We start from the raw sequence: 141,733 nt of genomic DNA, 5'->3' as shown, positions 1-141,733 counted from the left end.
CACAGATCTTTTCGAATTAGTGTTTGCATGTTCTTTGGATAAAAACCCAGAAGTGGAATAGCTGGATCATATGGTAATTCTATTCTTAATTTTTTGAAAAATCTCCTTAATGGTTTCCATAGTGGCTTCACCACAAGCAAGAGAAACAAAAGAAAAAATGAACAAATGGGACTAGAGCAGACTGAAAACCTTCTGCACAGCAAAGGAGACCGTCAACAAAATGGAAAGGCAACCCACCAACAGGGAGAAAATATTTGCAAATCATGTATCTGATAAGGGGTTAACATCTAAAATATATAAAGAACTCGTACAGCTCAACAACAAAAAAATGAAAAACCTGATCAAAAATGGGCAGAAGATGTGAACAGACATTTTTCCAAAGAAGGTATACAGATGGCCAACAGGCACATGAAAAGATGCTCAACATCACTAATCACTAGGGAAATGCAAATCAAAACTACCTGTTTTTGATATTGTCTTATTATTCTTGTTTAAAGGGGTGCTCCACTCCACCAGCACACTGACTGTTATATTAATGGGGCAGCCTTGGGAGGCACACAGCCCACAGTTTAAATCTGTCTCCTGGTTCTGCGCTCCCAAATCCTGCAGCAAAATTAATCAGACCAAGTAGTGCCCAGGCTTCTCTCTGTTGAGGAGAGGAAGGCCGAGAACACAATGGAGAATAACCCGTAAAGTGTTCTCCGATGTCAAAGATCGTGCCTAGGAGTTTGCAAACCTAAAGAAAATGATTAGGTAGATTCGTTTGGTCAGACTAAGAAATGATGGAACCATGTCGGGTCATCCCTTGTCCATCAGCACGTCCGTTAGGGTGGGACCAGCATGTGGTTAAAGAGCCAGGATGCTGCTTCTCACCCGGAGCCCGGGCATCACAGGGCCACAGGCGATGCAACCAGGAAGCACACAGCAATCGGCATGGATGATGCGAGTCCTCACCAAGCTGTGGTGCGGGGGATCCCTGTGGGCCATCCCGGCTAACAGGGAGGGCTCCTTACTCCTCTGTGAAGCTAGAGGAGAGCAGACCCCATAGAGCCACCCCCTCTGCCCATTTCTGCGTCTTCCTGGTCAAGCTGCGCTCACGGGCCCACCAGAGGGCCGAGAATGACACAGGCTCTATTTCGGTGGCTTCCATCCAGAAATTCCTGGGATGATGCTGCAAGAAAGGATCTCACCCCTGAACCTCTGATCCTTTTCGGGGGGTCGGCCACTCGGCTACCTGGCAAAGCTCTCGGGCAGCAGGAGTGGGATGAGCAGCAAGTCAGTCAAATTTAGAAGTCAGTTAAGACTTTAAAGCTTAGCAGTAGACAGACAAGCAAAAACGCCAACTGTGTTTTCTTTGCATAATCCGCACGGATGTGGGTTCTTCCTGAGTCCCCCCCCCAGAGCCCGCAGGCCTTTGCTTTGAGCCCGGCCCCTCGGGAGCCCGCCCGGGTCCTGTTCCTTCCTGAAACCGTGACCTCAGAGCTCAGGGGATTTCCGTTGCTTCTTAGACAGATGCAAACTTCAGGCTTCTCTAAAGACATCTGAAGGCAGGCTCCATCCGGACTTCTTACAGTTTCTCAGTCATCTGTGGTTGTTTCACACCCATCTAACTCAGCAATGTTTTTTACTCATTTTTAACATTAGTAACTTCCAAAGCATTCAAGCATAACTTCATAGAAAGAACACATTCATCCTCTCTCTTCTTTTTTTATTTTATTTTATTTTTTTGGTGAGGAAGATTGGTCCTAAGCTAACATCTGTTGCCAATCTTCCTCTTTTTGCTGGAGGAAAATTGTCGCTGAGCTAACATCTGTGACAATCCTCCTCTATTTTTTGTATGTGGGAGGCCGCCACAGCATGCCTTGACAAGCAGTGTGCAGGTCCACGCCCGGGATCCAAACCTGCAAACCCCAGGCTGCAGAAGCAGAGCATGCAAACTTACCCACTCCGCCACCAGGCCGGCCTCCGTCCTCTTTTAGATCTCATACTGCATGCATTTATCTAACACTTAGTGAGATTATGACAGGAGCTACTATTTAGTTAAATTGTGAAATTATGAGCTACCTAATCTTTAGCTAAAGTTTGAAATGATATCAAATACTGAAGGCACCAACTTGGGAACAAACTACTTTCAGTAATAATACAAGCAGCCAAGGCCGACGTGGACGTTGGTCCGAGGGGAGGGGGCACTTGGGTTAAGGAGCCCGTTGGTGGAGCAGAGTCTGTGGAGAGAACATCTCTGTGGTCTGTGCACGCGCCCCTGAGCCCTGTTCTCTATTCAGCTGATCCTTTAGGGAGTAATGGGAGCCTGGCTAGTGGAGCTGTTTGACCTACAATTCCCACGACCTCACACAGAGAGAATGTTGAGGAAATAGTCATTTGAATGAACAATGTACATATCCCTGAACGCTCTTGCTGTTTAATGGACTCGACGTCAGCTAGAGACTCTGAGTGAGGAGAGACACAGGCTGGAGACAGGTGTGCTGTTCACTGAGTGCCCCGTGTCTGCTGACTTCGTCAGAGCATTCGGCGATTCCCAAAACACCAGAGCTGGACGTCCTCTGGAAAAGGGTGGTGACCGTGCTCTGAACGCCAGGAGAAAGGAATCACGAGCTAACGGCTTTGCCAGTTCTCCATGCCGATTATCCACAGGCACAGGGCTCAGGGAGCTCTGGGTCGCCAGGAGATTGTAACTCAGCATCTATCTTCTACTGAGAACACAGTGCATTTGGCTTAAATCTATTCCCAAGGCCTACACGTTGGTATAACAGAGGTCAGTATCAAATATTTGAGAATCCTGATGAAAAAATAAATCAAAGACTCCAAGAGACATTGAATGAACTTTAAGTTTTTGCCCCATTGTTATGTAAGTAATACCCCCTATTATTTTTTAAATCAACTGGGGAATAAGGATGAGAGATTTTAATCCTAAGACTTACTATTTATTGCTGTGTAATTTCGCCGCTTCGCTTAATGTCAGGATGCAGGCCCTGAGGCGACGCTCATATTATGGTACTTGGGCATGAAATGAAGAGATTTATTTTAATTGATTGTCTTTTCATCAGAAAAGTGAGTGCAGAGTGAAAAATTGTTGATGGACCTCTGCAAAGGCCCGCCTCGGAGGATGTGGGCCTCAGGTTCTCTTCCCGTTGGCCGTGCCTGTGAAGCCCCAGAGGCCAAGGGGATCGGTCTCCTGGCCACTCATCCTCGCGCTCCGGCTCTCCAGCCTCTGAGCGACACCCCCAGCTTTCCTTCTGGGTCTCCAGCTGGCAACCGGCAGACCCTGGGCTTCTCAGTCTCCATAATCGTGAGGGCCAGTTCCTCTTAATAAATCTATCCATAGACATAATGTATACAGACTAATGGTTCTGTTTCTCTGGAGGACCCTGCCCAATGCACCACCCTACCCCTCTCCCTGAGCCCTGCACACCTCCGCCCCTTCCTGGGGTCTGACACTTACAGAACTCCTAGGGCTGGAAGATTGATCTGCTCTCTAAAGGTCCACATTTTGGTTTTTTCCCTCTGGTTTCACATCTCATATATAATCTGCACTGTGCTCACCTCCCTATGAAAATAAACTGTGTCACAATAAAATATACATAATCAGTGGCAACAGTTAAAAATCAAAGGATGGTGGTAATAAAATCTCTGCTATCATTCATTACTGCGAGGGCCTTAGATTGTACCCGAAGTCGGAAAACAGAAAGCATGTTATTACAAGTCTTTACAGGACTCCTTGCCAAGATGAAATTTGCTTTTGAAATATCAACAAAGAACTGGTTTAATGTGTTTAAATACTTTTAATGTCCTTTTAAAGGGAACTGAAATACGAGAAAGAGGTCTATAGGAGGAGGAAGGCCATCTGACCTTGCACATATTAAATAAACCCGAGACGCCCTCCCCGGTGTCCTCGTTCTTCAGTCTCCAGATTGACTTTTCCCGCCCTGCTCGCTCTCGAGGGATGTAAACCGTTCGTGAAAACCTCCTGTTGCGACGACTTCGTGGTCACTGTATCGCTTTTCCTCCTGTTTTCTCCGCAGGGTCTCGCTCCAGTGAGATTTTATTTTCTCTCTCGTTGCACGGTATTTTTCTTCCCCTCTTGTGAGCCCACCTGCACCTTCAAGGGTGGATCCCTTTCTATCAGGACACATCTGGTTCCTGAAAGGGCGTTTAGGTTTTCTATTTGCAGGAAGATCCTGAGCACAATTAACTCGGGATTCTTCATTGACCAACAAAGTGGGATCCAAAGGGGAGACCCCTCTGTGGTCCTCCCAACTCTGGGCTCACCTGCTCCTGTGTTCAGAGTATTTCCTCCTGGCCCCTCAGTTTCCAGGTTATGATTTGAAGGTTATTGTGAAGAGGGCAAATGGATTAAAAAGTGTGGCTCTCTCCAGCGAGAGAAATATAATCTGTGTATGACTCCACTCATATGAGGAATTTAAAACTATGGACCAAGAATAGTTTAGTGGATACCAGGGGAAAGGTGGGGTAGGGGGTGGGCACAAAGGGTGAGGTGGTGCACCTACAACATGACTGACAAACATTAATGTACAATTGAAATTTCACAAGATTGTAACCTATCAATGACTCAATAAAAAAAAAAAAAGTGTGGCTCTCTCTTGCTGATGAAACCATTGTTATGAACAGACAGAGGAGAAGGGCCAACCTGGAGCCGAGGGACTGGAGGGAGAAGGCAATTCCTTCCTCGCTCTTTCTTTCCTTCTGTGGAGGATCAGAATTGGCCACCCCAAGAACAGGGAACCCTCATCGACTGCTGGTGGGAATGCAAACTGGTGCAGCCACTGTGGAAAACAGTATGGAAATTTCTCAAAAAATTAAGAATAGAAATACCATACAACCCAGCTATCCCCACTACTGAGTATTTACCCAAAGAACTTGAAATCAATTATTTGAAGAGACTCATGCACCCCTATGTTCATTGCAGCATTATTCACAAAAGCCAAGACATGGAAGCAACCCAAGTGCTAGGGGGAAGGGTCTGCATAACAGCTGTTCCTAAAGGCAGTCAAACAGCGCCGTCTCCCTCCGTCCTGTATCCTCCAAAAAGAAGCCCAAATCTGGGGCTGGCCTAGTCACGCAGCGGTTAAGTGCGCACATTCCACTTCAGTGGCCTGGGGTTCGCTGGTTCGGATCCCGGGTGTGGACATGGCAGCACTTGGCAAGCCATGCTGTGGTAGGCGTCCCACACATAAAGTAGAGGAAGATGGGCACAGGATTGGCAGCAGATGTTAGCTCAGGGCTAATCTTTCTCAAAAAAAAAAATCCCAAATCTGGAATCTTGGCACCATTGCTAACCAGTGTTTCTGAATTCAAAGAGCGTGAAAAATCGCCTTTAAGCCAAGTCAGGCCAAATTTACAGTCGGACCAGTGTGTGGGAAAATCAGTAAAACCAGGCCAGTGGCCAAAGCTACGAGGCTGCTGGGAGGATGGACGGAGAGAGGTTACTGCCGGGAAAACCACTGCCCAGGCCCGGTGGAAGGGCCACCACCGTCACTCCTGCCCACGGAACACCTGTATTGAGACATCATTCACACAGCCATGCGATTCACCCATGTGAGGTGTGCGCGCCAATGGTTTTTAGTCTGTTCAGTTGTGTGCGTGAAGGACCACGGTCAACGTGAGAGCATCTCCATCACCTAAAAAGAGACCCCACGCCGCTTTAGCTGTGGCCCCTGCCCTCCTCCCAAGTCCTAAGTGTCCGCTAAGCTACTTCTTTCTGTGTTCATCTGCCTACTGTGCACACTTGACGTCAGTGGACTCACACACGTGGCCTTTGTGACTGGCTTCTTTCACTCAGCGCGATGTTTTCGAGGTCCATCCATACTGTAGCACCTGTCAGTGCTTCGTTTCTTTTTGTGGCCAAATAACGTTCCATTGTATGGATGGACCACGTTTTGTTTATCCGTTCTTCAGTTGGTGGACATTTGGGTTGTTTCCCCTCTTTGGCTATTGTGAATGATGCTGCGATGAGCGTTCTGGACAAGTTTCTGTGTGGGGACAGGTTTTCACTCCTCTTGGGATTATACCTAGGAGGGAATTGCTGAGTCTTAAGGGAGCTATGGTCAACCCCCTGAAGAACTGGAGGTGTCTTCAAAATGGCTGCACCATTTTACATTTCCACCAATGACGTGTGAGGGCTCCAGTGTCACCACACCCTCCCCAACTCTTGTTGTGAGCTGACTTTTTATTCTAGTCACTTGAGAGGGTGCAAAGGGCTATGTGGCTGTGGTTTTTATTTGTATTTCCCAGGTGACTAATAACGTTGAGAATCTTTTTGTGTATTTTCTATGGAGAAATGTCTGTTCCACTCCTTTGCTCATTTTTTAATTGGGTCATTCATCTTTTTTGTTATTGAGTTGTAAGTGTTCTTTATATATTCTAGATACAAATCCCTTATTAGATATATGCTTGGCAAATATTTTCTCCCATTCTGTGGGTTGTCTTTTCACTTTCTTGATGGTGTTCTTTGAAACACAAAAGTTTTTCTTTTTTTGAAGAAGAAGAAGATTAGTCCTGAGCTAACATCCACCACTAATCCTCCTCTTTTTGCTGAGGAAGATTGGCCCTGAGCTAACATCTGTGCCAATCTTCCTCTATTTTATATGTGGGATGGCTGCCACAGCATGGCTTGATGAGCAATGCGTCTGTCTGTGCCCGGGATCTGAACCAGCAAACCCCAGTCTGCAGAAACAGAACATGCTACCTTAACTGCCTCACCACCAGACCAGCCCCCACAAAAGTTTTTAATTTTGAGGAAGTGTGACTTTTTCTCTTTTTGCTTATGTTGTTGGTGTCATATCTAAGAATTCTTGGCCAAATCTAAGGTCATACAGATTAACCCCTATATTTTCCATTATTAAGAGTTTCATAGTTTTTGCTCTTACATTTCTGTCTTTGATCTATTTTGAGTTTATTTTTGCATATAGTGTGAGGTAAGGGTCCAACTTCACTCTTTACACGTGACTGTCCAGTTGTCCAAGAACATTTGCCGAAAAGAATATTCTGTCCCCACTGAGTGGTCCTGTCACCTTTGTTGAACATCCGTTGACCACAGATGTGAGGATTTATTTATAGACTCTCAATGCTGCTCCATTGATCAGTCTGTCTACCTTTTGTCAATACTGCAGCATCTTCATTGCCGTTGCTTTTTAGTAAGTTTTCAAATCAGGAAATGGGAATCCTCCGATTTTGTTCTCCTTTTTCAGTATCATTTTGGCTGTTCTGGGTCCCCTGGAATTCTGTTTGAAGTGTAGAATCTCCTTGTCAATCTCTACAGAGGAGAGCTGGGATTCTGGCACCATTGCACTGATTCTGGATCATTTTGGGGAGGATTGCCATCTTAACAGTGTTAAATCTCCCAATCTACAAACATGGGATTTTTTCCCATTTATTTAGATTTTCATGAATTTATTTCAACAATGTTTCATGGTTTTCAAAGGCTAACTTTTGGGCTTATTTTGCTAAATTTACTCCTAAGTGTTTCATTCTTTTTGATGCTGTTGTGTTTCCTTAATTTCATTTTCAGTTTGTTCATTGCAAGCGCACAGAAACACAATTGATTTTTAAATAATGCTCTTATATCCTGCAACCTTGCTAAACTCATTTATCACTCCTAATCATTTTTTAGTGGATTCCTTGGGACTTTCTCTATACGAGTCATTGATTTTTATTATTTTCTGCATGGAACAAACCTTCCTATTGTGTGTACTGTTCGCCAGGCACTGTCTTAAGCTCTCTGCAAATATGAACTCATTTAATCCTCGTGACAACCTCCGAGGCAGGGTTATTTTTATCCTCGCTTCCCAGACGAGGAAGCCATCTTCCGCCCATCTGAGATAGGGGCCCGGGACCGTGGAGTTAATTCCCGATTCATCCTCTCCTTTGTCCCCACGCTCACGGGGCAGAACGCAGCTCTCTGCCCACCGACCATCACTCTGCTGGGGTTTCTCCCTCTGCGCTCCCTCCTTCGCTTTCCCGGTGGACATGTCTGCAGATTGATCCTCCTCTGGGAAATCCAGTCCCGGCACCATGGGAGCAGTTTTCTGGGAGTTACCTCCAGCTACAACACTTCTCTCGAGTGTCGGTGCTCAACATCTAACCTGCGGTCTATAACAGAGGCAGAGAGATACTCTCAAACCTCAGTCTTTTCAGCTCTGCCTGGGTTGGAGTCCTCAACGTGCATGAAGTCGCTGTGTGACCTCAGGTAAGGCTCACTCCCTTGCTGGTGGAGAGGAATAGAGATCCCCAAATAAGTAAGGAAAATAGTGTCCCTCCCACTGTGCAGTCACAGGCCTGAGCCAGCGCACAGAGCTGGGCCCGTGGCAAGGGGGCAGGTCTCTCCTGCACCGGCTCCAGAGTCCAGGATTCTCTCCCTTCCCAGACTTCATGTTTTTATAGATTTTCTTGCCACTTGGTATCTGTATTTTGTATTCAGCTCATGTTTCACAGATAATCACCTTTCAGAGGGTGAGTTTCACCCTTTGAAGGAGGCTGACCGCTCATTGCTCGGGGTAACGTGTCTCCCGCCCTCCGTCTGCAGCTGTGTCCTCGTTGCTGGACATCCCCCTTCACGGTTATCCCTTGTCATCAAAATCGAGCTAACAGCTCTCTCCACTGCTCCACAGCATGCCTTTCTCCAGTAGGCCCCATCTAGGGGAGATGCAGTTTCTCCTCCCCGGGGCTGGTTCAGGTGAAGCGGAGAGGTGTGACTCCACGATCACCAAGTGTTGCTGTGCAGTGCTGCTGCTCCACCCACGTTCCTGGACCCGCCCGTCTCCCTTTCCGGCTGTCAGCTTCCACCGTCCTGCGGTCTTTGACTCTCTCTCCCGAATCCTGATTTTCTCACCCTGCAGATTCTTCATTCATATTCAGTCCGTTTCACCAACGTAAAAAAAAAAAAACCTGGGAGACGAATGCACCGTGCAGGGTGTGCTCCTTCCGTAGGACAAGTTAAAGTGTCGGATGCGTGAGCTGGACGCTCTTGTTGATGTTCTGTAATAGCCAATGTAACAGCATAATCACCTTCGAGTAGGTTTGTTCAGGGGCCAGCTCGCTTCCTGAATCCTTTGGAGGGAACGACATGGGAAAACTATGGGATTCTGAAGATCTGCGTGCCTCCAATTAACACGCTCAAATTGCTCCCATACGACAGCCGCAAGGCAGCCAGCTCTCCCTTTCTGCCGTGTATTAAGAAACTCTCCCAGTGGATGGCCAACTTCAGGCCCTCATGTGTGCTCCAACATCTTTCTGACAGCATCCGCGTTGCCAAATATATAGCAGCATAAGCACGGTTTATTCACACGTGAAGTAATGACACAGCAAAAATTTGCGTAAGGTGTGTGTGTACCACTTGGTCATATCCCAATCCAGGGGGAAAAATAAACCACTCATTTCTCACCCACTTCTATGGAAATTGCAAATATTTGGCACCAGCGTTGGAGAAAGCGTCACATGGCAGCTAAAAGCCTCCGTGAGCTGTGAGGACACACGGGCCTGTGTGAGTGCCTCGCCTGGCTCTCCCAGGCACTGGCTGGGCCGCCTCAGACAGGTGAATTAACATCTCCAGCCATGTTTACTCCTCTTTGAGACGGGGAGAACGGTGCTCCCGATGGGCCCATATAAGGATCCTACCGCAGTCTGCACACTGCCGGGAACGCAGCCAGCGCACCCTCCAACCGCTTTGTTGTGACTATTTCAGTTCACGCCACAATTCCAAGACAGCAGAGCAGTCATCCTGTCGCGGTTTTACAGATGAAGGCAGAGAGGCCTCCGAGAAGTCACAGCCCCAAGTGACACAGCAAATAAATGAGCCTGACCCGGAACTCATACCCCCGACGGTCAGCCCGGAGCTGTTGCCACTCCACTGTGACGCATATGCAAACACCCCCAAACACAGTTCCTTGTACAGAGAAAAAAGTCTCTCCTGCTTTTCTAGCCAAAGGAAAATACTTATTAACCGTCACAAAGATGGGTGACAGAGCAGCCCTGCCCGTCAAGATTTGCAATTCACTAAAGAATTGAGTACCAGGTGGCCTTTGAAACAGTCCTTGAAGAAGAGGTTGTCCCTGAGGGGACGGCTTCACATCCAGGGAGCACCTCTGCCAGCTGAGGGGCTGGGAAAAGCAGAAAGCCAACCACACGCAGCCGGCGCCTGAAGACCAGCACCTGAAGGGGCAGGAGACAGAGTGGAGACCGAGACGGCTGTTTGGAGGAGCACCCTGGGTGCAAGGATTTGCTCAGTGCACCGGTTGGGGGCGCTGTGCGTGCCTCACGCCCTTCGATATCTGTCACGGGAACTCGGAGCTCAGAAGGGGCACAGATACCCATGGGCAGCCCGTGTGTTCAGAGGCTCCAGGAGCCCAGAGCAGGTGCAGCAAGGATCACAAAGATGTGAACCAGAGCTGGCCTGTCAGAATCCCCAGCACCTTAGTGAGGGGAGACAGGGAGGCATTTTCTGGGCACAGGGGTTTTCAAGAGTGCGTGAGGAGGGAACATGCAGAGATACCCGCTGTGTGCCTGGGACATGCCCGGTTCTTGCCCCTCACCTCACTGTGTCCCCGGGACAGTACGAAAAGGGGATTTCTTTTTAAAAGGAGATTAAAAGTTGCTAGGAGAGCAGATCTCAAATGTTCTCGGCCCAAAGAAGGGGAAGATGTGAGGCCATGGAGGGGCTCATTGGTTTGATTGTGGGAATCATTTCACAGGGTACACACATATCAACACATCATGTTGTACGCCCTATATAGAGCCAATCTTTATTTGTCAAACATAAATAAATAAATAAATTTTAAAAGCCAAATAAAATAGTCAAACTCATGGAAACAGAGAGTAGGACAGTGGTCAGAGCTTCAATCCATGTAGCCGTCTCCTTGCCAAGTTCTGCACCCTGCCCGCTTCGTGGCCCGGACACTCCTCAGCCTCCCGTGACTCACTTTCCTCTGAGGAACTCAGCTGCATGAGGTCGGGGGAGTCCACGAGTGCACAGCGCGTGGAAGGCTTCCCGGCCTGCGAGAAGGGTTGGATGAGCCTGTCCAACAGCAAGCTCCGGAGTGCGCGCCATCTCCACCCTGTCCCTAGGGGGGATGCTCGGAGCTGACACAGCCCAACAAACTCAGAGAACCCAGGTCAGCACAGACCAGCTAGGGTCAGGCTGGAGGGGGCACCGTGTCATTCACAGAAGAGCCACCATCCTCCTCGGACCAGACCGAGGGCGGCGGGGACAGGTTGGAGATAGGTATCTGCCCCGAGAACCGTGTGCGTCCCCGGCAGAGCACCGGCCTCTGCTGTTCCACCACGCAACAGGGAACCGACAGCCGGTGGCGCGAAAGGTTGTGTGTCAACTGTAATTCGCGCTGCTGCTCACGTTGGTTTCTTTGGAAAAATGAAAGGCTGTGTCTTAAGACAAAGCAATCTGTTGTTGGCCCAGCGATATTTGTGCTTCCGTTTTGCGCTGCCCCGAGGGACACTGCAGGCCTCCCAAACCATCTGCATTTTGTAATTAGCGCCTCTGGCCGGCACAGCACAGCTTGCGGGGTCGGAGGCCGAGACCGGGGTCAGCATCCTGCTAAGGCCGCGAGGACTCCCCCGGAGGAGGCGGAGGAGGCGGAGGGAGGCTGCGGCGGCGGCGGCGACGGCGGAGGAGGAGGAGGAGTTGGAGGAGGCGGAGGAGGAGCTGGAGGCGGAGGCGGCGGAGGAGGAGGAGGTGGAGGAGGAGTGGAGGAGGAGGTGGAGGAGGCGGAGGAGGCGGAGGAGGTGGAGGCGGTGGCAGACGGAGGACAGGGGCTGGGGCTGCGGTGCGGAGCGCACGTCTCCCTCTGGCGGCCCCTCGGCGCTGCGCAGGTCTGCACCAGCAAGAGACAGGGCGAAATGCTGCAGCCCAACCCCTCCGAGCTGCATTATTTATCAAACAGTCCACGCCAGAAGGGCCCCACTACAGCACGTGGTTCTGTGTGCTCCCGAGGTGACTTGCAATAAAAATACTGGGCGGGGGGGGGGGGTTCATTGTTTTCTTCTCTTAAAGGGTCATGTCTGCGTTAGTGCAAAACTGTCAGAAGTGTCGTGGGTCCTAGTCAGCCACAACCTCCGATGCTCTGCGTGAGCTATCGTGGTGATGCGTGTGCCCACCGAGCACGGGGCTGGGGAATCCAGAGGCGGCACAGGCCACACACCAGGCCTTGTGTGAAGCCCTGCCGTCGTTCCTTCATCTGTTGCTCACAAGAGCCTCTACGACGCGACGCTGTTACTCCCCCGTTTACCCACAGGTTGAGGGACGCCCAAACCTTGGGACAGGCAGGTGACAGCGCCTGAATTCAGTCCGGGGCAGCCGTCTGCAGGGCCTCTGTCCCAGCCACCGGAACACACCTGGCCCTCCGATGCGATGATAGGAAGGTGAGCGCAACAGGGCAGCCCGGAGGCCACGGTCAGCAGAGGAGCGTTTGTGTTTATTTTAGTTTATTGGATCTAATGAGAGGCATAGTGAACACATCACAAAGTTTCTAGATTAAAAGTGGCTTTGCACTGAAGCATGCACAGGGGATGCTGAGAACCGGGGTGCAATGGTCTGAAATGTCTGTGGCCCCCAAAGCTTTGTGTTGAATCCTAACCCACACTGTGATGGTGTTAGGAGGCGGGGCCTTTGGGAGGAGACAGGTCATGAAGGTGGAGCCCTTGTGATGGGATTCGTGTCCTAATAAAGAGACACAGAGAGCTCCCTGCCCCTTCTTCCATGTGAGGACATAGTGAGAAGACACCGTCTATGAACCAGGAAGCAGGCTCTCCCCAGACACTGAATCTCCCAGTGCCGTGATCTTGGGCTTCCAGCCTCCAGCACTGTGAGAAGTCACTGTCTGTTATTCAGGAACCAGCCAGGCTGGGCCTTCTGTTACAGCAGCCCGAAGGGGCTAAGACAGCAGGTTATTGTGTACAGAATGCACTTTACAAACTTCTGATTAATTAGAAGCGTTTGCACAATTCAGACAGCCAGGTGCTCTCTGTGCTACTTTGATTATTTTCAAAGCACGAATTGTGTCCACGTTTATTCAGTTGTATCTCTCGCTTTCCTGCGCCTGGTGAGGACTGGAGCCCCTCGCTCATCAGAGCTGATTCCACACCAGGTTGAGGGGGACAGAGACCTGACAGGGACGAGTCGTGGATGTCTCTGGAACCTGCTCATTTCTCCATATCCTGGTGGGTTGGGGGCTTGTCTATCTTGGCTGGGGACCCAAGATTGGGTGAAGGATTGTAGACAAAGTAACGTTATTTTCTTAAAAATAAGAAAATGCAAGACAAATACAATAAAAATATTGTACCAGGGCTGTGGACCCCCAGGACCAGGGCCATGGACCCAAGGACCAGGGCTGTGGACATGAGGACCAGGATGGTGGACGTGAGGACTAGAGCAGTGGACGTGAGGACCAGGGTGGTGGATCAGGGGACCAGGCTAGTGCTCAGAGATGCCAGTTCTAGGCCCGCCCCAGCCCCGGGAAATGGGAGAGGCTAGGGTGGGCCCAGCAGCCTGTTGGAACAAGCCTCCAGGTGCTGGGTGCAGGGAAAGCCTGAGGCCCCTGCGCTGGACAGGGAACCTGAGGAAGCGGGGCCCAGCGAGGCCTCTCGTCCCTCACATCAGAAGCGGCCAGGGACGAGCGGGGAGACCTGAGGGAGCTGCAGTGGGTCCGGGGAGCAGACACGGAGCTCGGGCAGAGGAGAGGCCCCTCGGGGGATTTTCACAGCAGAGGTGGGGATGGCAGCAAGCCCTCCCTGCAGCAACCCTGTCACAGGCCACTATCCCCATGCACTGACCTCTCTCCTCCTGCCTCCCTCATGGGTCATTCTCACCTCCTTTCAGTTGGTGGTGGAGCATTAAGCAAAGTTCACCTTTATCTCCTTATTCTCTGGGTTCTCCCCCTTAGCGACCCGTCCGTGTCCCAGCCTGGATGGCCACCGCAGTGAGAAAGACCCTGTCTCCTGGCTGTGTGATAGATCAAAATTTTATTTGAGTGCTAGCATCTTGCAGGATAGAAGTGACGACACCTGGATTGTATCCCCATTTGAGAGTGACCTCATTTACCTTATTGTTTAAGGAAATGGTATATCTGCCTACTGTTGAAGCCACAATTCCAGTCCCGGCAAGCTTGCCAGAAAAAAATGTAGCTAGATACAAAAGGAGATGCGTGTATGATTATTCACAGAAGCATCGTTTAGCATCACTTATGAGAGTGAAGAAGTGGAAGCAACTTAAATATCTATCAGCAAAAATAATGGAAAACAGAATTTAGTGTGGATGTACGAGAGGCTGTCACAGAGGAGCGCTGTGTGTGCACATTCACTCACTGGGCAACACGAATGGACCGGGTCCCTGAGCGGAAGCCCAGCTGGGACCCTCGGGGCCAGAGGTGGCCCCGGAAGCAGGTCATCAGAAGGGGCCCCTGGACTGACTCCCATATGGTCGATCGCTGGGATGCACACGGGGAAGCAGGAGGCTCTGAGGCATCCAGACAGCACGTGATGACGACTTCAACTGGGGAGGCGGCCGTGGAGACAGAATAATTTACTAGACAAGCGGAGATGGCTTTTGGGGTGAGGAGTGGCAGAAACTGATGGTGGAGCAGAGGTGAGGCAGGTGAGAGATGGACATCAAAGTGACTCTTGGGGTCTGTATTATGCAGCTGGAGATCCCCGGGTGCCCTTTACTAAAATGGGAAGAGCCAGAGAAATAGCCCCACATGCCAGAAGCTGCATTTCTCATCTCTTGCTCTTTCTGCCCGTCCTCCAGCATTCCCACATCCCTGACAGGAAAGACAGAGAGAACGCTCAAATCTCCCTCTTCCCTCACTTCCTCCTCCACATCCTCTTCCTCTCCTCCCCTCCATCCTGGCCAGGAGGGCACCTTCTCTGTCCTGTGTCTTGTTCAAGTTCCTCTTTGCTGGCTTCCCTCTGCCACTTGACACTCACCACATCCCCAAGTGAACCACGGGGATAACATTTTTTTTTATTGAGGTCATATTGGCTTGTAGCATGTAAATTTCAGGTGCACATTATTACATATCAGTTTCTGTATAGACTGCATTGTGTACACCACCAATAGTCTAGTTTTTATCCAGCACCATATATACGTGCTTTACCCCTTTCACCCTCCTCCCACCCCCCTGCCCCTGGCAACTACCAGTCTGTTCTCCATATGCGTGTGTTTATCTTCCACATATGAGTGACATCATATGGTGTTTGTCTTTCTCTGTCTGACTTATTTCACTTAACATAACACCCTCAAGGTCCATCCATGTTGTCACAAATGGCACGATTTTGTCTTTTTTATGGCTGAATTGTATTCCATTGTGTATATATATATTTTTATATATATATATATATATATATATATACCATGTCTTCTTTATCCATTCATCACTTGATAGGCACTTGGGTTGCTTCCATGTCTTGGGGAGAACCTTGAAGTGGGATCTGCAGAACTGATCCTACTCCCAGCTCCACTTCTGCCTTGACAGGAGGAATAACCCCATCCCCCCAGGTTTTCTGTGGCTTGGACCCTCTTCCGGCTGCTTTGTCCCTCCCCTCCCTCCTTTCTCCATCCCTCAGTCTTTCTGCCTACCTCCTGCAGCATCACCTCCACCTCCCCAGTGGCCACACCGAATGCCCAATTCTTTATCTGGATCAGGGCTCCCAGGGGAAGCTGATTCACACCATCAAACCCGTCAAAGTCACAGCAGAGTTATTATTATCCTTGCTTTACACGGAGAAAATGAGGCACCAGAAAACAGGTGGCCAGTTCATGGGAGAGCTGAATATCTAAAGTGCTTTTTAAATGTAAAAGGCACATACAGATCCATCCACTATGACAGAAAAATCTGCTTGGAAGGTGTGAAATGCAACTAATCAATAACAGTTTTTTTCAATCAAATTAACTGGTAATTGATAACAGAGTACAGACAAAGCTTATAAATTTGGATAAAAACTTTCCTTCATGGTTATTTAAAGGAAAAGAAGAGAGTCTTTTCTTTAGAAAGGGCAAAATGGGTAAGCCAATTTATCGTTGACTCTTTTAAGTCAACTGTTGACATCTTATTAGTTGAATATTGCGCAAAACTGGTCATCACTACCATCAAGCTAATAGAAAATCTCTTTGTGGTTGACGGGAACATATTCAGAGGCATTTATGAGGAGCTGCCATGCATAGTAAAACATAGGGTCATTCCGTGAATCCAGATGAGTGTAGAGCAGCCCAAGAATCTGAAGCACTGATGACATAATATTTGTCCAACCCACTTGATAGAAAGAGTGAGTCCTCCTAATGAGAGGGCTGCTTCCTCTGTCAGCTCTAGGAAAGGAGAAGCGAAAGATTTACCCAAAGCCCCTCTCAGGAGAGAAACATGTAGTGTCTCCACGCTTCCTAAGAATTTAGCTCATCTTACTACCTATGTAGCCAGTAACACACGTTCTTATAAGCCTGAGTTTGTTCTTGGTTTCCTATAATCCAGTATGTTTCCTATAATCCAAATCCAGGTCTTTGTTCCCTTTACCCACCTCACCTGGAGCTCAGATTCGGATCTGGTCCTGTCCTCTCCTCCCAAGTCCTAACCCCGGGGAGATCCACTCTCTCCATCAGATCTTCGCTGACTACACGCTCACTGACCGCCCCCCTCAGTGCTGAGTTCCCACAGGTGTCGCCTCCTGCAGTTCACAGGGTCAGCACCTGCCCTTGGATTTTTCCTGTGGCTTCATGCATGTTTTCCTGATGTCTCTAGATTCCTGGAGGTAGAGACCGGGTCTGGAGAACAGAGCACAGTTTTAATCACACAGCAGATTCTTAAACCAAAGGAAGACTTGAGGATAGAATTATTGTGCCGTGACTCTCTCGTGCGTCATTCATGAATCTTAATACTCTTCACCTCCTCCATTGCCTGTAAGTGTTTTCAAAGAAAAGAAGCTGAGGGGCGGACATTAATTATAAGTATGGAAAGTGGGAGCAGGAAGTCAAGGTCGTCAGAATGACCACATGGCATCATTGTCTCTGCTCTGCACCTCGTAGGCACATACAGGCAGAAATACCTGGATAACTGCTTGGATGTTTCACTTTTGAAATAGCTGTACAGGCCTTCTAGACACACTCATGGTATTGTGGCTGTATTTTCTTCCAAAACTCGTACTTTGGGTCCTTCTGGCCAAATCAAATCTAAGATTGGTTTATTTCTTCCATGGTAACTTTCTAGGAACAGTGCCAGTTAGCTAAAATTTGTTTTCATTTTGTTGCAAGTACCGAAATGCCTGAGCAAATGTGGCTTAAACAAGGACATGTAACCATTTCATGTAACAAAACGTTCAGAGGCAAGGTTGCTCCAGACCCATTACTGCCCAGCTGTATAAGGTCAAGGTTTTGGGTCAGTTTCTCTGAGATGCTCTTGGCTTTTGGGTCGTGGTCACAAAGTGGCAAACATAGCTCCAGACGTCACATCCTCAAACAATAGCCCCTTTCCCTGGCAGAAAGTAGACTGAGAGCTCCGGAATGTTCTTCACTTTTTTCATGGAAGAAAATCTTTCCCTGCTGACTTCCCACAGGGATCATTGACCAGAACGGGGTTATTGGCCCATTCTTTTTATTTTTTTAAGATTGGCACCTAACCTAACATCTGTTGCCGATCTTCTTCTTTCCTTTTTTTTATCTTCTTCTCTCCCAAAGCCCCCAGTACATACTTGTGTATTCTAGTTGTAGATCCTTCTGGTTGTGGCATGTGGGACGCTGCCTCAGCATGGCTTGATGAGCAGTGCTAGGTCCGTGCCCAGGATCTGAACCTGCAAACCCCTGGGCCGCTGAAGCGGAACAAGCGAACTTACCCACTTGGCCATGGGTCCGGCCCCTATTGGCCCATTCTTAGGATAAGGCTTAGCAAAGGGAAGCATGAATAGTATGACTAGCTTAGACTAATCGTAGCACAGTCCCTGGGATGGGAGAGGGGGCCTATTATCTCCAGATACGTTGTCACCCTCCTCATATTGGAGCAAAACTAAGCTTCTAACAGGAAGAAAGGAGCTGTGGGGAGATGGCTTCTGGGTACACAGCCAACAAAATCTGCTGCAGGTCCCGGGGACCCAGCAGAAGTATCTGTGACCTTTGTTCAGAGCCATCTACACCTGGGACACGCCGGGTACTGATCATCTCAGCATCCACAGCTGAAAGGCGAGAGACGGGAAGGGTTCTGCCACCATGGTCGTCTCCACGAGGCCGGAACAAGCTCCAGAAACCCGATGGCCTGGGCATCGTTTACTTCTGTTCAATACACCTCAAAACAGAGAGCTGCACTCTCTCCTCTCCCAGGCGAGGAGTGCCAGTGAGAGAAGGGCCCTTCTGACTCCAGAAGGGAGCAGGACTTATTCAATTCCGCAGAGCAGGCTCGGATTTCAAAGGGATCCGTGAACTCTGGAGGGTTCCAGGGGTTCCTGCGTAGTTTCTGAGACGCCTTAAGATTCCGCTGTCTGCCTCAGACTGGACTGCGCAGGAGTAGCCACAGCTGGGTGTCAACCGGCTGGACTTCCACCATCCGTGGGCCGTGACTTGAATGTCACTGTCTCCTGAAATCCTTATTTCTTGATTCCAACAGTGAAATATCTGAGGGGTGGCTTTAAAGCACACACAGCTGTCGGGGAATAAAATTTCTCAACGGTCCTTTCAGATGAGACACAGAGCCAAGAAGTCTGCTCCCCGAGCTCCGAGTGACAACCCAAGAACCCAAAGCTGGCCCTGGCCACAGCCCCGAAGGACGGACCAGAGGGGACCAGTTACAGGACCGACCCCAGGTCCCCCGGGGGCCCTTCCCTCCCAGAGCCTGACTCAGAGTGGCTCCCTGGGAGCGGACAGTAGGGGGAGCTCCCGTCCTGAGTCTTCAAGGCCTGTCGGGCAAACAGAGCCCAGGCTGGCTTTTGTCCCTCTTGCACGCCCAACGTGCAGCCCAGAACTGAGCTTCGCACGAAATCAGTAAATCTTTGAAGGGATGAATTTAATGTGTCTTCAAAATTAATGTACCCAGGAGTGACTTCGAAAGGACTTTCATTCATTCGCCAAATATTGATTCTCTGCTACTGAGGGCCAAGTAGCAGGCGTATAAAGGAAATCAGAGCGACTTGGTGCATCTCTCCGTCTGGGAGCGTTTGTGGGCAGTGGAGAGCCTGGAACCCATGGTTGAAATCCCTATAGCCATGTAGTGCTAACAGCTCACTTCTTCCTGAACTCTGACTAAACCAGCCAGCCGTTTTTCAGTGATCACCAACTCAATTTCAATCCAGGATCATTAGACTTCCCGGAAAGTGTCCCGGATAACTGTGTGTGAGATTAGCGGAGATGGTTATCTACAAGAGTGGGGAATCGTCTTGTGCAATCAGTTTAGGAAGAAATGCTACTCGCTTTCAGGAACTGAAAGTATGACTTCAGCATAGTCTAAAAAATACTTACAAAATCAGGACAAGAAGGCTAAGAATGGGAGAGATAATGCTAATCTCTTTTTATCATTGTGGTAAAATACACACAACATAAAATTTACCCTTTTAGCCATTTTTAAGTGTACAATTCAACAATATTAAGTGCATTCACGTTGTGCAATCTTGGCCTCCATCCATCTCCAGAACTTTCTCATCTTCCCAAACTGAAACTTTGTCCCCATTAAACCTCCCCCAGCCCCTGGTGACCACCGTCCTACGTTGCACCTGTTATTTGACTGCCCTAGGCCCTCATATGGCAGAATCATGCAAGATTTGTCATTTTGTGGCTGATTTATTTCACTTAGCGTGACGTCTTCAAGGTTCACTCACGTTGTAGCACATGTCAGAATTTCCCTCTTTTTCAAGGCTGAATAATACTCCATTGTATGGCTAGACCACATTGTGCTCCTTCATTTATCCATCAATGGACACTGGGTTGCTTCCATCTTTTAGCTGTTGTGAGTAATGCTGCTATGAACATGGGTGTACAAATATCTGTTGGACACTGCTTTCATTTGTTTTGGATATATACCCAGAAATGGAATTGCTGGATCATATGGTAATTCTATTTTTAATTTTTTGAGGACTGTGCATACTGATTTCTATAGCAGCTGCAACATTTTCCATTCCCAACAGCAATGCACAAGGCTTCCAGTTTCTCCACATCCTCACCAATACTTACTATTTTCTGGGTCCTTTTATCTGTAGTAGACATTTTAACGTGTGTGCGTGCTATCTCATTGTGCTTTTGACTTGCATTTCCCCAGTGGTTAGTGATCTTGAGCATCTTTTCGTATGTTTACTGTCCATTCACATGTCTTCTTTGGAGAAATGTCAATTCAAGTCCTTCCTCCATTTTTTAATTGGATTTGTGCTTTGTTGTTGTGTTAATGATGTTAATCTCTTAACATATATCAAGAATCTATTATAACATTTCAAATATTCACTCATGAAAGATTTTTATTTAAAAAAAATCTCAGAAAAATTCTTAGAAGGGAGCTATGAAAGCTCACCTTTATCCAGGGAGAGTTAGGGAACCTCAGGCAAGTTCAAATGAAGTAATTTAGCACTTGGTCCATTAAAGGTTTAATTCTCTGTGTACAAGGTGAAACTTATTAAACAATTTTTCTGTGACCAGAAATGCTCCTTTTCTGATAATAGTCATGACATAGCAATGATGCCATTTTCTATGGTCATCTCTCCTGATTCCTCAAAAAGTACATTTTTTAAAACAAAACTTAGCAGAGTTTTTCCCAGTTGTCCTAATTACGGTGCTTCTGTTCAGTCGTGGTGTTCCACCTGGAAGCCAGGTTCATGCCGTCTCACATCGTCGGCTTCGAGACTGGTTACAGGAGCCACCCAAGCTCCCCCGGCCAGGGAACAGCAGGGTGCACGTGCACACCCTGGGCAGCCTGAATGGAGTCCTCTGCCCTGTCCATTGCATGGTGGGGCAGTGCACGATGCTGATTCTCTCCATGTGGTTCCTGTCCCCCCTCACGACCCACCAAATACCAGCCCTGCCTTGTTTCCTAAATATGTTCAGTGTTGGAGAAAAGGCCAGTGTATCGCTCAGGCCTCTCCAGAGAGACAGAACCAACAGGATGAGTGAGTGTGTTTCTATACATATAGAAAGAGGCTTACTTTGAGGAATTGGCTCATGCGATTGCAGAGGTTTGATAAATCCCCCATGAGATGGGGGAGGCCAGCTGGCTGGAGACCCAGGGAAGAGTTGCAGCTGTAGCCCAGAGGCCATCTGCTGGAGAATTCTCTCTCACTCAGGGGAGGTCAGTCTTTGATCTGTTCAGGCCTTCAACTGATTGAGTGAGGCCCGCCCACTTTAGGGAGGGCAGTCTGCTTTACTCAGAGGCCACCTATTTGAATATTTGTCTCATCCAAAAACACCTTCACAGAAACACCCAGAATAATGTTTGACCAGATACCTGGACGCCATGGCCTGGCCAAGCTGACCCACGAAATTAACCATCACAGCCAGCGAGGAAAATAGTCCCATCAGAGAAATCACACACAGGGAGGGGAAAAAATGGAAGATGAAAGGAATACACACACAGACACGAAGACACTGGGTTGTCTTTCGTTTATTCTCTTGTTTCTGTGCTCTGACTTTCTCAGCTGGACTGAATGAATCATCACAGGAAAACCAGCAGACGTACCTTTGAAAGGAGAGAAGGACGCAGAGTAGGAGGCCACTGAAAAGTCAGCATGTGAACCGAGGTCGGTGTCCCGGCCCTTGAGTCTCCCCTCCCCGCCCTCCTCAAGTGCAGTTTTCCTTGGAATCAGGAAGGTGGAGTTAGAGAAGGGAAGAACTCAGTGCTGGTCTCTCATTCCAGCCACGTGGGAGAGGACGGGAGAGAAGGGATTTGTCTTCGCTGCTCAGAGAGGCTGTGAAAGGACGCGGGAGCTGGGGGGGCCCAGAGCCAGGGCTGGGAGGGACATTCCTGGTTCTGCCTGGTGGGGATACTTATTCAACCTGGTGCTGTCTGTGAAAGCACGTGGAACCGTCTCACCGCGGAGTGGAGCGTGCAGGCGGGCGAGGGGATGAGCAAGGAGAACAGAGGGAGGGGCGGCCCGCTTGCTACGTGCACAGGCACAGCTGGCACAGCCGGGAAATGCACAAAGTAAGCCCCAACTTTGCCTTTTGTAACTTTTAGAAATGAGAGAAGATGGTTTGCAGCCCCCTAAGCAGAGTGGACCTGCCCAGCGCCGGCAAGGTGGCCCAGTAGGCGGCCGGACATCCCCTGTGCAGCCACCACTTCAGTTAGACCCTCGAACCTGGCAGGGGGAAGATACCAAGCTCAGCGCTCACATCTCATTTGAATGCTTATTTTTTAACCAAGTGAACCTATTTCTTCCATTTTCCCATCAACTGGTCTAACAAGAGAGGAAAATGAGAAGGACTTGCACAATTTAAAGCAAAAGTACACACGGACATCTGGCCTGGACAGCACTTCCGCAGCCTTGCAGGGTCTGTGTGGACCTCAACTACCTACAAACCCTGTGGGGAACAGAATAATGCCCCTAAAGATGTCGCCATCCTAATACCGGGAACCTGAGCCTATACGAAGGATCTGGAGGTGGCGCGATTATCCGGGATGGTCGGGACGGGCCCAGTGTGAGCACAAGGGTCCTTGCGGGAGGTCAGAAGGAGGGAGGAGGCCACACTCCCGGCTTTGAAGACAGCAGGGCCTACGAGCCAGGGGATGCAGGTGCTTCTAGAAGCTGGAAGAGGGAAGGAAACAGATTCTCCCCAGAGCCTCGGGAAGGGGCCAGCCCTGCGACAGCTTGATTTTTGCCCCTGAGACCTCTTTTGGACTTCCGACTCCCAGAACTGCAGGACATGAAATTTGCACTGTTTTAAGCCACTGCCTTTGTGGAAATTTGTTTCAGGAAACTAGTACACTCATGGGAGGCCCCGGAGGAGGTAAACAGCTTCCCTTCACCACTGGGCCACGAGTTAGACCAGAGGAAGGACCACAAACACCTCTGAGCAAGACTGGTTGTAACCTTCAGCCACAGGAAGTTGTAGAAGTGACTGTCAGCTGGGAGCCAACTGTAGATAGCCTCAACCGTGACACTGGGGTCTCTGTGATAATTCTGTGCCAGCCTACGTACCTCCTGGAGCTTCATTCCTATCCTAAAGGTCGTATCATACTGTGGTTGACATCACCAACTCTGGGGCTGGATTTGACCAGACACACCTCTTACCAGCAGTGCGCCTTTGGGGCGGGTTACTCACCATCTCTGTGCCCTGATTTCTTCTTCTGCAAAGTGAGGAAATTAATGGGACCTGTTGCATCAGATTGTCATGAAAACTGACGTATGTAAAGCTATGAGGGTAGTCCCTGCACGTGAGAGGAACCCAGTGGGTGTTCACTATCATGATTACTGATGTTATGACAGTGACGAATGCAAGTGTTTCAAGGAAAAGCAATGCTTTATTGATTATGACCTGCTCTGAATGCTTAATAAAATAGGTGGACAATATGACTATTTTCAAAACTGAAGTACATCCTTCCTTGCAATTTCACCCTAATATTCTAGTTTCATATCTGAGAAATAGCATAATTTATAGGAGAACATATTTGTCATGAGTCAATTCCAGCGAAGTCATGCATTCTCAAAAGGAAAGTTCTCTGTCACCCACACGTCTCCGGGTCACAGTCCTGGGAATAGATTTACTGGTACACTGAGAAGAAGCTTCATTTTCCACCACTGAGCATCCTCCCAGCTCCAGGACAAGAGGCTACAGGCGTTCTGGAAGTTTCCACAGCCCGGGTGCTGTCTGTGCTGACCGGAGATCTCTCCTGTGCTCACTTCCATGCAGGACAAAGTTCTCAGGATTTTAAATATTTTCTTCGTTTGGCTTTAAAAGCGTGCAGGCTCTTAACGCTTGGCTATCTTTTTTTTGATATTATAATTTTGTCATTCGCATTAGAGCGTCCTGGACATTTTCGTGCTGTGGTGATTGTTAAACTCCTCAATTTTTATATAAATTTGTGTCTAAGAAGTTTTCAGGTAAAAGCCTTTTTTGGTTTGAAAAGCTTCTTCATCACAGGAGGCCTTACCTGTGGTAACCAGCAGGTTGTGCCGTGTCCTTGTCTCGTTGGACGAAGACACAGAACATACACATTAGTGTAAGTGGCACTTAACCAAATAATTCAGTTCTTCCCGGAAAAGCAAGACTGTTCTGGATGGTGCTATTCCAGCCTCTCCTAAGACCCTAAAAGACCCCATGCTCGGCAGATGGGGCCATGGATACCAACTATTGATGACGAATCGAGGAGTATATAGGACTCCCATAAAGACTCCTTTCTCCGAGTCCTGGTTCCGTGACTGGAACATAAATTAAGTAACTTAGGTCTCTTCTCTAAATAGGCGACTTACCCAAGGCACTAGTTTCTAATGTGGGAGGAAGAAGACAACAGCAAAAGCGCTTAGTGAACGGAGGAAGCCTGAGCGCACGCCGTCGGCTGCCTGGTCGGCCTGGGCACCAGCCGCACACAGTAGACGCCACATAAATGGGCATCGAGCAACCACACAAACAGGAGGAGCAGGAGGAGGTGAGAAGGCCCGTGTGCAAAGATGGATGAGTGCTCGCAACCCTGGGAGGCCTCCTGGAGGGGGAACGTTGTGTGAAGGCAACTCCTGTGCCTCCCAGACCTGTGTTCGTCCCTCAGCTCTCCTCCGAGCCCACATTTCAGTTACGATGCCCGTTTGCCATCTGCCTCGGGCTCCAGCGTGAGCCTCATGAGAGCAAGAACCAAAGAGGCGTCTTCCTCTCTCTACACCCGGCAGCTCCTGGGGCACGGTGGTCAGTAATAACACAGGCTTGTTTGGGAATGAACAGTTCATGCGCAAGGGGCAAAGACTATCAAATCGTGTTCCAAAGCGTGGTGTTACTCTCGCTGCACGCACGCGTGCACACACACACACGACCCAGTTCCAGGAACGTGATAACTTCTCAGCACCGATGTTAAAACGCTGTTATGAAATTATAGCCGTGTCAGATGATATATTGTTTTGTTTGCTTTAATATCTTCATGAGCCAAATTAAAAGTTATCTACTGGGGCTGGCCTGGGGGCCCAGCGGTCAAGTTTGCACGTTCCGCTTTGGCGGCCTGGGGTTCGCCGGTTCAGATCCCGGGTGTGGACATGGCACCACTTGGCACGCCAGGCTGTGGTAGGCATCCCACGCATAAAGTGGAGGAAGATGGGCATGGATGTGAGCTCAGGGCCAGTCTTCCTCAGCAGAAAGAGGAGGATTGGCAGTAGTTAGCTCAAGGCTGATCTTCCTCAAAAAAAAAAAGTTATCAACCTCCATGATTACCCCAAATTTTGAAAATTTTGCTGGTCAACGACACTCAGAAGTCAATAAATCAATATTCTGGAGGGTCTGTCATGGGAACGACATCCAGACTCCTGCTTTTTATGCCCGTTTTCATGAGCCTCATTCTAGGCACTGTTCAAGGTGCTCACGTAGAAGGCCGGCCCAGTGGCCTGGTGCTTCAGCTGCCCAGGGTTCACGGGTTTGGATCCCAGACATGGACCTACACACCGCTCATCAAGCCACGCTGTGGTAGTGTCCCAGATACAAAATAGAGGAGGATTGGCACGGATGTTAGCTCAGCACCAATCTTCCTCACAAAAAAATAAACATAAAAAGCAGTAGAAATGAGTGCTAACTTTCTCCAAACCCATCAAGTTGTAGTCATTAACTAGGACCAGCTTTTTACGTGTCAATCCCACTTCAATAAAGCACTTTAAAATCAAACAAAATACCAGTGGAAACACAACACAAATATCCCAGCCCTGGGGGAGGATTAAGTGCAGGGATGTTGGGGGAGGGAGAAAACAAACGAATACATAACATGTCGATTGCTGATGTGGGCTGTCGAGAACAGTGCGGAGCATCTCAGAAAGGGATCCAGAGAGCCTGTCTGAGAAGACGGCCCTGGAGGAGGAGCTCCTGGAAGTCAGGATACACACGGACACCTGCAGTTAGGCCTAAAACTGGGGAACAGAAAGGAAATTCAATCTGATACAAAAGGGTCCGATTCGCGCGAGGGCCAGCATAGCTCAGGGTAGAATGAAGCACTGACGATTGTGGTAGTTTGGACGAGTATGTGCCAATAAACCCAACTTAACCAATAAACTGACTTGCCTGCCCAAGAGAACCAACAGGATTTAGCAACCGCTACACCTCTGCCCACTGCACCAGTGACCCCAAGCTTCCTTTTTAAGGGAAATGACAACGTCCACTTCTCCTCCCGGGGAGATGAGCACACGCTGTCTCATTCCTGGTCACCCGCTGCCTGAGAGCTAAGCCTTCCTTCAGCACAAAATCAGACACACAGTGTGTTTTAAGCACACCAGGGAGGAAGATTTGGGGAAAAGTAGAAATATGGATAGGTACCATCTCCTCATATTCTTGCACAGGCCCATGTTGTTATGGACACTTCATCCCAGTCTTGGTACAAGTTATCACTTACGTGGTACCCCATGGGATTGCAGGAAGTCGAGGGTTAATGTCTTTGAAAACTTGTGTAGTCATGCTCAACTGAGTACTGGCTCATACTCTGATCATTAGTTTATTTTCCTTATTAAATTTCACTTCCCAGGAACACTATTGCATTTAATACAAATAAATCATTATTAGAAAAGTTTTAAAATCAAATTGGGAGTGCACCAATTGAACTAAATATTTATGTGCCTATAAAACATGCTTGGGGCCGGCCCTATGGCCAAGTGGTTAAGTTTGTGCACTCCGCTGCAGGCGGCCCAGTGTTTTGTTGGTTCGAATCCTGGGCGCGGATATGGCACTGCTCGTCAAACCACGCTGAGGCAGCGTCCCACATGCTACAACTAGAAGGACCCACAACGAAGAATATACAACTATGTACTGGGGGGCTTTGGGGAGAAAAAGGAAAAAATAAAATCTTTAAAAAAAAAAAAAAAACACGCTCATATGGGGCCAGCCCGGTTAAGTGTGCACATTCCACTTCGGCGGCCCAGGGTTGGCCGGTTAGGATCCCGAGTGCGGACATGGCACTGCTTGGCAAGCCATGCTGTGGTAGGCATCCCACCTATAAAGTAGAGGAAGATGGTCATGGATGTTAGCTCAGGGCCAGTCTTCCTCAGCAAAGAAAGGAGGATTGGCAGCAGTTAGCTCAGAGCTAATCTTCCTCAAAAAAAAAAAAAATCTAACATAAAAAATGTTGGCAAAATGCCACAAATAGTTGACTGCTGTCCATAAAAATCTTTCAGGAATTTTAATCTTGGATTTAAAATATGCAGCTATATCTGTGTTTTCTCCCCTCTTCTAGAATAAAATATTTCCTTGTAACTGTAAAGCAAGAAATCAACAGAGTAACCATCTACCACAGAAGATTCAAGAAATGGTAAGTAGAGATTTGTCTTATTCACTTAAGAAAATAAATATTGGCTGCTTTTAGTTCAATAGGCCACGATCTGATTAAGGTGTAAAGCTAAAAGAAAATTTAAAAAAAAATCAAAAACAAAACTCCTCAAATATCTGTTCATGATAAATGACCAGTTTAAAGGATAGCAAGAGAACAACAGGTTCACATCTTCTCAAACTCCTTTCATGGGGTGGCGAGAGGAAGCTGGTTCTGTCCTGAGTTTCAGGGACGTCTGGTCATCAGAGCCGCATGGCCCTCCCTCCCCGTGCCTTCCTCGTGGGAGGGGGATGAATGTCACGGGCATCGTTGCATCGAGGGGAGCTCTCCTGAATAGGGTCTGCGATGCTCATTCAAGAGAAACCACTTCTCTTGGGAATGTGCTGTTTATTCTGCTTTTGCTTCTATAACGTAAATTGCTGGGAATCTATCTTTAAAACTATTTTTTAAGTACCAAAGATGATTGTAACCAAGGAACACAGAGAGAGATTTTGTTGTTGCTGCCAGCTTTTTGTTGGCTCTACTTTGCCATTTCATTGCATGTAAAATGTAAAGATGGTAGATTGTTATAGTCGATCCTAAAAATTGCCCTCTGCGTGTTTCCCATTAAGCCAGACTCATAAGGTGCACCAGCTTTGCCCTGATGTTAGACGGCCGGATTATGCTAGTGGACATTAATGACCCCCAATGCCGACTTTTTAAATAAGTTAAAACCTAGGGGATTTTTACAGCGGTGATAATGGTATTAATTCTTTACAGAGATGAAAGAAGTGCTTCTTGGTTTAAAAGGTAACCTGCTGCTCCCCTTCCTTTGCGATTTCACTGTCAATGTTAAGTTCTGGAAGAATTTACCTGACTGCTTAATTTACAGCAACAATCCAAATTGCTGGGTGCATACCGAAACCAAGTGTGGTTTTCACTGAAAATGTGAACTACAATGTCAAAAAAGCAGCATAAAGGCTAATGCAGTTCAGGAAAAGGAAAATGCACGTTGATCTTGGAGGGTGAAGGAGAGTTAGACGTCTATAAACTTACAGGACTTAAGAAGGAGCGTTCTTTCCTTTGACCCTATTGGAGACTGAGAATATAAAATTTCTGCCATCAGTAAATAATTCGCTGTCTCACAAATACCTTGGAAGTTTTTTTGAACCTGATCAATGATAGAGAAGAAGAGACTCACGATGTGTTTGGGAAGAAAAAGAAACGATAGGTGGGACTCGGTCATTGTCCCTCTTGCTCCATCCCTGAGAGCCCGTGATGCTGAAACGTTGCATCTGTGTTTTACCGAGGCTGGTGGGGCTAGAAAAACCGACCCCTAATGGCAAAATTTCTGTCTGCAGGAAGGTAGTTTCAAAAATTCCCTGTTTTTAGCTATACCTTTTCTGCTCCTTTTTGCCTTGTTAGTAGTATTTAATCAATGGTGGTTAGTAGCTGCTTCCAAGGGGCTATGACATCCCGGGTGCTGTGCGCAATGGCTAGTGTGTTTTTTCTAACTATCTCGGTGGCCCAACAGGTTAGCCTGTTTTTTACTTCCCAGAGAAGAAGACTCAGGGACTAAGGCAGTTAAATACGCCTCTGAGGTAACGGGCTGCGCTGGATGCAAACCAAGTCTGACGGCAAAGCCCACGCTCAGTGTCTAGAAATTGAATTTTATCATAGTTGAGAACACACATTTGGTTGCCTGCCAGCAACTCATATGGGGCCATCATCATATCATTTGAGAAGATGTGATCGAGAACAGCAGCAGAGCGTGTGGCCAGGAGCACAGCACACGGGCCAGACTGTCTGGGCCTGACCCTCCTGGTGTGTGATGGGGGGCAAGTTCCCAAATGGTCTGTCCATCCACATCGTTGTCTGGGTACTGGGGACACTAACATGGCTCGCCTCGTAAGGTTATGAGGATGATTGCGTGAGTTAAAAATGCCTGGTGCAGAGCACAGGATGCTCTGACAAACTGTTCACCACGATGGACATCAGAGCGAAAGACCAGACTCGAAGTGAATCGTGCTCCCGAGGCCTGGTGCTCAGCTGCTGTCGTATAAGCTCCCCAAACTGACCCGTGTTATTCTGAATTATGTCATGTTAGGATCTGCATGGTATTTGTGAAACCAGCAAACAGTTCGCCATTGATGATTAGGCAGCTAGTCACTGAAGTTTTTTTCCTTTTTGCAGTTACTGATTATAGCTTTAGCTGTTTAACCCACCCATTGTTAACTGTGTTGCTTGGGCAATATGCTGTCTGACTCCCACTAGGCTCCTATAGATAACATCTCCCTGGAGCCTGGGTCACCATGGTACTGGGCATGTGAGCTGGTTTTCAGGAATTAGAACCCCTTGTCCACTTCAGGCTGATTGAGACCACCAACTCATCAACTGGGCCAGCACAGATGTCCAATAAGTGACCTTTTGACATCAAGAGGCTAGAAACCCCACCCTCAGATCATGCTAATGCCGCCATTTTGTGAACATGGGTCCTACAAAGAGGCATGAAGTCTGACTACTCTTACGCAGATCATACATCACCTCACCTCTCCTTGCCTCCAATCACCTGTCTCCACATTTCAGACCAACTTGCCCCCCCACCCCATAAATATCTCCGTGTCCCCGTTTCTGGGAAAGTGGATTTGAAACTCATTCTCTTGTTTCCTCACTTGGCTGCCTTGTGATTCAACCCTCTCTCTGCTGCAATCTTGTCCTATCAGTGTTCGGCTTCCTGGGTGGGGGGCAAAAGCGAGCCTGGTTCAGTAACATTTGTTGAATGTGATTTATAAACCTACCCAACATGGGAGAGAAAAGGTTGAAAGAGAGGGTAAGCTCATGAACTTGTTTTTTACCTTCAATAAGAAGTGAAGACCCATGTTTCTGAGACCTCCTGTGGACCCTTGTGGAATGATAATTCAAGGAAATAAATTCTTTCCTGGATCAAGTAAGTATGACAGATATTTAGGAAAGGATGTCAGTTGTCTCAAGGTCAAACAGATGAGCCATCCTTGTTCAACAAAGTGGAAACTAAGAGTTAAGAGATGTGGTTGGAAGTTCCTCTTGATTACTATATAATTTTAAAATAGCTTTGTTTAATAAGAATTTAAGGAACTTGAAGGAGTCGAATGAGGATTCAGAAAAAGAGTGAAGATGATTACTTTCCAGTTGTTTCCGTTTAGCCGTGAATTCCATTTTCTCACTATGACTAAAGTAGCTAAAGCTGAGGACACGAACTTTATCATTCTCAACTTCCCTTCTAAAGAAATAAAATAACCTAAAATTACTAAAGAGCAAAATTCCCAATGTTCTTAATGATGACGGCAGAGCCCAACCACTCCAATTGATTTAGCCATTATACTGCGTGTTCCTAAGACTTGGGACATTTTGTGTGTGCAGTTTTAAATCAAGTCATTCTCTTCTGAATCTTTAGGAATCTCTTCCCTCCCCTATTTTAATATTTAACAAGCCAAATTTTTCTATAAACGTGGGAACTTCATGTCCAGAGGGAACGTTCAGCTCCAAAAGACATTCACCACGATTCAGCATCATCTTAAAGAGTTTATTCAAAGGGCTCAGAGCGATAATTAATTCATATCTCTCTCAAGCAAATATTGCCTTCATTAGAGCCAGAGAAACACTTAGGACTGAGTAACAATGGTTTGAAAAATAATGCGGTGTCCTTTTCTCACACGATGCCCTCAATCAGAAATCATCTTCCCAAAGTCCGAATTCTTTAATGGGGATGTTATCCTGATGTTTCCTGTTCTCTGGCATCAGATTCTTCGCTGTCAGGCAATGTCAGCCCAGTACATCTAAAGCAATTCATTTAAGTGGAACTTCAGGAAAACTGAAAACAACAGGTTTTTCCTAATACTCAGTAGAATGTGAGCCACAGAGACATTAACTAGACTTTGACTCCCCTCGCTCCTTCTCAGCAGAGAATCAGGCACCACCTTTATCTCCTCCAGGAGCATCTCTGCTGGCCTGCAGTTCATTTTCTCCGGGTCCCACTGAATTCTCAGACCTCGTCCACACTGAGGTGTCTACTTCTCCTTTCAGGGTTTTTAATCCAAATTGAGTCTTTGCTTATTATCTTGTTCTAAGTTTAGTCTGTATATTCAGTTGATTTATGCTAAACCGTGCTTCTCCCCTAAATGTTCTAGAAGATTTTGGACATGGTTTATAGGAATTATGCATCTCTAACCTGATCATAGTCCCTCTGTTCCCCTTGGAGGATTTGTTTTCTTTGCTCTGTTATGGCAACAAGGGTGGGGTTTTGGGCTCATTTTTACCAGGAAACTCTACTTCCTACCTAGAAGAGGAATTGAAATAAATCCTTTTGTTTGAGTAGCACTATGACATGTCCTGTGTCATAATATGAGACTCTCTGTCTCTCTCTCTCTGTCTCTGTCTCTCTCTCTGTCTCTGTTTCCGTCTCTCTCTCTCTCACACACACACACACACATCAGTACTCCTCGGGAACATCACCATTTAGTCATTTCAAGCTCAATGTCGTGTGGGTTAAACACGATTATAAACCATCTAAGACTCGACTACTTATATATTGGCTGACCAGATGTATAACGAGAACGTTTCGATAGAGGACTCCACGTGACATCATTGCATTAAAGCCTCAACCCACGCCGCGATGGATAGCTACTTTTCTACAAGGACAGCACCATCTGTGCTGGGAAGTAGTCCACTTCAGACCCGGGCAGATTTGTCAGCAACGTTGAAATTTAAGATTCTGAAGAAAAATATTATTGTTCTACATTCACAAGGGGCCAATGCTGTGCATTCATTATAATAAATTCACGGCTATGTAAGCTACTTGCTGCTAAAGGAAAATATTTTGTATGGATATACTGTCTTATAAAGCAATTATGAGCCATTTCACTCTCAGAGCAAGTGTGTGGGAGCATAAGATGCAGTTACACAATTTCTGCCTCAGTCGTTTCTGTCTGAATTCAACAGTTCAGGGGGTATTGGTATTTTCACGTCTGGCAGAAGGTACCGCACACAGCGTTTTAGTCTAATTTGCACGTATTTCCCTTGTGAGGAAAGGGAGACTTTCTGGAGACGTGTTTTAAACCATAGGTTTGATTATTATTCAGGGATGTGAGGCCAGCAGATCAGGAGATGACTGTCATTGCAAAGATGGCTTGTTCGTCACAGTTCCCAGAGGAGGAGGGCACACCATACCACGCAAGGCCACTTGGGGAAGGACCAGGGGCCGGCAGGAGGCAGAGGGAGCAAGAGGAGAATGTGGACCAGAGCCTTTGCTGTCCTTCCTCAGGAAGGATGGTGAGGCAGGTGCACAGCCTTAGGTTCTGAGGGGGAGGGGCTGATGTCAGCTATCCCACACCTGCCCTGGGGAGGTGAGGGGGGAGGGGCTGATGTCAGCTATCCCACACCTGCCCTGGGGAGGTAAGGGGGGAGGGGCTGATGTCAGCTATCCCACACCTGCCCTGGGGAGGTGAGGGGGGAGGGGCTGATGTCAGCTATCCCACACCTGCCCTGGGGAGGTAAGGGGGGAGGGGCTGATGTCAGCTATCCCACACCTTCCCTGGGGAGGTGAGGGGGGAGGGGCTGATGTCAGCTATCCCACACCTGCCCTGGGGAGGTGAGGGGGGAGGGGCTGATGTCAGCTATCCCACACCTGCCCTGGGGAGGTGAGGGGGGAGGGGCTGATGTCAGCTATCCCACACCTGCCCTGGGGAGGTGAGGGGGGAGGGGCTGATGTCAGCTATCCCACACCTGCCCTGGGGAGGTGAGGGGGGAGGGGCTGATGTCAGCTATCCCACACCTGCCCTGGGGAGGTTAGGGGGGAGGGGCTCCTCAACAAAGGAGGGGTGGATGGGTTGGTTTGCACACGAAAGATGCACCCCAGACAAGTCCTTTACTGTGTCTCTAGGAACTGGCTAACCTGGGAGGGGCAGTTCCTCCAGGCCAAGAAGGCCCCAGATGTCAAAACATCAGAAGAGAAAGACACGTTTAATGCAATAAGGAAGAGCGTAGGAGCTGACCCCCATAAAGCTTGCATCGTTTCAGAGCCTTGAGGAATGTCTTCAAGGAGAAAATGGCATTTTAGTGACAGAAGAATGGAAATGACACAGGAGCCCATGGCTAGGGAGACCTGGGAGGAAGAAAACCTAGACAAATACCAATTCAGGATAGTGAAAGTGTTCCTCTAACGCGGCAGTTTAGAATCTTTCGGACTCTAGAATATTCGTCTAAATTCAGAACTAAGGTCCATACATCAGAAGTCACAAATAGAAAATCCTGAGGAATAAAAAATTACACCGTCCATAACTGCCATAAAAATAAAATAAGTGAAGGGAGATCATGAGTAAAAGATAGGCACCAAATGCCATCTGGTCCAATATAGACAATTCTGAAATTATGGTTTATTTTAAAAGCCTTGTTTATCAGAATTTAAATTCTGGGAAACGACTTTTCTAGAATTGCCAGCTAGATTCATGTGGCCCAGTGTCCAGGGTCCGAGATGAAGCGGCCTGGATGGGATGGAAGGTGGGAAGGCACTCAGGGCTCCTGGTGGGTGAGCACTGGGGGCTGCAGCCGGGCAGTGAGGTTCCGATCCTGGCTCCTCCGTTACTGCTGTGTGACCGCCTGAAAGCTTGCAGCCTCTCTGAGACTCAGTTTCCTGAGGGATAAAGCATGGGTCCTGAGGTCCTGCTTTATAAGACGGTCATGAGGCTCAAATGAGATCACGCACGTAGATTGTTAGACCGGTGCTTTGCACACAGCATGAGCTCAGTGAACCTCAGCTCTGTTTGTATTACCATAACACAATCCTAAAATCCATAGGAGATTGCCTGTGTGTTTTTAACTACAAATCTGCTAAATCTGCCGTGGGGTAAGAGGATTAATTCATGAGGACGGGGCCATGGTAAAGGTTAATGGACGGTCCCAAAGTCAACATGAATGGGGCTACGAGATATGACAGAACAACAAGGGTCCGCATGCCTGTGTGCCAGGCGTGTCACACCCATTCAGTTCTCGTTCAGTGAGTTGGTTACCGCTGAAGAAAATCTAAATATCTCTAGGAACTAAAAAAGAAACGAACAGTGAAAGATGGCACCAGGGTCATCCTTGTATCTGGTTGTCTGTGTGTAAAGATGCATTTTCTGGTTTTTATAGAGAAGCAGAAGGATCACTCTTAACTGAAGGAAATTCTGCTCATTCATGAGGTTGAGAGACTTTTCCATCTTTCTGGGGACTGTGCAGCCCCAATGACTTGGCCCTTTCCATTAACACTATCAAGCACTTGTTTCCACATTTTAATATCTCCAACTCAGGACCCATCTTACAACCACAGCTTGTTTCTCTTTCTGGTCTCTTTCTGGTTGGTACACAGTGATGAATTTTAGAGTAGATGGAATTTCAGCTTCAATGGAATACAGTTTTACTGGTGTGACCCATAAACGGACACAGTCAATTCAGAAGAAGATGTAAACCAAAATGTCAGCCCAATTTCCTGGGAAAGCTTGGATTGTGATAAGTTCAAAACACAGGATGACCCCAGTAAAAAGAAAAACTAAGTCAGACTCATTCGACCTTATTTCAAGACTTTCTATAAATCCTAAAATAACCCAGAGAATGTGGGATTGGGGAAAGGACAGACCCAGGTCAGTGCAGAGAGCATGGAAATAGACTCACACGCAAACGGCCGATCCGTTTTCAAGAAGGTGAAAGGCAGTTCAATGGAGAAAGATTAGTCTCCCCAGGACATGACTGTGAAACAGGGCAGCATATTCATCACACGTGAAAAAAAAGACGAAACTCAACCCTCACCTCACACCACATACAAAAATTAACTGTGAAATTGGGTTAGGCAAAATTTTCTCAGATATGGCTCCAAAAATACAGCCATAAATTCTTTTCAAAAGTTTATAAATTGGACTTCATCAAGAGTCAACAGTTTTGACCTTCAGGGTAAAAGCTGGGAGAAATTATTTGCAAAATGTATGCCTGACAAAGGACTTGTGTCTACAATTTGTAAAGAATTCTCACCACTCGATAATAAGAAAACAATCCAATTAAAAAGTGGGCAAATGATTTGAACAAACTCTTTGCTAAAGATGCTATGCCGATGGCAAGTGAGCGTAGGAAAAGATGCCGGACACTATTGGTCATTGAGGAGACGCGATTTAAGACCAGCATGAGACACCTCTGCACACCCCTGGGATGGCTAAAATTTAAGACTGACCCTGCCAAGCGCTGGTGAGGGTGTGGAGCAACCGAACTCCCATGCACTGCTGGTGGGAATGTGGGATGGCACAACCATTCTGGAGAACAATTTGATGGTTTATTTAACAATTAAACATACTCTTCCACATAACCCAGCTATTCCCCGCCCGGGTGATTACCCAAAAGCAACGAGAGCATATTCCTCCACAAAGACTTGTACACCAGAGTTCATCGCAGCTTTCTTTGTAATAACTAAAACCTGGAAACAACCCAAATATCCGTGAACAAGTGAATGGATAAACAAATCGTGCATATCCATATGATGGAAGACCGCTCAGTAATAACAAGGAACGCACTGGTGATACATGCTGCGACATGGTTGAATGTCAAAAATCATAACGCTCAGTAAGAAAAGTCAACAAAAAAGCAATGCATAGCATATTACTCCATTTATATAAAACTGTAGAAAATGCAAACTCGTCTAGAGCGACAGAAAGCAGATCTTTCTGGGGGGCTTGAACCAGTGAAGGAGAGAGGGTATTGGGAAGCTTCTGAGGGTGATCCATTCAGTCATAGTCTTTTTTTCTTTCCTTTTCTTTTTTTTTTGTGGAAGATTAGCCCTGAGCTAACATCTGCTGCCAATCCTCCTCTTTTTGCTGAGGAAGACTGGCCCTGAGCTAACATCCGTGCCCATCTTCCTCTATTTTATGTGGGACGCCTACCACAGCATGGCTTGCCAAGCAGTGCATGGGTCTGTACCCAGGATCCAAACGGGAGAACCCCAGTCCACCAAAGTGGAATGTGCACACTTAACCGCTGCACCACTGGGCCAGCCCCCATACGTTCATATTCTTGATGGAGGTCTGAGTTTCTTCGTGTGTACGCAAGGAGAACTCATCAGTCTGTAAATTTAAATATGTACAGTTTAACATGTATCCATCCTGCTTCAACAAAGCTGTAAGAAAAAAAGGATGATCGCTAATAAAACAGAAAAAAAGATCAAACATATTTTGTCCTCTTTAGGCCTTTAAATATATGATGAGGCTTTATTTTCGGATTTGAAGATGGACTGATTCATTAGAAAATACAGAGTTCAGGGGTGATTGTGTCATCTCGGTGCCCTAAAAAAAGAATAAACTCTCAGAGTTTGTTAGTATTTATATTAAATCCATACCCATGAGAAGGCACATTGTACTGAAAGGAAGAGAAGCCTCTAATGGGGCCCTAATAGTGCCCTGTAAACCCCTGGAGGTGTAGAAAAGAAACTGCCCGGGAAGATACCCAGATCCATTCTTTACGGAAAGGATTCTTTCTCTTCTAAATTTTTTACTGCAGTGTAACTGACGGAGACGTTGACCACAGCGCCCACACCTTCAGTTAGAAGACGAGTAAGTTCTGGGGGTCCGAAGCATAGCCTGGTGACTGTGGTTGACGATTCTGCGTCGTGCCCTTGACAGTTACTGAGGGTAGACATCAGGTGTTGTCCTAATTTGTAATCAGGGAATCACACACCTGTTTGCGAGGGCTGCACTGCCCTCCCTTCCAGGACCTGAGGAGCCAGGCTCTGGGGCCATCGTGTGGGGCGGAAGGAGAGCTCACCTGCAGAGGAAAACAGGAGAATGATAGAAAGGGTTGGCTGTGGTCACAGTCATCCAAAAATTAGGGGTCTCCTTAAAGCTTCGTCACTTCTTAGTCAATAATACACAGTGATTTGAGCGTTTCTCATTTTAATATGCATAACCTCCCCCCCCCCCCACCCCGAGAATTGCGTTTAAATGAAGGCTTAGATTCAGCTTCCCTAACACGCCCTGCAGGGCGGTCCACTCCATGGGGCCCAGACCACGCTCTGAGTTCCAGGGCTCAGAGGCAGTGAAGAGGGATGGAAACAAATTCCAAAGGACTGTTTTTAGTATCTTTGGGTAAATCAAAAGAATAATCTAATGTTACATTATATCACACACACCCCCCCCCTAGGATTTTTTCTGATTGCAATGAAACACTGGCTTTGTTCAGCTTGAGGCATCCTCCCGTGCTAAGAGTAGAGACTTAGTCCCTGGATACAACCAGCTGGGCCAGAGACAGAAGCTGGCCAGCGCCCCAGAAATTAATGAAACCCCAAGTGGGCTTGGTCAGATTTTGCTTTCTGAATATTCCAGTCATGGCAACACTAATATATGACCTATTAATTTGAAACTATGTTTCAGATTTGTATATATTTTCTAAATTCCAACCTTGGCTGGCTAGAGAACAGAGTGAGCACAAAGTGTCCAGCTTCTCATTTTTCCCACATAATAAAAGTGGAAATGCACACCCAGCTCAGTTAACTTTTCCGAAGGATGATGCGTGTTGAAGAGCACGTTGGATGCTGTGCAAAGAATTCCAGCTTTCGGCCTCGCACTGCCTGTCACCGTGGCAGGGAAAGCCCATTAGAAACGCATGCCTCGTGGAGAAATTGGCACTTTCCCCTGGAACACCGTGCCATGTTGTCCACAATCCACTCTTTTTCCCACACAGTGGTGTCTTTGGGGCTGCTGGGTCCTAGCCTTCAAGAAGTAGCAATGTGTCCAGCAGGAAAAGAAAGGAGGGAGGGAGAGAGAGAAAGAGAACAAAGGTGCCCTTTCCCAAATCAGTGCAGGACTTTCAAAGGATTTTTTAACATCTTTATTAAAATATAATTCACTCAAACTGTTTTTCAAAAACCATGAGTCCCGCAGAGAAACCTGACTGAGCTCCACGCCGCTGGAACGTTTCACAGGGCAGCCGTGACTCTGCCCGAGCGAGATGCACTTGGAGACTTTCTGTCCTCTTTCACTGCATCGAATGAAACACACCGGTCACGGCCTGCCCCGCTGATCCCACCGCCCAGACCGGGGGTCCCTACAACCTGCAGGTGACCTGTCCCCACTTCCTGCTGCCTCCTCAGAGGACCAGAGTGTCCTCGCCTTGTGGCCACTGGGGGTCACAGCCCGAGCCTGTTTCAAAGCCCCTCTCCCTCCCTGCCCAGCCTGGCCTTTGGAATCGCCCAGCCCAGCCCAGCCCCAGCCAGATGCCAGGGGAGTCCTGGGTCAGCACAGCACCCTCCGCCCTGGCGCCACCCTTCCACTCCAGGGCTCTGCCAAACCGGGAAGTCCTGCCTCCGGGATGACCGGCCCTCACTCACAGGGAGGGATGGTGCCAGGGAACTGGGCAGAGCCGGCCGCAGGCAGCTCACACCTCCTTTACTGTAAGACAGGTGCTTTAGTGGAGAGCACAGGTCCTCACTCAGTGACCATGTCCTGACTGCCCTCCCCGAAAGAGAGCCAAGTGAGGCCCAAGGTCTGGGAGGGAGGAGCCGGCGGTGCGCTCCTGTCAGCCCCTAACCCTTGGTACCACAGAGTCCATGCTTAGGTCTGCACTGGCCCCTGGGGCCACCACCTGCACACAGGGACACCTCCAGCCTCAGCCGGAGCCCTGACTCCACAGTGTACAGTTCCAGGACCATCCTGTCTCCAAGCTGTCTCTCAGGGCTCCTGTGGGCTCATCCTGAACCTGAACTTCCAAGCTCAGGGTCCCTGTTCCTCCACCCTGCTCAGAGTCAGCCAGCTCTCCTCTGCTCTCTCTCCCCCTGCTCTCTCTCTCCCCCTGCTTTCTCTCCCCCTGCTCTCTCTCTCTCCCCCTGCTCTTTCTCTCTCACCCTGCTCTCTCTCTCCCCCTGCTCTCTCTCTCCCTGCTCTCTCTCCCCCTGCTCTCTCTCTCTCCCTGCTCTCTCTCTCTTCCTCTGCTCTCTCTCTCCCCCTGCTCTCTCTCTCCCTGCTCTCTCTCTCCCTGCTCTCTCTCTCCCTGCTCTCTCTCACCCTGCTCTCTCTCTCCCTGCTCTCTCTCTCCCTGCTCTCTCTCTCCCTGCTCTCTCTCCCCCTGCTCTCTCTCTCTCCCTGCTCTCTCTCTCTCTTCCTCTGCTCTCTCTCTCCCCCTGCTCTCTCTCTCCCTGCTCTCTCTCTCCCTGCTCTCTCTCTCCCTGCTCTCTCTCTCCCTGCTCTCTCTCTCCCCCTGCTCTCTCTCCCCCTGCTCTCTCTCTCCCTGCTCTCTCTCTCCCTGCTCTCTCTCTCCCTGCTCTCTCTCACCCTGCTCTCTCTCTCCCTGCTGTCTCTCTCTGCTCTCTCTCCCCTTGCTCTCTCTCCCCCTGCTCTCTCTCTGCTCTCTCTCCCCTTGCTCTCCCTGCTTTCTCTCCCTCTGCTCTCTCTCTGCTATCTCTCTCCCTGCTCTCTCTCCCCTCTGCTCTCTCCCTGCTCTCTCTCCCCCTGCTCTCTCTCTCTCTCCCTGCTCTCTCTCTGCTCTCTCTCCCCTTGCTCTCTCTGTCCCTGCTCTCTCTCTCTCCCTGCTCTCTCTCCGCTCTGCTCTCTCCCTGCTCTCTCTCTCTGCTCTCTCTCTCCCCCTGCTCTCTCTCTCCCCCTGCTCTCTCTCTCCCCCTGCTCTCTCTCTCCCCTGCTGTCTCTCCCCCTGCTCTCTCTCTCCCCCTGCTCTCTCTCTCCCCCTGCTCTCTCTCCCCCTGCTCTCTCTCTCTGCTCTCTCTCCCCCTGCTCTCTCTCTCCCCCTGCTCTCTCTCTCCCCTGCTGTCTCTCCCCCTGCTCTCTCTCCCCCTGCTCTCTCTCTCCCTGCTCTCTCTCTCCCTGCTCTCTCTCTCTCCCTGCTCTCTCTCTCTCTTCCTCTGCTCTCTCTCTGTATCTACTCTCTCTCTCCCTCTCCCCCTCTGCTCTTTCTCCCTGTCCCCAGACACCCTCCCGGTCCACCCAGCACCGAGTCCACACAGACCTTGCTCTCTCTCCACACATATCCTCTTTCTGGAAGCCTCAGCCCATGACGTTCCCAGCCCATATCTGTCCCTCTGGTCACAGGTCACGTCACCATTTCGGGAGCTAGTTTTAAGCCCCTAGAGACTCATTTGACCCCTGAACATCCTCCCACATGTCGTGGTCATCCTCTCAGAGCCAAGGGACATGTAGACTGCTGCAGACTCATGCTGGCCTGGCAGCCACCAGGAAAAAGACAGTAAATCATGGAGACAGCTGGTGAATATGAGACGAGGAAGCCGAGGCCTGGGTGCAGGGTGGGAGGCCTGATGCCGAGTCCTTGAAATGTTTCCTGGTCCCAGAAAACAGGCTGCTCCGTGGCCGGGGGGCCTCGCGTCCGCTGAATCAACACACGCTGAGCGCTCCCACATCCCTGCCTCCTAGAAGCCGGGAGTCCCTGCAATGCAGCCTGTTGGGGCTCCTGTCATGTGTGCATGTGTGTGCACGTGTGTGGACATGCATGTGTCCACACGCACATGTGTAGAGTAATGAAGACATCGGGGGAAATCATTCACTTGATTGAGATCTCAGGAATTCATAGACAATGTCTGGGGTTCGCCTTCTCCAAGGGAGACTTCCAGAAGCGTGTTTCAGAAAAAGAAATCTGAGGACCCGTTTGCTAACAGGATGGAAGTCATGTCTGGAATGTTACCAGCACAGAGCTAACAAGATGTGAAAACAAGCTCCGATCGTGAGAGCCTCATTTTTTAAATGCAGAGCGAAGAGCAGAAGAACAGCCCAAGATGGTCTTCCTAGAGGAGACGAGTGTCAATGCCAGCCGGCCAGCATCGCTCCAAATGGTCCAGGGAGGCTGCGACCGGCCGGCCCGGGCCTTCGGGCAAAGGTGATAAACTTCCCTTCTCCTCTCTGGCTGTCTCTCTCTCTGTCTCTCACTCTTTGTGTCTCTCTGCTTCTCTCTCTGTCTTTCTCTCCCCTCCCCGCCCCATTTAACACTTTGATAGAAAACTCCCTTAAGATAACCCAGCCTCCTGGTACCCCTTCCATGTATCTCAAACAGCCGTCTCTTGTGTCCATAGTTCCCTTATTCTGCCCGCCTGGAGACACCCACATTGCTCACAGGAGATCCTGCTATAATATTTCTATGGTTCCAAATCACTACAAGGCAAGAAAAAAATATCTGCAAAACCCATTAATCAAAAGGAGGACCTTAGTTACAGAGAAACAGGGAATCTCAGCATTTCCCTTTTTCCTTTTTTTGGTTCTGGGTGCCAGGAGGCCCAACGCCGAGCATGAGCCCTGAGGATGGAAGCCGTACTGACTGTGGCTGCACGTGTCTATTCTGTTTCATCTTCTAAACCTTCTACGTGCCCTGATTCACCTTACTTTGGATGTGTGCTGAATTTTGGGGGGTCGTCAGACTTTAAAGAAAAAAATCTGAGAGTTAGTTCAAACGGAAAGTTTCTGAGCCTCCACTGAGGTCAAAATCTTGGAGTCAAAGGGGAAGACCAGTAGGCAGGCAGCCGGAGAGCAGCCCCTCCTGAGCCAGAACCAGGCGGCCGGTGGGGACAAAGGTTCCTGTGTGCGGCTGCGCTGGCGGGAGGCAGAGGTCGCGGGAGGCAATGACGTGGGATGGGCGTCCTCCTCACCCGACCTCTGGGACTGGGTCTGAGGCCCGTGGAGCAGAGTGAGGGCCGGATCCATCAGAGTTTCTTCCTGGGAGAACCCAGACTCCGCACCCACGGGGCGGGCAGACCCTTGTCCCACGGCAGGAGGCCTGGGCCGGCACGAGCGCTGGCACACTGGAGTTGTTGACTGTATTGAACGCTGGCCCTTCACCAGATCCTCAATAATTCCCAGGGCTAGACGAGCTATCTTCATGTTTCTAGGAACCAATTACTCGGCTCCAGGATAATTCCATCTTCCTTGCTAATAATAACTCTTCTTCTTTCTCCTCCCTGCGCTTCTGACTGGCTCTAAAGTCAACCAGTCTACTGTCAGATGTGAGGATGGATGCGGGAAGCAGAACACACAGGTGGGACGTGATCGCTGTACCATAACCACAGAGGGAAGAAAGTCTGCACTATAGTCCTAAGACCTAAGAAAGGAGGAGACACAGCAAGAGAGATTCTGGTTAACGCCCTGGCTGGAGCTGCCATCTTTGACTGGAAGAATTAGTTCAGACTCAGTTCTTTCTTTTTTTTTTTTTTTTGGAGGAAGATTAGCCCTGCACTAACATCTGCCACCAATCCTTTTTTTTTGCTGAGGAAGACTGGCTCTGAGCTAACATCTGTGCCCATCTTCCTCTACTTTATATGAGGGATGCCTGCCTTAGCATGACCTGACAAGCAGTGCATAGGTAAGTCCACACCCGGATCCGAACCAATGAACCCTTGGCCGCTGAAGCAGAATGTGTGAACTTAACTGCTGCACCACCAAGTCAGCCCCCTCAGGTCTTTCTTGATACCAAAATCCTAGGCCTTTTCCTTTACCCACCAGTCATACCATTAATGTTGGGGATATTAATAAAAGAAGATTCTATTTTTTACTACCCACCGATTATTTGCCAAGTCAGAAATAAACAAGAAGTGTCCGCCGGGAGAAGGAAGGAAGTACAGAGGGGCATCCCCAGCCTTGGGAGAGGCGAGGTCACAGGCGGGCCCTGCACGCTGGTGTCCGCTGTCCCGCTTCTGCCAGCTGCCCACAGAAGCCAGGCCGGGGGAGCAACGTGGTCCCCACCTTTTTCTGCCTCACGAGGGCCCTGCACTGTTGGAAGAGCCTCGCTCTCCATCTCTAAAGCTGCAGGCAGCAGGGACATTTCCTCCTCTTCTGAGGCTCCTTAAACAAAAGATAATAAAAGAATAAAGAATTTCAGTGCTACATCATAAAATCATAAAAACTGAACTTTTTAAAAGAAGAGGCCCTGGAATTTCTTTTATTGGAATTAAAAGCAGATGACAATGGGCCTATAAAGCTCAATTTAATGGCAAAAACCGAGAAAAGAGTGAGAATGAGTCTACCTAGTAATAGCTGTGAAATAAGGAGCTTTCTGCGTGGTTCTTCCATAAGATGGGGGAGGTGGTCACGTCTGTCTTGTTCAATGACTCAGTGACCTTCCATCCGTGGGGTCCTTCATGCCCGGGGGGTGCTGGGGACTCAGAGGTCAGCGGGGTGTGGTGCACCCAGGACCAGCTTCACGTCCCGTGAATCAAGAATTCTGTCTGAGTCAGACTGTGATAAACTGGGAAACAAGCAAACACAAAATGGTGAGGAGCTCAGAGGAGGGAGAGATGGCATCTCACGGAAACAATCACACAGGCTTTCCTCCAGGAGAATTCCGTCTCGGGACCACGGCCCCCAGGCCGAGGGGGCTGCTCTGCAGGACAAGGGTTGATGGCCGTCTGCACCTTGGGGTGCTGGGAACCCTTCTGTTCCCACACTTTGTGGAGAACGTCTTGAACTGGGCAGTGGTGAGCTTCAATTTCAATCTCCATCAGCAATTCCGGATGGCCATAAGGGACTGGAGGGGAGAGTAATTCCATTCTAGGCCTGAACAACAATTTTCTCATTTACACGTGTCAAAAGCCCCTCCCTCTGGTGCAAGAACCACATAGGAGGTGGGGTGGCTTGACCTCGGCTGGCCCACTCCCCCCTCCAGCCCTGGTCTTAACGGCCTTTTTCATCAGATGAGAAAAATGGCTTCCACGATCCTAAAAGCCCCTTCCACTGCCTGGGAGTTTCTGGGAGAACGCTACCTAAGGGATTAGAAAGTGTCGTAAACTACAAGTGGGAGGTGTGTGTCAGTTAGAGCTAAATCCAGCTCATCTAGCAGAAAACTCAAGCTAAGAGGGGCTTAAACATATAAAGGTTTATCCTTTCCCACCAAAGGCGTCTGAAGATAGGCAATCCTTAGCTGTGCGACAGATCCACAAAGTTTTCAGGGTCAAACTTCTGCTATAGCTCCCGCTGCCCGCTTTGTGGATGACTGTATCTTCTAGCTCACTTCATGGTCCACCATGATGACTTGGATCCTGCCATCACATCTGTATTCCAAGCAGCAAGAAGAGAGAAAAGACTATACCTGGTGGTTTGACTCTTTTTAAGGAGTCTTTCTGACAGTCCTACTCAACAATTCCACTTTTGTCTCCAGCGCCAGAATAGAGTCACATGGCTACGCCCATCTGCAAAGAAGCCTGGGAATTGCAGTCTTTGGCTGGGCCCATGTGCTAGAGGGGCGGGGGAAATGGCCTGAACTGCCTGTCTCTGCCGCAGAAGGTGTTTAGTTGCTCCTTGAAGGCTGAGTGGGATGTTCATGGACGGCCTGGGAGGACATCCCAAGCCAAGACCAGAGAGAGCAAAACGGGGGGTGAGTTTGGGGGGGCCACTGAGTGACCCACTCCACCACTGCAAGGTCAGCTCACTGAAAACTCCCGGGCCAGGGAAAACTTTCATATTCTTTTTGTTCTGGGTTTGGAAGGTTTGTATGTCAACTACATGTCATCTTAAGACATCTTTTTCCTGGGGATCCTTCAAAAGCGAGTTAGTTGGGGGTTGGGAGGAGAAGCGTAGGACCTAGGGGAGGGCAGAGGGAGGTCTGAGGTTCTTAGACAGGACCGGAAGGAATTAAGGCAAAATATTCCAGGTCTAGAAGCCTTTGAAGTGGGACTGAAGTCTAAAAGCTGTGACGCCTCGAGCGGGTGGCCCCATTCTGAGAGCTTTCACAGGAAATGGTCCTGAGCTGGGCTGAAGCTCCAGCCTCCTGGTTCTGATGCCAGTGGGGGCTTGGATCTGATGGTCAACATGGGATTAATCAGGCCTTCCTAAATGTCTGGTTTTTGTTTTTTGTTTTTTTTTTCCCCCCAGAAATCTCTGGCATACAGGAAGCAGAAAGCACCAACCCAGGGTAATAAAAATATAAAATGGACCAAATATTTGGAGGGAAGAGGAATCCTTGACATGCATGCCTGTTATTTATCATGTTATCTCCCTCAAGTCAAGATAAATTAGAAACTGCTCATTGCAACCATGAGGGAAGAGGACCCCAGCTTTCCTCTGAGCAGGAGGCGGTAGAAAGAAACGCTGACAACACGACATGCATGAAACGTCTTTGATCTTCTCTTCATCTGCATTCACCATAATATTGTGTGTTCCATTTTAATGTTAATTCATGTAAAATGGGAACAGAAAAATGCAACCCAAGAGAAGGTTGTAGGGGGAGGTACGAGGACATAGCACCATAGAGTTTAGAGAAACCAAGAAACAACAAGTTGAGTAGTTACTTTGTGAAGCTTTTCCTTTGTCGGTTGTCTCGGCAGATAATTGGTAACATGTCGGGGGATTTTCAGAATAGTTGTAGCAGAGAAGTGGCCTGTAGGGGCTGTAAGTGGGGGTGCATGGGAAAGACAGAGACAGAAGAACTGACAACGGTGACATCTTTTGCTGGTTATTGGAAGCCCAGAAACAGGACGGGTGCTTGAGGGGGAAGCAAACTTCAGGAGTGCTGTGTTTTTATTTTCTCTCTCTCTCCATCTCTCTCCCTCCCTCTCTCTGTCTCTCTCTATCTCTCCATCTCTCCGTGTCTTTCTGTCTCTGTCTCTCTCTCTCCCATCTCTCAGCTCTCTTTGCTTTCACTATGCAAGCTGACTCTCCACTTGATGAGTGAGTGACCCCAGAAATGGCCCTGCTCTTTGGCTCTGGCAGCAAAGCCGGGGGGCGTGGGAGCCAGGTGGACCAGCCACATCCTAGGCTCCTCTGTGCTCTGGATGAAGGAAAGGAGTGAACTCCTTAGTGACCAGGCAGGCCAAGGCCCTGGGAAACGTGGACAGTGGCTCCTGGGACCAGCTACCCATCAGGACCCTCGCAATGATGGAGGAGCAGCCACAGAAGGGAAGCTGGCCCTTGGACAGAAGGCCCTCAGAGCGCGTCACAGGACAAACACGATGGGCCTCGGGCTGTGGTAGGGGTACCTCAGAGTTGCGGAAATGCAGCCTCCAATGAATGGCCCACTGGGGTAAAAAGTCTTTATAAACAAAAGAATAGCCTGCCCCTAAAGAATATTCACACCACCACGTCCTCAGTGGTAGAAATAGCTAGAGTGTTGAGCGACGCTTTTCAAATCGCGCATCGTAGGAAAGGGGGGCAAAGGACCTGAGAGCCCATGGCCAATGTCCACACGGACTCAGGACCAACAGCTCAGTTTCTTCCCCGGGGTATGGGGCCCACGGTCCCCATTTGGCCTGGGCTCAAAGACCACCAGCTCTGCTTGGGTTCCAAGACAAGAAGGGATCCCAGTGGTGGGACGTCTCCAGGAGGCCGCTCCGCAGACCACAGAGAGGTCTGCCCCTTGGGCCTGTGACCCCGGCCCTGCCCTGCGACCCCTGGCCTTGGCCTGGTCCTGGCCAGCCCGCATGCTCGGGTGTTCCCTAAACTGCACGCACCGTGTGACGGTTGTGTGCGCACGCGTGCACTCTTAGGTAGAGGAAGAGCTCTGTAGCTAATGTCAGACTCTCAGAATTAAACACTCCTGCTGGATGTGGGCATGTGCCCCTAAGCCGCACACAGTCCACGTGTGCCTGTTTGCAGACTGAAGAAATGTCGTTGTTTGCAGCTTTGGTTTCTGATATTTCAGGGTATTTTCCCTTGAATGTCTCGGCCACGAACCACATCAACCCTGATAAGGAAGTGAGCGATCTTTAAGAACCGGTCATCGTAAATTCAGATCGGTAACTGTCAACGGGGAATGCAGGTCTAGGTGGGTGCACTCTGCAAGTCAGCATTCGGATTTAGCATTTCACAACTGAAACATAGAATGTATTTAACTGACTGCACGTACTAGTCAGGGCTCTCCAAAGAAGCAGAGCCAATGGGATATCCATATATATGAGATTTGCTATGAGGAACTGGGTTATATAGGTATGGCGGCTGAGAGGCCGGTGATGGGCTGTCTGTAAGCTGGAGCCCCAGGCAGCCAGTGGGGTGATTCCAGTGTGAACCCGAAGGCCAGGCACCAGGAGCACAGGAGTGGATGATGTCCCAGCTCAAGAAGAGCGCGCAGACCCTGCCGTCCTCCACGCTTCTGCTCTATTCAGGCCTCGGTGGATCGGAGGAGGCCTGCCTGCACCCAGGAGGGGGCCTGCGTTCCCGACCCCACTGATTCCAACACTAACCTCATCCTGAAGCATCCTCAGAGACACGTCCAGAATCATGTGTAGCCAAATATCTGGGCAGCCCGTGAGCCAGTCAAGCAGACGCATGAAATTAACCATCACAGTGTCACCCGGCTGAAATCACAATTTCTTTTTCTAACTGGGAAATTCTTATATAATTTATTTTTTGATGGAGAGCAAGCTCTCTTTCTCTTTTTTCTGCAGTAACCCCAGCGACTATGGCAGCGCTCAGATGAAGCTCCTCCGAAAGAGCAGATGGATTTCTTCACCTTATCGCCACCCTTCACACGGGTGACGGCCACTCTCCTCTTTCACCGGAAGGGTTGGAGGTAGTGGAGTCTCCGTTAATCGACTGACACCAACAGACTCAGGAGGAAATAAAGTTATTCTGTGAGCGGCGCCAATTCTCCTCCCTGATGGAATTTCCTAGAGGGATCAAAACTCTCAGTGGCCTCAGGCTTTGCAGGATTATGGTCTTTCTTTCATTCCCCCCTCCCTCAGTTTCCAGATATTCACTCTAATTGGTTCAGGACACCATGATTCTGCGTCCAGATCTTGGAAAGCATCCAATGATTTCCTATATAACTTAAAGTTTAGCCGCTAGACACAGAGCAGAATTATTTTTAAATTTAGACACAAGGAAACGGAAAGAAAACTGGTGGGCGGAGGCAGGGGTTGAAGGGAGCGTTTCCTCCTTCAGCAAATGGTTTCATTTATTCCTGGAATTTCTAAAATCTAGGGAAGGAGGAGAGGGGAGGGAGACAGGAAAAGGGTGGACGGCTGTGTAGCTGCGGTTGTGGGTTCGCTCGAAGTGAGCTCAATGGTTAGAACAGAAGGAAATTGCCACGATGAGGGGAGAGTCAAAGGCTACAGCCTGGGAAGAACTGAGGTCCTCCCTCCACCAGCTCTTGAGGGAATCAATGCTGCCGACGATGTGGGAGGGTGTGTGGAAGCCGATCTCCCCCTGTCCAGTCTTCAGATGAGACTTTAGACCCTGGGCCAACACGGTGTTGCAGCCGTGAAGACACCCTGAGCAGAGGACCCAGCAAGGCCGGCCTGAATTCCTGACCCCTGGGTTAATTATTCCCGTGATATGAGCGTGTTTTGGTACAAGACACAAATGTTTGGGGTAACTTGTCAGGCAGCAAAAGAGAACTTATGCACGCGTCATGTCCTGCTGGAGGTCAGCTGTAGAGTCAATAAGGCATGGAATGTTCCCCTCTTGGATCAGAGAATTCTCTTAAGGCTGAGGTTTAAAAAAAAAGAAAAAACTTCCAGTTGAAGAACTATTAAAATACATGTATTGCAAAAGAAAAAGAAAGGAGAGCAGGCTGTGTCTTTCCACATCGGCTGTACCTATCTATGTGTTATCCCCCTGATACCCTGAGCCATGGGTCAGGCTCACGAGAATCCCTGGGGAGAGGGATGAAGGACCTGCCTGAACCTCGACTCTGCACAGACAGATCTCAGCTTCCGCAAAACAGACATAACCTTGGAGGTCTGACAACTCGAAACTTGACTGTTTTTAATTAACTACAATATTTTTATTCCAAAAACAGTACTTGTTCATTGGAGGAAAAGACAATATCCAGAATAAGCAAAAGAAAGGAAATAAGAATACGTAGATCTATTTACATATATACGCACGCACCCTATTTCTATCGCGACCATATCTCCATGTCAACAGATATTTATCTTCACAACCACAACAGCCATTGAAAACTATTCCCGTGTCTAGTTTCATCATAATTTACTTACTGGATGTCCTGTTTGGACTCCCAGGTTGTATCTATTGTTCTCTATATTACTGACAATTCCATGACAAATGACCAAACCTCTAACTTTAAGTTACAAAAATGTCAATTTTATAAGAAGATAAAGGGCTTTTGGCTAAGATAAAATTCAGGGTGCCCAACTTTTTAAAGTGTAGGATGCTCTAGAAGGGGATGGATGATTCTGGAGCACAAATGCTGGGCTGTGGGCCACGGAGACCTCTGGGCAGAGATGCAGAGCGGGGCTCGCTCTCCCGCCCAGGGACAAGGAAGGGCATCTACAGGCCATCCTCAGATGGCTCCGTCTTCTCCTTGTCAGCATCACTCACCCTCCCAGGCTCCATCCATTAGAGCAGTTGCTCTCAGGCTCTGCAGCCATTAGAATGACCTGGGAGCGTGTTAAAAATACATATTCCCTGGCAGCACTCCAGGAAAATGGGCTTCAGTGGTCTGGTGGAGCGAGAAAAACCAGGCCGGTGACCATGGGGCTTTGAAAGTCGCTCCATTAATTCCGGACATGGGCAGAGACCAGGCCTCCAGCCTTGCCTGCAGCAGGCATCTTTTCTCTTTTACAGTAAATTTTTGCTGCTCACACGGATGAGCAGGAGCATGAGGTAGGGCTGGTATGAGGCAAGCATGCAACCCAAGTTTGTCCGGGGTTGCCCTGCAGTAAATAGCTCCTTTGTGTCGCTATTAGAGACTTCTCTGGGTTGACAGAACATGCCTTTTCTTGGTCTCTTTTCCCTCTTGTAGCCACTCGACAAACATTTATAGCGCCTCTGGTAGGCCCCAGGACTGGGCCATCCCTCGGTGAACTGCCCGTGAGCCATTTATGACACTCTTTTCTTGGGGTAGCCGTACCCCAACTACAGGACCTGTGTGCTGGAGGGGGAATGTGTCTCCGTATCCGCGGCAGGTGACCGGCACCAAGTGAAGCTCCGTAAAACCCTGCCGCTGTTCATCGGTCACCCGGCGCGAGGGGCTCTCCTGGGTCCCCTCTAGGGTCACGTTCCTTCCCTTCCCCATGCGGGACGGGGCCCAGGGCACGCCTCTGGGGAGTGGGACCAGCGCTATGTCGTCGCAGGCCAGCGACGCGCACGTCTGCCCACCAACTCGAGGATGCCCTCGCGTGACCTTCCTCCGGACCTCAGGCTTGAAGGCAAGCCGGAGGAGAAGCTGGGGCGCCCGCGGCTCCGAGCGCCGCCCCCGAAAATCCTGCGGGGAGCGGGGCGCGGCCTCCCCTGGGGTTCGGTCCCCCAGCCGTCGCAGGCCGGGGGGGCCACCTGTGGCACTGTCCTCAAATGCGGAGATCCAGGTACCCGTGATGCTCCGCCCACCTGCGATGCTCTCCTCCGCCACCCCCACCCCGCTGTGCTCCCCCACACTCCGTGAGGCGGCCCCTCTGCGATGCTCTTCCCACCACGATACACTCCCCCACCTGCGGCGCTCCCACAATCACGGCGTCCCATCCCCCCCATGATGTTCCGCCCACATGCGGTGATTTCCCTCCCCCTGCGGCGCTCCCAGACTAGTAACGCTCCTCCCACCTGCCGGGCTCCTCCCACCTGCGGGCTCCCTCCACCTGCCGGCCTCCCCCCACCTGCGGAGCTCCGCCTCTACCAGGATCCCCCCACCCTCCCTGCAGCGCTTCCCGGCCCCGCCCGCCCGCCAGCCCCGGCGCCCGGGAGCCCGCCCTCGACCGCCCATTGGCGCGCGCCGAGCGGGCGGGGCGGGAGGTTCCGAGTGGCGGCGGCGAGGGCCGGGCACACTGCCTGCTGAGCACCCGCCCGGGAGCCGTCTCCTGCCGGCTCGCCATGGACGACCAGGATGTCTCCGCCAACCCCAGGGGCTCCTTCCGACAGTTCCTGGAGCACCTCTCCGGGGCTGGCAAAGCCATCGGCGTGCTGACCAGCGGCGGGGATGCCCAAGGTGCGCGACCGCCTGCTCGGGCCCGGGGCGGAGGAGGGGGAGAAACCAGGGAGAAGGGAGAGGGGTGGGGCACCGGAGAGACAGGATGAGGAGAGGGGACCAGAGAGAAGGGATGAGGGGAGCCAGGGAAAAGAAATGGGATAACTAGGGAGAAGAGACAGGGTCCTGGGGAGAAGAGACGGGGTCCTGGGGAGAAGAGATGGGGGCCTGGGGGCAAGCGGGGACAAACCGTGGGGGGGACCAGGGAGAAGCAAGGAGGAGGGGGATATTGGAGGGGTGCCCGGGGATAAGAGAAGGTCGGGGAGAAGCTCCCGCGCCCAGGAACCGCAGGGCTGTCTTCCGGGGGCGGGAGCGGGCGGTGCAGCCGCGGGAGGCACTGCGGGGGCAGGGGAGGGAGGCTTACGCAGGAGGATCCTTTATCCGGAAGATCAGTTAATTTCCACCTCTACGTTTACTTTTAAAATTGAGACTGGCGAGGGGGTCGCCTGGACCGCCCTCGGAGGGCATTCCTGTTCCGATTCGTAGGATGGGGCTTAGCCACAGCGCGGCCACTCCCCACGCTGCGGCTCCCACCCCAGCTCCTCCACCCCCCACCCCCCATGTCGTGGAAAAAACGGCTGGGTCCCCGCGGCGCGTCCTGCGGGCTCGCGACCCCGCGCGGGGCGGGGACGATGGGTGGGGGGCCCCGCGGCTCATTGCTGGGCGCGGCGTGGGGCGCGCGGGGGTCCCCGCCCGGGATGCCTGGCGGCCTAGCACCGCCTCGCGTTTCCGCCGGGAGATTTTAAAAAAGGTTTTCCGCCGCTCTCGTCTCCTGTCCCCTTCCGGCTCGTGGCAAAACCGAAAACTAAAATGGGTCCCTAGGCCCTCCCCGCCAGCCGGCCTCCCTTGAAGGGGAAGGACCAGGAAGCGGGGACTCCGGGACGTCACCGGCACCCGGGGCGCGGACTCCAGGCTCCCCCCACCGCCATGCGGACGCCGATTTCGGGGAGAAGGGGACCCAAGCTCGGGGCCCGCGGACGCACGAAGACTATATTTACAATGAAAGGGGAGGGTGACACGGCCGCGCCCCGGGCCCGTTGCGCTGGGCGCACGTGGGGGCCGGGTGTTCCCAGACGGTGGGGTCTCCTGACCCAGGTCAACCCGGGTGGGGCAAGCCAACCGCTGCAAAGGAGATGGACGTTTCCCCGGCGGAAGGGTCCCTGGAGCCTTAAGGATCGCGCGGGCTGGAGACGCGTCCCCGAGCTGGGGTTTGGCTTCTCTTTCCCCCTCTGCCCCCTAGAGGAGTTGAAAGGCCTTCTTTTCGCGCTTTCAGGCCTCGCACAGAGGAGGGATGCTCCAGTGCGGCGCCCGACGCCCTCTCCGGTCGCCCACGCTGCGGGTGACCTTCCCTTCGCCCTTGAGCGGGCGGGGCGGGGCGGCGCGGGGGCGGCAGGTTGGGGGCCCCGCCCGCCGCGGAGCCTACGTGATGCCGGGCCCGTCGCCTCCCGTGCGCCCTGCGCCCTCGGTCCTTGGCACCCGGCACCCTGGCGGGCAGGAGGCGGGGGCCGCGGCGTCCCTGGAGCGTGGGTCCCCAGCAAGACCCTCCCCTGCGCCCTGGGCCGTGGGCATCCGCGCGCTGCGGGCAGGAGGTGCAGGAGACCGTCCCCATCCTATTGAAGCCGGCGATCGTGGCTTTGGTCCCCGCTCCCGCCCTCCCGGGAAGCAGGGCTGTTCTTATTTGGCATCTAGTAAGGTGACCCCCGTGTAAACATTGCAGAGAAAGACAGTGTTGTGATACAGCAAGGGTGGGCTTGGGGAAATGGCAGAGCGAAAGAGACGACGTTGCCCACGACCCTTAAATGAACCCTGAAAGATGCCCCCGTGGGGTCGCGGGGGCCTGAGAGCGGCATCCCTGTGAAGGCTTCTAAAGAACCCGGGTCCGGAGACCTGGGCGAGCACCACTGAGGAGGCGGTTGGAGTGAATCTTATTCTGGGCGTGGAGGGAGAGAGGCGAAGACGCTGGCACAGGAAGAGGAACTGGCCTCTAAACCGCCAGGCTTCAGAGTCAGAGTTTCAAGGCTGTTTGACAGTGAAGGGGCTATGGCTGTTGAAAACACTGTGTACGGGTCCCTCTTTTGAATCCCTGTGCCGGAGTTTGCTCAGCTACCTGGTAGCTGGTGTCCAGGTTCTAGAGATAAGGGTGCCATAGACAGAATCAGCGTTTTTTCTGCTCCTTATCCTGGCTCTGCCGCTTGTGAGCAGTTATAAACAATGAGGTCGGAATCCACCCCTCTTCTCATCAGTGGAAGAGGATTAATGAGATTAATCATTAATTCAGCAAAATTCCATGAGAAGGTTGCCTGGTTGGTGTAGCAGCAGGTCCATGGGAGATGGCTGTCCTCACCCCAGCAGTGGCATCGCCTGTGACAGCCGATGTCCTCTAGGGGCACCTCCGGGCTGTCCCTGGGAGAGGCCGCTATGGCCAGTTCGGTGGGCATTTTCCCCGACAGAGCTCAGGACAGTGACTATATTCGTGAATTTCAGGCGAAGCGTGCTCTCCTGTCTTCATACCACGTCGGGCCTGTCTGACATCTGGAAGCCTTTCTTTCAGAGGAGAAAGCTCGCCCCCGGGGTGTGCTCAGAGGGTCTGGTCTTGGCAGCTCAGATTTACAGAGCCTCAGAACAGGTTGTTCCTACAGAGGTCGTCTGTGGCACGCCATCCCTTTACTGTTTTTTCTTGATTCTAAATTATTTCAGTCTTTGATTTTTCCCGAGATAGGAGAATTTTGCTCGTAGCTAAAGAGCAAGGAGGACATGCCCAAGCCTTAATTTTAGGGTAGTTTTCTAATCAGATGTGAAATGACAGTACTCGGGCTGCTAGCCAGGGGGCGCATTTTCTGCAGTTCTTATCTCCAGGCCTAATTACATTGCTCTGAGATCCATGTCTTCTTCCTGGAGGAGGGGAGAAAGACCCACAAAGAGATGAGTAACTGAGTTAAGGTGCCATTAAGACAATGGCAGCATTTAAACCACGTTCTGTGAGCTCTCAAATCCAGATACTTCCCAGTGGGCCAAGCTCTCAAGGGGCCTTCCCCAGGCCTTGCTCTCGGGTCTAGTCAGTGCTCAAAGCCAGCAAAGCACAGCTTGCTCAGAATTACACAGATGGTTTTTAAGCAGCTTTGCTAGTGGAACAGAAAATGCCTTTTACAGTGATAACTTCGCTTCCCTCCGGGGTGGTGGCTAAGCGATGAGCGCCTGATACCGAAGTGATGGAGCGCTTTGTTTTCCAATGGAATTTATGGTATACAATTATTGGGAAAAAAAGGAAAAACAGAATGAAAATCGCCCGTGGATATTCCTGCCTCCCCCAGCCCCGCCCATTAAGGAAGACTCTGAGGCCAATTATTTTTCTCATTCTTTGGGTTTCTTCTCTTGTCAAAAGGAATGTCTGCAAATTTAAATTGATTTTTGCTTTAACCTAAAATAAGTTCAGTGTTGCTGGCTGGACGGACTTCCCATGACTCAGTGCCCACTCCCAAGCAAGACTGTGACACACGCCAAAAATGACTCACTGTCTTAGACACTGATTGTGGGCTTCAGAGGGAGGGCCCGGTGCACCGAGGGTGCCAAGAAATGTGGGTGCCCTCAGGGCACTGTGCACTTGAAAGCTGAGCCCTGTTTTGCTTAGGGCAGGGTGACCGTCAGTCTAGTATTTAGAGAAAGCTCACGTTCATGGAGTCTGTGGACATTTTTCCGTCAGTGGTACGAATAGCTAACATTTAGTGACCATCTGCCCTGTGGCGGGCACCCATGCTCCCATGTATTAACCTCCCACCATTCTACCCACAAGCAAATGAGCTCCAAGATGAACTGACTCCTGAGTTCTGCTGAGTGACTGGGCCAGGCCCGGTGACTGCAGTGAGAGTGGGGGTGCCGGGACACGTGCCCATTCCCCAGTGCATTTCTAGTTTTTTTAGTTCTCTCTCTCTCTCTTTTTTTTTTTGGTGAGGAAGATTGGCTCTGAGCTGACATCTGTTGCCAATCTTCCTCCTTTTTTTTCCTCCCCAAAGCCCCAGCACATAGTTATATATCCTAGTGGCAAGTCATTTTAGTTCTTCTCTGTGGGATGCCGCCACAGCATGGCTTGATGAGCAGTGTGTAGGTCTGCACCCAGGATCTGAACTGGTGAACACTGGGCCACTGAAGTGGAGCGGGTGGACTTAACCACCGGGCAGGCCACAGGGCCAGCCCCACCAGTGCATTTCCAGTGCCCAGCACGGAGCATGGCACTTACAGACACTCAGATGTCTGTGGACCATTTCCTTCCACAAAGTGGCTGGGGACGGGAAGGTCTAGCTGTGTTCCTCACGCACTAAGACATTTGGATGAGTGAAACCTTCGCTAATCAAAGGCACTCCTTTTATCTGCAGAGCCGTGTCTGGGGACAATTATGTCTCGAGATGAAAACTTCAAAGCCGTGGTCAGAAGTGGGAGGTGCTGGTCGACTGCATCCAGGCACTAGGTTGTTCTTCATTAAACACCTATTTCTTGAGCATGGGGTTCAGGCCCCGCTTGGGTGGGTTCCTTCCGAGCCCGCCTGAGGGCCTGCTGGCATCAGGGGCTGGTAAGATGCAAAGGGAGACTGAGCGCGGTGGGCATCTCGCCCCACGCAGCTTGGGGCCTTTACCTCCCGGAGCTCTGTGCACATACGTCCTGTAACGGCATTTTTCCCGTTTACGACGTGGTCATTAATTTAGCAAAAATTACTGGGTTTGGGAGGCAGTCTGTTTGGATTACAGTGTTAACTCCATGCGGACCGTGGGCTGTGTCTGCAATTGCATCCTTTTCCACAAATGTGGATACCGCTGTGTGACACTTTCAGATGACCCTTAGAAGCTAGACATTTCGTCATCTTTCAAAAAAACCGTGTTTTCCCCCTTGGCTACAGAAAACCAGAAGCTTCGATACAGGACTGAGGCCTCTTATCAGGGAGAATTAGGGCCATTTAAATATGCTCTACGGATCTGACGGGCTGTCAGAAGCAATTACAGTTAGACGTCTGAAGATAGGGCAGCAGCTTGTTACAGGCAACCATCAGGACACAACAAAATTGCACCTCCGCTGTGCTTGTAATTATGTTAAAAAGGTGTCTTTGGATAAAGAACACTTGGACATATGTTAAGAAAACAGCCCAGGCACTTTCCGAGTTACTCTTTTCGGCAAGCTTTGGGTGGCGCTCTGTCTGTATTTGTTACAATCGATCTGCCAGGAGGCCGGAGTCCTCCCCCTCCCCCCGCCTTCATTTCCGCGTCTCCACCACCGTGCTGGGAGTTACACTCACCGCGCGTGTCAGGACCAGAAGCAGCGAAGCGGACGGAGGGATGGCAGAGCATCGTCCAGAGAATCCAGAGACTTATTTATAGGTCCCACGTCCTGGTTCCACTGCTACTAGCGCTGGGACCGGGCCTCGGATTTCATTTGCAGAATGATGGAGGTGGAACCCCTCAACCCTTGTCATCTCCCCTCTCCAGCCCTTCTCTTCAATGACCAAGAAGGACGAGGGGCGCAGCTCCAGGACCACCCCCTCCCCCCCCCCGCCCCCCGCTGCCCCTGAGGGCTCAGTGACCTTCTCCATCCCTGATGTTCCATCCCTAGTGAGCCGCCTGAGGGCCTCCCGAGGTGCAGATGGTGGTTTTGCAGGTCCGGTGGAAGCCAGAGCATCGCACCAGAGCTGCTGGATCCTCTGGTCGGCTGAGGCCGTGCATGGGTCCTGGGTCCCCGGGGCGGTTTGAAACTGAGCACTTCAGACCATCCCAGCAGTGTCATCTGATGATTTTCTGACCTGGACGAGCCCTTGCTTGGGAGGGTTAATTCACGTAGGACCCCTTATAGAAACGTGTGTGAGTGGTCTGGGCAGAGGTTTCTTTGGACTAGAAAGAGGCTAGAAGGATGGTGCCGGTGGCCTGGAGCAGCCACGCCTCCTCGTTCGTTCAGCCCCAGTTGAACATTACTAGGTTTTGTTGCCCTTTTCACATAGTCATTTCACGCATTAGCCATGGCATGCCCTGGGTGACCGAGGGAGCCCTTCTCACAGGGAGCTGCCACCGTCGCACTGCTGGTGTCTGGGGGCCGAGAAACGTGCGTCACTGCAGGCTGCTGGGTGCCAAGAAGGAAGCCAGACCCGGGGAAAGAGCCCCTGTTCATGGAGGGCCCAGAGCAGCCTGTGGTCAGGCCCCCTGCTGACCCGGTTGATGGGGGATGAGTGTGAGAGGCAGGAAGCAGCCTGGGAGGCGGAAGGAAGTGGGAGCCTGCCTGTGGGCTGCAGACAGAGGTCAGGGCAGCTGGGCGAGCCTGGGAGGGGCAGGCAGCCAGGCCTTTGGATGCACCTGCAGAGTCGAAAGGCCACCTGGAGGTACTGGCCCCTCTGATAAGGGCCAGGGCTGTTTCGTGGAGAGGGGAGGGGAGCAGAGGAGCGCCCAGGTTTAGTCTGTGAGGCGCAGGGTTGCAGGGGTGGGGCTGGGCACGTGGCAGGACGTCCCCATGGTGGTGACCTAGGGGCTTGAGTGTGTCAGGGCGTGGGGTGGGTTTTATAAGCGGAGGTTTGGCCTCAGGTGGGAGCTCATCTGTGCAGCAGGAAGAAAGGCAGCGGGTGGGAGCAAGGTGGGGGCAGGGAGGGGGGAAAAGGCTATGTTTATAGCAGTGCTCATCCTGCGAGTGACGGGAAAACCAGCAGAAACCCATCAGCTTGAGATTAGCTGCCTTAGCCTAGAATGGAACAGTCTCGCGTTTCCTGAGGAACTTTGCACTGATCCACGCATCCAGATATCCACGCCAGCCAAGTGTTAAAGAGGAGATTCAAGAGTGTGCTGTGGGGTAGAAATGAGGCTTGGCTGGGGCAGTCCCTGTTCCATATGTACGTTTAACTATCTAGTCGCCATGTTAAAGAGTAAAAGAAACAGGTGAAATTAGTTTTAAGTGCATATATTGTTCAGCCCAGTATTTCAGTCCATCATCAATATAAAGAGTATTAATGAGACATTTCACATTCTTCTCTTCCTTACCGAGCCTTTGAAACCCCGGGTACCTGATGAAGCACATCTCAGTGTGGCCAGTGGCTGTCGCGGCCGACAGTGGGGGTCTGGAGCGAGGGGTGGTGGGACGCCGCCCCTGTTCAGAGGGTCCCTACCGAGTGCTTATGCTGGAGTTTGGATGACACGCAGGGCACTGCTGGCGGTGGGCTCGGCATCTGCAGTGGACGCTGGGACGCAGCGCGTGGCAGGCACGCTCCCTCGGGGCCCTTGGTGCGGCTGGAGAGCGCTTTTCCAGATGTCCACATGCTTGGCTCCCGTCATCTCTTTCCTTTAAACGGCGCTTCTCTGGGAGGCCTGCTGTGGCTCCCGGTGGACAATCGAGTGCCTCTCTGCACCCCACACTCCAGTCCCCGGCCAGCTCAGCTTCTTATTCTTCTCCTTAGCACTTATCACCTTCCACTGATGGTGTCATGCAGTGGTTTATCGTGTTATCGTTTCTCGGCTGGAACAAGCCCCACTGGGGCCAGATCTTCCCCTCATTTCTCAGTGGTGTGCCCACCAGTGCCTGGCAAAGAGGAGACACCCCGGCCATCCATACTGGATGGACGGATGTATGAATGAATGAATGGAAAACCCCCTCACAGATTTATCTCGTTTTCCGCTGACTTTTAACACAAGACTCGGCGATCGCAACAAGGCGGGATGCAGAGAATCTGCTGGCTTGATAACTGTGGTTCATGGTGACACAATTCCCCTTAGAGTTTTCCCTCCCGTACCTGAGTTATTAAACGTGGCCACTTTATGCAGAACTTTAGTAGCAAGAGCAAGTGTGTTTTTGGTTCATTTTCTGACATATTTTAACATCTGTGCTTTAGTTCAAAGATGAAAGCTACATGGATTCAGGGAGAAACCAGTAAGAGGACTGTGCATCCTGACTTTATTTTTCAAAAGTTTTGAACTATTTTTCATTGAACTATTTTTCAAAAGTTTCAATGAGTTTAAACATTGAAACTAGGAAGGGAGTGTTTCTGAGCTGAGAGAATGTGCAGCAAAAAGGCTCGACGCTGCCAGAATGGTTAAATCAGGAGATTAGCATCCTCTTCAGACCACCAGGAAATGAAACAATGAAGCCCGGCTATTTTATCAGAATCAGGACATTCCTTGATTCTCAGAAATTACTTGAAGCTTCAGTTCTGTCCGAACTGAATCTCAGGGAACATTTGAAATGGGGAAGTCCACAACCCTCCCTGACTTCAACGAAGAAATGATCTTGCTGACTCTCTCACCTGCATGACAGGTTAGTAAGAAGCTGTTTTAGAAAGTGGAACATGGAGAAAACAATGTAACAATCGCTTCTTTCTTCTGCACCGGGAGTAATTATCAGGTTTCCCACTTTGTGGCTCCCTGGTTTTTTCAAAGTGTGTTTATTTTTGGATCCCGTAACAAGACTGCAGGTTCCCTGGGAACCAGGACTTAGATTTTTGCAAAGGATGAAGAGGTTTCTTTCCAAATAGTAAGATTCTTGCTTGGTGCCAGGATTACATTTTCCCAGGGAAATAAGCAGTTTGAGCGTCCACTGGACGGCCCGCAGCTGCCCTGCATTGCAAGCAGACGGCATAGGAGGTGGGCACTGTGTGCCCAGGAGAAAGGCAGAGCCTAGGGAGAGGTCCCACCTCTCCATCCTGGTCCTGTGTCCATGGTAAATGCTGGCTTCTTCTGCTTTCTTTGCTTTTCACCCTCCAGGGCCCCTTCCTCGGACAGCGGCCACCTGCCGGCCCACCGTTGGGTCCCAGCTGGAGAGCTGACAAAGGAGCAGGCCCCACCCCAAACAATCCTGGAGGAATTGGGGCCCGGCAGGCATTTTTCTTGAAGGTCCCTTTGGGGATTCTCACGCGCAGCCATTGTGCTAGAAGGCATTAGGACATCTTTTAAGTTAAAATAAAATGCAGACCAGGGTTTATGCTGCAGCTTCGCCGTGTGTTCATTCTGTTCCCCTGACTATCAGTTTATCTGCTCAGAGCTGACTTCCTCGCCTCCCTAGGAGGACCCAGGACCCCCACATGTCCTGGAAGCATCAGCCCAGGGGCTCAGGCCACCAAGGCCCCCATCATTCATTCATGCTGGGAGCCAAGTACCTCCACTCAGGCTCAGTCAGAGCTCTCCGGGCTGTGGGGACAAGGCCCGCTGGTGTCGGGAAATTACACCAGCTGGCAAGTGACCAGCAGCCCTGGAGGCTTGGGGCCGCCTGGTGGGAGGCCCGTGCTCAGGCCCCTGCTCCACCTGGGGAGCCCTGTGTCCATGACACCCCCTGCCCGGGGCTGCTGCCGGCTGAGGGGGGACCAGTGCTGTGGGTGAGTGCAGGGCACCCCCAGTTTAGGCTGTGGGGCAAGTGGGAAGGTGTTCAGACCCAGGGGACAGAGGTCAGAGCCGGGTCTCCTGGGGTCACCATTTCCTTCCTGCTGCCATTTCTCACCCACCTACACTTTCTGACCCTCCCAGTTCATCCTCTTGGATTGAACCTTTATGAAAGACCCTTTGGAAATGAGGTCTTCACAGGAGGGACAAGGAGGGTTACAGTGCGGTGACGAAGTGTTGGGACAGTTTAAGTGTTTGGTGGCTAAGTCCTCGATGACAGTGGCCATAGGATAGAGTCCTAGAATTATGGGGTCTGTTGGAAGGGCCTGTGAGGGGCTGTGTTTATCCACTCAGTTAAGATCAGGGTCAAGGCTGCTGTGCCTAGCTGACCCCAGCACAGAGGGATGCACACAGTGCGCTGAGGCATCACAGTGGGGAGCACAAGGGGGTGGGCGGCTCCTCCCTCCCAGGATCAGAGGCGTGGGTGAGAGAAATGCCGGGGGTCTCCCGAGAGGTGCAGGAGCCCGGCCGTGGAAGTTGACCGGGGGCGTCGGGGCGGCTCTGACTCTCCTGGGGGAGCTGCGGTCCTGCGGTGTAGACGGAGCATGAGGTTCAAGGACGAGCATCCTGGGGAGGAGCAGGCAGAAAGAGTCCTGACGTGGGGGATCTCTCCCTGGGGAGTTTGGTTTTCCGTGCACAGGCCCTGGGGACTCCAGGGGAGGAACACGGGCTTGTACATGTTTTAGAGAGAGAAGTTGATGCTAACACAGAAGACGTCTCCAGAAAAAAAGGTGCAAACCTGCAGACACAATACAGGCAGGATGACAACATGGCAGCATCGCACGAGGTGTTCCTTGGGGGCTCATGTGGCCGTCTCCAGAGACGCGGGGCAGGGGAGAGGAGGGTACGGGGCATCTTTGACCTTGTATATAGTTGCTTTTTGAGGACCTTACTTTTTAGAGCAGTTTTAGGTTCACAGCAAAATTGAGAGGAAGGTACAGAGACACATATACACCCCCTGTCCCCACACACGCACAGGCTCCCCTGCTGTCAGCATCCCCAGCAGAGGGGATGTCTGTTACAGCTGATGAACCTCCAGTGGCACGTCGTCATCTCCCAGAGTCCGTAGTTGACATTAGGATGCACTCATGGGCTAATGTGTGTTGCACAGTCTCTGGGTTTGGACGAATGAACAATGACATGGGTCCACCACGATAGGGTCGTACAGAGTATTTCACTGCCCTCAGATTCCCCTGTGCTCCGTCTGTTCATCCTCCCCTCCCCCAACCCTGATCTTTCTATTGTCTCTATCATTTCGCCTTTTCCGGAATCTGTAAATCTTTTTTAACAAGAAGAATATTTTTATAAATTACTTGTATAATAACAAATAAAAGAGAAACGGCTGGTTGAATCGCTCTGCCCGCGGGGTGGGCGCTGCCGGAGGGAGGCAGCGGGATTTGGGAAACGTTGGGAGAAATGTCCGTCCTACGGGCAGGAGCTATCGAGGGTGTCAGCAGCATCCTGCTGGAGTGACTGAGGGAAGTTCTGCTGCTCAGCAAGAGGGAGAACACAGGGACAGGAGGAGAAATGATGAGGGGAAAATAACCTATGCATCTTGAAACAGTGAGTTTGAGGTTCGTGAGAGACGACCGCAGTTTGTCTGGTCATTAACATTGTTTGTGTGATAAACTAGGTTTGAACATAAAGTAATGAGACTGCCAAGGATATCTATGTCCACGTTACCTAGGTTTTAGATATGGATTAAACATGGATTTATTTCTAAGATACATTCCCCCAAGCTTTTTCCGCTCCATGAATATTGTAACTTTTCAAAATTGTTGCCATCCAGAGGCAACAGTCTTATTTCTAGCATTTCAGAATGGGCTCAACAAAATTTGAAACATTTTTACCGGTCTTCTGAGGGGGTTTGCCATAGAGATACATACCCATCCGGTCTCCTGGTCTGTCGAGTGTGCCTGGGAGCCACAGGGCCCCCGCTGGTCTCCTCACTCCCCAGGAGCATCACTTTGTGCTCCACCTTCTCCTACATCTTTAGTGCGGACATTTGTTTCCGAAATTTAAATTTATGAAGGAGTTGGATTTTTACTGTCGAGTGTCCCGGAGCAGCCAGCCTGGACGCCCAGGTGCTGTCGTTCTGAGGCCCAGGACCAGTCCTTTCTGAACGGAACGGTCCTCATTCCTTGTCACTTCTCTCCTGATGGCCTCAGCGCACCAGCTAAGATGAGATGCAGGAATTTGCAGACGTGAAATCTCGACCTGTTCCCTCAGGTCTAGACAGTGTTTCCATGCGCAGATGGCTGCTCCAAAACGGGGCCTCTGCGGAAAGCCAAGTGGAGCGTGACAGATTTATGTCACGTACATTGCACACAGCTGCTTTGGAATTCAAGTCAAGTCCTCTGGGAAAGTGTGGTAAATGTCCTAGATTTATCTTGATTTGGTGTTATTTATAGTATACTGGTTTAATTTAATTTTTCTTTTAATAACAGCGCATGACTTAGGGCCGGCCTACTGGTTAAGTTTGGTGTGCTCCACTTTGGTGGCTCGGGTTTGGTTCCCGGGCATGAACCTACACCACTTGTCAGCCATGCTGCGGAGGTGACCCACATGCAAAATAGAGGAAGATTGGCACAGATGTTAGCTCAGGGCAAATCTTCCTCAAGCAAAAAAGGAGGAAGATTGCCAACAGATGTTAGCTCAGGGCAAATCTTCCTCAAGCAAAAAAGGAGGAAGATTGGCAACAGATGTTAACTCAGGGCAAATCTTCCTCAGCAAAAAAAAAAAAAGAAAGAAAGAAAGAAAGAAAAAAGTGCAGGACTTGTTTTGTATTTAAGGCCACTGACTAAATTTTTTTATGCTGATAGCTGGTGATGAAATAATCTATTTTGCATCTCCTCCTCCATCAGAGATCAATGGTCTTCTTCAGTATTGTCTTCTTTGATTTTGGCTAGCTATCCTCTGTGTTGTTTGCAACATAGATGGTGTTGCCTACAGATTCCTATGGAATCGAGGGCACTTGTGTTCCAATATTCTAAACTAAGAGAACAGAAGTGTGCCTGTCTCTTTACAATGATGTTCATCTGTGGATGAACCCACAAAATGCTGGACTCCTTGCTTTGTACTTGTCGTTTCTCTCAACCCTGACGCCAGTCCTGCAGGCACAGGTCCTCCACATTCCTCCTAGAGGAGCCTCCTGAGAGGTCGTGAGGTTTAGTTGCCGTCACGGTTAGTTAGATGGCAGCTCCAGAATCGCCCATCTGATTAGTGACCACTGTTCCTGTTCTTTTCACAGGCATGAACGCCGCTGTCCGTGCTGTCGTGCGCATGGGGATATACGTGGGGGCCAAGGTGTACTTTATCTATGAGGTCAGTGCTGCGTCGCACTTGCTATCTCTGACTTGGGAATTCATGCCTCACACCTGCCCGGGGCCCCCACACCTTCCCAGGACCCTCAGACCTGCCTGTGGCCCCCAAACCTGCCTGGGGCTCTCACACCCCCCGGGGGTGCTCACACCTGCCTGGGGCCCTCATACCTGCTTAGGGCCGCCACACCTGCCTGGGGCCCCCACGCCTGCCCGGGGCCCCACACCTGCCTGGGGCCCCCAACCCTGCTTAGGTGCTGCTGACCCAAGCTGAGAGGCTCCAAGGTACCACGAGAGCCTCATGGGGGGTGGTTTATGTCCAGGTAGAGCTCCCTGGTCCAGATGCACATCTGTGAGAGTTGTATTGGGGAGTGAGGGGAGAAAGGAGATGAGAAGAGGGCAAAAAATACTGTTTTGACATCAACATACTGGTCTTATTGATTAATGGTCTCTAACCGGTTGTATTTGTTTGTAATTCTCATTCCTTTTAGAAGTTGTGTATTCATTTAAAATGGGGGCTGAATTTGAATAAACATTAAGATAAATGGGAAAAAGTGACCACTTTGAGCTTTTCATCATTAATGTGAAATCCAGACCGGCTCCCTGTATCTGTTTCTGCGTTAACTTCAAAATGAAGAGTGTGAAATCAGACAGCAGAGATGGCCGTTGTCTCCTGCCCTGGAGGTCCTGGCAACTTGGAATGAGGAGTGTTTGGAGGGAAGTCACCAGTATAGTTTGGACGACATTACTATTTCAAAAACTATTAGAAAACATAATTTCTGCTTAGTTTTAAAATTTAGAAAACATAATAAAGCTTAAAAAATGGAAAGAAGTGAATTTTTTAAAATGGCTTAATTTCTCCAAAATCACTATTTGAATTTTATTCTGATTCCTCCCAGTATTATATATGTGAAGGAGTGGAAGGAAATATGTACATTCTTAACATAGTAGTGAATATATTTTGTATGTTTTCTACCATTACATTATGGCTATTTTCTATTCATTACGTTCATTCCACAGCTATCACTTTCAATGTCTGTGTAATATTCCATCAAATTCATGTCTCCTCATGTCCTTGACTCTTTCCTTAATCATCGCATTCCTGAACCACCAGACTATTGAGGTCACTGCCCATTTTCCAAGTATCCTAACACAGCCAGACCTGTGTTACTCCTAGAAGGTGTTCAGTGCTGTGTGTCTTTAGTATGACCAGAGATACAGCATTGGCTGAGTCCAAAGGGAAGGTCATTATCGTGGGTCTTGATGCGTCTTGCCAAAGTGATTTCTGGAACCTGTTCTGGGCCACCTCCACCCCCACACTGAGCACGTAAGTGGCACCAAATCCCCCCAGTCCTGTGTGTGGTCCTCCTCTGACTCCCCAGAGCTGGCGCAGGTTCCGGGGTCTGTTTCTTCCCAAGTCCTTTTCTCCTTTTGTGAAGTGGCTGCTCGTAGACTTTGCTCATTGGTCCGAATAACCATTTGCTTATCGGTTGCTGCAAAGATGTTTTCTCCTGTGCCTTAGGTTTGCTTTGTTAAACTGTGGTTCTGTGGGTTTGGGGTTTGTATTTATCTGATTTGGGCCGTGTTACACGATGGGTCTAATCAGAGCATTTCCAGAATATTGTTTTGCCATTTTCTCTGTGGACCTTGTTAGGGTCAAATAGCCCTTGTGGATGTCCGTCCTGGGCCTCGCCCCACGGCCTGCGGCCCGTCCACTGTGTCGAATGAGCATGTTGGATGCAGGGCCACATGCGGCTCTGGCTCCTTCCCTCCTTCCATGTCGGAGTTTGCACACAGATAACTAAAGCGTGCTCTTTCCTGCTGCCGAGGAGCGTGCATGCGTGCACAGTTTCCTCTGCCTTCCGATTCTGTCTTTGGGAGAGGGCTGCATTCTGCCTTAGAACAGGAGGGCAGACGCCACAGCCTGGCCCAACAGCAGTTCAATAATACGTGGGTGTGGTTTCAGAGATCTTTGGGGGGTCGGAGCACCCTCAGGTCAGATTTTTCTGTAGCAATTAACAAGATGTTTTCAGGTTCGCTGAAGACGAATTTGTTAGATTTCGGTTTCCAGTGTTTTCCCCCAGGAGACCTTTTTTTTTTTTTTAAGATTTTATTTTTTCCTTTTTCTCCCCAAAGCCCCCGGGTACATAGTTGTATATTCTTCGTTGTGGGTCCTTCTAGTTGTGGCATGTGGGACGCTGCCTCAGCGTGGTTTGATGAGCGGTGCCATGTCCGCGCCCAGGATTCGAACCAACGAAACACTGGGCCGCCTGCAGCGGAGCGCGCAAACTTAACCACTCGGCCACGGGGCCAGCCCCCGCCAGGAGACCTTTTGGTTTCGATAGCCCCCTGCGGTCCTTGTCGCCTCCATGGTGACGTTGCAGATGGAGCGGCTGGACTTCCGTCTGCAGCGACTCACTTATCTTCACGGGACTCTGCGGTGCGGGGAGGGAAGGGAAGGGAAGGAAGTCATTTCGGTTATTTCGTAGTCAAGGAAACTGACCCCTCGTGGTCAGTTCACCCCCTCCGGGTCCTACTCATCACTGGCAGGGCTGGGAAGAGCGCACATCCGCCATCAAGCTTTGATGGGGTGGGCCTCATCCTCAAGGACGTGGGCCAATGTCTGGAGGCAATGTTTTTTTTAATTCTTTTTATTTTTTTATTCTAGCTGATTTTTTGTAAAAATTTGAGTTCATAATAGTTTACATCAATGTGAGATTTCACTTGTACATTATTTCTTGACTGTCACCACATCAATGCTCCCTTTCACCCCCTGTGCCCATCCCGCCTCCCTTCCCCTGGTAACCACTGAACTATTTTCTTTGTCCCAGTACTTGTTTATCTTCCACATATGAGTGAAATCATCTCGTGTTTGTCTTTCTCAGTCTGGCTTATTTCGCGTAGCATTAATTCCCTCCTGGTCTTCCCATGTTGTTGCAAATGGGATGAATCTTTCTTTTTTATGGCTGAGTAGTATTCCATCGCATATGTATACCACATCCTCTTTATCCAATCATCAGTCGATGGGCACTTGGATAGTTTCCATGTCTTGGCTATTGTGAATGATGCTGCAGTGAACACAGGGGTGCATATGTTGCTTTGGATTGCTCATTTCAAGTCCTTTGGGTAGACACCCGGTAGTGGGATAGTTGGGTCCTATGGTAGTCTGGAGACAGTTTTTGACTGTCCCATTATTCATGGTGGAGGAGTCAGGGATGCTGCTCAACATGCTGCAGTGCACAGGACAGCCCCACAAGAAGGAAGGATGCGCCCCAAATGTCCATGCTGCTGAGGCCAAGAAACCCTGCCTTAACCTGAGGGCCAAATCTTAATCTGCTGTGAATGACACCCATCGGGGAGAGCGTGGGGGTGACGCTGGTGGCTGTGTGCGTCGAATCTTTGGGTATTGAAACCGACATAGTAACTGTTCAGCGTTAGGTAGTCCTCTGATTTAAGGGTTTTGTTGTGGGTTTTTTATTTCGGAGTGTTTTTATTGGCACTGTATTCTGTAGTTGTCTGTCTGCATTCTGGGGACATTTAGATGTATTCAGACCTATACCTTACCAGATTTAGCACCTTTGAAAACAAGGAATTGAGATGGAATGCGTCAGGGCCGAAGAAAGTTTGGGCTTCCTTTGGAGGAGTCTTGACCTCGGGCAACCAGGTTTTTCTTGATGTTGTCAACTAGGACAGAAGGGCTCCGCGGCCCCCGTCCTGCAGGGGTGAGGAGGGTCTCTCTCCTGATTCTTCAGGTCCTCTGTGAAGAGGCATGAGGGGAGCTGGGCTGGGGTGAGCCCTGCTTCCTGACGCTTCCTGCTGGTGGGCAGAGAGGTGTCCTGATCTGAGCAGATCCCCTGTCCATTAGGGAAAGGCAGGGAGTTTCTGCAGTCCCTCCATCAGGAGGACGCCAGGGAGAATGCTTGTGTGGGATGGTGTTAGGACGATTCTGATTTTCCCAGAAACTGCTCTGTGGGTGATTGGCACCTTCGAGTGAGGCTGTCTCAGGGCGTGTGGCTGAACGCAGTGTTACGGCTCGTCACTAGGGGTGATGGGAACTTTGAAGTTCTTACGCTCTGGAGGGAAACGGGAACAGCCTAGAGATGGATGAATTTGAACTGAAATCGCCTGTCTGGAGATGATACCAAGCTTCTCATGACAGCCCTCCCCCCAACCCAAAAAAAGAGAAATTCTGGTGAACATTGCCTGCTCTTTTTTTTTTTTTTTTTTTAAAGATTTTTATTTTTCCTTTTTCTCCCCAAAGCCCCCCGGTACATAGTTGTGTATTTTTGGTTGTGGGTCCCTCTCGTTGTGGCATGTGGGATGCTGCCTCAGCATGGCCTGATGAGCGATGCCATGTCCATGCCCAGGATTCGAACCAGCAAAACCCTGGGCTCCCAAAGTGGAGCTTGCAAACTTAACCACTCGCTCATGGGGCCGGCCCCCAGTGCCCGCTCTTTATATTCTGCAGAAGGGGGTCCTCGGTGTCAGCCTCCTCTCAGGGCTCCCTCGAAACATCCGTTCTCAGTCCCGCCTGAGCCCCATGGGACTTTGCTCTGGCAATCAGTGTTATCTAACTGAATCGAGTAGGTTTGGAGCATCATCATCTCTCCATTACCAATGTAGCAACCCAGTATCTGTACTTCTGAAACCCCAAAATCTCTAAAATCTGCCAGTTTTTTCCTAACTCACTTGGGCAACAAAGCCTGGATGGGGCTGCATGTAATCCTTACTCGCCCCCCTAGTGTGACTGTCCCCAAGATAGGGTGACCATGCCAGCTTACACGTGCTGTAACATCCATATTGCTTCTTAAAACCCAAGACCTTCTCGAGTCTGGCTCATCTCTCAGGCCAAGGGGTTGGGGAAGCGCTTGTGGACCTACATACGTGGCCGTGAGTGGGGAGAAATAAATTCAGGTTCTGGTCCTGTCTCCTCATCTGGCCAGTGAGATCATAGTTGCTCTTCCTGCAAAAGCTTCGAAAAGCTTTGTGCCTGAACCAGTAAGGGGGCCGTGGGACTGCTGGGTGGGGACCATATCTGTGCCTTTGACTCCGTTGGCCTTGGCCGGGCGCAGAATTCGAGTGCTCAGTTCAATGCACCTCTCTGTAGACCTGAGAACTGTAGACAGACGTCCACCTGCTCCTCGGTCTGCTGGCTACCTGACACCCTGACCAACGGGGTTTCCTTTTTGACCGCAACACTACTGACATTTGCTGCTGGACGATTTGGGTTTGGGGGGCTCTCCTGTGCAGTGTAAGCTGTTTACAGCATCCTTGCCTTTGCCCCCCAGAAGCCAGGACCACCCCCTACCCCACACAGTGATGGTCCAGAATGTCCCCAGACATTGGCGATGTCCCCTGGCGGACAAACTCACCCTCATTGGGGACCACCGTCTTAGACCTATTTGGGCTCTAATTTAGAAGACGTTTGGTTTTATTTCTTAAAGTATCATTCAGTAATTTCTCCAACACGTTTGTCCATTTGTAGTCTAGTTCCTAAGTCCACCTAGAGCTTTCGAGGTTGCCAACACACCAAAAGAGTTAAGCAGGTCAGTGTTAATTATTTAAATGAAGGGTGTTTGGTTTTTCTCTTTAGCAGAGAATGTGTGGAACGTGTATTGATTGGAAAACACTGACATTTCTGCTAAAGGTCTGGCACCAGGTCTGTTCTGTCTGGCTGTTCTGAGACTGCTGGAAATCTGGGACAGGCTACGTGTGGCGCATGCCGAGCCCTTGGGCGCCATTCCGGGGAGCGAGGGGGCGGGGTGAGTTAACCCATTCTTCCCACCTAGGGAGCCGATCATTTGCTTGTTTGTTTTTCATTTTAGGCTAGGGTTTTCCTTAGAAGCTCACAGTGCCTTTAGCTTCTTGGAGATGGTGGGGGTAAGTACATTCATTACCTGCCTGTTGTAAAAGGCTGTGCTGAGGGTGGACTGCCCCTGGGTTTAGGTGGATCAGAAATGGGGCAAGGAGCATCCTTCGGTCACCTGCTGCTCAATCTTGGCTGCAGAAATAGTCTGGTTGTATTTAGTGTAGTATATGGGTTCAGAATCCTGTTAGCTGAAGGTTTTTCTGCAGACTTAAAAAATCATTCTTATTCTAACTCTCTAAATATGACTAACTTAAGTCTTTCCTCTTTAAAATAAACTCTTAACCGTTTGGCGCTGCTGGTGCACAGCATTGTGAACATCATCAGCAGAACCCGTTTCTGGCAATGGATGCCCACTGAAGAGAGGGGAGGAAGTGTGCCCATTGCCTTCAGCAGCTCATTGTTCTGCTGTGAAGAACAGCGCCCTCTAAATGCGTTAGGCTGAGTCAGGGCTTCCTGTTGTCAGGGAATAAAGTGTCATCAGAACAGCATGGGAGCTACTCCGCTGGTCATCACAGGCTTGCTGCTCCAGGGCGGAGGATCTCGGCTGTCACAGGAGGTCCAGGGTGTGGCCTCCTTGCTGGACCAGCTTCTGGCTGAGCTTGAGCGACCAGCACGTAATCTGAGCTGCGCTTGGCTGGGCCCTGGGCATTGTGGCCTGACTTAGCACACGGATAAACAATCTTTAATTGTCAGTTAATAGATTGTTTGCATTTTCCCCTTCCTAACAGAAACCCTCTATTTCCCACAGGGCACATTATTTTTCTTCTTGGATATGAACCACCTGCTTTCACAATTTTTAAAGTGAGAAATGTCGTGTTTGTGGTAAAAAGCAAACAAAATATAAAAAACAAGGGCCAGCCCCAGGCCGAGTGGTTAAGTTCATGCGCTCTGCTTTGGAGGCCCAGGGTTTTGCTGGTTTGGATCCTGGGTGCAGACACGGCACTGCTCATCAAGCCATGCTGAGGTGGCGTCCCACATGCCACAACCAGAAGTACCCACAACTGGAATATACAACTATGTACTGGGGGGCTTTGGGGAGAAGAAAAAGAAGAAAACAAAAAAGAGATTGGCAGCAGATGTTAGCTCAGGTGCCCATCTTTAAAATATATATATATATATATATATATATATATAAAACCAACCCCTGCCTTTTCCAATGGGGGCGTGCAGGCCTTTTTCCCCAGAAGTGGTGGGTTCCCTCTGCAGCCTGACCCTCTCTCTGGCGTGCACTCTGCAGGAGGGCGACATTGGGGCCCTCTCTGTGGGTAGTTTGTGGTCTAGACCCTGCCTGTGTTCTCGGGTGCGTGGGCACCGATGGACGTTGGGCTGCATGGGTGGTGATGGATGGGGCAGCTCCTGGACGGGCAGAGGCAGGGTAGGATGTGGTGTGGACTTTGGGGACATGTCTGATTCTGTCATCCTTTTCTCAGCCCTCCTGTCACCACTTCCGCCTCTTCGGCAACAGTTCCGTGAAGGCCAAGAGAGGGGACCAGCCTCGCGTTGTCTCATCAACTTGAGGTTTTAGGCGTAACTATTTCTGCACTTTAACGTCCTTAAAGGCAGAAGAACTTGGCGATGCTGGAGTGTACAGCTGAGGGGGTCGCTGTGTGTTGGTGTGCAGGTGCTCGCCCAGGCCTGGCCCTCCCGCTAACGGGCACATTCGCGAGGTTGCTTGAGTTCCTTAAGTCGATTCACAAAAGGCACTGAGCCCGGTGCCCCTGCATTCCCTTCCTTTTCCTGAGAGCCGTGGCTGGTACACACCTGGAGTCGTGAGAAATCACAGTCGCAGCACCGAGCATTCTCTTACTGAGGGCCTGCCCCGTCCGGATCCTGCGCTGAGCTGCTCCTGTGTGACCTGCGGCTCCATCCTCACGCCATCAACGCGGTGCTCTTGGCTTTGGACACTCCAGTCACATTAACATTTTAGGGTTCAAATCACGAAAATGGTCATCCCCCTCCTGGCCTCCGCCCCTCCCCCTGTCGTCGCCCAGGAGCTGAACGAGTAGCTAATTTCCGGTGCGGGAACAGGCTGTGGGGAGGATGGTGACCTGCTTCGTCCTGCTGTGGCTTTTGGTTTTTATGACTTACCTGAAATTGTGTCCTGTTGACTTTGGTTTAAAGACATGCCCCAGTGCCAGAGGGTGTTCAATCAATCAGGTGGCTGTAAATCCGTTTCCACGGCAGGAAGTGCAGGGCTGTACTGGGATGTGTCCGGTTCTCGCCTGCTGGAGACTGGGGTTGACCCGGTCTCACCAAGGACCAGTCCAGAGGCCGCTGTACAGGTGTGTCCCTGAAGTGGTGGCGTCAGTGAGCAGGGCGGCTGCGAGGTTCCCTGGACTGGAGCATTCCTGCATTGAGAAGCCTGGTGGGGGGCGAGGCTCAGTTGGGGAGAGGAGATGCATGAGCTGAGGGGCTGCATAGGAGTTTCCTGTGGGCAAAATAAACTCCTAGTTCCCAGACTTTGAAAACCGCTGACATAGAGGAGCTCGCTCGCCCCTTTTTCACGCACACCTCGTTTTGGACGGTGGTACTAAGGAATCTGAGACTGGAGAGCAGTTCAGAGACAACCCCTCTGTGTGCTTGCTCCTGAGTCCTATAGCTGAAATAAAATGAGGAAAACCTTAATTCTATATGAAACAAAAATGCATGTTTACTCAGAAGCAGCAAAGCCCCCCGGAGAAGCGTCTGAAGCAGTCACTGCATCCTAGAAGGTCAGTGGCAGCCGTGTCTGGAAAATGCTTCTGAAGTGTGTTATCTCTAGATTACTTCCTCTTGTAGCTGGAATGTTTGCCCTTCACACGGTGAGTTGTTGACAGAAGAATCCAGGAAATTGGATCTGGAAAAAGCATCGGCAAGTCGAGAAGGCGCGTGGACCCGTCAGACAGAGGTGTTCTCTGAGAAGCCTGCTTTGCTGTCGCACAGCACTGCGATTTCCCCTCTGGTCTTCAATTTAATTTAATTTATTTTTAAAGTTTGGCACTTGAGCTAACATCTGTTGCCAATCTTCTTTTCTTCTTCTTCCCAAAGCCCCCGGTACATAGCTGTATATTCCAGTTGTAGGTCCTTCTGCTTGTGCTATGGGGGACGCCGCCTCAGCATGGCTTCGTGAGCGATGCTAGGTCTACACCCAGGATCCAAACCTGCGAACCCTGGGCCACGGAAGCGGAGTGCATGAACTTGAACCACTCAGCCACGGGGCGGCCCCTGGTCTTTAATTTTAGAAAACACATGAAATCTCTTGTAAGAGCGAGCAAGCCAGCCACAGGTGGACCAGCTCTTTATTTAGAATGGATTTAACAAGTGCCTGAAAGTACGGGTCAAAATGACCTCCAGTGTAGCCGTCTTCTATGTTCTCAATTGGGAGACCGTTCATTCTTATTTTGACATTGCTTACAACCATCCCAAGCGTAAAGTGAAAACACTTTCAGAGGCCATGCGTGTTCTTGGATGTGACCACATGACCCCGTGTGAAGGTCCTGTGGGGCCGTGGACGTGCCACGGCCGGCTGAGTGTCTCTTGGGTCCATCGTATGAATGAAGCAGCACAAGAGGGAGAGTGTTAAACTTTTGGTCAGAAACTAAGCGTAGCTTTAAAGGTTTTATGGTTTGTTTTCCTTAAGTGAGTCATAAAACTGGCTCTGAGGGCAAATTCCGAAGGAGAATTTTAGAAAACAGTTTGGCCCTGGCTGTGCTGGAATACTGGATTCAGCCTTTCAAGGAGATTTCGTTGGAGTTTATAAATGATGGTACGTGTGTGTGAAGTCAGCCTTCCTAACTTAGTCAGGTCTTCCTCGCTGGTGAGAGAGCCCAGCACTGCAGCTGGTAGCGATTTTTCACGTGTTGCAGGAGCCTAAGGACTTTGCAAATGAAAGAATGAGTCCCTTCCTAGGGAGGCAGCCGCTGTGCAGCCGAGACAGGTGCTTTGAATGCAAGAATCACAGAGTCCCCCTTTTGATTTCTTGCTCGCTTTCTTAGCCATATGCATCCATGCTCCCCCAAAATAATCAAAGTACTTTTGGAGAACCTTTTACGTTGCAAATGTGTTACGGTTTGTAGAACAGTTTTGCATGTCTTTCCTCTAGAGGCGAAGGCATTTGTAAATGTTTTTGTTAAATCAGTATTTAAATTCTGAGAAATAAGAAAGGCAAAGGAGATGTCTCTCTTCCCAAGGTGGCATCTGTGAAGCGGCAGATCGTGTGTGGGGTTGACTGAGGAGCGCGTGTGGCAGGAATAACTTGAGCCGTTGCTGTCAGCCAGGCGCAGCTGAGAACCCCCACGGCCAACTCGGGGTATCAGCCCCTCGCCTCATCCTCATAGCTTCATCCATCAGTGGCTGGGGCGGCTCCCTGCCCCTCAGTCTCTCTATTTCCCTCACCAGTGAAAGTACAGACACTACCCCAGGGTTTTCCCCGTGGGGCCTTGGACCGGCTTCACTTCCTGTTTCGTCAAAGCCTCTGGTTAGTGCGGTCCCCCTCCTGCTCTGCCCAGGGCGGTCCCGGCTTAGGCCAGGTGTTCTGCCTACTGAACAGTAATATTTTCCCCAGTTCTCAGAAGTACTCGGGTTTGGATGATAAAACAGCATCCCTCTACGGAGGGTCCATTTCACACGGTGGTGGAGTTTCTGGAACTTGGACCCCGGCCACCGGCCTGCTCACGTGAGGTCTCCCTGCCTCCCCAGCTACCTAGGAATGAACCCACAAGGTCAGCTTTGCCCCTGATTGTAGTCGCTCAGTCCTGTTCTCCTGTCTTAAGAGTGGCTTGCTGTGCTGTGCATGCAGAGTCTGGGAGTTTTAGGGTGACAGAAGTCATTGAAAAGGCAACCCCAAGGCTAGATTGGTTCTCTCTCTCTTATCCATCCAAACATCTAGCTATCATCTATCATCTGTTTATCATGTATGTATCCATCCATCCATCACTGACCTGTCATCTTTCATCTAGCTGTCTATCACCTATCATCTATCATGTATGTATCCATCCATCCGTCATCAACCTGTCATCTATCATCTAGCTGTCTATCATCTATCATCTGTCTATCATGTATGTATCCATCCATCCATCATCGACCTGTCATCTGTCATCTAGCTGTCTATCAACTATCTGCCTACCTGTGTGTTTTTCATCTTCTGTTGAGAGAGACCCCTGGGGTCACTTAGAAGGAGGGGAGGGCTTGGTTTGCCTTTGGTCCTCGGGCAGCAGGGAAACTGTTCCTCATGCAGTCTCTGTGTCTAGGAGCTTATGTCCCAGGACACAATGCAAATAGCGCCTCAGATAAAGCTCCCTTTCGAGAGGGGGGCCTGGATCCAGTCACGCTCCTGCTTATCACCCTGGTCCTCCACAGTGACAGCTGTGCTGGGCTTGATGCTTTAAATAGAATCTTCTAAAAACGCACACCCTATAAGGTTTTAAGAAGGAAGGGACATGGGAACAAAAAGATAAGAGTGATCCTTAAAGCTGGACAGAGGTGTGTTTGGAGGAAGTTCCGCTGCTTCCCCGTGAAGACACTGGGGGGCTGTGGGCAGTCCTTACAGCAGCCTGGTCCGGGGGCTGGGCGAGGCTGGGGGGCCAGCGCCCAGAGTTGCCGTCCTCGGTGCACGCGCTGTGCAGACGCCTGTGACACTGACCCCACCTGCTCTCCCCTTCTGCTCTGTTTCATTCCATGCTGTTGGCCCCTCTCTTGGTGTCACATAGAGGACAGTAGACTGCACACATGTGCACGTTTGTGTATGTATTTATATAACATTACATGTATATTATCACTTATGTATAAAGTAATCTGTATTATCTGATTATAAAATTAGATATTATGGTATATTATAAAATTATTTATTACAGTATATTATGTAAATATGTTTTATTATATATGTGATATCTAGTATATAAATCTATTACATATACTGTATCAGTATGTAAGTACATATATATCTGCATGTGTGTATAGTCGAATGTTGTATATATGACAACTAGGAAACAGGAAGATAGTGTGGAATGAACTAGAACAAAGTGAGGTTGAGAGCAGGTTTGTTTTATACAATATGTGCAGGTACAGAGCTATGCGTTGCTTAACGATGGGGCTATGTTCTGAGAAATGTGGTGATTTCATCATCATGAGAACATCATAGAGCGTGCCTCCACACACCTGGGTGGTCCAGCCTCCTACACACCTGGGCCTTATAGTGCTAATCTCACGGGACCACAGTAGTATATGCAGCCTGTCACTGACCAAAATGTCATCAAGCAGTGCAGGACTGTATATAATATATAAATGTATAAATAATATATGTGTATAATCTAGTGTTATATATTACATATGATATATGGTGTTTTATTGTATAAATATGTAAGGTAAATATAATACATGTTATTTTGTATATATTATATATAATGTATTTTTGATGGGAATTTTACATTTATAAACATAAGTATGTGAACTGATGCCCCCGAAGGTGCCTGCACCGTTGATTAACTTTGCGCAGGCTCCGTCCTCCATGGGCCATTTGGTCTTTTCCAACGTTTATTCCTTCTTTATTTCCTCTTGACTTTCACTAGGCAGGGGGTATGAATCCACAGGAATGATCTATTGTGATAAACCTTTCTATGGGGTTATAGCTTGTTCCCTTTTAAGGTTAAATGCCCTGGAAGCGAGTCATGCAGATAAAGGAACGTTTCTGTAAACATTGATCTCGTGTAGTCTGCGGGGAAAAGTGAGATGCCTTTTGAGTGGACAGGCGACTGCCTCTGGGCTTCTAGAAGTGTGCGCTGACACCCTGGCGCACGAACCTTGTCCTCTCAGTGTCGTAATGTCGCCAGTGGGAACGTGAGGCAGGCGGGATGAGGGGGCAGCGATGTTGTGTGTGTTTCGAGGGGAGAGTGGATGCCTGGGCACGCCGAGGCCCCGACAAGGATGCTGTCATCTGTGATTGACACCACTGTCGCCATGTGCGCCACAAACAGTTTTCGGGTAGATGTGTCCCTTTTCAGCATCTCAGGAACCATCAGGCAACAGGCACACTGTCCTCCATCGTTCTCTGGACGAGTCTGGGTGGAATCGCCGTTATTCGAGGTTACACTGAAGAGGCCTTTCCGCCATCTACGGCTTTACCAGCACTGGTACCGTGTTGGCTCTAACCCTGAGGAACCTAGATTCGTGGTCATTTGTATTTCCATTTTACCTAGTGTAGGATCAGTTATTGTCTCAGCAGAGCGCAGCCCAGTTTTAAGGAGGTCTCCTTCTCTTCCGCAGGGTTACCAGGGCATGGTGGATGGCGGCAGCAACATCGTGGAAGCCGACTGGGAGAGCGTCTCGAGCATCCTGCAAGTGGTACGTGCCGCGTTTCGGTGCTGGTTGTTTCTCTAAGTAACTCCTTTCGTTTGACACCGTTTACACGTAGGCTCCACTGATGCTTACAACACCTCCATGTGCTGCCTGCATTATTCTTAGCTACTGCCATGGAAAGAAAACACCCTTAACTTGTCATTTAATTAAATTTTTGAAAAAGCTTTACATCATGCAGACCGAGGCATTGTCCTTGCAGTAAAAGTTGCGCCTGCCAGCTAGTGGAAATCCTGGTGCTTGTAGCAGATTTGGGGTTTTTTTTAGACCAGGTTAATGTGCAGGCTGCTTTGGTTTGTTGGTGCTGTGTGTTTAAAAATGGCAAATCTCCGTGCCTGTCGGGTTTTTGTGAGTCCCTTGGCATCCGTGTAACAAAGTCTGGGGGAGGTCCCGACCAGCCGCCTCCGAGGCTGTGGATTTCGTGGGAACACAGCTCCCCTGTCCTGGCCTGAACCAGGCAGGGCTGGTTCCCCCGGTGTGCGCAAGGATGAGGTCATTATCACTCCAGGCAGAACAATCGCTTACTTTGAATTTAAAAGGAACCTGCCTGAATATTTTTTGTGTAATAACTTCCTGGAAACCTGTAGCTTAGTGAAGGCTCCAAATGAGTTGAGAAGTGGATTACGTGGAAAGAACGGACTTCATGAAAAGCTGTTTATTTGTGGGTTGAGCTTTTGAAATGTACATATTAGTCTGTGAGTCGTGTCGAGTACTTTCTAATAGAAAGAAGCAAATTGGTGGATTCCCTGTGAAGGTGCTAGTGCAGTGGATGAATGGACAGAAACAATATGGTGCATATGTATAAATGGAATATTATTCAGCCATCAAAAAGAAGGGAATCCTGCAATATGGGACAACATGGATGGACCTTGAGGGTATTATGGTAAGAGAAGGAAGTCAGACAGAGGAAGACAAAGACTGCATGGCCTCACTTACATGTGGAATCTCAAATATTGTGCTCCTAGAAGCAGAAAGAGGAAAAGTGGTTGCCTGGGCCTGGGGGTGGGGGAGACGGGGAGATGCTGGTCACAGGGTGCACACTTCCAGTTACAAGATGAATAAGTTCTGGGGAGCTCATGTACAGAGTGGGGAGTGTAGCTAACAACACTGTATTGTATCCTTGAAACGCGTTGAGAGGATAGATCTTGTGTTCTTGCCACACCCACACACACACGGTAACTGAGGTGAGGGAGCGGTTAGTTAATTTGATTGTGGGGATCGTTGAACAGTGTACACGCACAGCAAGTCATCATGTTATCTACCTTAAAAAAATGTTAACAGTGCTGTATCATATACTTGAAAGTTGCTAAGAGAGTAAATCTTACAAATCCTCACCACAAAAAAGAACGGTAATTATGTGACTTGACAGCCGGATTAACTAACCTTGTTGTGGTCATCGTTTCACAACACACACGTGTCAAATCCTCACTGTGCGCCTTAGCCCTACACAGTGTTACGTGTCAGCTGTATCTCAGCAAAGGCGGGGGTGGGGGGTTACAGAGGGGTCTGCGCTGTCACGCTGTCACGGGCTCGGCAGTCTGCGCTCGGCCCTCCTTTGCTCCTGGAAAGAGGCTGAAGGGAAGTGTGACAAACGTCAGTACTTAGCGAGGGAGAGCTTTCCAGAAATGGGGACAGCGTCATCTGAATTCCAGACAGTAGACCTGCGTGTGAAAAGTGTCCATTCTGCTACTGTGATTGTACAGGAAGATGGAAATAGGTGTGGTGGAAGTGTGCGTGTGCGTGTGCGTGCGTGGGCATGTGCGTGCGTGTGCGGTGCCTACCTCTGTGCAGCCTAGTCGGTCCTGCGGTCATTCCTGAGGCCCCGTCCGTGTTACCTCCTCAGCCTTCCTGGGCTGGGTCTCAGTTTCCAGTTGTGAGAAGTCACCTGACCCTCCAGTGGCTCCTGGTCAAATCAAAGTCCAGAGGCCGCGCTTATCTCTGCTCTGCACCTGCCCTCCCTGCCCGGGCTCCCCTGAGCTGGGCCAGCTCACGACGCTGTGCCCGCCAGGCTCACACGGGGTCCCTGCTGGTCGTGAGCATCTTGCTTTATGAAGTGAGCGTGCGCTTGTAGGGTCATGTACAAATAAAAGTTTCATGAGTGCCCTTGGGACGTACGTAAAGGAATCTTGCGTTTTTCTTTTTCTTTTCTTTTTTTTTTTGAGGAAGATTAGCCCTGAGCTAACTACTGCCAGTCCTCATCTTTTTGCTGAGGAAGACTGGCCCTGAGCTAACATCCGTGCCCATCTTCCTCTATTTTATATGTGGGACACCTACCATAGCATGGCCTGCCAAGCGGTGCCATGTCCACACCTGGGATCCGAACTGGCGAACCCTGGGCAGCCGAGAAGTGGGACGTGGGCACTTAACTGCTGCACCACCGGGCTGGCCCCTCAAAAACAAAGGATTCTTAGTTGTATTTAGAGAAACACAAGTTTCAGCCGGCCCACTGGCGCAGTGGTTAAGTGTGCACATCCCGCTACTTGGCGGCCCGGTTCGCATCCCGGGTGTGGACACGGCACCGCTTGTCAAGCCATGCTGTGGTAGGCATCCCATGTATAAAGTATAGGAAGATGGGCACGATGTTAGCTCAGGGCCAGTCTTCCTCAGCAAAAAGAGGAGGACGGGCCGTAGTTAGCTCAGGGCTAATCTTCCTCAAAAAAGATAAAAAGGAGATTCCTTTGTTTTTGAAAAACCAAGTGTGAAAAATCTTGACTTCTCTCTCCCACATGTTTGGGTGATCCAACTTAAGTTTTCTTAAGATTTAGCCTTTAAATGGGGTGGGGCGGGGGAGATGGAGTGCAAAATTAAAATAATAAATCCCCTTGAATCACGGGTTTCTTTTTTGCCTGCACTCCTGCTGAGCTGACTGGAAGGGGAGCCTTGCTATCTGGGGCCGCGGCCACAAGGCTTCTTGGCCGCGGCTGCCGGCAGGTGTGGGACCAGCCCTCCGGGACGTATGCCGCCGCCTCAGGATGGCTGCCTTCGCTCTCTGTTTCCACAGCCTGCTTGGCTCCCCCCAGGCATGATGCGGTCTCTTTATCCATCAAATTCCAGGATGGAGCTAAAAATGGGAAAATGACAAACTTTCACAGTTGACCGACTCAAAAGATTAAAACAAGAGAAACCTGAGTCTTGGAAGCCCTGTGTATCCAGCAGCATTCACCTGTGCCCACCTACCCAGCTTGCTGTCCAGTCAGAGGGAGACAGGTGACCATGATTTTTTTCTCCTCCAGGGTGGGACCATTATCGGCAGCGCCCGTTGCAAGGCCTTCCGCTCACGGGAGGGCCGCCTGCAGGCTGCTCGGAACTTGGTCCAGCTGGGTATCACCAACCTGTGTGTGATCGGCGGGGATGGCAGTCTCACTGGGGCCAACATCTTCCGGAAGGAGTGGAGCGGGCTGCTGGAAGAGCTGGCCCAGAATGGTACGTTCCTGCCTCTGCGCAGCCTCTCGGGGGGTTTTCTGTTCCCCATTCATTGTCCCCTCCCTCCAGAGAGCTTGGAACTTGCACGTTCTGCCTGTTTGACTGTCGCAGAGGCATATGTGCTGTTGCCGACCTTATAGTTCGCCACCTCAGGACTTAAATTTGTACCTCAAATAATAACAATCATGGTAGTAAGAATAATATTTATTTCGGCATACTGCGTGCCAGGCACCGCTTGGCTTTGTACATAGCTGGTGCAACACTCATGACAACCGTCTGAGATGGGTTTTATATTTATCTCCATTTCACAGATGGGGGCCGGGGGCCTGAGGTGAGGCCACGGAGCTGGGAGGGGCCCTGGCTTGCCCTGGCCCGCATTCGCCACCGTCTGCCCGTTAACCCGCACGCTGACTTCTGCAGCTCCGCTTGGGTCTCTAAACTGCGAGTTGTCGTGAGGTTTAGATGGCAGCCATCTGGTCTTCCTTGAGCACCTTTGAAGCTGTCGTAGGAAAGCATTTCCAAGAACCCTGTATATTCCGTGGTTTTTATCTTGTCAAGGTGCTGTCACGAGATCCTGAGTTAACATAAAATATGACCGGTGATGGCGAGTTGTTTGAACCGACAGCAACTTCGTGAAAGGCATAAACTTGAGCTAAGAGTTGCCCCACGGTCTGTAGGCTGTATATTTGGGGATGCAGAGCGGCTGTCAGGTGCAGCAGCGAGGCCTGGCGCCACTGTCTGTCCTCCGTACTCTGGTCTGACGTGGGCCTGGTGGGCACCAGAGCAGAAGAGTTGCTGGAGTCGTGGCCCGAGCTGCCCACCCGTGACTGTTCCGGTCAAACCGATGGGCCAGCGCCGTGTAGGTAGATAGCTGTCCGCCAGCTGGCCCCCACGGGCCTGTGAGAAGTCAGCATGATGGTTCTACCATATTCTTGAGAACTTAATTCTGTGATGGTGACGTTTCCTTGTTTACAGGCGTGCCGTTCTCCCAGGCTGTTACCAGACAGAAGTCAGGTTCTATCCACTGATTACAACGTGCGGCTCCTTCCTTTTCTCTTATTCTTGTAATTCAGAATTAGGTTGTGTAGAGTTCTGAGGAAGCAAAATGATATGTAGGAAATGCATCCAGAGTCGTGGCTCTCTCTGCCCGTGGCCATCCTGGTCCACACCTGGTGGTGCGCCCGTGGAAGGGGCGGCTGCCCCCGGCCGTGGCGAGTGTGTGGTGTGTTTCCCACGCAGGCCAGATCAACAAAGAGGAGGTGGAGAAGTACTCGTACCTCAACGTCGTGGGGATGGTGGGCTCCATCGACAACGACTTCTGCGGGACGGACATGACCATCGGCACCGACTCAGCTTTGCACAGGATCATTGAGGTCATCGACGCCATCATGACCACCGCCCAGAGGTAGGGGAACTTGGAGGAATTGGTGGGCGGGCAGTGTAGACGTTAGTGCTGGCTCCGGAAGGTTCCACAGGTGGGTTTTCCTGGGTGAGTCTTGTCACCTGGGTATTGAAACCAGATCAAGAAAACAGTTTCCTGGTTTACTTTTATTTTCGATCTTAAAAAGTTCTTCCCCTGTTACAAAGGAAAAATGTGTTCACTGGAGAGAATTTAGATGACGTAAGAAGACAAAATAGTCGTTTTCTCAAATGCTGCCCCAAGGTCTGCTGCAGGAGTGGCGGAAGGTGAGGCCGCGTGAGCTCGCACGCTCTCGTTGGAGGTGTGGGGAGCATCGCCTCGCTGTGGCATTTCTGACCTGCAGATGGACCAACGTGTAGATGGAGCAATGACGCGTTATCCACGGCGATGCCGACTCGCGACAGGATCGCCACTAACAGTTCTTTTCACGGCCCTAGCGTTTCTGAAGCACTTGTCCTGAGAACCGTGTGAAAGAGTAAATGAACACGTGTCTGTCTCAGGAATGAGGAGCTTGAGACCGTCTCCAGCCAGTGCCTGGGAAACCGTGGGCACGGAAACCTCGTCGTCTCTGCAGACGCTCCAGGGCTGCTCGTAGTAGTTGGGTATCCCGGTTCCAGGGAGAGGCCGTGCCGGGCGCCTGACCGAACTGACTTTCTAGCATCACACCCTGTGTTTGCTGTGGCATACGTCCAGTCTGCAGTTCTTGACATGACAAGTGACTGACCCTGCCCTGAAGGGCTGTCATCCTGGAAAGAACGTAGAACAGTGTCCCAGAAGTACATGTATGTCAAGCACAAGCGAACGAACATGGAAATTGCGTCACTGGAAGGTGCCCTCGCAGCCGAAGCCCCTTTGCTCACAGGAGTTTGAAGCGCTCCCACAGTGGTACCTGCTTTTGCAGATCCATGCTTGGGAGCTTGGGTATCAGCCGGATTGTGAGCAGACGGCTGCCTGACGCGGCTGGGGACGTGCTCTCCTCTTTGCGATCCTTGTTGTCCCCAGTGTGTAAGCGGATGTTTCTTTTTCTCTTTTCCAGCCACCAGAGGACGTTCGTTCTTGAGGTGATGGGGAGACACTGCGGGTATGTACGTGCGGACGGGATGGGGCTGGAAGGACCCTGGGCACGGTCTCCCTGATGTCCTGTGCTCCGCGTGCCCGTGCTCAGGGGAGGGTCATGAGGAGCCGGCGGTCCCCATGCAGCCCCAGCCTCTGTCCACCAGTGCAGCATGAGCTCCGGGTGCCCGGCGGCGGTGGCCTCATGAGATGGTTGCTGTTTCTGATTAGGTACCTAGCCCTGGTGAGCGCCTTGGCCTGCGGGGCCGACTGGGTGTTCCTGCCCGAGTCTCCGCCGGAAGAGGGCTGGCAGGAAAACATGTGTGTCAAACTCTCGGAGGTGAGTGGTGGTGTGCTCCCTCGACGGCCGGTGGTCCTGGTCGCGCTGCGCTGACCACGGCTTGTGACGGCCTCTGGGATTTTCCATGTGGACAGAGTGTGAAAGGGGTGAAAACGTTCTCATTCGAAAGTGAGTTCCAGCTTGTGGCATGGGCTGTGTGTCTGTCAGCCATTCACTTGTGCGTCATCTCCCCACTGGGGCAAAGGGTCACGCCGTAGAGAAACACCTGGCCCTGTTGCCTTTTCCATGGAAAGCGGCAGTTACAGTTCACATAGGGAGGCACCGTGCAACCAGGGCTGTTAAAAGAAAGCAGAGTTGGGGATGAAATCTGTTTCCTGTTCTGTCTCCACGTAGCACAGCACAAGCAGCCCCACGGTTGACCCCTTCTCCATCCTCTGTGACACACGTGGCACGTGTGGTGACAGAGCGTCCAGCCATGTGCCCCCTGCTGGGCTTGCTGTCAGAGATCCCTGCTGGCTGATTGCTGCAAACCCGGCTTTTCCTTCTGTCTGTAGTTCCTGGCGTGTTTGTGTCTCACGCTGCGGGTCATTGGTGTAAGGCGGATTTCCCTCTAGGGCACGCGAGGTCTCGTTGAAAACACGCTCTTTCAGGACAGAGACCCCAGCGTGTGGGTGAATCCCCTTCCCTTATTTCAATACCTGTTTTATCACCATTTTGCAGGTGCATGATGTAAGCATGTGGCATAGGCTAATTTTACAGTTGTATGCAGCAAACGCATAAGCATTGCACGCAGCAAGGACACACATGCAATGAGACTTTGCCGTCCCCTTCGAGGTAACAGATTTGAAGAAAGGCATTCAAGCAACATACCAAACAAGTTTTGCTGACCTCACACCTTGTCGATTAAACCTGTCCCTTCCTGGGCAGGCATCCCGCCCCCTTTCAATCTGGCGTTCATTGCCGCCATGGAGCCATGATCCAGGGGGATGTCCACGTATGACCATTACTGTCCACATAATAAATAAGTTCACTGCCTCTTGGTTCCCACCTGGCATGTGGGCAGCATTCTCTACCAGCCAGTCGATGTGGGGTGACTTGCGGCTGGCAGCGTGAGATGGGGTGGCACTCCTTTTAGATTGGTCCTTCCTGGTGGCGCTGAGGACATCTCTTTAATTAGCCTTGCATTGGACATAACCTAAGAGGTCACAGACCCGGAGGGCCCGTGCCCGTCCCTGCCAGCTGTCCTTCCTCCTCCCTGGCAGTCCCTGACGTGGTCCAGGATGACGCCGACGCAGCAGGCTCTGAGGGCAGCCCTGAGGGATGAGGAGACGTACTCCCCAGTGTGAGGAAGCACACGTCTGGTCAGAGGGTCAGCAGTGAGGCTGTGGGGTCGAGGCAGGCATTGGGGTTTAGATACTGATTTCAGGTCAGTCGATTATTCCTGAAACTGGATGGTCTTATCTGCAAACCTCCTTGGGTTTCCGACTTTATAAACCACGCTGTCAGCTGGGACGAGAATAAGCGCGTGTTGGGCTCCCCCTGCCTGCCGTGTCGGCAGAGTCTGAAGCGATGGTTTCAACGTACTTGTGTGGAAACACGTGATATCATTGTATCTGTAATTTTTATTGGTTGTTAACATAGCACTGCAAGAAGTTTTCCAAATATTTGCCCATAGATTGGCCTGAGAGACGAGCTGCAGAGCATTCCCCACGTCCTGGGCACTTCCGTGTAAGACGGGCAAAGGTTCTGAGGCATCGGAAGTCCCAGGGTGGGACGTTGGCTCTGCCCCCACAGGGTGACTCCGGGCCAACGGCCTCACCTTCCCGCGTCCCGAGTCCCTCAGCTGTGACGTGGGTCACGCCGCTGCTCCTGGGGGATTCTGTGAGGATTTGATGACTGAGTGACTCCGTCCAGGTGGGGAGCCAGGGGGCATTCAGTGAGCTGTACAGACAAGGCGGCTCACCTTCCCTCGTGAGTGCATAGACGCCGCCATCATTTTTTAACCACTTCGGAACATTTTATGGATGAAGCGTGGCTATTTGGCCAAGCCCATATTTATGGACCTGTCATCACTGCCACGTTGCTATTTCAAACGACGCTAAAATAATCAGCTTTGTAGTCATATCTTTACACCTTGCAGAAAATATTTCTCATTAGTACGTTCTTCAAAGTGTAGCACGTTTACTGTCCATCAAAAACAACAACAATGTATGTATGTGTGATGCCTGGTGGGGAGCCTGGCGAGACCCCTCAGGTGACATCCCCGGGCCTCATCCACATTTGCTGCCTCCAACAGCTCGCTACAGGAGGGCTCTTAACTTGGGCTTTTCAAGAGAACAAGCTGCCTGAGAATGATTTAGGGCCTCGTTGGATGGCTGCTATGAGCCCATGAGGACGGCGGCAGCTCCAGGTGTCAGCGGAGCCAGCCTGGGCTCTGCTCTTTCCACATTTCTCCTCTCTGCCCCACCTGCCTCCCGCCCAGGCCTGGGGCAGTATCATCTGACCCCGGTGGAGTTGGGGAGAGTTCCCGGGTTGGGGTGGGGCTCATGGGGAGGGCAGGAAGCTCTGGCTTCTGAAGGAGATTGGAAGCCTGGTTTGTGGTAGGAACTGGCTAGGGGAGGCAGCCTCCGGGCTCAGGGCCGCCTGGGGCTCATGGTCAGCCGCAGCCTGGGTGCTGACTGCTGTCTGTGGTGACGTCCGCCAGCCCACAGGCCCCTGCCTGCCCTGCAGCCTCCGCCACCTCCTCTCTCAGAGCACCTTGACCTTCCAGTCGGATGACGATTTCTGCCTGGAAAGAGGCCAGTTGGATTGGGGCAAACTGCCCCGTGTTCTTGTTGTTAAGGACATTTCAGGCATTTGAGGATTTTCATTTCCTTAGAACCGTGCCCGGAAGAAGAGACTGAATATCATCATTGTGGCCGAAGGAGCCATCGATACCCAAAATAAACCCATCACCTCGGAACAAATCAAGGAGGTGAGTGTGCGCCCTCCCTCCGCCTCCTCCGTCGCCTGTCTGGACACGGAGATCAGAACACGTGGGCAGGGCTGAGGGTTGGAACACTGCGTTCTTATTTTGAAAACATTTTTTGTTCTTCCTTTAAATATTTAGAACTATTTTCGTAATGACTCATGACTTTAATGACACGAGGCTCGCACAGCTCCTGACGTCGGTCGGCAGAGCCGGTGCCTCCCGAGTTGACCCTCTGGAGTATTCTCAAAGGCCTGGGGACATGCGGCCAGGTGGGGTCAGAAAGTTCTGGCTCTGGGCGCCAGCTGCCTTGAGAGCCAGGGGGTCCACTCCTGGGTGGCGGAGGCCAGGTTCTCCGGCAGGAAAGGCGCCCCTGTCCCTTCTGCTGGGAGCATCAGCTGAGCATGTTCTTGCCCCCCAAGAAAGCCGCCTACTTGGCCTTGAGTCACTGGTGCTCCCGGCCCTGCAGAGGGGCCAACACCGCAGTCTTATTGCCACAGAGCTCGCCCAGACGGGTGCTGGCTTGTCACACAGGCCGGTGACAGATGGGCCAGGCTTCCGAGTTCCAGAGCTAACTGGGAAAGTTCTGGATGAAGGGCCAGGGAGCAGACAGATGGGCTTGGTTGAAGCCATTCAGGGAGAAGACCTTGTCCACTTGGCTATAACCCTGTTACGATCTTTACTGCTTCCCCTACCAGCTGTGCACCTGAACACTAAAACATCGAGAGGTGTCTGTGAGGTGCCTCTGCCAGTATTTACGAGACATAATCAATAAGATCAGAGCAAAGATTTTGTTTCCCACTTAATTGAAGTTGAGATCGAATCAGGGAGTATCAGCATAAGAAGGGAGCATGGTGTTCCTATAACTCAACCCCGTTATGTCTATAGAGGATACGTGAGGTCCAGCCAAGGGAGGTGGCCTGTCCCAGCCACCCGGCTGTGGGGGCTCCTGGGTGGCAGGGACGCCTCACTTCCTGTGCTGTGCATTTCACATCACAGCTTCACAAATGCAAGGAGATTCAGCGGAATGTCTGCATCTTTATAAAGGATGGATAATGCTTTAAATGCAAGCTCTAGAAACAGCGTTTTTAAAAACGTCGTGTCCCTTATGTTCACTTGTGATGTAGGAGAGAAAGACTTTATTTGATGAAGAAAGCATTATTTTAAAAAATAAAGTTCCACCAGCTGATAAGCATGCCCTCAGCAGGCGAAGGTTAGACACTCAAACTCATTTGCACGTGGATCTGAGGAGAGAGTGGAGGTGACTCTCCCCGGCACCCAGCTTCTGTGCCTGTCAGAGCCGACGGGCCCGAGTTGTGGTCTGTGCTCCCTGATGGGCGTGTTTCCCCACAGCTCGTGGTCACGCAGCTGGGATATGACACGCGGGTGACCATCCTGGGTCACGTGCAGAGAGGAGGGACGCCGTCTGCCTTCGACAGGATTTTGGTAAGCCGGATGGGAGCTGCCAGGCATCTTCCCGAGAGAGGAGCGTTCTGGGAGAGCAGGCAGGTAGCATCCAGCCCAGACCGACATACACAGAGCATCCAGGAAAAGTGCCCACAGCGCAGGCAGCTCATCCCCGGGATGCCACTGCCATGTTGTCCCTTGCAGACTTGCTGGCCTAAGGTGGTTTCTGGACCCCCAGTCACCTAGACGAGGGGAGACCCCCAAATGTGGGGACTCTGGGAGAATCAATCCTGGAAGGTGAAAGGTGGCGTCTACGTGCAGGTTTCTAGAAACAGACCAGAGCCCAGATCCTCAGCTGTGGACCTTGGCTGCTCCCCAAGCCCCTGGCCCCGCTCCCCTTCCATACCCAGCCAGTTCTTGGTGGAGTCGAAATCCCCTTGTTGGGTGGGCTGACAGTAGCAGGCAGGACCATGAGCACCTAATGGGACTCGGTTCCCGAGGGTGAAGGGCTGTTGAAGATGGACGAGCTTGGACCGCAGTGGGGCCGTCTGAACGAGGCAGGATGGGGCCTCTGCTGTGGAAGCAGTTCCTGTAGGCACCGGGATGGGGGCGCCTCTTTGCCTGGCGGTGGGCTGTCTTGGACATGGTGAATGTCGTTTCCAGGCCAGCCGCATGGGCGTGGAGGCCGTGGTCGCCCTTCTCCAGGCCACCCCAGAGACCCCGGCCTGCGTGGTGTCGCTGAGCGGGAACCAGGCCGTGCGCCTGCCCCTGGTGAAGTGCGTGCAGATGGTGAGTGCCCGCGTCCACGCCACTGTCCCTCTGTCTGTTGCTGATTAGATGGATGGCGAGTTGTCAACCCTTCCTGGGACAGAAGCAGCTGCCCCGTGGGGGAGGCGGCAGGCCTTGTAACACCCGGACCAGGTCCGTTCTTGGTTCTGGGACACGTAGGAGCAGCCACCCCTAGAAATGTGTCCCCTCTGTGGGGAAGGAGTGTGCTCGGAGGATCCACGTGGGTTTGCGCAGACAAATCTGTGTGGACGCGCAGGAAATGCTTCTGCGAGAATCCGTGGGGGGCTCCATGGGCTGAGGAGGGACATGCTTGAACCCCTCGAATTTCAGCCGCTCCTGCCCTCCTGTCCCCGAGGACATTCAGATCTGCGACCTGGCACTGGGATGGCAGTTGAGGTGACCTTGCGGCCTGCACCCGCCTCCTTCAGGCCCTGGAGTGCGTGCTGACGGGCACAGGAAAACGGGTTGTAATTTTGCCGTTAACCGTCCGCTAGATGAGGCTGCGCAGGGCGGTCGCATTACAAAGTGTTATCTTCTGTTTTTCAAAGTTTTCTCACGACTGTCATTTTATTTGGGCTTTCCTGTGGCTCTGTCTGCATTTTAGAACATATACAGAGAGGTGATCAATCAAGTCCAGGGACTTGTTGAAGGGAACGTCAGACACATATTATCCAAAAGCCTGTGTGTGTGTGCACACGTGTTTGCCTGTGTATGTGTGTGCATGTATGTGATTGTGTATGGATGTGTGTACATGTGAAGAGGTGATTGTGTGTGCTGTGCATGTGTCTGTGTGATTGTATGTGTGTACGTGTGCATGTGTATATGTTATCGTGTGTATATGTGTATGCACGTGTGTATATGATTGTGCATGCACGTGTGCCTTTGTGGATGTGCATGCATGTGTATACATGTGTGCCTGTGTGCATGTGTATATGTGATTTTCCACATGTGTTTGTATGCGTGATTGTGTGTGCATGTGTGCCTGTGTGGATATGTGTGCATATGTATACATGATTTTCTGCATGTGTATGTGTGTGCATGTGTATATGAGATTGTGTTTATGTGTGTTTACGTGTGATTGTGCGTGTACACGTCTGCCTGTGCATATGTGTGCATGTGTATATGGGATTGTGTGTGGATGTATGTGCATGTGTATATGTAATTTGTGGGTGTGTGTACATGCCTGTGTGTGCGCACCTGCTGTGTCAGGCATTGTCCCAAGGATCTGCCGTGTTTTCGTCACTGCAGACAGCATTAGAAGTAGGGGTATTTTCTTACCGTACCGACGAGGGAACTGTCCAGATGGATGGATAACTTGCCCAAGAGCCTCAGCTTGAGGGGCAGAGGCTGGTGCCGGCTGGGCATGTTGGTCCCCATGCACCTACCCTAGGACCCTGCCCTCCGCCCCGTGGCCTGCCCCCACTCCACTTGGCCCTCCGGCTCCCAGGGCGGGCCGTTGTGTTTGCTTTGTCCTCACCAGAGTCAAACTGGGAGTTTTCCAGAAGCTTTCCTGAGAGGGGCAGTTCCTCTGGCTCTGCTTTTGTGGAGCGAAACCCCTGAGGTTTCAGGGGCTGTTTACCATGGCGTGGCCACAGTGCCCCCTCGTCCTTTTCCGTGCCAGCCTGAGCTGGGCGCATACGGGCTCCTCCCTCAACTTGGACGGTGTCAGGCTGGCTGCAGCCTCGCTGCCCCAGGCCGCCAGCCTCTGAGGTTGAATGTGAAGGGAACAGGATGGAGGGACCGGGCTGCTTCTGCCTCTCCGTGCCTGATCCATGAACGCACACAGCCTTGACGTGGTCTTTCTTCCTCTCCTCATTTCTTTAAAGACCCAGGATGTGCAGAAGGCGATGGATGAGAGGAGGTTTAAGGATGCTGTGCAGCTCCGAGGAAGGTAACTCTTCTGAAGGCAGCTCTGTTTTGGGGGGAGCCTTCGCTCCTCAGGCCGGCCACTTGGGACGTGCTGCGAGGTTGTGCTCGTTCTGTGTCGGTACAAGAAGGCAACAGTCGAGACAGTAACGAGGAGGCGCTTTCCTGCAGGTTGAAGGCCTGGACGACTGGTCAGGGGGAAACATCTGTCTGTGTTTGGGTGGGTGGGGCTGCTCAGAACTTAATGGGGTTAGGGGAGAATGTGACAGGTGGCAGGCGTTTAGCTTGAGTGCTAAATGCCTTTGATCCTCAGCCCATTTGTGCCCATACCTTCTCCGTAACTGGAAACACACAGTGCTGTGGGTTCCCACCAAGGACCTTACGGGACATGAGGTAATCCTGGGGCTCCTTCCCCTGAGAGCCCAGAGACAGCAAGCACCTGCAGAATACCTGTGTCTGGCACCTGTGCTCCCTGTGGCCCCTTCTCCCCAGATGAGCGCCCCCGATTCCATGCTCTGTCAACTCTTCTAACCTCTGGTCCAACAGCATCCTTTTCTTCCAGGAGCTTCGAGAACAACCTGAACACCTACAAGCGGCTTGCCATCAAGATGCCGGACACCCAGATCCCAAAGGTGGGTGATGTGGCCGGCCATGGCCCCCTCTTCTTCTGCCCATCTCCACCCTTCTCTGGGGTGGATGCCTCTCTGCCCTGGCCGGCTTGGGGTCAGCTCAGATGTTGGCTCCTGCGAGGCCATCGCTGTCCTGCTCTCCTGGCCCCCCTCCTGCCGTGGACCGACGCTGCTTCCCCTCCCCCAGCATGGGGCCCCCACTCTGGGCCGTGAGCTCCCAGCACCTGGCCTGACAGGGCAGGCTGCTTCCCGGGTGTGCAGCATGTGAGAGTGGGGACCCCGTGTGACGGGTGGCACATGCCCTCCTGTCTTGCAGAGCAACTGTAACGTGGGTGTCATAAACGTGGGCGCGCCAGCCGCCGGCATGAACGCCGCCGTGCGCGCGGCCGTGCGGGTGGGCATCGCCGACGGCCACAAGATGTTCGCCGTCTATGATGGCTTTGAAGGCTTTGCCAAAGGCCAGGTGAGTCCCTGGGGGCGGCTGGGGAAGGGGAGGTCGTGGGTGAATGGGGGGCCGAACCTTCCAGGGCTTAACACCTGGGGCTCTGTCGGTGGTGAGCATGGTGACTGCTTTTTGAGGACGACTTCTGTGTTAGGGTCCCGTCCCAGGTGTGGTCCAGGCCCTGCAGTTAAGCTCAGGTGGGATGTGTTTTCCTGTTTTCTCCAAAGGCTGCTGTGGAGCATGGATGGGATGCTGTGGGCCGGGTGCGTAGGGCGGCACATGGCAGGCACGTGCTGGGGATAAAACCTTAGTGAAAAGATGAACCCTTCTTGAGGGCTTACTCTGTACACTTACTGCTCCTGCAGGATTTATATATGTTAACATTGAAATCTCGCCATAAATCGGATCACGTAAATATGATCCCCATTTTCCTTATGAGAAAACTGGGGCACAGAGACATTCGTTAACTTGACCGCGGTCCCTCGATGTAGGATCTTAAACACCTTTCGGCCACGTGTGTCCCAGTCCGTGGTTTTTCTTCACCTGATTACTCAGCCGCTGATTCCCGAGTTCATCCGCCGTGGAATTAAATTAGAGAAGAAAGCAGGCAGAGCTCCCGGCCTCCCAGGAGTCTGCATCTTAGGGGAGGGGGAGGATGGAAAGTAAAAACAGGTGCTGACTTGTGAAAAGACGCACCAAGGTGGGGTCGGGGGTCTGCGCTCAGACACTAAAGAAAGCGCTGTTGGAAGGTCATCTCAAACTAGACTAGGTCGAAGCAGCTGAGTGAGGCCCACAGGGACTTAGGACGTTCGTTCCATGCAGAGCAGAGGATGGTGCAAAGGCCCTGGGGTGTTGGGAGGTGGGAGGGGCTGGCACGGCTGCAGCCGAGAGGAAGGAGAGATGAGGGGAAGGAGTCGAGGGCCGGGCCACGTGTGGGTGATGGTGTGGGGTCTGCCTTCACTTCTGAGAAGGGAGGCATTGGGCAAGGGCGTGGCCTGTGCAGACGCATTTTCACAAGAAGCAGAATCAGGAATCTCAGGTGGCTATCGGGGGAGTCTGTTGTGACCCAGGCAGGAGAAGTGGGGGCCTGGTCCATCTGGGGGCTGTGCAGTGGGCGAGGCATCTTCTCTGGTCTGGGCGTGTTTCGAAGGCAGGGCCAGTAGAGTTCGCTCACTGAGTAGACACAGCTGTGAAAAAAGGAGGCGAGGCGAGTCTGTTTCTGGTCTGAGGTGCAGTCGATGGAGACGGGGAGGGACTGAGATTTGGGGTGTTAAGCGGGAGACGTCTGCTGAGCGAGGGGAGGTGCCCTTTAAGCAGGTGGATACTGTGTTACAGATCTTCAAGAGGTTGGGTGAAGATGCTCCTTGGGGGGCCTCCAGCACACAGATGGTGTTTGAGACTGACAGAGAGGTCCCCAAGGGCGAGGGAGGAGGTGGAAGAAGGGGCTTTGTTGGAGAGTAGAGACAACAGCCCAGGGCCCTGAGGAGAGCTGCGGGTCGGGGCAGGCTCCCAGCGGGCATTTAGCCATGTTTTTAGATCATTTTCAGTTTTTAAGAAAAGAAGTGTTCTTTTAATCTTATATCAACTAGAAATGCTGATATTAATTACTAATAGTGTTAATTATTCTTCTATTTCCCAATGGTAGAATTTGGCCAACTGAATTATCCGTCTGGTCCACACGACCGGGGCATAGGATGTGAAGGTCTTGCCCCGGGCAGGGCCTGGAGCCCGTTGCTATTCCTGATGCATTGTTCTTAGAATCCTGTTCAGGGCTTGACTCACTCAGCCTCGTGAGACAGCGTTTCCTAAGGTTTCACAAGTCCTCGCAGCCCCGCAGCCTGTCGAGGGGCAGCCATCCGAGCAGCTCGTAAAGCTTTCTGATTCTCTCGTCTTTTTCACTGGGCCGTTTCATTCTGTTTACTCATCAGATCAAAGAAATCGGCTGGGGAGATGTCGGAGGTTGGACCGGCCAAGGAGGCTCCATTCTTGGAACAAAACGGTAATCTCCCCTCTTGATTCTGACCTGCTCTGAGGAAGAAGAGAAGGCCACGTTCTAGAACAGAGTAGCTGGCGCAGAGGCTGCTGCTTTTAATTTCCTATAAAGGGTCCCCAAGGATGCTGGTGCTGGTTCACGTCCTGGCCCCGCTCCAGGAGGGGCCTGGGTTAGGTTTTGGGACGGATGAGATGTGCCCTCGAAAAGAGATGAGGCGGGGAACGTGGGAGCTGCTCCTCCAAGACTCCTCACTTCCATTGATTTGAAGAGCCCAACAGTGGGCGACAGTCCTGGATCTCGTGAGGTGGTAAAGACCACAGCTGTCACTGAGCTGTATGACCAGGAGTCCTACGTAAACTGGAATTAGTGTGTCACTGAGAGTGGCTCCGGGTCTGTGGGGATGACAGACCTCCCCAGTGCCGGGGGCACAGATTCCCACAGTGGAGAAACGACCTGAGTGATTCCAGCCTGAAAACGTGGGCTTCTGAACCACAGTGAGTGTCTGTTTTCCAGCCTGGCCGGGACAGGATAATTTCAGAGGTGCTGTGATTTCCTACAGCCTGAGGTCTTTCCATCTCTGGTCGCAGGGGTGCAAGTATTAGTATCAGTCATTACGACAGATCACGTTTTAGCACCGAAGGAGATCGCTCCGTATGGGAGTCTGATAAACATTGGGTTCCATGCAACGGTTAGCTCATTGTCCCACAGAAGCTGCCCCTCCCTCCGTTCTGCTTTGCAGCCAGGCCCCTATGGCCCGGCTGCTGGCCACACTCCACAGAGCGCGGCTTGTCCTCCGAAGCTGCTTGCCATCCGGTCCCTCCAAGTACTTGGCTGTTGGTCTTCTGGGCTCAGAGCTCCTTGCAGAAGCAGGGGGCTCCCCGTGAGCCTCCTGGGCCCCTCCCGAGTGTCCCGGACACCCAGGCAGAGTCGGCTTTAGGACCCGACCTGGGCGTTGCTCTGGGGGGGCCTGGAGGGCAAGTTGTCAGCACCTTATGACGATGCTGGATGCTGGGAGGGACCCTATAGTTGACGTCATGTCAGCTTGTGTGCCCTGATTACCTAGGCCTGAATGTTTTTGCCCTACAACTTTTGAAATCTACCAAAAATATAAGCCCCTTATTTTCTCCAGTCAGCATGACAGAAAGGTCAGGGTGGGTGTCGGGCGGGCCCTTGGGTGGGGGCACGGCCAGTTACCACGTGTCTGGTTCCACCTGTTGGCCGTGTTGTTTGAAACCGGCGATAGAAGGGGAGGAGAGCAAGGATGAGTGGAGGTGACTTTAAGGGGCTTAGACTGGATAAGGTCTGTGTGCGTGATGAGAGACTGGAGTTTCCATTCAGACAGCCCTTGTGAGTATTGGAAGCCACTGTGCTTCATCCCTGTTCTAAGGAGGCGGCGGGATGCTTTGAGGTCGAGCTGTTGGACAGCTGAAAAGTCTGATCCCATTTTCCTTTGAAAAGATGCTTTCTTGAGATTTGATTCCTGGTTGCTCCCGCCCTGCGTGGTTCCCCAGCCCTGCCTGCCGTCTGCCAACCCCGAGGAGGAGGGCACAGATCTTCTCGGGGCCACGGGGCTCAGCCACGGAAGGCAGGGAGGTGGGCTGGGGGCAGGGCTGCTGTCCACCGTGTGGAGTCTGTCTGACTGTGTGTCTCCGTTGAACTTCTTGCAGCACCCTCCCTGGGAAGTACCTGACGGAGATTGCCGGGCAGATGCGCACCCACAGCATCAATGCGTTATTGATCATTGGTGGGTTTGAGGTATGTGGGTGGTCGTGTCCCTTCCCCTGCTGGCTCCTTTGTGCTGCGGGTTTGAGAGATGGCCCCCTGCTGGCTCCCACCGCCCGTAGTGCCGTCTGCCACTCATGAACTGGGGTCCTCGGACCCCAGGCCCACCTGCCACTGGACAGTTACAATGCCGAGCAGAGCAGGTGGTGAGCTGTGGTGGGACCCTCACCTGGCGCCAATAGAGTGACCTCCTCGGGAAGCGAAAACTTGCCTGCTTGCCTGGGGTTCATCGGCTCAGTGAGTTCTCATGTATTTCAAGCCTATGGAAATGCTCTCTTTTGAATTTGAAGCCAGTGGCTCTTCAGAGAGGAAGGTAGTTAGATGGCCAGATTAATGTCTTTTTAATTTTTGTTTTTTATATATTTTTTCTTCTTTTCTTTTTTTTAAGGTACTCTTTCTTTTTTGGTGAGGAAGATTGACCCTGAGCTAACATCTGTTACTAACCTTCCTCTTTTTTAAAAATTTTTTTCTCCCCGAAGCCCACGCATGTAGTTGTGTATCCTACAACTAGTTGTAGGTCATTCTAGCTCTTCTATGTGGGACACCACCACAACATGGCTTGATGGGTGATGCGTAGGTCCACGCCCAGGATCCAAACCAGTGAACCCCAGGCTGCCGAAGTAGAGCGTGTGAACTTAACCCACTTGGCCACCAGGCCGGCCCCTATTTTTTTGATTACATATTAGACTGTAGACCTTAATTTTTTCAATTCAACCAAGATCAGTCCCATGATGATCTTTCAGTTTACTTTAAAGAAAATGTAAGAAGCCCAAAGAATCACTCTTGCCAATAAGAGTTAGCCTTGTTTCTCTAGGACGATGTCCCGTGGTGTCCTTTGTGCTCAGAGACCTACTGGTGCCTGTCTGTGATGCTAACGCGTTTCCATGTTGGTTTTTAGCAGCCCCTCGATGCCCCTCTGCTCCCCGCTTCCTCCCCCACAACTGCACACACTTGTCCGGCAGGCCTACTTGGGACTGCTGGAACTGTCAGCTGCCCGGGAGAAGCACGAAGAGTTCTGTGTCCCCATGGTCATGGTCCCCGCCACCGTCTCCAACAACGTGCCTGGCTCCGATTTCAGCATCGGTGCAGACACCGCCCTGAACACTATCACCGACGTAAGTCTGTGCGGCCAGCAAAGCAGGTGCCGCGGATGCTAACCCAGAGGGCGCCGGCCCGCTTTTATCTACCAGCGTGCTAGAGACTGGAGCGAGGCCCGGGGTCTGTCTGTCTTCAAAAAAGTATATGAGAAAGCCTGCCAGCAACCCCTGATCTGGCTCCCAGGGATTTTTGCTGCTCTTGTCTTGTGCTGCGGCCAGGATGCCATCTCGCTGCCCAGGCCCGTTGGGGAACAGCATCTGTGGCTCAGGTCCATGTGGATCGATCACAGTGTTTTGTGATTTGGATAACTGTTAAAATTATTATTTTTTTGGCTGAGCCAAATTGACTTGAAGCCTACAGCACCTTACTGTGATAAATCCTGGGTCTGACGGCCCTGCTTTGGTGTTTGATGGTAGAACCTGAACTAAATATTTTGTGGTTTTATTCGTGGACCTGAATCCGCTATTAGCATTCATCACACATGGCCGCGGCCAGGAGCATCCTCCTCCCCTTTGTAGACTGGGGATGCTAACTACACCTAAAATGGTGAGGATGCTATTTTAGGTTTTTTTGCCAAGAGCCAATAACAAAAACAGAAATACATCCTTATTATCGTATTTGTAAATCACGCCTGGGAAATCGCATATGAGTTTGAAGATCAGCAGCAGAACACAATTCTTTTGTTTTTTTAAAATTTGGTGTCTAAAATTTTTCGGTAAATTCTCAAGATTTTTTTCCTTGAGACCTAGGTCTCGTGAATGTTTCCTTCAGATTTTTTTCCATAGCCCGTGGCATCACGTCTGTTTCTAGCGCTGGTAAATAAAAGAAACGCTTTTAAAATAAAGTTCAAATGGTAAGTGATGCTTTGCACTTGTTTCTTGCTTTTGTGAGCCGCTTAAACTTTCCGAGGTTTCTTTGCTAAAAAGCCCTGCCCAGGGCCGCGTGTGTCCCCGCTGGAACGTCCTTGTCCTTGTGTGGTCACTAGCCTTGCTGGGCCGCTGCCCGGGCACCTGTGCTTCCGGCTCTCGCTGCTGTTGGCCTAACCGATCCTGATCGAGCTGTGAATTGAAAGGTCGCTGTCTGTCGCAGAATAAATTTTATCATCTTTCTTTTTTACTGCTCTTTTCCCTGCTGTAGCTGGGTTTTGAATCTGCTTCTGCTCAGCTTGCAGTAGAAGCGACTGGAAGTTCGTTTTGCCTAATTGTTACCTAATTAGATTCCCTCTCGGGGCTGGGGGGGGCGGGGTACCTTGAAGGTTGTCATTTGTGGGTCCTGGCCCAGGCTGCTGTTTCCCTCCTTGTGATATGCGTTATGCACTTTTAGGCATGAAGACAAGATTCTCCCACTTTATAATTCCAGGCTCCTCTGCTACCAAGAATTTTTTTTTTCCAGATTATAAAGATTGAAAACGCGTGATGTTAAAAACTTGGAAACCAAAATATCCAGGGCACACTCCACATTACTCATCCTGCTCCCCTTAGAGGGATTTTGAGATTTACTATATGATCTTTTAACTTGGGTTTTCTATTCCTTGGGGTTTCTCAAAGCCAGGTTACACAGCAAGAAGGTCCCCGCCTGCCACAGCGCCAGGCCCGCCCGCCCGGGGTACGCGGACAGGAGTGCCCTGAGGCTGTCAGCGGGCAGGCGGTCCCGGGGCTGTGGTTCTGGGTCTGGTTAGTGACCAGCGGTGCACTGGGCGGTCAGGATGACTGAGTGTGAGCTGCCATGGCTGCTCCTGGGTCTGCTCCGGCTGTCCTGCAGCTGTGGGGACCCGAGCTTGGGCAGGGCATGTTGAAGTCGGTTCCTTCCAGAGTTCTGTTGGTTAAAGCCGAGATGAAGTTGAATCTTTGTTAGAAGATTTGCATCTGGGGTGGAACTCGTCTGAGCTGGCCACGTAAGGGACAAGGGGTGCAGGCAGAAACCATGCTGGGTGGGAGCTGAGCCGATGGGACCTGGTGCTCTGTGTCCCTCCTGTCTGCTCCGGGGTCCAGGGAGCCCTCAGGGCTGCAGACCAGAGCAGGTGTAGCATCGGTTCCTGCGCCTCATTCAGCAGCTCAGGCCACCTGCAGGCCACAGTCTCACGTCCAGAGGCTGTCAGTATAGGAAGAGCATTCGGGGTACCATCTGCGGGCGTCTCGGTACCAACTGTTCCTTCTGTTCGGAGTTGGGTGGCTCTCACCTGGCGGCGATTTGGTCCCCCAGGGGACATCTGCAATGTCTAAGGACACTTGGTCATCGGAACTGGGCAGGGGGTGCCTTGGCATCTGGTGAGTGGAGGCCCGGATGCTGCAGGTCCCCCGTGGTGTCAGGACAGCCCCCACAGGGTGCTTCCCACATCCCTTGAAACAGATGGCAGTGATTTAAGATCCCAAAGTGATCGGAGGCCCCAAAGGCAGGGTCCATGCAGAGATGGAGAGGGGCTGGCTGGGGTGCAGAGGGCGATAGCCGAAGGACCAGGAGGCAGCTGAGTGACCACCTCACCTTCCTCCTGGTGGCTCCCTGGACTAACCACGGCAGGTCCCCCATCTACGCATCTCGGGCCGCAGGCCCCTAGGTCAGGGGCAACAGAGCACACATGCTCGGGGAGGCGTGGGGCCCACCTACCTTCAGTCGTGCACATTCTTGTGGCAGGACGCACCCTGGGCACGTAGGTGGGATGAATAAAGACCAGACGTGGGTCTGTTTGCACAAATGTGCCACCAGAAGCCTGGCTTTTTGGAGCTTGGTGGATCCGGGGATGGTGGACGGGTGTACCTGTGTCTGCTAATGACCTGTTCTGATTAACACTTAGGGGTAGAGAATCCAAACTCTGCCCCTATGCTTAATAACGCTCCTTTCTTCACATCGGAGCCAATTTCTCTTTGTGGGTCCAGAGCACGTTTGGGGCACAGCTCCTCGGTGCTGCCTTGTGTAAGCATCGCGAAGGGCCTGGCCAGGCTGGTCCTCCTGACTGAGAGTAGAGAGGCGGCCCAGTCCCCGGGCTGCACATCTCCCATCACTGACGCAGGTCATTGATGAAGCCTAGTGGGTGGGGCCCCAGCTCGGTGTACTGCTGAAAGTTACCGAGGAGGGGTCTTCCCACCTAATTTGCCTCCCTCACGTCTGAGATGGCAGGAAAGGACCGCTGTGCGTCCATACTAACCCTGATGCGGCCTCTGGCCCTGCTTTGCTGTGCACCTGCTTACGTCCCACCCATGCCCGGTGGGGGGCCCCTGGGAGGCCCGCACCCCATGCCCGCGCACTGTCAGGTGTCCTGCCCTGACTCCGTGCCAACCGGGAGCCCCCTCCGCCTGACCCGCACGGATGGAGCTGATCAGGCCCCCGCTGCGGGGCCGGCTAACCACCCCCAACGCCGCTGCTGCAGGCTTTCGAGAGCGCGCTCGCCATGGCAGATGCACGCAGCAACCACGAGGAGTTTTGCATCCCCGTTTGCGTCCTGCCTGCCACCATTAGCAACAATGTCCCGGGCACGGAGTGCAGCCTGGGTTCTGACACGGGCATGAACGCAATCGTGGAGGTGAGAGCCCCATCTCCTCGTTTCTGTCTCTTCTGCCCTGAGAGGACCGCCGGTCATGCTGAACACGCGTGGTCTTTCTCTTTCCCCTAAACAGAGACTGAAGGGAAACCATCTGGTCCTCCAGAATGAGCAGGCCAGTCTGGTACCACTCTTTTTTCCAGTTAGCGGGAGTTTATATCACACGTCCCACCCCGGGAGAGTTTTCCTAGCTGCTTCATCTGAGGGTGAGGCTGTCTGTATCCACTGACAGGGAGAGAGGTTCCCTCAGCGCCCTGGGTGCCGTGTCTGTTTCTATACCCCCTGTGCAAGAAGCCCTGATACCTCCCAGGCACTCTGAGGGGTTGTGTCTGCTGAGGCTGGCCGCCGGTGCCCAAGGTGCACAGCCAGATGTCTGCATAGCCACATGTGTGCATGGCCACATGTGTGCATGTGCACGTATATGTACATAGCCAGATGTGTGCATGGCCATGTGTGTGCATAGCCATGTGTACTAATGGCCAGGTATATGAATAGCCAGGTGTGTGCATGGCCAGGTGTGTGCATAGCCACATGTGTGCATAGCCAGGTGTGTGCATGGCCACATGTGTACATGGCCAGGTGTGTGCATAGCCAGGTGTGTGGGTGGCCACGTGTGTGGTCCATCAGAGGAGACAGCAGTCAGGAGGGCGTGCAGATGGGGTCAGGTGCCAGGTGTGTGTGACAGACAGTTCCAGGGAAGCGCAGCCCGTCCAGGCCTGGGGCATGTGCTTCCTGTGAAGCGGAGGTGCGTCGGGAGCTGAGGTGCGCTGTCCCCCAGGCTGTGTGCAGTGTGAACTCTCCCTGTCGGAGAGGTTCCTCCGCCCAGCTTGGCCCCGACCCTGGGAGCACCGTGGGGGACGGAGTGTCCGTCCGACTCCTTTCCCAGCTGACTGCGATGCAGGCAGAGGAGGGGAAGGCTTCTGCCAGGCTGCCGTCCCGATTCTGTCGCATCATAGCCTGACTCTGAGACCGTGGGTCCCTCTGGAGCGTCTTGCCCGTTTTCTCACTCAATTTGCTCTTGAGGGATGGGCTTGTCCTACCTGTTTAGAGGGTGATGGCCTCCGAGGGGCTCATTCCCAGGTTGGAAGCTCCCACGGGCCCAGCCCTTGGCCTCTTGGAGTCTGTTTCTCTGCACCTAAGATGGCCGTAGACAGAGCCATAAAAGTAGCCACTGGCTACTCAGTGCTGTGCAGGTCCTGCATTTCTCTTCACACCTCGGCCGTGTGCAGCCATCATCTCTCAGATGCTCACGCTTGCTTTGCCCCTCGACCCTGCATCTGGCACATTACCCCGGCTTCCAGCAGTCTGCACTTTGCGGGTGGGATCCCTCCAGCCCTCGCCAGCCCCTGCCTGGTCTGGCCACTCAAGTTTAGCAGACACCCAGCCTCTGGGGAATATCTCGGTTATGGGAGACTGACTGACAGGCAAGACCGTGGCCTCACATCCAAGTCCATGGGTTTTTTTCTATCTTAACAGTATTCCAAGCTCCACCTCCTCTTTTCACGTTCGACTTATTAAAGCAGCAGTGCGGCAAAATGTTAGGAGTATTGGAACTGTAACTTGACGGCTTTCCTCCGGGGGACGATTCCCAGAGATTTTTCTCAGAGAATCGTCTGTCTGCCGCTGGGGACACTGGCACAGTGGACGTGGCTGGGGGGGGGGGGGGGCCGGTCCAGCCAGGCAGCATCTCAGCTCTCCTCTGCTCCTTCCTCTCACCCTACAGTCAGAGAACTGGGGACAGGGTCGCACCCGGTGCTGTGCCTCTCACTTGTCAGTTCTGCCTTTAGTAACGAACGAGATGAGGCTGCGATGATTTGCTGGGTTTAGGAGACAGGGTCAAGCCTTCACACACAGCCTGGGGGATGCAGAGAGAGAATTTAGGAGTGGTATATTTGAGCCCCGAGCAGAGGCGGCCGTGCTGACAGCTCCCATTGTTGTGACCTTTGGTGGCTTACGGGTGACGGGGGCCTCGGCTCCACTGTCACATTCACTCGGGTTTCTTCATCTTTGTCACTCGGGCCAGTGCGCAGACATGCACGTGTCCAGCTCAGCTGTGCAGGAGAGCATCTTTGCCAGCAACGTTCTTCTGCCATGAAGTGATGAGGATGCCATCCTCTGAACTGGTGACACTAGTTCTCCACTTAGTGGAAAAGGATGCCCGTCACTGCAGCCCTGGGGGGCCTGGCGTGCCGCCCGCGTGCCCAGCCCTGTCCCTTCCACTCCGCTGATTACGTTTAGGCACCACGGGATAACCCAGGATCATCTCCCCACCTCAGCATCCTGGACTTAATTACCTTATAGGGGAACATTCCTGGCTTCCTGGGATTCGGACCTGGGTATCTTTGGGGGCCACTCTCTAGCCTGCCACGGACGTGTGAGGCCCTGGGGAGGCCTCGGGGATAGCCCATCCGGGAACTGGACATGGCTGGAGGGGGAGCGGGCGCTGGTGCCGGGAACCAGGGCGTCCATGTGAGGCTTTGGTGTTACTGAAGGTCTGAGCGAGGTGACAGCTGGATCAGAGTGTCTTAGAGACAGAGCCTGGTCGGAGGCTGGTGTTGTCTGAGAGGGAGGATGGCGGCGTGGAAGAGCCGTGGGGGGAGGGGCGGGCAGTTTTCTCTGTTGTTTTGGCCGCTAAGCTAGTGTCCTCCAGGAGGGCCGAGGGCAGACGTTTCCCTGGGAGACCTGCTGTCTGTGTCTGGACAGCTTCTGGGGCCTGTGTCCAGGAGCCACTGTCTGTCCCCCAGGAGAGGTGCTGGTGGAGTGAGCGGGTCTGCAGGCGCCTCCCACCCACCCAGGGTGCTGGCCAAGGGTGTGACAGGCCTGCCCTCTCACTGGGGCCTGTGACTGCACTGCCCAGGCCCACGGGGCCGGCATCTGGGCTGGAAGCCCGTGTCTGCCTGCTCAGGACCCATCGGGCCCTCAGTGCTGCCTGTCTCCATGCCGGCTGGGCCTGCGCTGGAGTGACTTGTGTCCTTCTCTGTGCCCAGACATGTGACCGCATCAAACAGTCGGCCAGCGGGACCAAGCGCCGCGTGTTCATCATCGAGACCATGGGGGGCTATTGCGGCTACCTGGCCAACATGGGGGGGCTTGCTGCAGGAGCCGACGCCGCCTACATTTTTGAGGAGCCCTTTGACATCCGAGACCTGCAGGTACGTGGGCACCACCAGGCCTCTGGGCACTCGGAATGCGCGCACTGCTGCCGCCCCGTCACACGGAGGGGCGTTTGTGTGGGGGGATGGCAAGGGCACTAACCATCGGCTCACTGAACCCGGGCCGTGGTGGGTGCGCTGGCCCCAGTGTCAGGACTCTGCCCCGCATGACAGTGCCAGCACCCAGGTCTCAGGGCACCTTCTGCTCGTGTCGCCCAAATGCATTAGATTTCTGTCTGTTACACGATTTCGCCTCCTGTTAGGTCACCGTATTCCATAGGTGGGTTGGAAACCGTCTAACAAGGACGTCTCGTGCCTTGTGGGCAGCTGATGGGGACGAACACACGGCCTCTCTTGGGCCTGGCGCTGTCCTGTGTGGCTGAGCGCAGGAAGTTTGCACGCTGGTGCACATCCTCCTGGGCTCTGAGCCTCCCGGGAGCAGCCTTTGTTGGAAACACTGGATTAACGAGGGGATGCGCGGCGCCCCGGGAGGTGGCTAGGCCCCGGGGGGACACAGCAGAGTGGGTTTCACTCAGGCAGTGTTGTGGGCATTGCTGACTGGAGAACAAGACTCGAGGGACCACAGGCCATGTCAGCAGCTGCGTGTCCACGGCTGCGTTAGGCTCGCTGTCCCTGTGGGCTGCTTTTATGTCTGAAGGTCGCAGGTGCCTCTTCTGCAGCAACTGGGGTCTCTTGCCACAGCTGTTGGACGGAGGGCTAGCGGGGTGCCTGCAGCGCTGGTCGGTGGCTCAGCCCCCTCTGTGGAGGAAGGGAGGCTGGGGCGTCCCCGAGACCCGGCAGCTGGGGGCTTGGGGTCGGGGCAGGCAGCTAGGCCTCCAGACATGTATCCTCAAAGCCCATCCAGGACAGACGTTAGCAAGTCATACACAACTAAGATAGAAAGAATGCAGGTAAACGTAACCTTGTTTTGGAAAATGTCTCTCCTGGAAGCTGCGAGTCCCACGGACCAACTGAGACGTCCAGTCGGGGAGCTGCGCCCCTCCACATGCGTCCTGTGTGACCATGTTCTGCTCTCCTTACTGTCACATTTGTCTCAACCTGATGTAGTCTTTGCCACCCTCACCTGCTGAGACATAAACCCTGGGGGCAGCTGCCCTGTCTGACGCCCTCGCTGCTCCTCCATTAGGCACCCAGATCACGAGGTACCCACACACAGTAGGCGCTTAATAGAAGTTTACTGTCGGACTGACTGACTGACACTCTCTTCCAGGCCAACGTGGAGCACCTGACGGAGAAGATGAAGACCACCATCCAGAGGGGACTGGTGCTCAGGTAACGGCACGCCTGTCTTCCTTCATGTGAGAAAGAGCCCACCCCTGACCCAAGCCCACTGGGCCGTCGTCTCTACCGCGGAGTCTCCCTCCAAACACGGAGGGAAGGACCTAGAGAAGTTGTGCCTTGTGTTAGAAACGTGTGTGCATTTGAGCACTTAAGGAGTCATTTTGTAACATCTGTTTTTGCTTTTTATTTTTTTAAGCTATCTCCACGTCATTTCTTTCATGACGCCCCTGACCTTTATAAAGAAAGAAGGAGATGTGTGGGGTGAGGGGTGGGAAGGGCTGATGGGCCAGCGTGGCGGGCGCCTGGGGCATCCCGTCTGCGGCTGCCGCCCCCCTCGACTCAGCCGCGCGCTCGCTCGTTGCAGGAACGAGAGCTGCAGCGAGAACTACACCACCGACTTCATCTACCAGCTCTACTCGGAAGAGGGCAAAGGCGTGTTCGACTGCAGGAAGAACGTGCTGGGCCACATGCAGCAGGTGGGCGGCGCCGCCACACGGCACAGGAGCCCTTGCTGGTGGCCTGTTTGTAGATGGATATCTTAATTTAGCTATTATTTTGGGGAAAAAAATGTGTATTCATAAGTAAATTCCAAAGTGATTAAAAACATCTCAATTAGCTTATGGTTCCGTTTAAAAGTCACCCTGAATATCACCAGCTCAGGGATCCTTTCTGTTTTCTGTGATATTTGGGTGGATGGGCATTTTTAGGAAAACTCTCAACTTTCGTATAAATAGTGACAGCAGTTAATTGGAAAAAAAACTTATTCACATTAAATACTTCACTCAATATTGTGGCTTAACCATTTAAATTGAAATAGACGATACTATGTGAGATTTTCATGAAATCGGAATGTTTTGGCAGGAATCTCGGGGTTTGCTCTGTGACCAGTAAGCGTGCCCCAGATGGCGGAGCTGGAGGTGGGCATGGAGCCCAGCGCCAGTCTCCTGGTTACGCGCCTCCTCTTCCCGTCACTACCTCCCACTCTGTGCATCTTCGGGAACCACCTAGGGCTTGTTAATCCATTTCAAAGGGTCCATGAACCCCTGAAATTAGATGATGGAAGGCTAGGCAGGGGTGTCTTTTGTGACAGCGAGCCCACAGCGTTGATCAGAGCTTCAAGGAAACCGTGCCCCCTCCCCATCCCAAAATAAGGTTAAGAAATCCTGATAGAAGATTCTAAAGTAGTGAAGCTGCTAGTCGACCGGTCCTGTTGACCAGCATCCTAGTGTTATGGGGCAGGCCCTGTGCTCGCCGACAGGCTGATCCAGCACAGGATTACGGGGTTGGTTTTGGTCCCACCTATACACAAGGAGATAGAAATATGCAAAAAAAAAAAAAAAACCAAAAACCAAAATCCATAACGAATTTGAGTCTCTTAAAAATATGATGTGAATTTTGTTAAAGAACAGTAATTTTATTTTCTATTTCATTTTCAAAAGTAAACAGCCAGGAAGGGACGGTTATGTAACTAACATCTCCTGTCACTCTGACCACCGACAGGGGGGAGCGCCTTCTCCCTTCGACAGAAACTTTGGAACCAAAATGTCTGCTAGAGCCATGCAATGGATCACCACGAAGCTGAAGGAGTCTCAGGGCAAAGGTACCAAGTGATTGTGGTGGTGGGGGCGGGGGCGGTGCTGAGACAGGGCTGGGCTCCTGGAGGAAGTCTGTGCTCTGGCAAGTGGGCGCTTGTTTCTCCTTTGCCGAAATGGAGCCTTGAGCTGCACGTGACAAGATGGTTCTGCTAGACTCTGCGGTCACTGTTTATGACCCTCAGGGTTATAATTAGGTGTAAGTGTAATTACTGTAACAAAGTGCTTTATTCCTGCCTATTAGTGAGGGAGGGCATTCCAGGGACTAGTGACTTGGTTCTTCTAATAGCCAGGCAATGGCTGCACACAGACGGGGCTCCATCAGCAAGACCTGGAGCTGTGATTCTTCTCCTGGTTTTCTTTCTTTGCCACATGGAATCCTCTGGACTTGCTTTTACTTAAGATACTTAAGGCTCACTCGTTGATTCACTCACCACTTCTCTTTTCAGAGCACAGATCAAGGATCCCTTGACCGTTGGGATGGGGAGGGATCCAGACTATGTCCTCCTGTAGCACCTGGTCTGTCCTTCCTGCGTTACACTTTGCTCCCTCCCCACCAGAAGGAACCTCACAATTTTGTGCTACTCATTTCCTCACTTCCTTCAGTCTTACCACCGGGTTGAACCTTCAAGGGCTCGGTAGCTTCTTCTGTAGTCTGTGTGAACGGAAGCCCGCAGTGTGTGTTTCCCTGTGACCTGCTTCTTTGACGGGGCGTTGGGTTTTTGAGAGCCACCATCTGATGTGCGTCCATGATTTGACGTCCCATCGCTGGAGCCGGCCAACCCTACCGCTCTGCTGACCCGACACCTGGTGTCCCGGGTCTTGCTGACATGCGCGATGCTGCAGTGCCTTGACCGGGGAGCAGGATGCTGGGTCATGGCGAATGCGCCGGCCCATCCAACTGGCCCCCCAACCACACGCTCAGCGCAGGGTGTGCGGGCTCCTGACTCCCGTCTGGGCGACACTTTGAACTGTTGCTGTTGGCTGGGCGTGAGGCATCTCATGCGGCTTTAAGAGGCTAAACTTGCTCAGTGGAGAGGGCCACGCCAGCTCCTTAACGCTTCCTCAAGGCTCTTGTTTCTTCTCTGAACTCTGCAAGTATCTTACCCATCTTTCTGTTGGCTGGTTATGTTTATCTTTCTAATTATGTAGTTTTTTGGTTTATATCATTTTATAGACTTAAACATATTTTGGTTATATTACTTTATAGGAATATTTTCTATTTTCTATTCTGCCAGTCACAATGTTGCATGTATCCCATCTCCCATTTGTGACATACATGATGTTTTCTGCAAGTTATCTTTTAATGAAGTGCTTTTTTTTTTTTTTTTGGTTAGGAAGATTGGCTCTGAGCTAACATCTGTTGCCAGTCTTCCTCTCTTTTGTATGTGGGATGCCATCTCAACATGGCTTGATGAGTGGTCTGTAGGTTTATGCCCAAGACCTGAACCCACGATCCCTGGGCCAGTGAAGCAGAGCATGCAAACTTAACCACTACGCCACCGGGCTGGCCCCTGAAGTGCTCTTAATTTTAATGTAGCCAGTTTACTAAGTTTTTCCTTTATGGTTTGAGCTTTCTGTCTTATGAAAACATTCTTCTTTTACCCATTTAGTTCTTTAATCCACTTGGCTTGATATGAAATTTAAGGCCTATTCCATTTTCTCCCATGTGGATAATCAATTATTTGGGTGTCATTTATTGAAAAATCCATTCTTCCCTCCCCTCTGCAGTCTGGTCTCCTTCATAGACCATCTATAAACTTATGGGACCATTTCTGGGCTATTTGGTTCATTTTTGGCATTCAGTGATCGATCCTTGCCAGTATTCCAGCTCCATAAACAATTCCTGGCCTCTGGTGGGCGAGTCATTCCACCTGGGCCACATGTGCTGTCAGGGAGACGACAGAATCATTGTCAAGGTCCACCAAAAATTCTGTTGGACTTTTTGGGGGAATTACATTTAACCACTAAATCATTTGCAGGAAGAACTGATGTTTTTAAAATACTGAATTTCTAAGTCATGGACATCGTATCTCCATCTATTTAGACCTTTTTTTTCTCTCTTATTAAAGCATTGTTTTGCCTAAAGATCATGCATATCTTTTATGGAACGTTATTCCTGACTTGATTTTTAAGAAAATATATTGCTGTAAATAGTATTAAACTTTTTTCTTATTGCTGGTCTATGTATAGAAACAATTTCTATAAACTGGTTTTGCAGTCAGCAACTTTGTACAGGCAGTCTCATTCTAGTATTTGTAGATTCGTTTTGTTTGGCTCTTTACATCCACGTTCTTGTCACTGTCTGTATACGACCTTCCATTTTTCCCTTGGTAACTTTGTGGGTGTGTATGACTCCAGAGCAGTCCTGACAAGGGCAGTGACAGCAGGACTCCTGGCTTGGGCTCGACCTTAATGGGAGGAGAGGATGTTTTCAATGCTTCAGGACGAAGAGTTCTTATTCATATGTAATGCAAGTCTGTCTGCCTGCAACTTCATATTTGCGGTGGGTCTTTGATAGACACACTGATACTCCGGTAGGTACCTGGTACTTTGTTCATTAGGTCCTTTTTCAAACGTGAAAGGATGCTACACATTTCTTACATCGAGTCAGACAGTCATTGAAGTTCCTTTAACTGACTCCTCGTGTGAAGCCCACCTGCCCTCCTGGAGCACGCCGCTCCCCCCATCCTTGCCCCCAGGCCCTGTGCGTTGTTCTTGGCCTCACTGTGTGGGCTTTTTGCCTCCACCATTGCTGGCTCATCTTGCCCCTCCTGGGCGTGGGGCCAGGCTTGTTCCAGCTGTCGAGTAAGTCGGGGGGCTCCCCTCGGAAAGAACGTGCATGATGGGAGTTTAGTTTTGATTTTGGGATGTTTGATGAAACTGCCGGTGACATCTCGTCACAGCCTCCCACTTCCTTGTAGGGAGAGCTGATTGCGGGCTGTCTTTATGTTAGAGAACTGCTTCAATCAGTTTTGTCAGCGATATTTTCTAGGAAATTTTCAATTCATCTAAATTTTCAGAAACTTCAGCATGAAAATTTTTTAAAACATCCTCTTTTCTTTTTGCTGTGTGTGCCATTTCTCGTCCCACTCATTCCAGAGCTTGGTCATCTGTGCTAATGTCTTTATTTCTGCCCCTCAGTTTTCTCGATCAATCACATCAGATCTGTGTGTGTGTTTATTAGCTTTACTTCCAATGTCTGACTTACAGAAGCGGCGCTGTAAATAGATTCAGCCTAATGTTAGTCTTCGAAGAACTGATCTTGGCTTGATTGTTTCTAAGTTTGTTTTCTACATTAATTTCTGCTTTTATATTTCTTGTCTTTTGGGTTTCTTCTTTTCTCAATTCATCTAACGATGCTCATCTCACTACCTTCCAGCCTCTCCTTATGTGCATTCACGAGCATACGTTTCTTATTAATATTTAACTGCAGTCTGTCTGCAATCTAAGCCAATTTTCCTATTCCTGTATCAGTGAGAGATTTACTCACCAGCAACCGCAGGAAAGCTCCTTCCCCAGGGTCCTCGCTCCCTGAGCGTCTCCCGTGAAGCGGTCAGCCGCCCTGTGAGTGCAGTGAGGGAGGCCCCGTCACGACCCAGGCCGGCGCCCTTCGCTGCCTCTCCTCTCTCATCCTGAAGGGGACTCGTGGGTGCCTAAGCGACGCCCCGAGAGAAAGCAGCCTGCCCCCGGGGAAGACGCCCATCCTGAGGTCCCGGGGCTGAAGGGCACCGATCCCTAGATGTTCTCTGCCCTCGCTGTCAGGATTCCCAGGAGTCGTGAGCATCCCCGGCTTCCGGCCAGCCAGGCTGCGGCTTCCCAGTTCTTCATCCTCCACAGGATGCTGCTTCCCCTGCCGCCGGGGAACCTGCTCTCCTCCCTCCCCTTTCCCTCCTCCATTGGCCATTTTATCTGCCCCGTCAACGTGACGGATTATTCATTCTTAGATCACTTTTCTGTCTTTTACAGGAAGGAGATTTGTAAGTGATGATTCCATCTGTGTGCTGGGAATAAGCAAAAGAAACCTTGTTTTCCGACCTGTGGCAGAGCTCAAGAAGGAAACGGACTTCGAGTAAGTAAAGGAAACATCGCGAGTCGGAACCCTAGTGCCAGTAGAAGGAATGATGACAGGGGTCCCAGATGACAGAGCAGCTACTGTCAATCACTCGTTATCATAAGTCACTCCTTTAAGTATTTTAAGGAAGCCAAGTTAGAAAATACAAGACCTTTAGAAAAGGGTGGAGTTTTTAGAAATAGAGCTGTTTCATTTGACCTACGAGAACTGCTTTGTCACCAGACTTTCCTCAGTGACTCCACGACCCCTCTGGTCGGGGCCGCCCTGCTGGCGCCTGGCGTGGCGCTCACGTTGCTTCCTCCTGTCCGCAGGCACAGGATTCCTAAAGAGCAGTGGTGGCTGAAGCTGCGGCCTCTCATGAAGATCCTGGCCAAGTACAAGGCCAGCTTCGAGGTGTCCGACTCGGAAGAGCTGGAGCACGTGCACCACCGCGGCCACGAGGAGCCGGCCGCCATCTAGACGCCAGCGGCCTGCGCCCTCGGTAGTGACGCTGCGACTCCGTGTGCCGCCCGTTTTTGTAACGTTTAAGTTATTTATCAGCACTTTATGCGAGTATTGTTGACCGAGTGTTGTTGATATCAGTACCTGTCACAGGGCACCCTCCTCTTGTACCTTCCTCCCCGTCGGACCCTGAGGGTCCAGCGTGAGCTGTTGGCTGGACCTCATGCTGTCTCCCGCTTTAACATGTGCCTGTCTGGTGGAATAAAACGTTTGGCTAAAACCTCAACCATGGTCCTAAGTTTCTTTTATTCTTTTTTTTTTTTTTTTTATTGAGGAAGATTAGCCCTGAGCTAACATCTGCCAGTCCTCCTCTTTTTGCTGAGGAAGGCTGGCCCTGAGCTAACATCTGTGCCCATCTTCCTCTACTTTATACGTGGGATGCCTACCACAGCATGGTTTGTCAAGTGGTGCCATGTCCACACCCAGGATCTGAACTGGCGAACTCTGGGCTGCCAAAGCGGAACGTGTGCACTTAACCACAGTGCCACTGGGCCAGCCCCTTCTTTTATGCCTTTAAGGAGGAGTTTAAAACCTCAGGATCTGTGGGCAGCTGCAGAGGGTCCCTCGGCAGCTCTGCGGGCAGGTGCTGGCAAGCTATCTTTCCAGAAATCAGTGAACTAGGCCTCACGCAAGTACAAAGCCGTCAAGGAGGGAACAGGCAAAGCTGTGACCCAGCAGACGTGTGACACGTCGAGTGTGGGAGAAGGCCCTGGTCGGGGACACCAGCTCACGGGTTCCTTCCAGAGGGACAGTGGTGTGGACGCTCACGTGGGCCCTGAGTACAGGTGAGCTTGCGCACTTGGCTTCAATCCTCGCTGCACAGCGCAGCCACCGTGAGCCCCCACACCAGGCATGTCGAGGCCCCTGGGGGGACCCACGGTGTAACCCTCAGAGTCTGAGCCAGGGAAGGTACCAGCGTGCAGGCAGCGGTGAGGGGAGAGAAGGTGGGCCAGTGAATCCAGTGCTGTCTCAGAACTGGGGCAGGGCTGGCGCCGGGCAGTCCTTTCTGGCTGAAGCGCGGAGAGCGAGGCTCAGTGGGACGGCCCTTCAGGACGGACTGAGTGGGAGAAGCTGGTGTCAGTGCTACTGACCCCACACCCGCCGAGTTCTCGGCCGCTCCCTCCAGGGACCAAGAGCCCTCTTGGTCCCTGGGGCGACTGCACTGTGTCACGGCTGCGCCGGCCGCCTCTAACTGTGTACACTCCACTCACTCATGTCAACAAGGCCGAGAGCACCCACCAGCCGAGCGTGTGCCACTGGAAGTAATGACCAAGCACAGGTCAGAGTTGCCTTTTATTTTTAAGTTTCTTAAATAAACATTCTAAAATAAGTTAAAATAAGCATTTATATTAGATATTGTGCATCTCTGGCATTTAGTGCATGATTGTTCCAATTAATTTCGTGATCATTCCACTTGCTTCTTTAAGGTGGAAGAGTTCTGGTCTGACTTGTAGACAATACATTAGACAGAATTTTAAGAATGATGTACCATCACGATTTTTGGAAAGAACCTGTCTTTTTTGACCTTTTAAATTTGATTTAGCCCAGGCTGAACATTCCGGAGCCTATGTGCCTGTAGGTTCAGCCGCGGACAGCAGAGTTGCTATCTCACGATCCACGAGGGGTCCCGAGCAATCTTCGCGTTCTCTGGCCCGAGCAGAGCCAACCCGTGCGTGCTCCTCCCAGTGCCAAGGTACCTGTGGGCAGGCGGGGCGGGTCAGATGGCCCTCCACAGCGGCCCTCTGGGCCACCGCGAGCTGGACACTGGGAGCCACCCACCCAGCGGTACTCACTTGTTGCTCACGGCGATAAGGCCTTCTCGGTGGACGGCGAAGAGCTGCTCCCTGTGCGCCTGCTTCATCTCGTCGGAGAGGCCGTGCAGGAAGTGGTCCAGCCCTGGAAGGGGACACACAGGAAGTGGTTGCCGCTGAGAGTGAGCACAGAGGAAGTAGTCATGCCTGAGAGGGAGCACAGGGGACACATGGGAAGCGGTCGCCCCTGAGAGGGAGCACAGGGGACACACAGGATGTGGTCCAGCCCTGGAAGGAAACACAGGGAACACACAGAAGCAGCCACCTCGGGTGCTGACCCTGTTCCATGTCACATTTCGAAAGGTCAAACCTTTGACCTTCATCTCCCCCAGGAGCCACTCCCATTTGGGATGAGGACGCTGACCGAGTGAGGGTCACACTGGAATGGCCTCCAGCTGGACGTGGGTCCCACAGCCCCGGGGACCCCCGTTGGCCTCTTGGCCTCCCATGATTCGAGCTCTGAAGTGAGGGGCTTCAACCCCTTCCCGTGGGAGACCTGGAGCTGCTCTTGCCCGGGTGCCGAGAAGCACATCTCAGGGTCACAGCAGAGAAGGTGGGAGGTGGGGTGAGAGGAGCACACAGCTCAGGGGCTCTCGTGCTCGGCCTGGCAATGCCACGTACGGAGGAGCCCTTTGTGATTTACTCCCAATACCTCTGTCCGAAGGAGCCACCGGAGCATCCACGGCGGAGAAAACGGAGAGTTTGGCCTCGTCAATGTCCTGCTGCGTGAACCTCCCCGACTTCGCCCAGTCGACGGCCTTCGCAAAAGACTGGAGCGTTTCCGTCGCACGTGGATCCCTAGGAGAGGCAGAGAGTGAGGCCTCCGCGCTTGCTAACAGGACACATATGACAGTCACGTGCTGACTCCACGGCTCCTCGATGTTGACGAGCCATTAATGCCTCTGCTTGAACACGTCCAACAGGCACAGATGAAAATCAACAATGGATATTTAAATGTGGCCGCATGAGCCGTCAACACGTTCTCCCTCCTCGGAAACGCCGTCTGTCCACCCAGCGCTGTCACCAGGTGACTAAGCACTCTGAACTCGCCAGAAGGGGAGGTCAGGCGGGCGGGGGAAGTCGGGAGTGAAGGGAGGGAGCAGACTCGTGCCGAGAAGCTGAGACAGGTGGGGTAGAAACCCACTCCTGCATGTGCACCCACAGCTGGGCCACCTGCGAGACCCTCGAGTCTGGAGGGTGACAGCTCCGACGCCCTTGACTCCCACTATCCATGTGGCACCGAGCGCATCTCACGGTGGATGCTGAGGGTGGGCTCACGGTCTGCCCGCCCCTCCTCTAGGAGCCGAGCCCCCAGCTCAGGACAGAACCGGAAGCCGTGGGGCCAGAGGGCAGCACGCAAACCCCCGCTCCTGAAGGCGCTGGGAGCCAGGCCTTCAGGCAGCTGGCCCCAGACACGGAGGGACGACTCCAAGGAAGGGGCAGGAACGTGGCTCGGAAGCCCCGGGAGCCCAGAGCCATGCGGGGCCTCTGGAGGAAACGGGGCCAGAGTGCGGGGGATTATGCTGCTCAACAGCCGGTTAGCAAGCGCCACGATTTACTTAAGGAGACGTTTCCTTCTCTCTGCCACTGTCCCTAAAAGCTGACCCCAACAGGATATTGCGGGTATGGCTCAGCAGCGATGAAGCGAATAAAAGCTGGAAGCGACTGTGGTTTTCTCAAGTTCGGTGCACGTATAACGACACTGACGATGAACAGAGCCAACGACGTCAGGGACGTGGGACATGGGCCTCGGCCCCACGTGTGGGGCTCGGTCAGGGACGCTCACCTGTACGAGTAGAGCGTGAATATGCCGCCACGGCTCAGCTTAGCGCCTCCGCCGTAAGCACCACCTTTTTCTCGAATTTCTGTGTGCAAGAATTTAGCAGTCATCAGATGCGCCAGGATCTTAAGACTGAAATGAAGGAATAAAAAATGCAAGTTCAAAGAAAAAGGCCAACAGGCAACTATCGTGTACAATATGAAGCAATCCAAAAGCAAAAATAAGGAAAATCAAGCTGTAATGTAACATACACATTATGATCCCCCCATTTTAATGAACAAAACTAGGAGAAAAGTGTGAGGAAGAGGCATTTTCAAACACTGGCTTGGCTTCCAGGGGTTAGGGGGAGGGTGGTGGGAGGGCCATGAGCTTTCCTGAAACACTTCCAGCTCTCTCTCACTTGTTACAATACACAGAGCATTTTAAAATCCAATAAAGCAAAAAGAGGGTCTAAATTTTCATCGTGCAAGCCAATGTACGAGTCGTTTCTTTCAACGCCGGTGGTCAGCACGTATATACATGGGCATGGAAGCTCTCAGACAGGTTTCTGCGGGCCGCCCTCCCTAAGCTCTCACTCCAGTGGACCGTCTCTGTTTTCTGCTCCCACTGACTTCCATCATGAATGCCACAGCTGCCGCGTGAGAGACAGAAGGATGGTTCTAGACAGCATCTTCACAGGCCAGAGGGAGCAGTGCCGTGCAGACCCGCCTGACGGAGCCGCCGGCCAGGGAGAGGCACAGCCCACCTCACTGAGCACTCGGCCCAGCTCTCGCTCCCACCGTCTTTTCTGAAACAGACGAGGAGCTGCGTGGAACAGGAGCAGGAGGGGTTCCTGCAGATGGGGCAGGGGGGCCTCTCAGGGACGTCCGAGGCAGGAGTGCCAGGCCTGTGCAGACGGGCTCCGCACTCCCCAGCAGGACTGGGGCTCGCCCTCTGCATGTATTTTCCTTCAGAAGGTTCTATTATTTCCCTATTACTTAAGGAACACACATTCACTGTTGGAAAACTGAAACATACCAAAAAGAGGGGAAAAAATCTGTAATCCCGCTACCCAGGGGCACCTCTTGTAACACTGGTGCCTTAAACCTACGTTTCCTATTCAGTGGCTGAGAAGCCATGGCTGTTCCTGAGGGTGGAGCACAGGGTCACGTCCTATAAAGTGGGAGGGAGCTGACAGAGGGGGCAAAGGGGCACGATTCTGCCTCCACATGAACTTCCCCTCCTGTACCTGCGGCAGTCTCGGTCTCCCTCTGTCTGTCGCACCCACCACGCACCTTCCCAGCGGGGCCCCTGATGTGCTCCCCTGTCGCGGCCTTGCCCGCCCCCAGCAGCAGCGTTGCGGTCGGCTGCTCCGTACCTGGCATGGTCCGGGTGTGCATAAGGGGCGGTCCTGACACACTCGCCCACGTAGTTCACGGGGAAGGGAAGCAGGAAGTGCGTCTTCATCTGGCAGGGACTGAAGGTGGGGTCCTGCGGAGGGAGGGGAGCGCTGTGGGTCCCTGAGCCCTGCCTGCCTGGGCAGCCAGCCCTGTTCTCACGTCCAGAGGCAGGGCACGGACAGGACGTCACCCCACACTACTTCTCACTTTACCCCTAACATTTACACCCCAGCCATAGCACGAGGCCTCCCGGTGTAAGTGTCACACAACAGGCACAATTTGCTGTGCGTCATGCACATCGCTGGGTGGCTGGGTGGTCTCACCTGCTCGCTTTTCTCCAGGAACATGCTAACCTGCCCTGCTCTGCGAGGGACCAAACCAAACGCCACAGCCACCAAACTGTGTAAGAAGGGATCACACGCCCGGCTGGAGCTGTGTTGACAGTAACTCAGCAGTGGCTTAGGCTAAAACCGAGGGAGACGGCACAGGGACAAGAGCGTGGGCAGTAACAGACGTCTCACAGCACGGGGCCGGGCACGCAGTCCGCTGTGCGCGAGAGAAACCACTCGGGTCCACGTGCTGGCAGGGTGAGGCGCCTGGCGGCTGTGAGGAGCGGGCAGAGGGCCGACACCCAGCGCAGCCCGGACGAGCGGGGCCGGCTCGTTCTGGAGCGACAGGGGCTGGTTCACCTACCGTGATCAGCTTCCTTATGATTTGGGAGCCACCAACGTGCGTGCTTCCTCCGGATCCGTGAGGAACAGGTCTCTGAAAATAAAATGTTTCCAGGAGAAACGAGAAAGTCCCTCAACTCACTGGAAATAGGGAAGAAAGTACATTCCGGAAAACCCAAGAGCTGATGAGCAGTGTGGGGCCCAGAGCGCAAGTGGTTTAGAAAAGGTTTTAAATGGAGGCAATCTCCTTGTACACCTTCTGATGGTCCCGGAGAAGCAGCCGCTCACAGGGGGGCTGTGGGGGCCCCGCAGAGCTGGGCTGACGGATCCACAAGGGGCAGGGACGTCCGCACGTCCGGGACAGAGAGGGGTCCTCCGCGGCTCTGGTGAGCCTGGCTGAAGTCCACCGAGAAGGGACCCCAGCCCCTGAGACTGCACTGGACGCGGCTGCCCTGAGACAGGCTCACGTGCCACCGCCCAGGGCTGTTCTCACAGGTGCCCCAGGCCCGACCGCTTCCCATGGAGATTGCTCGCCGCGTGGCCCACTGACGACGACGGAGCGCAGGCCACGGGGCGCAACTCGCTCCTCCCCAGGTCACTGCTGGACAAGCTGCCCTGCTGAGCTCGGCTGTTCCCCGGGAGGGGCCGCGGCCGCATGCAGCTCCAGGAGAGCAGCCCTCGCAGGACCCGGCGCCTCCCGGGGACGCTGCCACAGCGTCGCTGCTGTCTCACCTCGACCACGTGCGGGCGCACGGGCTTCCGCTCCTTCCTGTTCCGGCCAAGGCTCCCGAGGAAGTCTTCCACCGCTTTCCCCGCCTGAGACATCTGCTGAGGAGTCGCGTTCACTGAACACCTGTTGTAAGATCATACGTACGCAGGTGCTATCACTATCAAAAGTAAAACACTGTGTTACTAATTCACTACATTTTGTGTAAATAGTACAAAAATAAAAGTGAATAATGTATTGTTTTTGTATAAAATACTGCTCAAAAACGTTAAAGGAATACCAACCAAATACGGAAATACTACACATGGAAAGCGAAGACGCTTTCAAGTTATCAAAAAGCCTTTCCCATATTCCAATGTGACACAGCTAATTAACAGCCATCAAGATGCAAAGACTGAGTTTCTGACTCTAAATTCTGCTCCTCTGAAGACACGGGAGAACACAGAGAATATTAAGATCTGCCAACGATGCCTTTAGACTTTCATTACCAGAAAACTGAAAACTTAAATTACCGTCTAGAAGAGAAACCAACAATTTGAAAATGTGAACTGGTCATTAAAGCAGAAAATTCTAAGTTGCCAAAGATTTACCATGCTCTCAAAATATACTATATAACTCTTCCAAATTCTACAGAACCACAGATACTGTCTCATCAAAGTCACCTGAATTGTACAGCACACTGACAAGGAGCACTTTCTTTCTTTAGGCCTTAGATCTATTTCAGCTGAGTTAACAGTAGCACCATTACAGTAACACCGGCTGTATTCCAGGCACCACACAACCCCCTGCATATGTTCTTTACTGCTTGCTATAAATCTGCAAAGCAGTGTCCCACGCACAAGGTTAGGTTGCCGGAGACACCACGGGTGTAGGTGTGAGTGTGATCCAGGACCTGGAAGTGAGCTCGCCCGGCACGAGGCCCAGCACTGACCCCGGGCTCCCCTCCTGTTGCCCAGAGAACCTGCGGTGATTCCCAGGAATTGCAGGGGGAGGTCCCGGGACGCTATGGGGAGCTCCACGCTGATCTAAACCTGTCACAGACAGTGAGATGCAGAAAACACCCCAGGGGTCAGCCACCATTATGTGTTGTCCTGCTCACAAGCCTGAGGGCTTAAGGCCGACTGTGTGTGGAAGGCCAAGTGCCAGACGTTTTCCTCAAACCGCCGTATAATTATTCTTGCAGCAAACTGTGTGTGTTTACTCTGCTCCTGAGCAAGCTGGCCTTGCCTGGGTCTCACGGGTGGCTCGTTTACAGAACGCTTGCTATTTACTTTTGGGAGCAATGTAACTAAATCTTTGCAGCAAACATACATTGCAGTTTCATAATTAAACTAGCTCACTTTCTTTCCCACCTCCCTCATTTATTAAACTTAAAATACTATTGTTTTTTTCCCTATATTAAATGATTTCTTAAGCATCAGAACATGTGAAGTCTAGAATCACGCCCTTGACCATACCAAGCGTTCCCTCTGAACTGAAGAGGAAGGTGCCATGAGTGCAATGTCAAGTGCAAGGGACACTGAGCGGGATGAGGCAGGAGACCTTTGCCGAGAAACGGACCGGACCCACCTCATGCCATCACCATTTAACAGGTGCTTCTTGATGCGCGGGAGCTTCCTCAGGACAGGTCTGATGTCCGCCGTGTCTGCAATTCTCTTCATGAGCCTCACCTAAGCCAAAGGGACCAGTGTGTGAGGCAGACCAGACCCCCTGGCAGAACGGGGGCCACACACCGCGCCTTGTCTGCAAACCAGACACCCTGGCCTGGGACCCCAAGTCTGTGCCTGGGGAGGGATGCACGTGCCTGGCATGGGGAGCGGAAGGGCTGGGGGGTGGGAGGAGGGAGGTGAGTTAAGAAAACCTGTTCCCTCTTGAAACTGGTCAGAGTTAGCTTTTCTGACATGAACGGCTCATTACCAACTCTCGGGGAGCCAGCCAACCCCAAAGAACGATGCTCCCCAAGCTTGTCACCTGGTCCATCCCACTGAAAGTCTCCTGCAGGTCCCCCGCAGGCGTCAGCGTCCTGCTCGCCCTGACGGACGCGTACAGGTGGCCCGAGTCTGGGATTCCGTTGGACAGCTCCTGAGCGGTCATCTTAACCAAGACTCTGAAGCGCTCCTCTTCCTCCAAGCACGGGCTGCGGACAAAGGAAACACAGCTCCTGGAGACCCATCCACACCCGCTTTGTGTCATGGAAAGTCTATTCAGTGTCCAGACGAGCTAAACATCCTCACAAATCTCACACAGGAATTACAAGTACAATTAGGCTGAGAAATCAACAACCAACAGACGGGTAAACCTCTACTTTGAGTACATATCAGACCCAGATCTCTGACACGTCCCAGGATTGACATCTTTGCAAATCAAGTTACTTGTTAAATATTTCACTCCACAGATGCATCATGTCTGGTAGGTTTCGATCGAGGCAGAAGGATGAAAAAAGCACACCCTAAATCATGAAAGAAAGAAAAGAAGAAATTAACTATGATGTAATTTAAAAGGAAAAGATGCTGGAGAAATAAACTTTGGAGTGCTGTGTGACATGGAGACAACATACCTGCTCGTAGGTGTCCAGATGCGAGCCGTCGGGGAGCACGTGAGCAGAAACGGTCATCCCCCCCGTTTTCAGCTCTATCTGCTGAGCTTGCTCCCTGTAGTCAAGGGTGCCACAGCCCAGCCTAGTAACAGCAAAGAAAGATGTCCCTGTCAGCCACGCCATCTTGGCCACCTCATCCCAAACAAGCTGTTGCATTAATCCAGTGACCACAGCTTCTCAACCCCTCCCCCACCCCCCTGCACGGCACGGGCGCCTCTCCACAGCGGGCTCTGCGTCACCCACCGCCCTCTCCCGTCCAGGGGGTCAGTGTCCAGTGCTCCAGACACCTCGGCAGCCGCTGTCTAGCGAAAAGAATCAAGTCCTGACCTACTCCCAGTGCTAAGCTTTCACACGTTTACAAGCTGTCCCTAAGCTTCTCTTCTTCACAGCATTCTGCACAGATGCCATCTGCTCAAGTAGCCGACAGTCTCAGGGAGGAGACCCGGAGAACAAGCCTTTTTGAGTTTTTAAGAAAAGCAGAGGTGATCCCAACACGGATGACGCCTTTGGAAGAAACACTCTAATCGCTGCTGCTAATGCAAGAAATGATCTAAGCTGAGACGACAAAGGCGAGGCTTTTCCTAAAAGCAGCGTGCCATCAAAGGACAAGGAGGGGGAGCAATGATGGAAAAAGGGTGGCGAGCTCGGAAAGGTCAGAGGTGCTCTCTCCACGCGAGGCGAGGCTCAGCCAGGGCTCGGGGGACCCCGCCCAGGCAAGGACTGCACGCACATGACCGTGACTGGGGTGGGGTCAGGGCGGTGACACAGTCCTACCCTATTGGCTGCAGGGGTCTCTCTCCCCTCCTTCCCGGGACGCAGGAGGCAAAGAAAGCCTACAGCTCCGACTACCCACCGCAGCCTGCCTCCCTCGGTCCCGAGACGGAGCAGGAGCAGGCACAAGTAGCGGCGTGCGCCCTGCTGTATCTGCAGGTCTGCTTCCAGACCGCAGCTCACCCAGGGGCACAGGGACCACAAGCCAGCTCAGGGAGGGCACACGCGGCACGGTCTCTCACGGCGGCCCCAGCTGATGCGCTAGAGTTAATCACTCATGTTTTCTAAAGAAAAACATTCTCCTCATTCTTACAAAGAACTTAGTCACTGACACAGACATATCTGTATCACATTGTACTCGGAGTTTAAAAATATTTCAATGTACTATGTTTTATTAATATGATTTTCGTAAGAAAAATTCTCAACAGATACACTACACACGCTACTTACACACTGTCAAACACTATGGGTTTTGAAGGATAAAAAGTCTCACTGGAAAGTGATTACTGATGCTTTAAAACAAAATAAATAATCACAGAAAACACCCATTAATGACACATACTAGGATGTGCGGAATTAATAAATGTGCGTGTCTTTGCCCCTTACTTGGTGAGGACGCTGCAGAAGAGGGGCACGTAGGGCCTGAGCTCCTCGGGGAGGGTGTTCAAGCTCGAGAAGGCTCTGAAGTAGACCACGCCGTTGGTGGGCTGGGCGCAGTACTGCACGGGGATGTCTCCGGCTGCAGAAACAGACGGCACAGAACCGTTCAGATCTCTACCAGTAAAATTTTAACCATAGAATTATTGTTTAATATTTTAATAATAATGCTAACGCTTCTCAGAGATGGACATTTAAAATTTATATTAGCAAGGACACACTATTCGTTTGCTATAATTTAGACAAATTTCTCTATTATACTTTTGTTATGGTAAACGCTGAAGGCCTTCGACACTAAAGCAACCCTCGCTTCGTGAAGAACGAGAAGATGAGGTGCTCTTCCGGTCCTCGACTGCACCAGCACACGGCTGGTCCTCACCTCCTGCTGTCCACCCTCACCACCTCTGCTCGGATCCTCCTCGTTATCTGAGTGGCCTCTGACAGGTCACTCCTGCTACATCTGAACCCACTACCTCACCCATCCCAAATGCCACCCCTCCTTCTCATGAGGCCTGCCCCTGCCCCGGGTCCCTGACGGCTGCCGTGCAGTCCCAGCACATGGTGTCTGTCCCGCCCTGGGCACCCCAGGCTGCCATGGTCCCTGCCCGTCAGGTACGCAAGGTGTGATCTCTCTTTACATGCCAGCGCACGGCCCCAGCCCAGTGGAGGAACTGACGCACTGACTGATGACTGATCCACCCTCCCCAATTCCTCTTATAAACACGCAAGAACTTTCCCAATAAACCCGACCGTGCGGGGATGAAAACATCAGTGGGCGTAACCCCGCTCCCTAGAAGCCTCATTCAGAAGAACAAGTTTCATTCACAAATGCACACACGAGCGTACAAGTAGATGAGACGTGTGTAAACAGGGTAAGTTCTGCTGAAAGTAAAAGGCAGGAGAGGCTTCAGAGATCCCTGAGATGCTCGAGCACAGTGGGAACTCCTACCCAGCTGGGCACCGGAGGGAGTGCGACACTGCGGTCAGAACGTCCTCGGGACAGAGCGGTGAAGAGAAGACCCCATGTGGAAGATGAACAAACGTCCACCCTGACAGCGGGACGTCGTCCCAGAGAGCCCGGCTCTGCGCTTCCAGCCGGAGGCAGAGTGAGGCAGTGACAGGCGCGGAGGAAACCGGAGGCGGCGAGAGCCCGCAGCTCCCTCCCGCCCCCCGACTCAGTGCCTGAGTGTGGTGAGGGGCTGAGCCTCCTGTCCTGTCATCCCCCACCCAGACTGAGGCCCAGGGGCTCCCAGGACGCCGGTATCCTCTAAGAAGTGCGCTTACACAGCCACAGCACAACCCTAGCCCTCCCCCGGGTCTAGGACAGCGAATCCCAGCGCCCCTCAGGCCTGCTCGCAGGAAGACACACAGGCCCTCCCGAGCACAGCTGTCCATCGCCCCTGAACGGTGAACACAACCTATGGGAACGCGGAGAGCAGGACGAGGAATTGGCAGGTGGCTCCGCCTCCTGTGGGGCCTGGACGGGACTTGACCCCTGAGCCCGTGCGCCCGGCAACACGACGCTCACACTCACCTGCCAGGGCCACCTCCAGCTCCGTGAACGGGATGGCAGGCTCGATGTCCGACACCTTCAACGCTGGGAGGCAAGAGGCGTCCTGGGGTTCACTTTGCTGAGCCTGTAACTCCAAACCTGAAAAAGAGGGGGACCAACATTCAGGCGAATGGAAAGGTCGTAGTCATCACCCGCCCTCTCTGTTCCTAACTCACATGGGAATCAGCCGCCCCGTGGGGTGTGGGGCCCACTGGCACTATGGTTTCAAGGGACCTGCCACATCCAAGCAAACCAGACCCGGGAGCACAACCACCTGCTCAGTAGGCAGCTCCCTCCCGATTCTCATTCTTTTTTAATTTTTTGTGAGGAAGATTGTCACTGAACTAATATCTGTGCCACTCTTCCTCTGTTTCACGCGAGATGCCATCACAGCAGGGCTGGACGAGCAGTGCTAGGTCTGCACCTGGGATCCAAACCTGCAAACCCCACACCACTGACGCAGAGTGCATGAATTTAACCAGCATGCCACTGGGCCGGCCCCCCTAACTCTCATTCTTAATAATCTAAAAGAACGGTTTTGCTGGGGGTGGTACTGTGCTCAAGCTGTTTCTCCACAGCCCCCTAAAATTGTTTTTTTTTGAGGAAGATTAGCCCTGAGCTAACCACTGCCAATCCTCCTCTTTTTGCTGAGGAAGCCTGGCCCTGAGCTAACATCCGTGCCCATCTTCCTCTACTTTATATGTGGGACGCCTGCCACAGCATGGCCTGCCAAGTCATGTGTAGGTCCGTGCCTGGGATCCAAACCAGCAAACCCCAGGTCACAGAAGTGGAACATGTGAACTTAACCGCTGCACCACCGGGCAGCCCCAACACTGCCCCCTAAATTTTATACTAGACTGACTGAACTCGTTTGTAGACCTTTCAAACCATTTCTTGCCTGACTGAAATTTAATAACTTTGTGCTTGTTTATTCTTATTTCACTTTCACTAATCTCAGCAAAACGCTTGTGTAATCACATAAATTTCACAAATTCTAAAACTGCTTAAAGGCATTTTCTGGGCCTGCCCTTCCACTGATCTGATGAGAGGGGAGCCCTGCCCAGACCACACGGACTATCGGGGGGTCTCCAGAGGCTCAGAACACACCTCAAGACAGCTGAAGGGGCACGCGGGGAGACAGCATGGTCCAGTTCTGTCATGCATGTGGCCGCATCACGCCACCAAGATACCGGACGCCCGGTGTCTGAAGGGCTCCCTGACCTCCACATACCTCTGAAGTTCCCATCACCAGGCCCCGAGAGCCACAGTGACCAACCCACTGGCCCCACGGGGCACTTCAGGGCAGCTCTTCACGGGCGCTGCCTCCCCGGGGCATGGCCTGCAGCAGCACTGGGGCGCCGTGCTCCCACCTGCTTGTACCTCCTCAGGTTCCAAGGGCCCCCATCACCTGCTTGTTAGCCCCCAGTCAGTGCTGTGTCCCCACCCCTCGCACCTCTTGCTAGTTCTGTGCGTTTCATCTGAAAAAGCCGCCTCCTGCTCTCTGGCCCGTCCAGTCCCAGCCACAGTGCCAGGTCTGCCTCTTTCACCCTTCAGAACACCCCCGGCCCTCTCTGAACGCAGGCAGAGGCAGGACAGAAACCTCTGACATGTGCCCCTCCTTTTGCCTCCGGTGCCCACCAACCCCACTCAACACCATGCCTGCGGGACCTGCCCTCTGTGGGACTGGACTGCCCTCTGACAGGAATGTGGGCAGCAGGGCTCCCTGGCTTTACGGCTGAGCCACCTGTCCCCGTGAGCATGTCTGTGTCAACGGAAATGTGGGCTGCGTCAGTTCCGTGTGGACGCACGCTTTCACTTCTCCTGGGTCAATGCTCAGGAGTAGGACCACTGAGCTTCACAGTGAGTGCACGTTAGCACCATACAAATCATACATCCGTTCCTGTCTTCATGGGCGGGGCCTCGCCCCAGCTCCAGGCCTCTGCCCCTCCCGAGACCTGCCTCTCCGGACTCCCGGCTCACACTGTCCACACGGCTCCTCGGGAAGCAAGGACGCACTGCAACACAACACATGCTATGACGGCAAACCACAGCCCCGGTGAACAGAAAGCAATGGTATAATTCCCCAAACAAGTAAAGCTTCCTCTTCACCTGTACGCCTGCCTTTCCTGTTGAACGACAGGGGGAACTTTCCGAGAACAGGGTCAACCCTACTGGGGTGGAACCGCTTGCACCGACGGCAGAACTTTGTAGGCGCCCCATAAACACAGGATGAATAAATGCCTCCACGACTGACTTCCTGAAGCCCCCGGGTTGGGGGCTCGGGGGCCGTAAGAACATGACCCAACGTCTGACCTTTTTCATAGATCTGCTGCTTGTCTTTCACCGACAGAGACTTGACCTTTTGCTTCAGTTTTTCTGTTTCCATCTGTGTTTGCTTCTCAGAATACTTGTCGTCGGGTTTCATCGATAAAGTCAACTTATGCTGATTATTCTGCAACAATCAGAACAACAAAAAAAGCCACACTGAGACAAGACTTTATTAAGGCCCAATGTATTGAACTTTGTGCAAAATAACCAGAACAAGGCAGCGACCAAGGTCAAGTGATGAGATCCTGTCCCGCATCCAAACGACGACACACGGACAACAGCCCCCGCCCTGCCCCATAAGGTCCCATAAGAAGTTCCACTATAGTAACAGCTGCCTACAGGGGCCTCACACCAAGGACAGACGCCCAGACACCTAAGGGAACAAACGAGCAAGCACCAACAGAGTCCTTCACAGGAACAACCGGAACACGCACACACTGACGACTGTTCTCATATTCTAAACTTTCTATTAACAAAACAGACAGATATGCAAATGCTCTGTCAATACAGACACACACACACACACACACATGCTCATATGTAAAGTACACATACACATTCATATAAAAAACCAACCTGCATCAGAAGCTGGAAAATAGAATTAAGTTAACATGAGCATTTAAATTTTTAATTAATAATTAAAAGATTGTCATTTATTCATTAACAAAAATTGACTTACATAACGTAGATTATATTCCTAATGTTCCTTTCATTATTATAAAATGCAACTTCAAAATTATAGACAGAAGTTCTCTGATTTCCTTACTTTAAAATACTGTCTCACTTTTTCTTGCAAAAACTTCGGATTTTCCTTAAGGCACTGCCTGAAATGAGCCACTTGACTTCCCAGCTGCAGGAGCTCCACGGGGTCCCCGTCATGATTCCAGCAGGAAGCGATGTACTGGAACACAGATTTTTAAATCCACACGCACATTACACCATGAACGCTACATTAGCCCAGTAAATACTGAAGGCATGGCATTTTATTAAGATCTCAGTTTCTATATTTAAAAATATCACAGACGACTGTTCATAACAAAAATTAAGACATTCTTTGGTCAGAAGAAGAGAAATGAAACTCATTTCAGACCTGTTTTTTCCTAATAAAAAAGCATAAGTTTAAAATTATTTTTAGAAAATATAATTACCAAGAGATCAACAGTTATCAGAAATCCACACCCGTTTAAAGTATTCTGTGCAAGTCTATTTTATGTAAAGACATAAAGTATCAAATAGCCAATTAGGTAAGCTAGTAAAAAGACAAATAACTAAATTAAAAGTAAATTTCTATCAGATCCAAAACAGCCTAACTTTGCAGGTTCAAATGAAAGGTGCTCTGAATATCAATCTATATTTTTAGTACTGTGAAGAACCACTAATTGCAAAAGTCAAAAAACACAAAGAAAGAAAGAAAGAAAAAGAGAGAGAGGTGGCTGGAAAATCACGCACCGAGGCCAGGGCGAGTCCAAAGCTGGTGGACTGATGCTTCATCTGTATCTCGATTTTATGAAGTAAAGCCTCAATTCGATCATCTTCAAATCCCTTCCTGAAGAAATACGAAAACAGATGTTGAAAATAAATGAATGTTTTTGAACAAAGCAGCAGAGATGGTATGTAAACAACTAAATGTGAACAAGTGCGTTTTATTACGTAAGAAACAGCCAGACAGCGGAGACGCCTGGCTGCCCTCCCCGCCAAGCGCCCGGGAACTGAGAATGCGCGATCACCAGCGAGGCCTTACGCACTCGATGACTTCGCCGATGGTCCTGTCGATGATGTCCCGGACGGTCTGCACGTCCTTCTCCGCAATGCCCTGCAGGCCGACGCTGAAGTAGGCCTCTCTGGTGCAGCCATTGTATCTAGCGGACACAGCAGGGAAAGCATCAGAATCCCAACAACTTCCGTCATTCACCAAACACGCTTTATTTAAACATCAAATACTCTACAGAACACGGCCGAGGACTTTCCACTCCCAAGGCCCACACGGACGCGTCAATTAAAGCAGTGCCCTCACACAGAACTGGTCACGTCTACATTCACATGCTTAACAGTACTAAAAATCAATACAATGTAAACTTTAGAGGAATGGCAAAGTGAAATAGAGAACTAGTGAGTTTTACAAAATCCTAAGATTTCAAAGGATATTTAATGACCTGACTTTTAAAACAGGCAGCAGGATGTCATCCTGAGCTCTTGGAAAAGCTGTCTTTTTTCCTTTTGCTTTGTTTTTTTGGCCAGTCCCCTGCAGGGCATATAAACAGCTAGCACTGGAATGATCCTCTAGCGCAAGGTTCTGGGCTGTCCTGTGACCGTGGGATGTCAGGCATGCGCCACCCCTGACGCCCACCCACCAGAGGCCAGTGACCCTCCTCAGATGTGACAAGCCAGACTGTGTCCAGACCCTGTCAAACGTAAACCTGCCCCAGGTGCAAGGACGGATCTGCTGACAACAGAGCTCACCCAGCATCAGGAGAAAAGTCCGTGCCGAGTCCAGATTCAATCAGGGCCTTGTAGAAGGGGGAGTTGGGTCCACCGATCAGGAGTGAAGACAGAAGGCTTAATGTGAAGGCTTCAGAGGTGTCAGTGATCCTGCAGTTAAAAGGTGGGGGCAGGAGAACAAAAGGGGAAAGAAACTGTGGGCCCTTGTAAATGTTTTCAAAGGCATTAACATCACTACAAAATTAACACTTGTATTTACAATGCAGCAGAAGTTCTACTAGAAATTCTTGCATTTCAACCTCTATTTTAACAGTTATATGGGCAAAGGAATTTTGTTTTTTGCTTTTTTTTTGGTTTGCAGAGCTCTTAGATACTGAGATAGTTTTGGGTCCCAAACTACAAGGGTGACTGAGCTGCATTTCGAAGGCTATGACAGCGTGCCAAGCACTCTGACCTCTGTTATTTCCATTACAGCCACACATCAACACCTAGACAAAAACACGACGAGATGGGGCACAAGCCATGCAGCTGCTCGGGCCAGACAACCCGATGGAGTGCGCTGGAGCCCTTCCTGCCCGCGCACACTCGAGTTAGAGCTCTGCGTGTCGTACGTTCTTCTGATGCCCTGTTCACAGTGCTCTTCCCATGCTCAAAGGCATCGATTGATAAGCCCCCCTAATGGTGACACCTGCTGTTCGGAGCCAGCCTTTTCTCTGTAGGAATGAGCTTTAGATGCAATAAGTAAGCAACCTTTCTCCTGGATGCCTATCAAAAGCGTTTCCCCAAAACCAACCCAGAGGTTGTAAAAACTTCCCGGCCTCTATTGCCTGCTAGACTCCTGGATCCTAACCCTCCATTCACCCTCGATGGGAGGACCCCGCTCCGACTCTGCTCACCCGCACTGCCCCCACTTCTGCAGCAGATACCTACTCTGGTAAGAGGAAGCTGACACTGACAGTCGTCTGTCTGGTGGACCCCGCGGCCAGCGAGTCCGGGGCACACGTGACCTGGAACTCCCTCTGTAAGACGACGTGATGCGTTAAGTAGGCACAGAGCACGAGTTGAACGAGTTTATACCAGCACTGGTTGTCTAGATAGATAATGGCCCAAGAGATGCTTTCCAACAAATTAACTTTCTTTTCAAGCAAATCATCATTCTTTAGGCTTGAGAAGCTCTTACATACACAGCAGAGCCCACCAGACATTTAAAAACCCTATTACTGACGCACAGTTTGAGTTTCCATCTCATGCATCTAACAGGCATGGTGAACACACTGACTGGTGTCTGGGCAGCACACTCACTGGCTTATCCCAAGGCTTCTGTGCTGGCACGGTGGTACTCGGCTCAATTTTCTGAAATTTACTCAGTGCTTCTTCGTGAATTTGTTCCAGATGCTGTTCTAATGGGAAATTACCGTAAGTGAGGAACCTGAAATTGGGAGAGAATCTATTAGACTCAGTTAAAAAGAGGAGATTTCAGCACAGATGGGTTTTTGTATCAAACCGAGGGTATGCAGGACACAGCAGCCGTAACAGGCCGGTTTCCACATTGAAACGAACTTTATATAGGAACACATTTTTTTACTTAGCTTAACTACAAATACCAAATAGAGTCTTTTGCTCCTTTTATTAGATAGGTGGTTCACACACAAGACAAATCGTGCAAAGGCATTAATTAAATGTAAATCTGTCAAAAATCGCTCTTTATTTTACTTGAAACGTACTACAAAAGTGTTATAAAAACCAAGTAAGTTATACGTTAAACACCTTGAGACCTTCCCTACAGCAATGCAATAACACTGTGGGACTGACAAGCTAAAGAATTTCACCAAGTTCGATTTTAGGCTACAAGTTTCAGATTACACGTGCTTTTAAGATGACACATTTGTTTATCCAAAGGAAAAAGGTTATGATGCCAGAGTTGATCTTTTTCTTTAATCTAATGTCCAAGCTGTGGTCGAGACGCACGGACACGGAGAGCGGACCAGCGGTGGCCAGAGGCGAGGGGCGGGGGTGGGGTGAATGGGGTCAGAAGTACAAACTCCCAGGTAGAAGACAAGTGCTGGGGATCCCGTGCGCAGCAAGGTGGCTACGGTTAGCAATGCTGTACAGGGCATGTGAAAGAGGCTCAGAGCCCAGATCTTAAAAGTTCCCTTCACGAGAAAAAAATCAACTACGTGAGGTGATGGATGTTAACTCAACACCATGCTGATCATTTCACAATACACGTATCTCAAATCATTATGTGCCAATTATATCCCAACAAAATAAATAAACAGAGAGATCTGGGGGACTAATATCTTACAGATCCTTCAAACAACTTACTGAAGACTAAAGAAACTGTGACACACAGGATGAGCTTGAAGGACTCCCTCGGGCCACTTCGGGACAATCGGAGCATAAAACAATAAAATAAAAAGACTCCATTTGGTCACACAACCCCAAACACATACATACATACATACATGAAAATATTTCCATGAGGTCATAAAGTATTAAAAAATAAAAGAAACAAACAAGGCTTTAAAAAAGCCTCTTCTGTCACTGGAGGAGCTCCTGCTACCGTCTCCCCCTAAAATGGGACAGCCGAGGAGAAGCACCCCCAGTTCTCCCCCGAGAACCGCACTCCAGGAAGCCGGCTGCCCCGTGGACGGGGAAGGCTGCTCTTTATAGAAGCCCAGCTAATAATCGTACGAGAAATTACAAATTCCCTGGAAAACTCTGCAAACTCTACTAAAGGAACCACTCCAGGCAACACTCAATGAACACGAGAACCAGGAACAGGCTCACGAGGAACTCAACATTCACTGGTGTCAGGGCACCAGCCGTCAGACGGCCTGTGTCTACAAGGAGAAAAACAGAGCCTTACCAAGTATGTGGGCCTCATCTGGATCAAACAAACACTTTGGAGAGTACTGGAAAATCGGAATTCAGAAGTCGTAGTTTTAAGCTAGTATTTTTTATTTTGTTAAATGTGAAAATGGCACTATCTTACGTAAGAAACTATCCTTATGTTTTAGGGTCCAAATCCAAGTATTAGGGGAAAAGCATCATGATGTCCATAATTTCCTCTAAAATATGCTGGCCAAGGATATACCTATGTGATAAGTGTAAGGGGTTCATTATTCTATTCCCTATACTTTTCAGTATGTTTGAAAATTTCCACAATTAAAATTTAAATGTTTTTACACTTAAAATAATCTCACAATAGAATTTAACATTACTGTTTGGTATATTTATAAATAAAAGTATTAGTGTTTTATTATTAATGATACCTGAAACAAGCAATTTATCAAAAAGCAAGTATATGAGGTTTAAAAACTGCAACCGCTATTTCTGGAGCACTTCCAGGACCAAGGGCGAAGAGTCTGATGAGCAAGACACCGCACAAGCACTCCCTCATTACACATCCTAAAGCTGAGATGCTGTAGACTTTTAGAGCGAGCGTCCAAGGAAATCAGAGAGGCAATCTAATAAGTGAAGAATCTTATCCAAATTTACATTGTTCTTAAGCACACATCTCTGCCAAATCCAAGAAGCTGTGTAGTTTAGTGTAAGAAAATGCAAACAAGGCAACTCTTTTTTTTTGGTGAGGAAGATTGTCCCTGAGCTAACAACTCTGCCCATCTTCCTCTATTTTATGTGGGACACTGCCACAGCATGGCTTGATGAGCAGAGTGTAGGTCTGCAACCAGGATCCAAACCTGCGAACCCTAGGCTGCTGAAGCAGAGTGCATGAACTTAACTACTATGCCAACAGGCCAGCCCCCAAACCAGTCAGCTCTTCATCATCCCACCACTCAACCTTAGAAATGAACCTTACCTAGCATTACTGGGATGATAGTGAGTAGCATGGAACTGTTTAAGCTGCTCCCATGTGAGGTCTGGGATGCAGAGCGGGTCCCCACCGGAGACCACGGAGTACGTGTGGTCGGGAAGGAGTCGGTTCTGAAGGTGCTGCGAGAATATCCTCTCATTATCTGCCTTCAAATTCAAAAACACACACACACGTATGTAATGCAATAAACACACCATTACATTACAACACATAGCAAATCAGTCACCTTCTGAGAGCAGATACCTATAATGTCTTGCAAATAAAACCGTGCTAATGGTAAACAAGGACGCCCAGGCAGACACTGTTCAATAACGAAGCCTCCAATACATCCAGTCTCCACGTGGGACCCGGAGACCGGTTCTCAGAAGGGAAGGAAACTCCACTTTGCAGCGCATACCAGGCGCCCACAATGCAGAGCTGAGGGAAGGGCAGGGATGCCCGGAGCCGAGGGAGGACCAGCTAGGAGTCCCTCTGACCACGAGCTGCGCGCGGCAGGGTCCCATGGCTTCCAGAGGGAAAGCCATCACCCTAACTTGAGTCTCAAGCAGCAGCCCTAGCTGAGTATTAAAGGAGAACGATAGAGCCGACAGCTGCACGGGGTGGCCGGTGAGCCCGTATGTCAGGCGGGCGCCCAGAGTCAAAGGGGCTGCGAGGATGGTGGTCCCCAGACTGCCCGGCCTCAGACCCTTCAGACTCCTAGAATTAGGGAGGGTCCCCGGAACTTGTGATGCCGTGGGTTTCTTGATTTTGTGTGTCTGTGTACATGTAATTTTTCTTTATCAGAAATTAAAACTGAAATATTTTACAAAGTTACTTATTCCCTCATTAGCTTAACCCATCATTACTTGTTAACATAAATATCTTTCGAAAAACACTTTTCATAACAAAACAGAAATACTGACCAGAGCAGCACTGCTCGGCATGTTCTGCAAATGTCTTCAATGCACCAGTCTGAGAATGGCTAGTCTACAAGACTGCGCTCTAGAATGATCTGGCCTTTCTAGCGTCCCATGGGTTCTGCTCAGAGCCCCGTCCCCCAGCTAATCCAACAAGCTCCACACGATGAGAACAACTAAATGATGTAACAGGATGTCAACTATCTCCCAAACCTACTTACATCCCAATATTTCACACAGCAAGATAATTTTAACACAATCCACAAAGGAAACACTCACGAACGCCCCCTTCATCTCGTTAAAGACGACCCCCTTAAAGACCAGCGGGCTCTGCGGGTCCCTGGGATCCTCGTGTTCCAGCCGCCATCCCTCCTGCCTAAACAACGACAAAGGGTCACGGGGTGACAGCGACTCCCTCTCCAACGCCCCCGTCAGCCATCACCGTCACGCACCAGAAATCAAGTTCCCGCAGGCATGGGAAGAAGGCCGCGTCCAGATACACGGACAGGAGGTTCCGGAAGTCCTTGGGGTTTTGTGTGGAAAATGGGTACAGAGTGTAGTCGCTGGCTGCAGGCGAGGGGAGAGAGACCGTAAGACACAGATGCCCCAGGAACCGCTCGCTTCCAGCCTCGCCTCCCTCACAGCACGCGCCAACTTCGAGGGGCACGGGGGCGGCGCCCCTGCCACAGGTGGGCACCCAGCACGGGCACTGCTGTCTCGCACGCCCAGAGCGGCGGCCTCAGCTCTCTAACGGCACTTCTTTGCGCACACCACCGGCCTACTTGCCGCCCCACTTCCTAAAAGTAAAACGAAACACCACCGTGACACTGACAAAAGGCTAGAGACCAAATTTTGTAGCAATACTCCCCAAAGAAAATTGTTTTGACCTCTTCCAGGAAAAACCTCAGACGCCTTTTCTCTGAAATCCCAGTTTTTATAACCCAACCATGGTATGGCTTTCCTACAGGACTGGACTTCCAGCATCTTTCAACTAGACGAGAGAAAGGTAAACCTACTCTAGTCGACAGGGTGCCGACGGCCCTGCTTCACCTCTGGAACCACGTGACCTCGAGCCCGTGCGCCCTGCAGACCCAGGAGCGGTTCGGGCTCGGGACGCCGTCTCACCTGTGAAGGCGTTCATGAAGGTGGACAGCGACCTGTTCAGCATTTTGAAGAAGGGGTCTCGGCATGGGTACCTCTGAGAGCCGCACAGGACGGTGTGCTCCAGGATGTGCGGGACGCCACTGCTGTCCCTCGGGGTGGTGCGGAACTGCACGCTGCGGGGAGGGGACAGGTCAGCGTCACAGGCTGCGGGGCCTCGGAGCACGGATTGATCCCTTCAACAGCATCGTCTTTCATAACGACGCTCTCCGACCATGGCGCGTAGAAACTCCCACCCACACTGTAAATGTCACGGCGTGCAGCTGAGGGTGTAAACCCATGCCAGCTTTCCCTCCATTCCCAGGGCCCCGGCAGCAGCTCCTGCACCGCGCGAGCACGGGAGCTGCTCTAAGCAAACACGGCCGCGGCCCTTCTCAGGACACCCACACACCTGAACAAGTTATTGGTGTCCTCTCTGGCCAGGTGTAAGTATCGTGCTCCCGTGCCGTCATGGCTGAGCTTCACAGCCGTCAGCGACAGTTCAGGGATGGACGTTACCTGAATTGACAAGACACATGAGCAGCTAACCTCGGAAGGAAGGGCGTTCAGAGGGTTACGTTAAGGACGCTGTGGGAACGGGCTGGTCTGCCTTGAACCTGCCGACCCTGAGAAGCCAGCATGATGAAGGCCAGACCTAGGCTGATGATGGCACACACCGTGCCTTCTGTGAATGCTATTTCCTAGACGTTTCCTGAACATTGCAGTGTGACCCAGAAGGGCAGTACCCTCGCCCCATTTACAGATGAGACAACCGCAGCTCGGGGCGATGGGAACACCTGCCGAGACCACACACGGCGGGGGGCAGACCCCTCTGTCACAGCAGCTGCCCCAAGGCATGAAGCTGTCCCTGGAGCGTCTGCTGTGTGTCTTACTCCTGCACACACCGTCTCACGGGACACTCAGACAGCCCTGCCGGGAGGGAAATGCTGGCACAGACCTCGGCCTTGGGGGGGCTGAAGGATGCTCTGAGGACTAAACTTTGCTTCCGAGTTTATGGCGGTTCCCAGTGGTGAGCCGGGGCTGTCGGCCGTCACTCGTTCCTCATGGGGGGTCCGGAGGGCATAAGTTCCCCCAGTGTCCTTCATCTGGGTGAGCCTCTGCATAATTTCCCTGTCCTCGGTGCTGCAGAACTGGCACATCGTGTGACTGCGCCGGGGCGTCCCCTCCAATCACAATGCCCGCTCACTGTGATAACCTGCTGTTTATCACCCCCGCTGTCCAGAGGCCGTGAACGAGACCCGTCTGCGCCTACACAGCAAGTGACCGGCCGGGCAGAGATGACAATTCCGGTTCCCTGAGCCAGCTCGGGGGCCTTGCCCGACGAACCACGTGCTTAGAGGGGCCTGCTGATGTCTGCATGATTTATGGCTGTTAAGTGACTCACATCTTAGAGTTCACTGTGCTTCGTGAGAGATGATCCACATACAGAAAATCAGCAGGTGCAGCGAGATGTCTGCTGCATAACAGCTCTCCTGGGAGCTACTTCTCAAACAAGGGTCACGGTTTATCATAAAATGAATTTCTAGAAAAGTTGAAAAATAGAGGGAAAGAATTCCAAGTATGCTCCTCTTGAGCAGTAACTATTGCAAATCCAAACCTCTCTGCTCGGCCTTCAGGGACCTTAGAGATGCTCTCGCCCACCCACGCACCCTTGCTCTGGCAAGTAAACGACCCACTGTTCCCAGCCCTGCTCAGGCTATCCAGACAGAGGGCGGCTCTCCTTCTTAATTGACACGCCCCTGCTCCAGGAACCCATCCCACAGCCTCATCAGCAGAGCGCCCCTCCTCCTGACTTCCTCTTCCCTCCGCACTTCTGCCACGCTCGTCCCACTGTCCCGTGTTACAGCTGCACGCATCTCTCTGGACGCTGAGCTGCTTGCCTTGTATTTGTGAGAGTGCCAAGAACAGCATGAAGCCAACAGCCAGTCAATTACGTAAGTACGTACTTTCAAGTATTGCACTGAAAGATGTGAAAGTTTAAGCAAACAAAAACCAAATGAAATACATTTTAACATAAACTAAGTAAATACAGGATCACAATCTTTTTTCTATAATTCTGAAAACTAAATGGCTCAAAGGCAGAAAGTTTTTGCCTACGTTTGGAGCAAATTCCTTTGAGGGTAACAGCTGCCCTGAACAGAGGTGGGGCCTTCGGAGTCTATTTTCACACTCCGTGAACAGTCACGTGTCTGGACGCAGACATGCTAATGTGCTGATTTACTTTCGAAAATCTGAAAAGGTGTCAGGCTGCAAGGGGTTCAGGGGAGGGTATGGGGACCTGCACTTATTTAAGAATCAGGAAAGCCTTTCATCTGCCAACTCCGCTCAGGCGAGCACCTCCAGTGGCAGAGGAGCGAGGCCAGGGCCTGGGGACGCAAGGTGACAATCGTCCAGTCTCTGATCTGAAGGCCCTCCTGCTCTCCCATCAGGGGGTCCACACAGGACGCGCACCGCGGGACGGGCCCCCACCTGGCCCACGGTGAATCCGTGGATCTTCTCTCCGACGTGATACCGCAGCGCCCTCTCACAGGCTGTGTCGCTCCTCCACCTCCAGGCTCTGAGGCCGGCATCGCTACAAGCAAGGAAAGTCAGCAAAGTCAGACGACTTCCAGGGAAACCGGCTGACAGAGCTCAGTAACGTAATGAAAACACACCATGTGATAAAGAGAAATCCACAAAGAAAAATTAAACCTTCCATCTTCCAAACACATCCCAGAAAACTAACTTCCAGGAAAGCTCTCAGTTTTAGTGATCTTGTATCCCAACTGAGCTAAAGCTTCATAATAGCAACTAATGATCAAATGCTGAGCAGCTTTCATTTGTACATGTTCACAACTAACCACAACACAATTACGATACCAATTTCCTTACCTATATAACAACAACTTCCACATCAAAATGGCTTCTTCCATCACAGCATCGCAATAAACTCAAACTACAATAAAGTCCCATTCCATACCTGCCACATCAGTGAAAATTCAGTAGTGTTACCAGGAACTCACACACCATTAATGAGTGTGCAAATTCTGACTGTGGAATAGCATTTGGTGTTATTTAGGTCAGCAAATCATTCACCTCGATGTACGTGCCCAGGAGAACTTTTACTTGTGCACCAGCACACATGTACGAAAATGTGGGCGCCATTCCTCAGAGCCCCAGACTCCACCAACCCAGATATTCAGGCACAGAAAGTAGATAAACTGTGGACTATTTAATCAACAAAAAAACTTAGCCATAAGAATGAATGAACCACAACTGCGCGTTAACAAAGACGTGGGTCACATGATGCTGAACCAAAAATACCAAGGAGAGACACAGTACTATTCTAGCAGGTAGCACTGTATTGGAGAAATGCACAAAGATGGTAAAAATATAAAGAAAAGCAAAGAAATAATTTCTGCAAACCAGGAAAGAGATTACATCTAAAAGGGAGGGGGCGTTACCATTGGTTAGGGGTCATCTTAAACTGGGCAATGGTGACACAACTTACTTTTAAATAATTTTTCTCTCAACTGTATTACATGTTTTATGGAATTTTCTACATTAACCTATCTCAGAAAAATTTAAAGTAGATGTGTACAGGAAAGGAAAGAAAAGACTGACTCAGTCAGTATCTGGCAATATTACGGAGATATGCTAGAACCAACCAATATTTTTCTTATTGATTTAGCACATTCTAGAATTACAGGACAGAGGATTTTAAGGAATTATTTATCACGAAAAATACAGACATGAAAAGGAAATGCTTACACTGAGAGTGTTTGAAAAGCTGGAGGAATCGCGGGCCTCCCCCCATAGACTTTCTGGTAACCATATATGAATAACTCTCCCGCACTCAAACTCTGAACACAGCAGCAGGGCACCCCAACAGCTGGCACCCCAGTGTTTCCTCACCTCAGCTAACAGCACTTAAACTGCACCATAAACAAGCCTCTGTAAATTAGCATGAAACTAAACAACTCGTCCTTTTTTTTTTCCTCCTAGGTGAGGAAGATTCACCCCGAGCTAACATCTATTGCCAATCTTCCTCTTTTTTCTTGAGGAAGACTAGCCCTGACCTAACATCTGTGCCAGTCTTCCTCTCTTTTGTATGTGGGTCACTGCCACAGTGTGGCTGACGAGTGGTGTAGGTCTGTGCCCAGAACCCAAACACGCAAACTGGGGCCGCTGAAGTGAAGTATGTGGAACTTAACCACTAGGCGACAGGGCTGGCCCCATTCATCCTTTTTTAATAAGTAAAATGTTACGTCAATTTACAAACTCACAGGGCACGATGCTCATTCAAGGTTTGAAAATAAATGTATTCTTTTTCCATAAATCTAGTCATTAAAAAAAAGTTCAATTCCCGGAGGCTACAATTTCATTAAGAATGTAACTCAAGCATAATCACTTGGTGTGGAAGCCTCAGGTCCCTTAAGGATTCCTCACCCACAACAAAAAGGAAATGGGAGGAAGCGTTTTAATGAGGGCCACAAACTGCCAGTTGCTTTTACCGCACCAATTAAAACCCACATTGATGACCATCTTCCCTTCAAGAGCCCTGACGACCTGTACACAGGGCCACCCACTCTGAGATCACCTGAGGTCCCAGAGGGAAAGGGGGTCAGGCCAGCTCCTTGGGCCTGGCCCGGCTGTACCCGCAGACTTGTCTTTCTGCATCACCCCAACCCTGGTAACTGGACCAAAACTCCCTTCCTTTGCGAGGTGATAGGAGGGTGGCTCTGCCATCCCAGAGGCTAAAAGGACCCTCACGGGGGCCCTGCAAGGGTCCGCGGGCTGGGCTCTGGGCTCTTGGGGTATAGGAGGCCCAGACCAGGGGTCTCAGAGTGCAGGAACCCCAGACAAGAGGTCTCGGGGTGCAGGGCCCCCAAATCAGGTGTTTCAGAATGCAGGAGCCCCAGGCGAGGGGTCTAGGAGTACGGGAGCCTCCGATCAGAGGTTTTGAGGTGCAGAGGGCACAGGTGAGGGGTTTCAGGGAGCGGGAGCTTCAGGCGAGGAGTCTAGCGGTGTGGAAGCCTCAGACCAGGGATCTCGGGGTGCGGGGGCCCCAGGCGAAGAGTCTCGCAGAGCGGGGGACCCAGGCGAAGAGTCTCGCGGAGCGGGGGCCCCAGGTGAGGGGTCTCGCGGAGCGGGGGTCCCAGGCGACGGGTCTCGGGGAGCGGGGGCCCCAGGCGAGGGGTCTCGGGGAGCGGGGGTCCCAGGCGAGGGGTCTCGGGGAGCGGGGATCCCAGGCGAGGGGTCTCGGGGAGCGGGGGCCCCAGTCCCGCGGTCTCGGGTAGCGGGGGTCCCAGGTGAGGGGTCTCGGGGAGCGGAGGCCATGCATGACAGGAGGGGGTTGCGGGGCGAAATCCCAGACCCGAGCGAGAACCCGCAGTCTCCCGCCCCTCCCGGCCGTCCCTCCTTCCTTCCCTCCCTCCTCCTTCCTTCCGCCCGCGTCTCACCGGCCACTCAGCCCCCACAGCGATCTCCGCGCCCGGCCCGCGCAGCGCCACATGGCGAGTGACCAGCGCAGGACCAGAGCCGCGACCCCTTATCCCGACGCACGCCGCGGGGGCGGTGCACGCCGGCCGCGACCCGATTGGTCAGCGCGCAGAGCGACGCCCTCTCTGATAGGCTGGCGAGAAAGGGGGCGGGCTGCCTCCGCGGCGGGTGGGACTCGAGGGCCGAGGGCGTCAATAGGACGCGGGGTGGGAGGGGCGATGGAGGGGCGGAGCGCCGCGAGGGGCGGGGCCGGGTTGTGGGGCTCCGGGATGTACACGCTAAGGGGCGGGGCTTCGAGGGAGAGGGGCGGGGCTGCGCAGCCGAGGGGCGGGGCTTCGAGGAAGGGGGCGGGACTACGCAGCCGAGGGGCGGGGCTTAGAGGGAGAGGGGCGGGGCTGCGCAGGTGAGGGGCGGACCCACGCTGGACCAGGCGAGCTGCGTGGTCCTCTAGCCGCGGCGCGGGCTTTGGTCTCCGGGATGGAGGTTGTGTGTCTGCGTTCTGCGTGCTCACGCGTCCATCTGTAGGTCTCTGTAGGCAATGACGTAAGAGTAAAGGACGTCCTACTGGGGGACTCCGCCAGGTGCCTTAGCCCTGGGCTGAGTGGCTTTGTGAATAAGGTCCCTGCCGGCACCAGATGGTTTCCAGGGCCACGATTCCGTGCTGTCATGCGCTTTACGAATGGTCACGCAGACCGCAGGAGAGGTCGAAGCGCCCACACGGGTATGTTGGCCCACTGCTCTCGCACCTGCATTTCGTGGCTGGGGACACTACACACGTGGTTTCTAAGATTTCCAAAGTACCCAGTTGTCCTTCTTGAACCGCAGGGAGAGGCTTAAGGAGGACAGAGCATTAGGGGGTGGGCCGGCACTGTGGCTGTGGCAGGAAGGGGCTTTGGGATTAACCACACTTGGGTGCTGTGTGGGTGGATCTGGAGGAAGGCAGGACCCAAGTCTGACCTCAGCTTCCCAGAGCTTTGGCCTCCTTTCCTTCTCTCCTCTCCCTCATCCCTTCCCCAGGCCCACTAAGGTGAACAGGCTCGCATCTATCTCCCTGCTCCTTCCAGGCTCTAAAGAAAGAAGACTAGGCAGGTGCAATCGCTCTCAACATGTAAACGCTTCAGCAGCGATGTAGAGGGTAACACTGCAAAGGAAAGTCACCAAAAGGCTACAAAAAGCTCTCCATAGTGCAGTAGCTTCTGCATTTAACCAAGTGCCTCTTTATTCAGAGGACAACCCAACTGAACCAGAGCTGAAGTGATGATACAAACATACCTTTCCGCCACTGAGAATCTGGGTGATAAATGTTACTGTGTGGCCACAACATCTCTGTGATCTTGGGGGAGACAGTTGGGTGTTATTAACCTTCCTGTGATTGTGCAGGAAACTGAGGCACTGGGAGGTTGTAGTATTTTGATTTCTCTGAAGAATAAATGCTATATAAATCCGGTAATTGCTACTTCCTAGTACGTTCCCACAGGATGCAACCTAATTGATGGCTGACCTACACACACAGACAAAATAAGAATTTATAAATAATTATTTTTAGCAGCACCCAACATAATCTTAGCACTCATATGTAATCGCAATTTATATTAACACAGATCATCCCAAGGTAGAAGTGAAAAATCAAAAACTGTCTGTACAATACCCTATGTTATAAAAACATATCCTGTGTTACAGTGAAACTCACAGTTTTAGTAAAAGTAGCAAGTGAGCATTGATCAGAATAGACTGTGGCTGGGACTTCAAAAGGCAATTAAGAGAATATTGGGGTATTATGGGTTGAATTGTGTCTCCCGAAAAATATATGTTGGGAGTCCTAACCCCCAATACTTCAGAATGTGACCTCATTTGGAAATAGGGTCAATGCAGACGTAATCAAGTGAAATCAGGTCATTAGGATGGGCCCCTAATCCAATATGAATGGTGGCCTTATAAAAAAGGGAAATTTGGATGCATTGATACACTCACAGGAGAAGGCATGGTGAAGATGAAGGCAATGCTCAGGGTGGTACTTCTACCAGGGAAAGAATGCCGAAGATTGCCGGCAACACGAGAAGCCAGGAGGGACACATGAACAGATTCTCCTTCACAGCCTCAGAAAATGAACCGGTCTGCCAACTGCTTGATCTTGGACTTCTGGCCTCCAGACCTATGAGACAATGAATTTCTGCTGTTGTAAGCCCCCCACTGTGGGATACTCTGTTATGGCAGCCCTAGCAAACTAATATAGAGAAGTCGAGGTTCTTTGACCTCTGAAAGAAGAATATAAAGTGGTTTAACTGAATACGCTGTTTTCCAGGATTGCATGTCATTGATGTCATGCATGCTTTTGGAAATCCTTTATTTCTTAATCCATCATAAACCACAGTGACGATTGTTGGCAGTGCAAAATAAGGGATTTGCTCAGTGCCTCCAAGTTTAGGATTAAGCAATGTATGAAATGTCAACAAACTCAGTGCTAATAACACAGAATAAGGGGAAAGATCCCACTCTAAAACCCAGCCTCCAATCCAAGTGCTCATTCATTTTTTTCCACTCAGTAAATATTTATTAGGTGTCACCTATTTGCCCATCACTGAACTTTGCCACCAATGAGTTTGAATAAAGCATTTCATCTTTCTGTTGAGCTTGTAAAACGGGCTCATCTGCAAAAAGGAAGAAAGATGCCAGATTTTCTCCATCTACTTTCAACCCTAAGATACCATAGTTTTATTATCTTGGGTCTTAATTGTGACATTGATGACAGCATTGACTTCAGCCTGCAGTTTTAGTTTCTGTTTAAAATGACCCCATTAGGGGGCTGGCTGGGTGGCATAGTGGTTAAGATCTCGTGCTCTGCTTCTGTGGCCAAGGGTTTGCAGGTTTGGATCCCGGGCATGAACCTACACACTGCTCATCAGGCCATGCTGTGGTGGCGTCCCACATACAAAAAAAGAGGAAGATTGGCTACAGATGCTAATGACCCATTAAGAAATTCCAAATAATTTGGCAGATATTTATTTCATTTCTGTTTCTAGGTATGTTCCCCAATATCCACCTTTGATAGAGATCAGCTCTTCTCTTGAATTGCTTACCTTCTGGTGTTGTAAGTGGT

General features: G+C 51.2%; 2 protein-coding genes and 1 long non-coding RNA gene across 4 annotated transcripts; 1 reads left to right on the top strand and 2 right to left on the bottom strand.

The window, feature by feature from the left end:
* Positions 1 to 38,273: 38,273 nt before the first annotated feature.
* LOC103554552 (uncharacterized) lies at positions 38,274 to 51,919 on the bottom strand. The gene is made up of 5 exons (XR_011534975.1): positions 51,682 to 51,919; positions 43,432 to 43,652; positions 43,151 to 43,249; positions 40,416 to 42,509; positions 38,274 to 38,438 (listed from the first exon to the last, which is right to left on the bottom strand). It is a non-coding gene; the product is annotated as an uncharacterized lncRNA (long non-coding RNA).
* On the top strand, positions 50,908 to 110,775 carry PFKP (phosphofructokinase, platelet). 2 transcript variants are annotated; one of them, XM_070600973.1, is made up of 23 exons: positions 50,908 to 51,278; positions 63,954 to 64,027; positions 77,132 to 77,209; positions 80,455 to 80,644; positions 81,884 to 82,049; positions 83,101 to 83,145; positions 83,349 to 83,457; positions 86,297 to 86,392; positions 87,740 to 87,832; positions 88,457 to 88,582; positions 90,409 to 90,473; positions 91,011 to 91,080; positions 91,394 to 91,540; positions 93,448 to 93,518; positions 95,180 to 95,267; positions 96,257 to 96,409; positions 99,757 to 99,909; positions 102,915 to 103,079; positions 104,311 to 104,372; positions 104,746 to 104,857; positions 105,882 to 105,981; positions 109,943 to 110,045; positions 110,360 to 110,775. In XM_070600973.1, the coding sequence occupies exons 1-23, from the start codon at positions 51,164 to 51,166 to the stop codon at positions 110,505 to 110,507; spliced, it is 2,529 nt and encodes an 842-aa protein (XP_070457074.1). In that variant the 5' UTR covers positions 50,908 to 51,163; the 3' UTR covers positions 110,508 to 110,775. The 2 variants fall into 2 exon arrangements, with proteins under 2 accessions (XP_070457074.1, XP_070457072.1); XM_070600971.1 differs by lacking the exon at positions 99,757 to 99,909.
* Positions 110,776 to 111,829: 1,054 nt separating this feature from the next.
* Positions 111,830 to 138,802, bottom strand: PITRM1 (pitrilysin metallopeptidase 1). The gene is made up of 27 exons (XM_070600970.1): positions 138,597 to 138,802; positions 135,625 to 135,727; positions 133,547 to 133,653; positions 133,120 to 133,271; positions 132,447 to 132,561; positions 132,274 to 132,370; positions 131,084 to 131,244; positions 128,563 to 128,689; positions 128,191 to 128,279; positions 127,282 to 127,410; positions 126,567 to 126,680; positions 126,271 to 126,367; positions 125,588 to 125,722; positions 124,807 to 124,945; positions 122,476 to 122,592; positions 120,891 to 121,023; positions 119,475 to 119,595; positions 119,290 to 119,366; positions 118,889 to 119,054; positions 118,487 to 118,587; positions 116,923 to 117,043; positions 116,213 to 116,284; positions 115,498 to 115,610; positions 114,147 to 114,272; positions 113,013 to 113,158; positions 112,343 to 112,445; positions 111,830 to 112,246 (listed from the first exon to the last, which is right to left on the bottom strand). The coding sequence occupies exons 1-27, from the start codon at positions 138,647 to 138,649 to the stop codon at positions 112,153 to 112,155; spliced, it is 3,108 nt and encodes a 1,035-aa protein (XP_070457071.1). The 5' UTR covers positions 138,650 to 138,802; the 3' UTR covers positions 111,830 to 112,152.
* Positions 138,803 to 141,733: the final 2,931 nt, after the last annotated feature.

Source organism: Equus przewalskii, chromosome 30 (assembly GCF_037783145.1).
Source record: "Equus przewalskii isolate Varuska chromosome 30, EquPr2, whole genome shotgun sequence".
Lineage (NCBI taxonomy): Eukaryota > Metazoa > Chordata > Mammalia > Perissodactyla > Equidae > Equus > Equus przewalskii.
This window is presented reverse-complemented; position numbering and strand designations above follow the sequence as displayed.

Coding starts and splice junctions, on each gene's coding strand:
- PFKP (XM_070600973.1), top strand. CDS start 51,164: ATGGACGACCAGGATGTCTCCGCCAACCCCAGGGGCTCCTTCCGACAG. Junction 99,910..102,914: donor GCATGAACGCAATCGTGGAG/GTGAGAGCCCCA, acceptor CTCTGTGCCCAG/ACATGTGACCGCATCAAACA. Junction 104,858..105,881: donor TGCTGGGCCACATGCAGCAG/GTGGGCGGCGCC, acceptor GACCACCGACAG/GGGGGAGCGCCTTCTCCCTT.
- PITRM1 (XM_070600970.1), bottom strand. CDS start 138,649: ATGTGGCGCTGCGCGGGCCGGGCGCGGAGATCGCTGTGGGGGCTGAGT. Junction 113,159..114,146: donor TTCACGCTCTACTCGTACAG/GTGAGCGTCCCT, acceptor TGCCTCTCCTAG/GGATCCACGTGCGACGGAAA. Junction 112,446..113,012: donor GGTGGCTCCTTCGGACAGAG/GTATTGGGAGTA, acceptor GTCCCCTTCCAG/GGCTGGACCACTTCCTGCAC.